This window comes from Aquarana catesbeiana, linkage group LG10, assembly GCF_042186555.1.
Source record: "Aquarana catesbeiana isolate 2022-GZ linkage group LG10, ASM4218655v1, whole genome shotgun sequence".
Classification (NCBI taxonomy): Eukaryota; Metazoa; Chordata; class Amphibia; order Anura; family Ranidae; genus Aquarana; species Aquarana catesbeiana.
Window position 1 is genome coordinate 197177054 of NC_133333.1, and position 144179 is coordinate 197321232.

The following is a 144179-nucleotide window of genomic DNA, read 5'->3' on the forward strand; positions in this document are numbered from 1 at the left end:
CTCAAGGCCCACTTTATGCAGACCCCATCCTTGCGATGCCACAGAACACACAAAATGAGGAGGATTCTGGCAATTTTGGAGACATTGAAGCAGAGGAAGACATAGGTCAAACCTTAAAGTGGAGGTCTGCACACCACTCCAAAAATAAAAGCCAGCAGATGCACATACTGCAGCTGCTGACTTTTAATAATTGGACACTTACCTGTCCTGGAGTCCAGTGATGTTGGCACCGTAGCTGATGTTTCCATCAGCTGTCAGGGGCTGCCGCCTCCATTGCGTGTAAGGGAACCCGGCAGTGTAGCCTTATGGCTTTGCGCCAGAAACCCTACTTCACATGTGCGAAGCTCTGCTCCTCTCTCCTACTGACCCGGTGGCCAGGAAAGGAGGAGGAAGGAGGAGGGAGCCCGAGCAGTGACACAAATATCTGTGGCTAAGGCTCCTGGAAGTGAGAAAAAGTGTGAAAGACAAATATCCTGCCCCCCCCCCCAAAAGTTGCCAAATGTGACACCAGAGGGGGGAAGGAGTGCAGAAGTTCCACTTTTGGATGGAACTCCACTTTAAGAGATGGTTTTTCATCCCCAGAACCCTTGGAAATAGTACGTGGCTGGGAAATGGCAGTTCCAAATACGCTAATCCTCATTGACCCCGAGGAATCTGCTTATAATGCCTCTGCAAACTTGCGGTGCATGGGCTCCCTCATTCTTCAAAGCTTGCAAAAAGACCTGAGAATTTGTGGCATCAAAAAGAAAGATCACTATTGACTGGCAACCCTCCTTGACCACCGTTACAAGGGAAAAGTCTCAGAACACATCCTGTCCTCACAACGAGAACAGAGGATTAAATATTAGGAGAACATCTTAAAAAGGAGTTTATGTAATGCCTTTCCAGATATTGCTAGGTTAGAGTTTCATGGAAAGGCTAGTTTTGAGGCTTTAGTTGGTCAAGAGAAGAGCAGTGGAGGAGGGGGCCGCCTCTGTGATGCATTTACAATTATCTAGGGGCAAAAACAGACATGGAGAGCTTTCCAGTTGACGATCCACTGGGTTACTGGGTCATGAGAATAGACCACTGGCCAGAACTTGCCCAGTATGCAATTGAGCTGCTGGGCTGCCTTGCATTCAGTGTGCTTTACGAACTGACATTCCTTGATGCCGGAGGTTTTGTGACAGATAAAAGCGCGTCTGTCTACAGAGTCTGTTGACTGGCTGACATTTATCAAAATGAGTCATTCCTGGATTACTAGCAGCTACCAAGCCCCTGATGCTGATGTTGCCGATTAAGTGTTTTTGGGATGTGGAATCTGTGCAAGGCCATCTACGCTGCCTAGCTTTGTGGGTGTTGATTTTATTGTGAAGACATTTTTTCGTATAGGTTTCATGGGCACAATTAACGCCCAAGGACCAATTTTTCCACACCTGTTTGACAGTTGCATATCATTTCAACTTTTGACAGCAAGGCTAATTCTTGCTTTCATCAAGAGTACCTCTATAGGGTTACCGTGTGTGGGCAGTGGGGTTTTTTTTTTCAAGAAACTTGCAGCCGGGAAAATATATTGAAATGTAATTTTATTTATTTTTTTCTTTATATATGTCAGTTTTGCTGCAGCAGGTTCTATACATGGTACAGATGCGCCACTTTACAGGCAGACTAAGGGGACCCACTGGCACTATATTTAATGGAATTTTTCATTTTATTGTTTCACTTTAACCACTTTAGCCTGGAAGGTTTTACCCCCTTCCTGACAAGGTTATTTTTTGCGATAAATAAAATTTATATTTTTTTTCCCCACAAATAGAGCTTTCTTTTGGTGGTATTTGATCACCTCTGTGGTTTTAATTATTTTGCGCTATAAACAAAAAAATAGGTGAAAATTTTGAAAAAAACAATATTTTTTACTTTCTGCTATAAAAGATATCCAATAAAATGTTTTTAAAATGTTAAAAATCAAATTTCTTCATCATTTTAGGTTAATATGTATTCTGCTATCCCAATAAGCGTATATTGATTGGTTTGCACAAAAGCGTCCACAAAATAGCGGATATATTTATGGCATTTTTTTAATTTCATTCTTTACTTGTAATGGCGGTGATCAGCGATTTTTAGCGGGATTGCGGCGAACAAATCGGACACCTAATTGACACTTTTGACACTTTTTTTGGAACCAGTAACATTATTACAGTGTGATCACTGTAGTAACGTATAATGTATCACTTGTGCTAAATATGAACTGATACTGTATAAATGGCACTGGCAGGGAAGGGGTAATATCAGGTGCGATCAAAGGGTTAAGTGTGTTCACTGTTTGTGCTTTCTTACTGTGTGGGAGATGGGCTCACTGCATGGACACAGTGATCCGTGTTCCTGATTAGCAGGAACACAAGATCACAGTGTCCATGCCTGACAGCACAGCGTTCTGCCTTGTTAACATCGGCAGACCGCCATTCAATCTCCGTTGAGATAGCAGGTGGCTGGTGGATATCGTGTCCGCCGGGCTCGCTGATTGGCTTCCCCTGTAGCCGATCAGCGTGTGATCGTGGCTCCGGCGGCACACGCGTATGTGATTTTCTGCAATAGAGCCGACCTGCCACAGTATATATGCAGTAGGCGGTCAGCAACTGGTTAAACATCATTAAAATCACTGCTCTTTTAAAAACAATATTTAAAATAAAAGTTTGTATTGATACATGTCCCCCAGGGCAGTACCCAGGCCCCATACCCTTTTTATGGCCAATAACTTGCATATAAATGGGGGCTTTTGATTTTTCAAGTTCGGGTCCTATAGACTTTCATAGGGTTCGCGGTTCGGCTGTGAACCTTTTTCATGTTTGGGAGTTCTGCTGCAAATCGAACTGGGGGGTGTTTGGCCCATCACTAATGAGAAATAATGTGCAGCTGTTGTCGGAAAGGCATGTATACAGACAAGAAGTAGATAAAAGAAGCCTTAATACCACGTAAACATGAGCTAAATTTCCGTCTGAAAAATCTTGGATGGTTTTTCCGATGGAATTCCGCTCAAGCTTGGCTTGCATACACACGGTCACACAAAAGTTCGCTGAACTTTCGACTGTCAAGAATGTAGGTGACATACAACACTATGACAAGCCGACAAAATGATGTTCAATGCTTCCGAACATGCATCGAATCGAATTGTTTCCCAGCATGCGTAGGAATTTTACATGTCGGAATTGGTACAGACGAACGGAATTTCAGATCGGAACTTTTTCCGACCGAAAAATTGAGAACATGCTCTCAATCTTTCTTTTGCTGGCTGGAATTCCGCCAGCAAAAGTCCGATGGGGCATACACATGATCGCATTTTCGGACCAAAAGCTTTCATCGGACTTTTGCTGGCCGAATTTCTGCTCATGTGTGTGGGGCATTACATTCCATAACAAAGTTTTCTTTTACCTTTTAGTTGCAAAGGTATTTGTTTTTTCTTGCACAACAGCGCTTAGAAAAAACTCAAAGAAATATTCCCATAGAAGCCAGCTGTGGGAATATAATTACATATATACAAATATAAAATAATAAAATCAGATATTCATGCTGGAAACTTAATCTTGAAGGTTGGTTCAAAACAGGTGAAACGTCAACAGAGAGGATTTTAGGAAGTTTGTTAATTTCTAATTTCATTTTAAATTATTTTAGTTTCACTCTCATTTCATGGTAAGACTGCTTCAATACTTAGTAATTCTATCCTGATCTTCCTAATGCTGCTAGACACTCGAATAACGAAATAATCCATAGTTCCAAATGCTTTAATGAATTATAAAATCAGACAAAATTGCTTTTTTTGATGTCCAAGGAGCCATTTAAGAATGTATGGTAGAAAAAGCCAATTACAAGATTTATAATTGTGAGATGCAAACCAGTTATAAGACTTTAGAAAGCTGGCTTTCAATAACGTAGTATCTTATTAGGCAAAGTATATATTCTGTATTGTAACACACTTATCAAAACAAATGAAACATTTACTGAGTAACTGACTTTCTACATTCAATTAATGCAAATGGTAAAACTCTTTGGACTTGTGAGAACTAAACGAGTATACTCAGTAGCTGTAAGAAAATAATAATTTGGTGTCAGGTTTTAAATGCCTACAGTCCTTTACCTGCAAAGCCCCTATGAACTTAAAGTCTCATTTGTTGTTGGCATCAACAAAAAAACTTAAAGCATTGTGCTTCTGTACACATTTTAAATTGCTCTACCAGCGATGAGTATTAAAATGTTTGATTTAAAATATAAAATGTACAATCCATATAAAAAGAACACTTGGTTCCAAAATATATACAGTACATAAAAATACTAATTGTAAGATGTTCATTACACCACAAACTGAACCTAAATTAATGTGAAAAACCTTGAATTGAAATGCAAGTGTGCATTAGCATGAGACACTGAGACAAGGGTACTTTAAAGTGCAATTGAAAAGGAAAATAACTTGCTTTACCTGAATCCAAACAGAATCCCGCTGCTATCAGTCTCACTAGAACTTGCTGGTAGACATCACTGTCCTTCACTTTTCTGTTTATCTCTATATTCTTAATATAATTTAAAGTGGTTGTAACCCTAGAAAAAAAAAATAGATCCTGTTCCCTTATAGCTGATTAACCAGTTGCCGACCGCCCCATGTACATTTATTGCGGGAAAGCGACCTCTGCATAGAATCATGTACCTGTACGTGATAGTGTTAGTGGCAGTTAGCATCAGTCCCAGATAGTGTCAGGGTACCCGTCATATATTACCGAATAAAGTTTTAACCCCCTGATCGCCCCCCCAGTTAACCCTTTCACTCCCTGTCACAGTGTCATTAGGACAGTGTACAGATCTTTTTTCTGATCACTGTATTAGTGTCAAGGGTGATGCCAGATTGCGTTAGCGTCAGTTAGCATCAATCCTAGACAGTGTCAGATTGCCCACCACATATTCATTATCACATTTAACCCTTTGATTGCCAGTAACACTAACACAGACACACTATACACCTCCATTACTAGTATAGTCTGAACGGATCAATATCTTTGATCAGATCAGAACTATACTAGTGTCCCCAGAAGTATAGTGTTCCCAAAAGTGCAGCATTAGCAGGATCAGACCCAACACCTAGGACTTGGTGTCACTCTTATTCAGAAAGGGGTACCACTTGTACGTGGACAATTATTTTACAAGCGTGCCACTTTTTAGACACCTTTTTGAATTTGGAATTGGCGCATGTGGCACTGTGCGACCTAATCACCGGGGCTTCCCCCAACAGCTTGTAAATTCCCAAATTAGACAGGGGAGAGAGCCTGCTTGAAAAATAGAGAATGGCTTGCATTGAAGTGGAAGGACAAACGGGATGCTTTCATCCTGTCTTCCTTGCACGCAGATACAACAGTCCAAATTGCAATGGCGACTGATGATGTTGAGAAGCCCCTCTCTGCCCACGACTACAACCTTAACATGAGAGGGGTGGACTTCAAAGACCAGATGATGCGGCTGTACTTAATTCCCCGTAAGGCCAGATGCTGGTACAAAAAAGTGTCTGTATATTTATTCCAATTGGCTGTTTTCAATGCTTATGTACTATACAAAAGGTCAGGAAGAAGTGGATCCTTCCTAAAATTTCAGGAAGAGATCATCACAGCCCTTTTGTTTCCAGAAGGTGCTGTAACCCAATTTCCCAATCTAGATGCAGTGAGCTGGCTGCATGAAAGGCATTTTCCGGATGTCCTTCCTGGTACCCCTGCCCAAAGAGCACCCTAAAAAAAATGTTGTGTCTGTAGTAAGCGTGGCATGACACCCACTATTTTTGTCTCTCCTGTCCTGGCCAACCTGGACTCTGCATCCAGGACTGTTTCTGTCGCTACCACACACTAGTGGAGTATTAGTATAGGGTACAGCGCGGCACAGTCTAGGGCATACATTCACACAGGGTCTCCCAGTTAAGAAACTGGCTATCGCATTTTGAGAGACCCTAGCCTGGAACGTTTAAAGTTTTTTACAGCTACAAAAAAAGTAAAAAAAAGTAAAAAAATAAATACAAAATAAATAAATAAAAAGCCAAAAATAGTTGTCATTTTATTGAGTTAATGTTCTTACTGTTTTACTGTACTTTATACTATACTACTATACTGTAATGTTTTATGCTTTGTAGGTACGCCATTCATCACAACACTGATCTATTTATTCTGACAGCAACAGGGTTTGCTTTCAGAATGCATAAATCAGTGACTACAACACTGTAGGAGGTGATTTCACCACCACAGTTAAAATAAAGAATGTTGGCTTCCGGTTTCGGCGCCGTGCGAGTATGGAGTGACCTGCCTCAGCTCCCGCTCACCCCGACTCATCAGCACACATAACCCACGCCACAACAACAGCCTCAGCGAGTGGCAGATACCGCCGCGAAATGGAGGGGTGGATGGATCATTTTGTGGAGCGATCCGCTCCCCGCCTCACACAGGCTCCCTGCAGTCCGCCTGAGCCAGGAGCAGCCACAGTGGCTAAGATGACGGCCGCTATCCCTGCCGAGGGTACCGCCGCTCCACATCCCCCCTCTCAGGCTCTGCATCTCCCTGAGGAAACTGAGGCAACACATGACAAGATAGCCCTGGCGGTGGCCCAACTCCTCACCCCCATGATTGCAGAGGCAGTGGACAGGGCTGTTCAGCATGGCATGGAGCAACTGAGACTGGATATACACAGCCAGACACATAGGCTGCAGGAGGCAGAGTAACGTATAGCCTCAGTGAAGGAACGATTGCATCAGGTGACAACCTCTATATCCACGCAGCCACCACATACCTGAGGCTTTGGGTCTCCGCTACCCTTGCGTGGTGGAATGGGGTCACCGCATAGGCCCTCAGCAAGATCAGCAACCCAAGCCGCGACCGGTGATTGTGCGTTACTTAAACTATGCAGAAAAACACACCCTTCTACAGCACTACCGTAAAGTGAAGGGCCTTTCTATAGACGGCCACAAGTTATTACTATTCGCTGATTACTCGGTGGAGGTCTCCAAACAGCGGAAATCCTTTGCTTCTGTATGCTTGCAGCTATACCAGAACAATCTGAAATTCTCCCTGGCATACCCTGCGGTTCTGCGCCTGCAATCCCCTCAAGGCGACCAGATGTCCTTCACGTCCCCAGCAATATGTTGAATCTTTGCTGGTGGGGGACATGGCCTCCACCAGTATTATGGATGAAACTCCCCCTGCTCCTTCCTCTCCAGCTCTGAGCTCATCCAAGCACCAAAGCAGCCCGGTGAAATACCCATCCAAGCGTGGCCGCTATGCCCCTCTTCCTCAGGTATACGCTGACCTCTGACTTGCCCCAATATGTACCGCATGGGACATGCTTGTGCCCGCTACCTTCATGGTGGTAATATACCTGTTTGTTTGATACTCTCTCCTCCTGTAGGTTTACAGGTTGGAGAGTTATGTTTGAAATTCTGTACCATGTTTGTATTAATACCCAGGAAACGTCAGCTTCCCTGCCAAGATACAGATCGGGTGAGATTCTTGGGGCGAGGGCTAAAATTTGTCATTATATCGTGTTCTCCCTCTATTTTACTTCACCTGATTCGAGAGCAAGGACTATCAACAAAACCCATCTGATGGGGGGATGGAAGCTAGATTCTCCTGTGTACGATTTTTGATTTCTTTTTCTCGCACAGAAAAAAATGTCAATAGTTACATTCGGTTGTTGTTTTACTGTTTACCCCTGGTTAAACCTACATTGACCCATCTCTCCTTTCGTTCAACACAGTACAATCCCCAGTTTCAGCCATCCCCAAATTAGGTAAGCCAGGGTGACCTATCTACTCCATACCTTTAACCTATCCCTATTGGACAAGGGATAACTACAACTTGAGGGTAGGTTCACGTGCTCTCCCCTTTTTTTTTTCTCCCCACTTGTTGGGTGGTGGTACCCCCGGAAGAGCTCTTATACTGACTCAGTCTCCATCATGCGGATAGTGTCATGGAATGTCAAGGGGCTCCAGATGAAAATTCTCCGTCATTTAAAACGTATGCAAACAGATATCGCTCTCCTTCAGGAGACTCATTTAGGTGAGCAAGATTTCCAACGTCTCAAGAAACTATGGGTGGGGGAGGTCATTGGTTCCCCAGCATTAGGGCGCAAAGCAGGAGTGATCATCCTTTTACATAAAAAACTGCCATACACTATCCGATCGGTTGACAGAGACCAAGAAGGCCGCAAGCTAACGATTCATTTGACAATTGCCTCAAAGGATCTAGCCATATCCAACATCTACGCGGTCAACTCCCCAGGTACTGCATTTTTCCAAGACCTTTCCTCATGGGTACTTTCGCTCCTCAGAATCACTCCACTTGATGGGAGGGGATTTCAACAGTGTTATGAACAAATGTGAGGATAAATCATTTCCACGTTCAGTACTAGGCGCCCCCCCATCATCTATTCAACAGCCCACTACACTACTGGCCACCACCATGTCCCTCTTACATATGTCGGATATTTGGCATCTTGCCCACCCTACTGATAGGGAGTTCATATTCTATTCTCCACCCCATGACACTTTCTCACACATAGATTTTTTCTTTTGCTCCTCTGCCCTAATCCCAAAGGTTCAGGACTCCGAGATTTCGGAGATAGCAATCTCTGATCACAGACCTGTAGTGGTAGTTCTGGATGACTTTAAACCCCACGATAAGCCCTCCCCGTGGCGGTTCCCATCATATTTATCAGACAATGAGGATTTCCGGCACACAATATACAAAGCATGGAATGATTATATGCTCACTAACACTGAGCATCTATCTAATCCCAATCTATTCTGGGAGGCAGGCAAGGCCGTTTTGCGAGGTGTAAACATCTCCTACACTACCCAATTTAAGAAGCATTCTCTAGAGCAATACTGCCAGGCAAGTGCTGCTTTCAGGAAAGCCCATGCGGATCTGACCCTACATCACTCTCCAGAAAATAGACAGGCATAGCTAGCTGCTAAATAAGGTTTCGATCTCTGGGCAGATCAAAAGGAACGGATTAAAACCTCTTACCATTCCCTCCACCTACATAAGTATGGTAACAAGGCAGGCAAACTCCTTGCCAATCTCTGTCGAGAGACTCATACACCCAGTCACACTGCAGCGCTGAGGGACAGCAAAGGGACTTTACGTCCTCCCAATCAGAAATAACTGCCCTACTGACTGAATTTATCAACAATTATACGCTGAGGACCCAATTGACCTGGACAAAGCACAATCTCTCCTCGCTTCCGTTAAATTGCCTACATTATCAGACACCCAACTAGACTCCATAAATGCTCCTATCTCCTTGACTGAAATTCTCTCCACCATACAACATCTATCAAACAAAGCACCTGGCCCGGATGGGTATTCAGCGGAGTTTTACAAGCTGATCAGGGAATATATACCACACACGCTAAAACAAGTCTTTACTTGTATTTGGGAGGGTGGGCCGTACCTCCCTACAGGTTCAATGGCATTCATTAAGCTACTGGCAAAAAAGGGAAAAGACCCAACCCTTCCGGGGTCATATCGCCCCATCTCCTTAATTAATGTTGACTCTAAAATTTTATCTAAAATTATTGCATCCCGACTAGCCTCTATTCTTACTACACTCATCCATCCGGCGCAGGCGGGTTCATCATGGGTAGGACAGCAGTGCTTAACATTTGCAAAGTTATACTTGCCCTGGAACATGCTAAACGCCACCCTGACAAAGACATGGCCATTCTGTCTCTTGACGCTGAAAAAGCCTTTGATAACATCAGTTTTCCATGGTTGTTTCTGGTACTGAGGAAGTTTGGGATCCTGGGCCCAGTAGCAAATTTCATACAAACAATGTATTCCGCTCCCACGGCTTGTCTAGGGACGTCCGGCAACATATCAGCCCCAATCCATTTGACAAAGGGAACTCGCTAGGGGTGCCCTCTTTCCCCCTTACTGTTCAATCTAGCCATAGAACCACTGTCCCAATTACGAAATGACCACCCACTTCTTTCAGGTATCCAAATTGGCGACATCAAGATGAAAACGGTGCTCTTTGTGGACGACATCTTAATTTTCTCCTCGGCTATGCACACTGACCTCCCTATCATTCAAGATGTTTTCTCTAACTTTCGACATTGCTCAGGACTACGCATTAACTTCAGTAAGAGCGAGGTACTCCCACTACACCCGACCCATTCCCAACATCGGGCTCAATCCTCCCCTTTACAAGTAGTGAAGCATTCCATAACGTACCTGGGTATTAGAATAGGCCGGGATCCCTCTTCTCTATACCACCTTAACTATCCACCCATTTTTGACAGGATTAAGCGGCAGCTGGAAGCTTGGACGACTCTCCCAATATCGTTTTTCGTAAGGTGCCATTTATACAAAATGGTCTCATTTGCAAGACTGCTATATCCCCTACAAACACTTCCCCTACTACTTAAGCACAAAGACATCCAAAATCTCAACAAGGCTTTGACAACCTTTCTGTGGAGATTCAAGAGATCACGCATTGCTAGACACAAATTGCATCTTCCGAAACACGAGGGGGGAGTGGGACTACCTGACCTTCGCCTATACAACCTTTCATGCCTTCTTAGGCAGAGCATGGACTGTTTATTACATAGATCCAACTACTCCAACTTTGCCTTAGAGGCAGCCTTGGTCTCTCCCCTCTATCTATCAGCAGTGCTCCACTCTCCCCTCAAGGTCTTGCCATCTCATTTGAGAAGCAACTCCTTGATAAGAGACACTGTGGTGACATGGAGAGAGGTATGTAAGCTTATGAAGGTACCTTATACAAATCACCTCCCAATACAAGGTAATCCATTGTTCCCTGCAGGAATGACACATGAAGCATTCCTAACATGGTCTACCCTGGGCCTAACCCATGCAGCCTCATTGCTCTACCCAGGCACCTACAACATCCAAACCTTCCAGGAGGTTTCAAAACAATATAGTCTACCCTCATACCATTCCTTCTACTACTTCCAACTGGTGAACTTTGTCAAATCCCAACTGGGCCGGAAAAAAGTACTAATCTATTTCACCCAGTGGTCGATAAAGCGGTACAACAAAAACATTATTCTATCTCAATACTGTACTCGCAAATCCTGCAATACACTACATCCTCCACAGGGCAATCCTTTGGGAAAGCTTGGTCCAAAGATCTTCCGGACTTGGAGGACACTGTACACATCCTGGAAGGATACAAAACAGTGCGCAAAATCATAATCAATGAGCAATGGAGGGAGACTCAATTTAAAATTATGCATAGAGCATTTATACCAGTCCTGATGGATTGTACTAACCCACTCCTTGTGGTCTGTCCTTGGTGCAACGCTAGCAGACCGACACTTTTACACCGCTTTTGGTCATGCACCTCAATTCAGGTTTTCTGGGACCAAATAATTCAATACATTCACGGCATCGCATCTACAAAATTACCTAAAGATCCGCTGATTTGTCTGTTCAGCTACTCCCCTCCTATGGTTTCCAACACCCTGAATGACGGGAAGCCAATACCCTTGACCCCATGGATACATCTACGCCTCTTAACAGCCAGGAGGGTCCTCCTGCGGGCCTGGACCTCTACACACAGTCCATCGCTATCCACGGTAAAGAAAGATCTAAAAACACTCCTGTACCTGGAAAAACTTGATGCTATGCTACAAAACCTTTGAACTACCAAGCGTTTCTTCACCCGTTGGAGGGTTTTCATAGAATACTCTTTCACATTGCATCTTTCAAATACATCAACTCATGGCCACATTCCAATACACCACCTGGTATGCCAAGGCAAATCTTACTAACTCTTTGGGCAAACTAAAGTTACCTGACTCTAACCCCAACATAGGCAGTGAACCCCCTCACCCTAGCGGAGACATGCCTACATCTACCATCTAAGGGGCTACCCATACCCCCTTAAGTTTGTACTTTATTCTAATTGGTCTGCATATATGTCAGCCTGTTACGTCACTTTTATTTCTGAACATTTATGTATTGTTTAAATCTGAATAAAAATTTTGAAAAAAAAATAAAATAAAGAGTGTATATGCCGAAGCATGGGGGCTGGGGTGGTCAGAGGGCGGATTGCCCCTATGCTTCAGCATTTTTTTTCACTTTTCTTGGCAGAGATTTCTTCATCCACATTGATTGATGTAAATGGAGGAATCTGTTTTTCTTTTTTTTCGTTCGGCCCATAGGCTGCATGATAAAAAAAGAACATTGCAATATATCTTTTTGTCTCACCCAATGAATCTGTGATGTTATCTGGATCAATTTCCCCCCGATGGCTTTATGTGCTGCCCAATGAGACTCTAGAGCAATCTCATTCACATCATTCAGTAGGAAATATTCCCCAATAGCACTCTCAATCACCTGTGACCTGACAGGATCGATATGAAGAGATTCATTTAGTCTCCATGGTCCCTGAATCTAGAGGTCTCTGAAGGATCAAGAAGACAAATGATTGATCAGAACACAAAAAATCCCTATTAAAAGATTTAGAGCTCATTGGGATCTGAGCTGAGGGAACGAAAATGTGATCAATACTGGCATAGGATTTGCGGGGACAAGAATAGTGAGTATAATCCCGAGTGGAGGGGTTTATTTCCCCCCCAGATGTCAATGAGCCCTTGTTGATAGATCATTCTGGCTATGTGGAAACTCTGTTTAGAGGGATGTGTTAATTGACCTCCCAAAGGACAAGTTTTATCTAGGCTCGAATTTAAAGCTATTCGAAACTCCACCATAGACAGTTGTCCCCTCCACCAGTGGCTCAAGCGTCTGAAGCATATCTTGAAAGAAATGCGCCTGTCCTCGATTGGGTGCATAATAGGAAACAAAGGAGTACAATTGGTCATCTAACGTACTCTTAACAAGTAAAAATCTGCCTTCAGGATATTTAAAGGGAAGGCACAAATTTGTGTTTATGGGAAAAAAAGCCCGCTACCCATCTAGTTTTTTTCCTCTGCGTTAGTAGGAAAAAAGGTGGGATATTTGTAGTGGGCAAAGGAAGGATTGTATGACTTTGGGAAGTGAGTCTCCTGAAGTAAGATTACATCTATCTTCTGACTGCTGTAGTATTGAAAACATTTTCTCCGCTTTCAGGGGGAGTTCAAATGGTCAAAATTGGCCATGGAGCAAGGGAGTAAGATATGCTTGCTTGACAATGTCACTCACCAATGGCCTTCGGGCCATGCAGAGACGGTACCCCCCCATTATAGGAAATAAGGAGGTTCTAGCGCTAGTGTAGGCAACATCCAGAAGGCAACTGGAAGAAAAAGAATATTAGAATAGGAAAACCGAATAAGAAGTAAGGCAGAGAGAAGAAGTAGAAGAATTTAATTCCAGGAGTAAATAGGTTGTAGTCTCCCATTGCCCCCACACCCTAGGCGGTTATCCCCCACTCCAAGAGAGGAAGACATCCTGGCCGGGAAAATAGGAAATGCCATGTCTCCGGGTCAGGAAGAGGTGCATGAAAACCGCCCCGGCTGCAGTCCCCCCAACAATAAACATCCAAAGATCTAATATACTCAATTGAGAGCACCCAAACCAACTAAAACTTAAGCCCAAGCAACAACCATCCAAGGTGGGAGGAGGAGGGGGGAAGAGGGAGGGATGTAAAGGGAAGAGGTAGTACCGAAGACCAGTAGAGAGGGAATGTGGTAAGGAAGGGGGGAAGGGTCAGGAGCAGGGGAGGGGGGAGTAGATGGATGAAGATGCAGTAACAGCCATGTGAATGATATCATTAACCAAAGTAGTAGCTTAACATCAGCACTAACAGTCAGTCTTATAGCATTAGTGAGCCATGACTATCTGCTCGACCAACCTCCCCAAACCGCAATGGTTAAACTGGGTAGACAAGTACACAGAAAAGGAAAGAGTAGGAAGATATCACCGCTCCAGGAGGATCGACCAAAAGTAAATCTCTTCACCAGTTAAGAAGCCACAGGTGCAGGCAATGCATATAGCAAATAGATAAAAAATGGTTCTGGACAGCCGCACTCCAAATATGCCTTTTATTCAAAAACTACAAACAAAAATACATGCCACAGCAGAACACAAGAGCTAACGTGTTTCACTCTATATGTAGTGCTTAATCATAATCACAACGCTATCTAGAATGTGCCGAGATCCCTAGATGTGCATAATATGCAAGCTCACAGTGTGATCACAGAGTAAGATACAAGGCTTATGACTTCCAGTGAGGTGACCAGGGCCACACTCTGTGAGCAACGGTAACACCTATACAACCCAGGGCAATAGAATTTTGGAGTACATCCACAAATCAACATGCTAATTGTTTGTAACGATATATTAACTAATAACCATAAAAAAAGAGCAAAATCAACCAGAGCATTCTAAAAAGGAAATGGTTAGAAAAATCCTCAGTCTATAGAGGAACAGGTAATCTGGAGACATTGAGGAAGGAACGTTCAGCATCAGGGTGGACAAGATTCTTTGGATTTCTTAAACTTGGGCTTCTGCTAGACAGGCATCAGCGTGCTGGCTGGTGATTGGCATTTTGCAGCTGCCAAAGTAAATCCCGCAGAGGGAGAGGTAGGGGCTGGTGATATGAGGCCCAATTTCACAAGGAGCCGTTCCCCCTCTGGGAAGCTGGAAAAGGTGAAGAACTTATTCTTGAATTTAAATTTCAGGTTGAAAGGAAAAAAACACCAATACTTGATGTTCTTTTGGGTGAGAGCCATCAAGACTGGTTTTAAAGTTCTCAGCTTCTGGATAGTGGATAGAGAAAGATTGGATCATCAGCTGGAGAGAAGCTTGCAAACGTTTCATGATTTCTTCTTTGACCATGTAAAAGTGGGGTTTAACCACCACATCTCTGGGAAGGCCATCCTGGCAGGGTGGACTAAGGGCTCTGTGTGCTCGATCAAGTTCCAATCTATGCAGTGGGATATCAGCAAAAAGCTCCTGAATAAATGCTTGTACTGTTTATGGAACATTCTTTATTACTTTCCGGATTCTCACCTAATTCTAAAGTTATGCCTTCTGGATCTATTTTCCAGATCGTCAATTTTAGCTAGGGCCATCTCTAGCTGATTATGAAGTTCCTGAATGCGATCAGTCTTCTGGTTCGCTCTTGCGACCACGGTGTCTAGTTTAAGTTTAAGTTCAATGGCCTACATACGGGAGCCCAAATTTTGAATGTCTGCTTTTATAGCAAAAGGGATTCTGGCAGCAGTATTGGAAAGGCCACAGTCCAGCATTTCTGAAAACTTAGCAAACATGTCTGTAGTATCCAGAAGTTGTGAGTTGTGGTATCCTGCATTAGGAGCCATGTACTGTGTTTGTGGAGGCCCTGCCTCCATGGGAGAAAATAACATTGCATCCAATTATCTATGAGCGACTCTGTTGATGCAGGGGAATGCGGCCCCACATGGGGTGTACTCACTGGTGTCCCCGTGCCCGGGCTGAGGAAATGAAGGGCCAAAGTGGGGCCAGGGGAACCGCCCTCCGGCCTCATCTGGGCCTGCTGTGAGGGGATGGCTGTCATCTTGGGATCCCTGAGCGGGTCTGCACTTGCCAATAGTTGGGCTCCTAGGTCCCTATTGGCAGAGCCTGAAGACATGAGATAATAATAATAACTACACCAAAATATATGTGTATAATAACAATACATACATATAATCACATATGTGTTAAAGGAAATCAATTTGACCAGAAAAGGAAAGCTCACCCACTCCCAAGATAGAATCAGCGACTGGGGAACCACCAGGGGTAAATGTCTTCCCAGTGGGTATGGGAGCAATATAATACAAGTGATCAAGTATAGATATGTACCTATTAAAAATATAACAATAATATAGTAAAGAAATTCAAAAGCATCGCTGGAATATGTGAATATATTCAGATTATGATACGCACCATATCAAAACTGGATTCTAAAATGTTCCTAAAATTTCTTAATGGGGCGCTGAACAGTGGTGACATCAGACCGTAAAGTTAATCAACTGTAACCATTCCAAAGTTTTAAAACCTCTGGTGTGGGGGAATCTAAATCAAGCATGATAGAAATATTTGTATAAGGCCACAAACAGATATCTTACATAAGGGTATATGTAGCAACTTGCAAGGAAACCATGCATGCCTCACCTCTATTGCAATCAAGATGTAGTAAGCTGATGAATAACAAGAGGTCAGTGGTGCAGGGGATACACCCACAAGCCATACAACTGCATAAAGTCCAAGAATACCCACTCATTTGAAGGACTCCTAAGTCAGATGGAAAAACACATACAAGCACATAAGGGCTATATGTCATCTAATGTATTTGTCGGCTGATAGATACCCACAAATAACACAGCGACTCACCTTAAAATTAGTGGTCTGAGAATGTGTCCAGCGCTCCCTATGGCATCATTGTCTGTAGGATGGAGAACTCCCCTTATATATGCACCAATCTCGTAAAATAATGGGTGTGGTCAAATTATTAACAGCAGGAGAGGCTCAAGGGGCAGGGTCACCTATGGCAGGGAAGAGGACAGGGGTCACCACTGGGGAGATAGAGGACAGGGGTCACCGCTGGAAGGAGAGAGGACAGGAGCCACCACTGGAAGGATAGAAGACAGGGGTCCCCGCTGGAAGGAGAGAGGAAAGGGGTCACTTCTGGCAGGATAGAGGACAGAGGTCACAGTTGGCAGGAAAGAGGACAGGGGTCACTGCTAGAAGGATAGAAGACAGGGGTCACCGCTAGTAGGGCAGAGCACAGGGGTCAACACTGGCAGGAGAGAGGGTAGGGGTCACCGCTGGCAGGAAAGAGGACAGTGGTCACCACTGGAAGGAGAGGGGACGGGGTCACCACTGGAAGGATAGAAGACATGGGTCACCACTGACAGGGCAGAGCATAGTAGTCAGTGCTGGCAAGAGAGATGGCAAGGGTCACCACTGGCAGGAAAGAGGTCACTGTTGGGAGGAGATTGGAAACAGGTCACCACTGGCAGTAGAGAGGGCAGGGGTCACTGCTGAAAGGAAAACGGGGTCCTCGCTGGAAGGAAAGAGGACAGGGGTCACCGCTGGAAGGAGAGAGGACAGGAGTAACTGCTGGCAGGATAGAGGACAGGGGTGATTGCTGGCAGGGCACTCAGATAGCTCCCATCCTTGCACTGTACACAGCCTGAGCACAGGCAGCAGGATATCCTCCTCGGCTCTTCTCCACGCAGCACAGAGCTGAAATCCGATTCTCTCTCACACAGCTAAGATCTGCATTTAGTAGCTGGTGATTATGTTGCACTTCCAGTGGCGTTGCTATGGGGGTGCGGGGGGTGCGGCCCGCACCGGGTGACACCCGCCAGAGGGGTGACACCAGGGCCGCCGCTAAATGCTATAGCTTGCAGCTGAGTGGCAGGAGCAGGGGATTCAGCCGTGTGGGGGTGGCTGCTATAACACTCCCCAACTGTCACTCAGGGATCTCCTCCAATATCTCCCGTGGCAGCCGGGTTAGGTGGGCGGAGCTGGGGGTGTGGCCGCCTCCTCCACTCCTCTCACAGACCCCTTCACGCTGATCCCACAGCTGAAGGAGATAGAGCCGAGGACAAAGCCCCGCCCACTCGCCCGGGTCTTCATCTGCAAGCATGAGGTATGGTATAAGCTACTGCACAGCACACTGTCACACAACACTACCTGCCTTGTACCACCCCCAGCCTGCCCTGTGCCATCCCCAACCTGCTCTGTGCCACCCCAAACTGCCCTGTGCCACCCCAACCTGCCCTGTACCAACCCCAACCTGCCCTGTACCACCCCAAACTGCCCTGTGCCACCCCCAACCTTCCCTGTACCACCCCAAACTGCCCTGTACCACCCCAAACTGCCCCGTGCCATCCCCAACCTGCCCTGTGCCACCCCAACCTGCCCTGTACCAACCCCAACCTGCCCTGTACCACCCCAAACTTCCCTGTACCACCCCCCAACCTGCCCTGTACCAACCCCAACCTGCCCTGTACCAGTCCAAACTGCCCTGTGCCACCCCAACCTGCCCTGTGCCACCCCAAACTGCTCTGTAACAACCCCAACCTGCCCTGTACCACCCCAAACTGCCCCGTGCCATCCCCAACCTGCCCTGTGCCACCCCAAACTGCCCTGTGCCACCCCAACCTGCCCTGTACCAACCTGCCCTGTACCACCCCAAACTTCCCTGTACCACCCCCCAACCTGCCCTGTACCAACCCCAACCTGCCCCGTACCACCCCAAACTGCCCTGTGCCACCCCAACCTTCCCTGTGCCACCCCAAACTGCCCTGTAACAACCCCAACCTGCCCTGTACCACCCCAAACTGCCCCGTGCCATCCCCAACCTGCCCTGTGCCACCCCAAACTGCCCTGTGCCACCCCAACCTGCCCTGTACCAACCCCAACCTGCCCTGTACCACCCCAAACTGCCCTGTACCACCCCCAACCTGCCCTGTACCAACCCCAACCTGCCCTGTACCACCCCAAACTGCCCTGTACCACCCCCAACCTGCCCTGTGCCACCCTAACCTGCCCTGTGACACCCCAAACTGCCCTGTAACAACCCCAACCTGCCCTGTACCACCCCTAACCTGCCCGAGACCACCCCCAAACTGCCCTGGACCACCCCCAACCTGCCCTGGACCACCCCAAGTTGCCCTGAAGCATCCCAAACCTGCCCTGTACCACCCCAACTTGCCCTGTACCACCCCCAACTGCCCTGTACCACCCGCAACCTGCCCTGTACCACCTGCAACCTGCCCTGTACCACCCCAACCTGCCCTGTGCCACCCCAAACTGCCAATATACCAATCCAACCTACCCCATACCACCCCAACCTGCCACTATACCACTCTATAATACCCTAACCTGTCCTGTGTCACCTCAACCTGCCCTGTGCCACCCCCACCTCCTCTGTACCACCCCCAACCTGCCCTGTACCACCCCCAACCTGCCTTGTACCACCCTCAACCTGCCTTGTACCACCCCCAACCTACCCTGTACCACCCCCAACCTGCCCTGTACCACCCCAAACTGCCCTGTACCACCTCAACCTGCCTTGTACCACCCCCAGCCAGCCCTGTACCACCCCCAAACTGCCCTGTGCCACCCCAAACTGCCAATATACCAATCCAACTTACCCCATACCACCCCAACCTGCCACTATACCACTCTATAATACCCTAACCTGCCCTGTGTCACCCCAAGCGTCTCTGTACCACCCCCGAACTGCTTTGTACCACCCCAATCTGCCAATATACCAATCCAACCTACCCCATACCACCCCAACCTGCCACTATACCACTTTATAATACCCTATGAACAATTAGGAGAAGAAAAGTGGGACTTTAAATGAAGCATGTCATTGAGGATAAGGAAATTGCATGTGAATTAATAAGATTGATTTGGATTTAATTTGATGTCATTAACCCCTAGGGGTAGTCCACGATTATTAAACATAAACTGATAAAATCATAAATATATAGATGTATATATAATATATATTATATATATATATATAAAATATGATATATACAGATATAATCATAAAGATTAATGTATGTATTGATAATCAAAGAATCTTTTGTGCAAACAATTCAATGGACATACATTGATGCAGTTCATAACAGAAATACATTTCCAATCAAAATTAACATAACAAAACCAATGTTTTTTCGAGTCTGTACTTATACCATGTGATTTATGTTAATTTTGATTGATACATCATATTGCGACAGGTCGCTTCTTCTAAATTTCTATAATACCCTAACCTGCCCTGTGCCACCCGAACCTGCCCTATACCACCTCAACCTGCCACTATACTATTCTATACTACCCTAACCTGTCACTATACCACCCTATACTATCATTTACCGGGGCTGGTTTTGGGTGCGCCCCGTGATCGTGCGCTGCCTGCAGGGTGCTGGGCAGCCTAGGCAGGAGGGGGGGGTGACACCATGTTTTATCGCACCAGATGACACCAACCCTAGTGACGCCACTGTGCACTTCTAACCAGTAGAATTCTCTGGTCAGAGCTGCAGTGTGGCTGTAATCATCAGCTACACACAGTGTAGTGAACATAGCTGTGTGAGAGAGAATCAGATTTCAGCTCTGCGCTGTTTGGGGAGAAGCCAAAGAGGGGATCTTGCTGTCTGTGCTCAGGCTGTGTATGTACAGTGCATGGATGGGAGATAGCTGGGAACATCAACAGGTGTGGAGGGAGGTGGTGAGTGGGAAGCCCCCTGTCCATGCCATGAGATTACTGTACTTGTCAGGAGCCGCTGGGAGCCAGGAAGCAGGAGCCAAATTCTGCAGCACTGCAGACATGAGAGAGGCCAGAGCTTCAAAGCCCATCATTGATAGCTGGGGTGTCAGTGGTCCTAGCAACCAATGACTGGAGCGGGGAGATGATTGGGGAGAAGCTAGAGACAGGACCAATAATAATCCTCACTAGGTGTGGGGTGTGAGAGCACACATTGCACCCATTGAGTATACACTACGAAGTAGAGCCCAGTGCCGAAGCTTGTTCCACTTGTTCTAGCACTGGTTCCAGGACTCCAGTCCTGACCTGTAGGACACTGGGATTTATTTGAAATCCTGGGATAGTCCCTCAAAATCTGGGACGGTTGGGAGGTATGCATTTCAGGTAGGAGGACTTTCGGATCTTTGGATGCACTGTGGTCATCAACTAGATTAAAGTCTCACGCATTCCTGTCCTTGAAGCAGTTGGCCAGTTTGAGAAAGGAATATACTGGAGTAACTTCAGGCATCCCTGCCCTTTTTGTTCTAATAAAGGAAGTTATTTAGGACCTGAACACTCATATCTCCATTTCAACTGCATGGTGCAGTTTAGTAATTAAAAAAAGGGCAGGGATGGCTTAAGTTATTCCAATATATTCTTAAGAAGCTATACGTTTATGTTCACTGTGCTGTAACTTCTTTGTTTTATACTCTATATTGATTATTTTGGGTTTATTTAGGGGGGAACACACCTTGTTATGTGCATAGATAATTATTTTTACCTGCTGATGCTGTATACCCTTCTAAACATTGTATCATTTTCCATTGTGGATGTGCATTGCTTGACTAGAGCATATTCCATTTCCAGGTGTGTCTATTTGCCCAATATTGGCACTATACAGTATGGCCACACTCTTAAGAGTATACAACCATAGCAAATAAAAGGTTGGCAAATCTACAATATAGAGTAGGGACTGGCCGGACCAGGATCACTTTGACACAGTTATAAAGCTTGGACATATTTTGCAATATATGCAAACCAAGATTCCCCATTTTATAAGCATAGCTTGCTAAACTTGCTGCACACCTGCATACTTACACAGCCTGCAGATAGTGTTGGGCGAATAGTTCGAGCCGAGCAAAAGTTCGGACTGAACATTGGCTGTTCGCCCATACAGTGAACACGCAAATTGTCAGGGCGTTTGACCGTTTGTTGGGCCCGCTGAACACCCCACAATGCACTGCGTGCCACACAATGCATTCTTTGCCCTGATTGACTGATACAAAGAAGTCTTTGCCCAATCAGGGCACAGAGCACTGTCAGAGCCATGATTGAAGAAAGTAATTATGACTGTGCCAAATCATGGCTCATTGCTCATAGACCTACCCCACACTATAAAAGGTTCCTTCCCAGAGAAACCATTTGCAGTGTGATGTTGGATTGGAGATAGGTAGAATAGGGCTCTGTTCATTGCTACAAGTGAGTTAGTGTGCTATTGTGATTCTATTGTGAGTGTAGAGTGTAGTGTGAATATAGTGATAGTGAAGAGTCAGTATAGTGCGACCTTCCTTTTTTACTTTAGTGTCAGTGGAGTGAGTCAGGGCAGTTTTACTACAGTATATTGTGGTGCATCAGTGCACTTTTACTGTAGTATATTGTAGTGCGTCAGTGTAAGTTTACTGTAGTATATTGTAGTACGTCAGTGCACTTTTACTCAATTATATTGTAGTGCATCAGTGCACTTTTATTGGTGTATATTGTAGTGCATCAGTGAACTTTTACTGCAGTATATTGAAATGTGTCAGCACAATTTTACTGCATTATATTCTAGTGTGTCAGTGGAGTTTGTCTGTGCAGTGCAGTATTTTACACAGCATTGCATAACATTTAGTGCTGCACATCCCCCCTTTTTTTTTGGTTGCTGCGTGTTATCTGTCAGACATCAAGTTAAAGTGCGCCAAATACCACTTTCCACTGAATAAAGTGCATCCAATTACACATTTCCCCGTCTCTATTACATTTCGATAATAAGCCCCCCCCATAAGGTCTGGGAGGCCAACAAGGAGAGGCAGAAGTTCCCCTGCCACTGTGAGGGGGCCAGCAGGGTCTGTGTCCACAGGAAAAGGTAGATGTGGTCCGTCCTCAGGCAGGGCACCATTTTCCTTTCTTTAGTGATATTGCCTGTGCTATCCAGCCACAGCATGCAAAGGAGGTGGTGGCCTGGCTGGGCCTTTTTTAGCACATGTGCAGCCGATTGCACTGTTGCAATTTGCAAATTTTGCCTCAATCAGATTGAGCATGTGCAAAAAAAAAACAGCCATTTGGGTACAACATGCTTGACAAGGCATTTAACCTCCCACCACTCAGTCCATTGGCAAGAATACCTGAAAACCACACAATTATTGCAATTCTTTTCCTCTTCACTCCTCATCTTTCAGGTATACCCCTGCTATATCTCATAACCTCTAAGTAGCCTCCACTGACAGGGATTATGGTATAGCGAAGGGTGTCACAGGTCCTAGCAGCACATCTGCCAGCAGCACACCACCAGCTGTAAAGTATAGCAGGCAAATTTCTCTGCCCTAGCTGCTGCAGAAAAAAAACCAGTCACTGCCACCCACATGCTCTGCCTCTAAATTCCAGCTTGTCAAAACTGCTGGCTTTATAACTCCTGCCTTTCCATCTGGTGGATTCTGCCCCCTTCTATGAATTTGCAGAATGTGCTGTAACACAATGGCAGGTTCCCAGTCGCTTTTTCTTGACACATAAGGCCATTCCAGCTCTGTACCATCATGTGGAAGGCAATGTTGTGGCATAGTTGGGCAAGGCAGTCAGCCGCAAGGTCCACCTTACTGCTGACTCGTGGCCCAGCAAGCATTGTCGGGGATGCTATATTTTGTTCACAGCACTCTGGGTGCCTGCAACTAGGAAGGATGCAGGACAGAGCTCAGTGATGGAGTTTGTTTTGGAGCCACATCTCCATACAGCTGGTGGTGATGATGCAAGATTTGTCAGCTCTACCCCCTCCTCCTCCTCCTCCTCCACACCCTCCTCTGCTGAATTGTCCTATGAACCTCCAGTATCCCTAAGAATTCAAGGGGCTATTCAATAAATCAGGCTAAAAGATGACATGCAGTGCTTCAGCTGGTCTGTCTAGGGGACAGGAGCCACACCAGAGCAGAGATTGTTTCAGCTCTGCAGGGTCAGGCCCAGAGGTGGTTCACGCCACACCAGCTTGAGCCAGGAATGGAGGTGTGCGATAATGGCACTAACCTCCTGTCAACCCTTCAACAGGGAAAGTTGACACATGTGCTATGCCTGCCACATGTCCTCAATTTGGTGGTGCAGCATTTCTTAAACAGGTACCCAGGGTTGCAAGATCTTCTGAAGCAGGCCAGAAGAGCCTGTAGCCATTTTAGGCGGTCTTACACAGCCAGTGTTTGGTTGGCTGAAATTCAGTGGGAATGCCACCTGCCTGTAAACCGCCTGATTTGTGACATGCCCACCAGGTGGAACTCAACTTTGGCAATGCTGCAGCTGCTGCACATGCAGAACAGGGCCATCAACAAGTACCTGTGGGAGTATGGCACAACAACAGGCTCAGGGCAGCTTGGCTTATTTCCCCACACCAATGACTGCTGATAAAGGATGCAAGCACTGTACTGTCACCATTTAAGGAGGCACAAGGATGGTGAGCCATGACAATGCATGCTTCAGTGAAACATTCTCCTCTTGTGTTCCTGCTGGAGCAGAATCTGCGTGGCATTATGGACAAGGCACTCGAGGCAGAGCAGTGGAATTAAGACATTCTTGCGATCCCACAGAACACACAAGAGAAGTGGGAGGAGGAGGATTATGGCAATTTTGGAAGTATTGAAGCAAAGGAAGACATATGTCAAACCTTAAGAGATGGTTTTCCATCCCCAGAACCCTTGGGAGTAGTACATGACTGGGAGAAGGCAGTTATAGATACTGTAATCCTCAGTGATCATGAGGACTCTGCTTCTCATGCCTTTGCAAACTTGTGGTGCATGGCCTCCCCTGTTCTTCCAAGCTTTCAAAAGGACCTGAGAATTTGTGACCACTGTTACAAGAGGAAACTCTTGGAACTCATCCCATCCCCATGGAGGGAGCAGAGGATGAAATATCTTGAGGACACCTTAACGAGGAGTTTATGTAATGCCTTTACAGACTCTGATAGATTACATTTTCATGAAAAAGCTAGCTTTAAGGCTTCTGTTGGTCAAGAGAGGAGCAGTGGAGAAGGGGGCCGTCCCAGTTATACATTTCAAAATATTTTTTAGTCCTCGGCAGCCAGGGCTGTCAGCTTCCACATCCCATCATCAGTGTTGGCATCATATGGTGGGAGAATATTTATGTTCGGAAACAGACATGGAGAGCTTTCCAGTCAAAGATCCACTGGGTTACTGGGTCCTGAGAATAGACCACTGGCCAGTATGCAATTGAGCTGCTGGGCTGCCCTGAATCCAGCATGCTTTCCAAAATTGCATTCAGTGCTGCTGGAGGTTTTGTGACAGATAAAAGAGCGTGTCTGTCCACAGACTCCATTGACCGGCTGACATTTATCAAAATGAATCATTCCTGGATTAGCAGCAGCTATCAAGCCCCTGATGCCGATGTCGCCAATTAGGTGTTTTTTTGGATCTGGAATCTCTGCAAGACTGTATAGGCCGCCTAGCTTTGTGGGTGTTGATTTTATTGTGAAAATTTTTTTTGGTATAGGTTTCATGGGCACAATTAACACCCAAGGACCAACTGTTTGATAGGCGCATATCATTTCAATTCTTTACAGAAAGGCCAATTCTTGCTTTCATCAAGAGTACCTCTATAGAGTTAAGGTGTGAAGGCACCATCAACGCCCAAAGCCCAATTTTTCCACACCTGTTACTTTTATCCAAAGTCTGCGAAACAGACACCAAAATGTATCTAGAAAATCTCTAATCTTGTTCTGAGTGCACTAAATTGTGACCTCATCAATTAGACTGGCTCCAAAAGCCGTTGTTTACAAAATAAAGAAAGCTTGCAGGGAAAAATGTTTTTTTTTTCCTTACAAATGTCATTTTTGCTGCAGCAGGTTCTATACACGGCTCAGGTGCGCCACTTTACAGGCAGACTAAGGGACTCAGGCACTATATTTAAAGGAATTTTTCATTTTTATTGTTTCACTTTAAACATCAGCAAATCATTGCTCATTTAAAAATGACCTTCTTAAAAACTTTTTTTGCAATGATACATGTCCTCCAGGGCAATACCCGGACCCCATATATGTATGCCCAAACACTTTCATATAAGCCTTCAAAATGGACACTTTTGATTTTTCCAGTTTGGGTCCCATAGACTTTAATAGGGGTTCATTGTTCGGCTCTGAACTTTTGCCATGTTCAAAAGTTCTGGTGCGAACCTAACAGGGGGTCATTCAGCTCATCTCTACCTGCAAGTCTCCAGGAAGACCTGGACGCAGGATTAAAGGCTTTGTCCCACCCAAAAGTACCACACTTTGCATTAGTGTAAGCCCTGTGTCATTCCTATATCTATCACAGTGGCAGGGTTTACAGTGTTAATATGTAGTATATATATATATATATATATATATATATATATATATATATATATATATATATATATATACAAGCTGTAAACTCACTACTGTACATTGTATAATTTCTTCAGTGTTGTCACATGAAAACACATAATAAAATATTTACAAAAATGTGAGGGGTGTAACTCACTTTTGTGAGATACTGTATATATATATATATATGCAGTACTCAGCATAAATGATTACACCCCAACAGATTTTTCATAAAACCTTTACCTTCCTTTCAGAATCAACATTTTCTGTGGGACACTATTCTTCACAATACTCCCACAAATGCGGGCCATTGATTACAACCAAGAAATGTTAATTTGCACACATAAAAAGTATTTTTCTAGCAAATTCATTCAAGACCATGTTGCAAAAATGAATTTTCCCCAATGAAAGTCTTATGCCGCGTACACACGATCGAACTTCTCGTCGGAAAAAGATATGACGGCTTTTCCGACGGGATTCTGCTCAAGTTTGCCTTGCATACACACGGTCACGCAAAAGTTCGCTGAACTTACAACTATCAAGAATGCGGTGATGTACAACACTATGACGAGCCGAGAAAATGAAGTTCAATGCTTCCGAGAATGCATCGAATTGTTTCCGAGCATGCATAGGAATTTTGCCCGTCGGAATTGCCACAGACGATCGCATTTTCGGATAGGAACTTTTCCTGACCGAAAAATTGAGAACATGCTCTCAATCTTTTGCTGGCTGGAATTTGGCCGGCAAAAGTCTGATGGAGCATACAAACAGTCACATTTTCCAACGAAAAACTCTCATCATTTTTTTGCGATCCAAAATTGCAATCGTGTGTACGCGGCATTAAGGAGCAAAGCTAAATTTTTGACAACAAAATCCTAATTAACAAGTATTCAGCTACAGGTGAGTCTAATTATTCATTAAACAGGTGTCCAGCAGACAGTTGATTATAAAAGGGCATTACTTAAAGTGGTTGTAAAGTCAGAAGATTTTTTATCTTAATGTATTATATGCATTAAGATAAAAAACCTTCTGTGTGCAGCAGCTGCCCCAGCACTCCCTAATACCTACCTGAGCTCCATATCTCCAGTGATGTCCACAAGTGCCTCAGCTGTCTGGGACTCTCCTCCTAATTGGCTGAGATACAGCAGTGGCGTCATTGGCTCCCACTGCTGTCAATCAAAGTCAGTCATGCCCAAACTGGAGCTCGTGTTTGAATGGACACAGTGACCTGTGACTCGGCTCAGGGGCTTCCATAGCAAGCTGCTTGCTGTGGGGGCATTCAACAGGAGGGAGGGGCCAGGAGAGCCGCAGAGGGACCCAAGAAGAGGAGGATCCGAGATGCTCTGTGCAAAACCACTGCAAGTATAACATGTTTGTTATTTTTAGAGAAAAAAAACACAAGACGTTTGAATCACTTTAACAAAGAAAACCCCTTCCCATTTCATGCTGGCACCATATGGAAGAGAAATGTCACAAGACCTGAGGAAGAAAATAATTTCTTTACACGACAAAAGTGAAGGCTACAAGAAGACTTATCAGTCAGAATAATGTACCAAAAGTGATAAAAAAATTTAACAAAGATGGAACTGCAACCATCTCACAGAGATGTCCAGGCCATTCATGGAGGTCAACACCTCGACAGGAGCGTCTTCTGATGAGAAGGGTTGAAGAAAATTGCCATGCAAGTTCACTGCCGTTAGCTAAAGAAGTAGAAAGCCAAACTGGGGTGATTTTTTTTCCATGACACAATATGGCATACACTGCAGAGGAATGTCATGCATGGGTGTCATTCACTAAGAAAGCCTCTCCGAAAGACCATGCACAAAAAGCCCACCTAGAATTTGCCAGGGAATCTGGAGTGATGAGACCAAGATAAAAGTTTTTGGAACTGATAGCTTCAAAACTGTATGGTGTCGCAAAGGTGATGAGTACAAAGAAAAATGCATGGTTCCGTCAGTGAAACATGGCGGTGGCAGTGTCCTTATGTGGGGCTGCATGAGTGCTGCTGGTGTTGGGGAGCCACATTTCATTAATGGTGTCATGAATTCACAGATGTACTGCTTTATATTAAATGAAAAGATGCTACCATCACTCCATGCCCTTGGTCGTCGTGCACTTTTCCAACATGACAATGATCCAAAACACATATCTAAGGCCACTGTTGCATTTCTGAAGAAGAACAGGGTGAAAGTGATTCAGTGGCCATGAATCTATGTCTCCTGATCTGTCTCCTGATCTGAACCCAATCAAACACCTATGGGAAATTCTGAAGAGACAAGCTGATCATCACTCTCCATCCAGCATCCAGGCTCTAATGCCGCGTACACACGTTCGGACTTTTCGTCTACAAAAGTCCGACGGAAGCCGACGGACTAAAGCTGGCTGACAATCCGATCATGTATGGGCTTCCCCAGGCTTTCAGCGGACTTTCAGCAGACTTTTCCAGCCTCAAATCTGACGGACTGTAGATTTGAAAAATGCTTCTAGCTGTAGTAGTTTTTGTTGTGGGGTGTATTAATTTTTGCATTAACTAATTTGAGTAAAATTGAAGATTTTTGTAATGTAAGTTATATTATTACCTTACTTTCATTTAATGAGCTAAACAAATGTTCTATACAACTCTGTTTTGTCAAAATTTTGGAAATTGTTCTTGTGTTCATTGAGATATTGATTAAAATCTTACTTTTCAAAAGAAGGAGGGTACTCATTTATGCTATGCACTGAAAAGTGACACTTTCATGAATTTTAAAAAATTCAAACAGTAAAGTTACCCCAATTTTTTTGTATAATGTGAAAGATGATGTTATGCCGAGTAAATAGATACCAAACATGTCACCCTTTATAATTGCACGCACTCGTGGAATGGCGACGAACTACGGTACCTTTGAATTTCCATAGGCGATGATTTAAAAATTTTTTACGGTTACCAGGTTTGAGCTACAGAGGAGGTCTAGGGCTAGAATTATTGCTCTCACTCTGACGATCGCGGCGATACCTCACATGTGTGGTTTGAACACCGTTTACATATGCGGGCGCGACTTCCGTATGCGTTTTCTTCGCTGCGCGAGCTCGCGGGGACATGGGGCACTTTAAAATTTTTTTTTTTTTTTATTTAATTTATTTATTTTTGTACTTTATAAATTGTGTTTAAAATTTTTTTTTTTTTTTTTTTTTTACTTTTATTGCTGTCACAAGCAATGTAAACATCCCTTGTGACAGTAATATGTGGTGACAGGTACTCTTTATGGAGGGATGGGGGGTCTAAAAGACCCCCCATCCCTCCTTTACACTACAAAGTATTCAGATCGCCGAAAACGGCGATTCTGAATACTGTGTACTTTTTTAAATTCGGCGCCATTGGCAGCCGAGTAAACGGGAAGTGACGTCATGACGTCGCTTCCGCATTTACAACAAGAAGGCTGGAACGAAACCGCTCACAGCTTCGTTCCAGCCCGCCCCCAGCCACCGAAGGCAGCCGAACAGACAGCGGCGGGAGGCGGCGGGAGGGGGGGGATGTCCCCTCCCGCTCCTCCGGTATAACAGCCAAGCGGCTTTTAGCCGCATCGGTTGTTATACTCGGGTAGCCGATCGCCCGCTGAAAACAACGGTACCGGGATGATGCCTGCAGCTGCGGGCATCATCCCGGTATAACCCCGGAAAGCCGAGTACGCATATGTGCGTTCGGTCAGCGGGAAGGGGTTAAATAGTATTTTTATTAGTATGTATATTAATATTATCTTTTCCATTTCAGGTTTCTCAGAAACTTTAAAGGAATTGTAAAGGCAGAAGGTTTTTGCATCTTAATGCATTCTCTGCATTAAAGTGGTTGTAAACCCTTTACAACCACTTTAACCTACAGGTAAGCCTAGATTAAGACTTACCTGTAGGTGCTTGAAATATCTCCCAGACCTGCACGGTCTAGGAGATATTTGCAAATCGCCGCAGGGCGATTTCTTCTGCGCATGCGCCGGACTAAGAAAGGGCACTGAGTTCTCGGCCCCAGAAGGAAGAGAGGTGAAGAATGGACGCTCGCTTCTAGCAAGGAAAATGGGGACATTGCGGGCTTTTCCTGCCGGTAAGTGTCACATAATGGGCTACTATGCAATGCATAGTAGCCCATTATGCTTTACCTTTGCAGGGAAACAAAGAGGAACTAACACCCATCAGTTTACTTCCTCTTTAACCGCTTCAGATCCGGGCCATTGCCAAATGACGGCAACAGCGCGGATCTAAATTGCCGGGACGACGTCTATTGACGTCGTCCCGTGCACGAGCGGCCTGCGCGCCCCCTGCAGGGCGCGCGTGGCGCGCTCGGTGATCAGCGAGTCTATGAGACTCGCCTGATCACAGATCAGAGTAAGGGGTTGGTCCCCTTACCACATGATCAGCTGTCAGCCAATGACAGCTGATCATGTGATGTAAACAGAGCCGGTAATCGGCTATTTTTCCTCCTCGCGCTGATAGCGTGAGGAGGAAAAAAAAAACCCGATCACCGGCGGCCGTGATCGGGACATCAGTCCCGATCACGGCGCTCTTACAACACAAAGCAATAGGCAGCAGTGCCGCCTACAAGTGCCCACCAGAGTCACCCATCAGTGCCCACAGTGCCATCAATCAGCGCCACCCATCAGTGCCCACAGTGCCACCCATCAGTGCCCACAGTGCCACCCATCAGTGCCACCCATCAGTGCCACCCATCAGCACCCACATCAGTGCCACCCATCAGCACCCACATCAGTGAAACCTATCAGTGCCCATCAGTGTCACCTACCAGTGCCCATAAGTGCCAATCAGTGCCACCCATCAGTGCCCCCATCAGTGCCACCTATCAGTGCCCCCATCAGTGCCACCCATCAGTGCCCCCCATCAGTGGTACCTATCAGTGCCCATCCGTGCCACCTATCCATGCCACCCATCCGTGCCACCCATCCGTGCCACCCATCCGTGCCGCCCATCCGTGGCCATCAGTGCCGCTTTATCTGTGCCCATCAGTACCGCCTTATCTGTCCCCATCAGTACCGCCTTATCTGTCCCCATCAGTGCCGCCTTAACTGTGCCTATCAGTGCCGCCTTAACTGTGCCTATCAGTGCCGCCTTATCTGTGCCTATCCGTGCCCATCAGTGCAGGCTATCAGTGCCCACCAGTGCCACCTCATCAGCGCATATCAATGAAGGAGAAAAATTACCTGTTTGCAAAATTTTATAACAAACTATTAAACATGATTTTTTTTTTTTTCAAAAATTTCCATCTTTTTTTGTTTGTTTAGCAAAAAAAAAAAAATCCCAGCTGTGATTAAATACCACCAAAAGAAAGCTCTATTTGTGGGGAAAAAAATGATAAAAATTTCATTTGGGTAAAGTGTTGTATGACCGCGCAATTGTCATTCAAAGTGCAACAGCGCTGAAAGCTCAAAATTGGTCTGGGCAGGAGGGGGGTTTAAGTGCCCAGTAAGCAAGTGGTTAAGATAAAATGCTGTCTGTGTGCAGCAGCCACCCCAGCACCCCCTAATACTTACCTAAGACTCATCTCTGTCCAGCGATGTCCACGAGTCCCTTGGCCATCTGAGACTCTCCCTCCTGATTGGCTGAGACACAGCAGCAGAGCAATTGGCTCCCAATGCTGTTACTCAAAGTCAGTTAGCCAATCAGAAGAGGATGGGGCGGGGCCGGGCCACAGCTCTGTGTCTGAATGGACACAGGGAGCTGTGACTCGGCTCAGGAGCCCCTGAAGCAAGCTGCTTGTTGTGAGCGCACTCAACAGGAGGGAGGGGCCAGGAGCGCCGGCGAGGGTCCTGAGAAGAGGAGGATCCAGGCTGTTCTGTGCAAAACCACTGCAACAGAGCAGGTAAGTAGAACATGTTTATTATTTATATTGAAAAAAAACACAAGACTTTGCAATCACTTTAAGATTCATTAAAGATGTGTTTATTGCTTTGGAGGAGCATCACACAGTACAGGAGAATGTCATAATAAAACAAAACATGTCCCTGTATAGCCTGGAGAGTCATGAAAAAAGCTCCTGGTTAGACAGATGTTTTGTCTCTGGTGGCTCATTATTGATCTAAACAGTATTCTTTGCTTCCATAGGGTTTGTGTCCTTTATAACAACACAATCAGTACTGCAAGAGGTTAGAATCGTATAAGCTATTGACCAGTGAATAGAAATATACACACTGGTTGTATATCTATGAAACTGTATGAATCTGTGATTTATGTTCCCCTCCGTTATCTGTAAAACTGGATGTTGAGGAAGCTACTGCAATTAAGGCCAAGTAGAATTCAGAGGGATACACCGGAAAACCAGGAACAAGGAGCTGGATAATTTCAATTTAATGGACCATTCAGTTTAATTCTATAAAATGTTTGCTTTTAGGAACTCTGATAAAGTAAATTATGATTTATTTTTAGTGAGCAGTCCTTTTAATTTATTATTGTAATGTTTGTTTGAAAGTAATGCTTTATGACATTTTCAAACACCACATGCTTTATTTTTAATATAATTCATATTTGGGTTTATGGATTCTATGTCTATGGTCCTTCTGTGCGTCAGACAGCACAATCATCATCCTAGCTTTTTATGTTGTTTTCTATTGCCACAAGGACACAAAGAAAACAGTTGTCACATTCACACTGCAATGCACCTCTGAGTTGCACTGCAATATAGACATGCAGGATTTTATTGCAATTTTATTGCAGCTCACCATACAGGATCACATGTCAGCGTGTGATGCACTGAATTGTGTACCACACTGTCTCCCTACTGCAGTCGAAACAGACAGCTGCCTGAGAGGAAACCACTGTGGTTCATCTCTCTGGCAGCTGTGTGTTGAGTGAATACAGCCTAGGGGAAGAAGTAATACAGCATCACTGGGTTGCACTACTCAACAGGAAGCACTGCTAAACATCAAGCAAAAAGCATATATAGGTATATTAAAAAAATAATAATTAAAAAAAAAAAAAAATATATATATATATATATATATATATATATATATATATATATATACACAGGGCTGGACTGGGACAAAAATTTGGCCCTGGACTTCATCCAGACCAGCCCACTTTAAATTTCCAAACACGCACAAAAACAGTATATATACTGTGGAGGACACAGAGGGACAGCGGCATGGGTAGTGGAGCACACAGGGGGACACCGTGGAGAGTGGAAGACACAGGGGGACACTGTGCGAGGGGTGGAGGACACAGGGGGACTCTGTGGGGGGTGGAGGACACAGTTGGACACCCTGGGGGATGGAGGACACAGGGGGACATAGTGGGGGGTGAAAGGCTCAGTGGGAGTGGACGACACAGGGGGACACAGTGGGGAGTGGAGGACACAGGGGACACAGTGGGGGGTGGAGGACACAGTGGGGGTGGAGGACACAGGGGGACACAGTGGGGGTGGGAGGACACATTGGGGATGAAGGACACAGTGGGACATCGTGGGGCATGGAGGACACAGTGGGATACCAAGGGGGGTGGAGGACACAGTGGGACACAATGGGGGGTGGGGGGTGGAAGACACAGTGGGGGTGGAAGACAGAGGAGGGCAGTGTGGGGGGTGGAGGACAGAGGGGGACAGCATGGAGGTGAACAGGAGAGTATCATGGGGCCTCCTGTGATCCTGTTGGGGCCCGGGCCCCCTACATCTGTACTGGCTGCCTCTGCTCTCCCTCCCCAGTGAGGGCAATAGTACACAGCCTCACCCATTGCCTGCAATAAGACCTCTCATGGCATGCTGCTCTCTGTTGGCCCCTCCTGCAGAGCCTGTCATAGGCCCCACAGTGCCTAGGTCAGTCCACCCCTGCAGTACAGCAGTGCTCAAAGTAATGGCTGCACGGGCCACGCAGCCATTACTTTGACAGGCTGTGACTCAAACTGGCCCACTGAGCCATCGGCCCACCGGGAAACTCTCGGCAGTCCCGATGGCCAGTACATGCCTGTGTGTGTGTATATATATATATATATATATATATATATATATATATATATATATATATATATATATACACCTGATGGGCTACTTCTGGGTGCATATACCATGACTGCCCCCAACAATCCACAATATAGTAAATGATTCAGGGCTGCCGCACTTCCAGAAGTTTCATCTTCTTTATTTATAAATGATTCCATCTTCAATAAACAACAGTGTTCCTTCAGCAAGCTTTCAGACTAAATGTTTCTTCAGGCTAGGAACACTGTATTTTCTTTAGAGTCGCCTTTCCATTTTAGGTCATTGTTTTAGGTCATCACAATATATAGGAACCACATGCAATATAATCAATGCTAGTCAAATGCCCACACATGATATGTATCATAGGAATCTTACCTGTCTTTTAAATAATCCTCACACGTCCAATAAATTTCAAAGCATAATCCCCAGTATGTATGAACCTTTTTAGTTTACAAATATCTACATAACTGTAGGACAAACATATGTTAAAAAAACTCTCAGAAAAATACATAAAAGTAGAAATCTAAATTCAAACACTTGGGCTGCAATGTATTCAAGCAGCTGCTTTTGCATGGCATTATCTAGAATGTGCACTTTCTGTTCACATTTAACGGAGAAGTACAGCCAAAGCTCAATTGGCTGTACTTCTCCTGTGGATCACAGGAGTGCAGTTCGTTCTGCACTCCTGTGACCCATTTTCAGCAGACAGCAGGCTGAAGCCCACTGTCAGCTGACATCACAGAGTCAGTCCAGGCTCAGGCAAGATCGCGATAATGAAGTCGGGATCCAGCCATATGCCTGGACCAGTACCTGGCTCAGCCTTTCAGCGAGCTCCACTCAGAGCTTCAGTGAGCAAGGAGTGGGCAGAACAGAGAGCTGGTAACTGGCAGTCACCAGCTCTCTGCTCAGGGAGCCCTGAGAACCGAGCGATCAGCAGTGTTTGATCGCTTGGTTCTCAGTCTAATGCTGGCCATACACCAGATGAAAAATCAGCCAAGTGCGCTTTCGAAAAAGGAACATACGTTCGTGAGAGCAAACGATCACGCCATCAGGTAATGACCGATTGTCGAACAATAAATAGTTTATGAACATCAATTTATCGTTTTGTCATGCGGTTTTTGCATATAAAAAGGAAGTGACAAAATGTATTTGCCCTCTGCACCCTGGCTGGCTTCCTGTGGTTTACATATATGCCCAGAGGAGCAATGTGCATTCGTCAGAACGAACCTTGTGCGTAGTGAGCATCTCTACTGCATCACCTACATCAGGACCACCTTCAATATAAATGTGGATGAGAGGACCATTACCATAGTAATGCTTGGAGTGATGGCTATAAAGCAAGCAGAGGCACCCAGAAGAAAAAGGTGAAGGTTATGGAGTAAAGAGTGGCTGAAGAACCATGGTAACTTCTCTTATATGAGATGGTTCAAGAGCTCAAAAAAACAATCCTGATGATTATTGGAACTATCTGAGGATGCCTGATGAGTCTTTTCAGCTGCTCCTGAGTAGGGATGAGCTTTCTGTTCAGGTTGAACATGAGTTTGACTCGAACATTGGCTGTTCGCCCATTCGTCGAAACCCGATTATTATGGGCCGTTCGCGCCAAATTCGAGCGGCGCATAACGGCCCATAATGCACTGCAGGAGCGCAGTATATTGCTGTATGATGATTGGCCAGAGCATGCACCATGACCTGCATGCTTTGGCCAATCACAGTGCCCTCAGCTAAGAGAGCCATAATTGGCCAAAGGCAGGGTGCCTTTTGCCAATCATGGCACAGGGGGACTAAGTCCACGCCCCACACTATACAATGACGCCTGCACTTTGGCCTCGTGTAGTGTGTCGTTAGCGTGGACGGAGAGAGAGTGTCATTTAGATTGAGCAGGCAGGCAGGCAGGCAGATTATTCAGTTAGCTGCAGTGTATTTAATATATATATATATATATATATATACAGTCAGTCTCGTGTATATTAAACTTCTGTTGGTGTACACAGTACCGTGCACCCATAGTGCAGTTGCTACTACTTTCCTGGTGGTGTACACAATACATACAGTGCACATAGAGTTGTTTTTAAACTTCTGTTGGTGTACACAGTACCGTGCACCCCTAGTGCAGTTGCTACTATTTTCCTGGTGGTGTACACGATACATACAGTGCACCCATAGTTGTTATTACACTTCTGTTGGTGTACACAGTACCGTGCACCCCTAGTGCAGTTGCTACTACTTTGCTCGTGTTGTACACAATACATACAGTGTACCCATAGTTGTTATTATACTTCTGTTGGTGTACACACTACCATGCACCTAGTACAGTTTCTACTATTTTCCTGGTGGTGTACACAATACATACAGTGTACCCATTGTTGTTATTATACTTCTGTTGGTGTACACAGTACCGTGCACCCCTAGCGCAGTTGTTACTACTTTTCTGGTGGTGTACACAATACATGCAGTGCACCCATAGCTGTTATTACACTTCTGTTGGTGTACACAGTACCGTGCACCCCTAGTGCAGTTGCTACTACTTTCCTGGTGGCGTACACAGTACACAATACGGTGTAGTGTTTTTTTGCTAAACAAAATTTACAGCATGTCCGGAAGGCCACCCAGGAGATGCAGACGCTCACAGGCCACTAAAAGAGGGCAAGCAGGCTCGGTGTCTACAGTCGACAGTGCTGGTCGTGGAAATGGTACATCCTCAGCACATGGCCGCTGGGCACGCTTGTCCTTTTTTCCTGCAGCTGGCCATGTTATTGAGCCAAAACATGCAGAAGAGTTGGTGGAATGGATAACAAAGCTGTCCTCATCCTCTGTCACCCAGGCTCAGAGTAGTTTGCCTGCCAATGCAGCTGCCAAAGCGGCCTATTCCACTGGCTCCATGTCATCAGTCACTCCTTCCCTAGCCCCACCATCATTCACAGAGAAGTCCCCTGAACTATTCGACCACAGTGTTGGGTACATGCTGCAGGAGGATGCGCAGTGATTTGAAGGCTCCAATAATGGTACCCAGGTTGAGGAAGGGTGTAACGTCAGCCTAGAGAGAGGGGGTGCCTAAGAAGGTCAAGAAACTGGCAGGCATGTTCCCCCAGCTGCAGCATACTGCCAAGTTTGCTCCAGTGACGAGGAGGGAGGGGATGATGAGGTCACTGACTCAACTTGGGTACCTGATAGAAGAGAGGAGGAGGAGGAGGCACATCTCCAATGAGGTAGGATGCCCTCCAGGAGGCAGCTTAAGGGCAGCCACCCTACTGCATCACACCACAGAGCTAAGCAGGTGCAGGGCGTTGCTGACTTCCCGCATATTTTGAAAAGTTCTTTGGTGTGGGCCTTTTTTGACACATGTGCAGCAGATCGCACCGTTCCTGTTTGCAACATATGCCTGAAGCGTATCAAGCGTGGGCAAAAACAGCAGCCACTTGGGCACCATATGCTTGACCAGACATATAACGACCTCCCATGCAGTCCATTGGCAACAGCACTTAAAAGACCCACATCAAAGAACAAGGCGGACCTCTCCTTGCTCCTCATCAGTTGGGATCTCCAACCCCACTATAACTTCAGTCCTCTCAGAAACCTGCACTGGGAGGAATGAAGGTATAGAACTAGATGTCCCAAGTACTTGCGGCCAATCTGCTAGCGGTACACCAACATCCAATTTTAGAAGGCAAATTTCCCTACCCCAGTTGCTAAACCGTTGAAAGAAATTCAGTGCCAGCCATCCACATGCTCAGCGTCTGAATGCTAGCTTGGCCAAATTTCTAGCACTGCAACTGCTGCCTTTTCAGTTGGTAAACTCTGCCCCCTTTTGTGAATTTGTAGAATGTGCGGTACCTCAGTGGCAGGTTCCCAAACGCCATTTCTTTTGATGGAAGGCAATTCCGGCTCTCTACCAGCATGTGGAAGGCAATGTCTTGGCCTCTTTGGACAGGGCGGTCAGCAGTAAGGTGCATATTACTGCTGACTCATGATCCAGCAGGCATAGACAGGGATGTTACCTTTAACGGCGCACTGGGTAACTCTGCTGGCAGCTGGGAAGGATGCAGGACAGGGCTCAGTATTGTTGGAGCTTGTTCCGCCACCATGCCTCCAAAATGCTGGTGGTGAGTCTGCCACAGCTCTCTCCTCCATCCCCTCCTCTTCTTCTTCCTCTATGGCCTCTTCCTCTGCAGATTTCTCCTCTGAACCAGCGGTGGTCCGTAGGCGTTCAAGGGGCTACACAAGCAATAAGGCAAGAAGATGCCATGCGGTGCTTGAGTTGGTCTGCTTAGGGGAAAGGAGCAACACTGGGGCAGAGATTCTGTTAGCTCTGCTGGGGCAGGCTCAGAGGTGGTTGACGCCACACCAGCTTCAGCCAGGAATGGTTGTATGTGACAATGGCACCAACCTCCTCTCCGCCCTCCATGGGTCAAGGGACACTTGACCCATGTTCCCTGTTTGGCTCATGTCCTGAATTTGGTGGTGCAGCAGTTCTTGAGCAGGTACCTGGGCTTACAGGATCTCCTGAGGCAGGCCAGGAAAGTTTGTGGTCATTTCCGCCGGTCATATAATGCCAATGCTCGGCTGGTTGACATTCAAAGAGAATGCAACCTGCCCAAGAACCGCCTCATTTGTGACATGCCCACCAGGTGGAACTCAACATTGGCAATGCTGCAGCGGCTGGCTGCACATGCAGCAGAGGGCCATCAATGAGTACCTGTGTGAGTATGACACCAGGACAGGGTCAGGGGAGCTTGGCTTTTTTTCGCTACGCCAGTGGCTACTGATCAAGGATGCATGCACTGTCCTGTCACCATTGAGGAGGCCACGAGGATGGTGAGCAGTGACAGTGCATGCATCAGTGATACTGTCCCTCTTGTCTTCCTGTTGGAGCACACGCTTCGTGAAATAATGGACAGGACACTTGAGGCGGAACAGCGGGAGGAAGAGGAGGACTTTCTTTCCTCTCAAGGCCCCCTTTATCCAGATACTAGTATTCCTGCAGGCCCGCTGATCACACAGGAAGAAGAAGAGGAGGAGGATTGTGTCAGCATGGAGGTGGAGGATAACATTCAGCAGAGGTCTTCAAGGGATCGTTTGCAGTTCCCAGAAACCCATGGAGTTGTACGTGGCTGGGAGGAGGTGGTTGAGGATCATGTGATCCTTAGTGACCCAGAGGACTCAGAATCGAATGGCTCTGCAAACCTATTCTGCATGGCCTCCCTGATCCTTCAAAGCCTGCGAAAGTACCCTAGGATTTGTGGTAATAAGGAGAGGGATCATTACTGGCTGGCAATCCTTCTTGATCCACAATACAAGGGTAAGGTTGCAGAACTTATCCAGCCTTCGCAGAGGAAGTAGAGGATCTAACATCTTCTGGAGGCCTTGCAGAAAGGTTTGTGCAATGCTTTTCCAGAGCCTGGGAGGTTACAATTTCCTGGTGCTGGACAACGTGCTGAGGCTTCATTCAGTCACAGAAAGAGCGGTGGACAAGGTGGCCGGCTGACCAATGCCTTCAGGCAATTCTTCAGTCCTCAGCGCCCAGGTCTGATCGGTTCCAGCAACCATCACCAGCATCTGAATTACATGGTGCAGGAATATCTAGGGGCAAGATCTTAGAGACCTTTCCACCAGAATATCCACTGGGTTACTGGGTCTTGAGGATGGACCACTGGCCAGAGCTTGCTCAATATGCAATTGAGCTACTGGCCTATCCTGCATCCAGCATCTTTCTGAACGCACATTCAGTTCTGCTGGAGCCTTTGTAACTGATTACAGAGTGCGCCTGTCCACAAACTCTGTTGAACGGCTCACATTCATAAAAATTAATCAGTCTTGGATCACCAGCTACCAAGCACCTGATGCTGATGTAACTGAATGATTTTTCTATGGATGTGAGATCCCTTGAAGACTGCATATGCTGAGTGACTATCCTATTATGCCGAGTGACTATCCTATTCCTCCTCAATTTTCATGATGATATCTTCTAAGAATATTTTCAGTTCAGGGCACCACCACCACTACCTAAGGCTCAATTTTTCTGCCCCTGTTTAACAGGGATGTGTAAATACAATTTTTGATCAAATATTTAACAGCAAGGCTCATTCCTGTGCTCAACAAGAGTATCTGTGAGGGGTTACAGTGTTGTGGCACCACCACCACTGCCTAAGGGCCAATTTTTCTGCCTCTGTTTAACAGGGGTGCGTAATTACAATTTTTGATCTAATATTTCACATAAGGGCCTGTTCCTGCGCTCAACAAAAGTATCTGTGAGGCTCTACAGTGTTGTGCCACCACCAGCACCACTGCCTAAGGCCCAATTTTTCTGCCCCCGTTTAACAGGGGTATGTAATTACAATTCTTGATATAATATTTCACAGCAGGGCCTATTCCAGCGCCTACCAAGAGTAACTGTGAGTACTTACAGTGTTCTGGTACCACCAACACCTAAGGCCCTATTTTCTGCAGAGTGTATAGGGCAGGCCATATAGTATATATAGGCGGTCCCCTATTTTCAAACCACATGACTTACAAATGACTCCTACTTACAAACAGAGGGAGACAACAGGAAGTGAGAGGAAATCTACCCCTAGGAAGGGAAAATTCTCTCCTGTAAGAGTTAATATGGGAAAAAGATGTCTCCCCACTGATGCTTTATCACCAATCCTTGTTTCCCTAATATCCCAAAATTTACAAAATCCAATTGTTATTGGGACAGAAAGTGAGGTGAAATCTTCTGAACAGGGGCACAGACAGCAAAACAAATGTTACAGGGGTGATGATAACCCTTCTCTATGTTATCCAAAAAGCTTAAAAATAGTTTTTTTGGCTGGAGCTACACTTACAAATTGTACCTGTTCCAAATTACAAACAGATTCAACTTAAGAACAAATCTACAGTCCTTATTTTATTTGTAACCCGGGGACCACGTGTATACTGCTGCTGTTCAGAGTATATAGGGCCTGGGGTCCCCACGCCTTTTTTTTTTTGGGTGCGGGGTTCACTTTAATATCCATACCAGACCCAAAGGGCCTGGAAATGGGCTGGAGGGGGCAACATTACATTACAGCCGCAAGCAGTTTTAATTGACTTTTTTTCCTTCAGAAATGTCATTTTGTTCAGGGACTGTTCTAAACACTGGAAAAATGTGCCATTTTACAGGCATACTATAGACACCTCCCAGGCAAGATATTTAAAGGAATATTACACTTTAATTGTTTCACTTTAAGCATTATTAAAATCACTGCTCCTGAAAAAACATGCTTTTAAAAAAAAATGTTTGCATTGATACATGTCCCCTGGGGCAGGACGCAGGTCCTCAAATACTTTTTATGACAATAGCTTGCATATTAGCCTTTAAAATGAGCACTTTTGATTTTTCACGTTCGAGTCCCATAGACTTTAACGGGGTCGCGTGTTCGCACAAATTGTTGGAATGTTTGCATGTTCTGCTGCGAATCGAACCAGGGGTATTTGGCTCATCCCGAGCAGGGATGAGCTTTATGTTTGGGTAGAACATAAGTTTGACTCGAACATTGGCTGTTCGTCCGTTCGACGAATAGCGAACAATTTGGGATGTTCGCGGCAAATTCGAAAAGCCGCGGAATACCCTTTAAAAGTCTATAGGAGCAATCAAAAGTGCTCATTTTAAAGGTTAATATGTATGGTATTGTAATAAAAAGTGTTTGGAGACCTGGGTCTTGCCCCAGGGGACATGTATCAATGCAAAACATTTTTTTTAAAAATGTCCGTTTTTTCAGGAGCAGTGATTTTAATAATGCTTAAAGTGAAACAATAAAAGTGAAATATTCCTTTAAATTTTGTACCTGGGGGGTGTCTATAGTATGCCTGTAAAGTGGCGCATGTTTCTGTGTTTAGAACAATCTGAGAGCAAAATGACATTTCTAAAGGAAAAAAGTAATTTAAAAGTACTCGTGGCTATAATGAATTGTCAGTCCCGGCAATACAGATAAATGAAGTCATTGAAAAAAATGGCATGGAATTCCCCCACAGTCCATTACCAGACCCTTCAGGTCTGGTAATGACCCACCACCCCACCTGAACTGTACCAGGCCACATGCCCTCAACATGGGTAAGGTGCTTTGGGGTAGCGGCCCCCCAAAGCACCTTGTCCCCATGTTGATGGGGACAAGGGCCTCATCCCCAGAACCCTTGCCTGGTGGTTGTGGGGGTCTGCGGGCAGGGGCCTTATCAGAATCTGGAAGCCCCCTCTAACAAGGGGACCCCCAGATCCTGGCCCCCCGTGTGAAATGGTAATGGGGTACAAATGTACCCATACCATTTCACAAAAAATGTGTGACAATGGTAAAAAAACAAGACACAGCTTGGGACAAGTCCTTTATTAAACAATAAAAAAGTGTCCCACAAAGTCCATTCATCTTCTTCTCTCGCTCTGACAGACCGAAAAAAAAAAAAAATCCGCACGCCTCCACCGATCTGCCTCCATGGGAGGCACCCACCGTAATGACCGGCCTCTCAGGTGACAGCTCTTTCATAAGTGAGGGCGGGGTCACACAATGACATTGCCGGTTGACCCCGCCCCCTCTGACGCACTGGGACATCCCTATGGATTTCCTGTAGTGTCAGAGGGGGCGGGCCACCTGGCTATGTAACCGAGTGACCCCGCCCTCCTCTGATGCTACGTGGAAGCTATAGGGATGTCCCCGTGCTTCAGAGGGGGCGGTCTGGGTGGCCCCGCCCCCCTCTGACACTACGGGAAAGCCATAGGGATGTCCCCGTGCATCAGAGGGGGGCTGGGTCACCCGGCAATGTCATTGTGTGGCCCCACCCTCAGTTATAAAAGAGCTGTTACCTGAGAGGCCAGTCATTATGGCGGGTGCCTCCCATGGAGGAAGATCCGTGGCGGCGTGCGGCTTTTTTTTTCTTTCGGTCTGTCGGAGCGAGAGAAGATTATTATTTTTTAATAAAGGACTTGTCCCAAGCCGTGTCTTGTGTTTTTTTACCATTTTCACACATTTTTTGTGAAATGGCAGGGGTACATTTGTACCCCGTTACCATTTCACACAGGGGGTCCGGGATCTGGGGGTCCCCTTGTTAAATGGGGCTTCCAAATTCCAATAAGTCCCCCGCCCACAGACCCCCACAACCACCAGGCAAGGGTTGTGGGGATGAGGCCCTTGTCCCCATCAACATGGGGACAAGGTGCTTTGGGGGGGCGCTAGCCCAAAGCACCCTCCCCATGTTGAGGGCATGTGGCCTAGTACAGTTCAGGAGGGGGTGCTCTCTTGTCCCGTGCAGGTACCCTGATGCCAGGGCATTCCTTCACGACTGGACCCTCTCTCACTCTGTTGCTAGAGGCCTCTCTGCACTGTACCTGTCCCTCGGGTCTACCCAGCACATAGGTTACCCCACTCGGGTCCCCAAATGCACCAGGGATCGCAGAGATGACCCCTGGGTCAGGACAAAGCTCAAATGGAACACTGTCCTTTGCCATGGGACCTCTACTACCGGGGCTCTAATAGCAGATGTGGCTCTCAAGTTCAAAATGGAGATCTGGATCTCCTGGCCTTGGCACAACAGGATCCTCTGGCTGCAAAAAGAACTCAGGTTGAGCAAATGTAGGTATCTTAACCCACCCAGACAACCCCTTTAGGCCACATAACACTGGAATTTTAGAAGCCTCAGACACATTAGTAGGTGGGAGTTTAACCCAATCAGAGTCCAGCTTAACAGCAAGTAGGGATTTGGCATAGTCCAGAGGGGTGGTAGCCCCAGAATTAGCATAGACCAGAGGGGCAGCAGCCCCAGAATCAGCATCATCCAGAGGGGCAGAAACCCTGGAATAAGCATTGTCAAGCTAGGCAGGGGCAGTCCGGGAACCAGCATAGTGCAGCGGGGCAGCGGCAGCCCGGGAACCCACCGTAGCAAGCTTGGCAACAGACAGCTGCATAGAAGAGGAATAGACCCCATCAGCAGGCAGCATCAGCATGGAGGGGGCATGGACCCCATCAGCAGGCGACATCAGCAAGGAGGAGGCTTGGATCCCATCAGCAGGCAACATCAGCATGGAGGAGGCATGGACCCCATCAGCAAGTGGCAACATGGAGGAGGCATGGACATCATCAGCAGGCAGCATCAGCATGGAGGAGGCATGGACATCGTCAGCAGGCAGCATCAGCATGGAGGAGGCATGGACCCCAACAGCAGGCGACATCAGCATGTAGGAGGCATGGACCCCATCAGCAGGCGGCATCAGCATGGAGGAGGTATGGACATCATCAGCAGGAGGCATCAGCATGTAGGAGGAATGGTCATCATCAGCAGGTGGCATCAGCATGGAGGAGGCATGGATCCCATCAGCAGATGACATCAGCATGGAGGAGGCATGGACATCAACAGCAGGCAGCATCAGCATGGAGGAGGCATGGACATTATCAGCAGGTGGCAACATGGAGGACTGGATCACACCGGCAGCAGTCATCAGCATGGAAGAGGACTGGATCATATTAGCAGCAGTCGTCTGCATGGAGGAGGACTGGATCGCATCAGCAGCAGTCATCTGCATGGAGGAGGACTGGATCACATCAGCCGCAGTCGTCAGCATGGAGGAGGACTGGATCGCATCAGCAGCAGTCATCAGCATGGAGGAGGACTGGATCGCATTAGCAGCAGTCGTCAGCATGGAGGAGGACTGGGTCGCATCAGCCATCAGCATGGAGGAGGAATGGATCGCATCAGCCGCAGTCATCAGCATGGAGGAGGACTGGATCGCATCAGGCACTGGATCAGTGGGAACAGGATCAGCAGGCAACATGGATAGTGGCAGAGTTAAAAGAGCAGGAGACGAGTTTTATTTCTTTTTCTTTGGCTTAGATATTGGAGTCCTGCACATAGTTGCCTTGTGCTGACCAGACTGTACTGCTGATGGGAAGGTAGTAATAGTACGGGGAAGAATAGAGGGAAGAGTATTAGAAATATAGGAAGAGGCCTGAGATGTTGCTATGGGTAATGGCACTGCGGGAGGAGCTTTCGATGGATTGCATACAGGGGAAGTGTGCTTACTGGTGGCAGGGTAACTAACGTGACTCATCTTGCACTGGGGATATGATCTCTGACCAAGCTTGTAGCAGAGGTTGAACTAAAGTCAGTTTGTCTCTCCCTTGCTCACATTGCTCAGTTAAACAGTACACAGAAGCAATATATTCCAACACCACCTGTTGTGAATAGGCTAAATACTGCTGGAGAAACGAACCTGCACAATGTTTTAGCAACATCCCAAAAATCCAGCCTGGTACAAAGTAAATAGGGGAGTGAAAATATCATGGCCCTGAGAGGTAACCTGAAATAGTAGCTCAGAACAGACCTGAATGAAAGGTTGTACTTCACTAATGCCGCGTACACTAAGGATGAGCTCCGGCGTGTTCGCATGCTGGACGTGCCGAGCCCACCAGGAAGTTGGCACAGCGCAGCACTAATCACAATCAGTGAGACATTTCCCAATGTGCGGCTGCAGAGATCGGGAAATGTCTCCCTACCTGTGACTAGCGCAGCGCCGTGCCGACTTCCTGGCGGGCTCGGCACGTTCAGCATGCGAACACGCCGGAGCTCATCCTTAGCGTACACACAACCGGTTTTGCTGTCGGAATAAACGCCGAAGGTTTCGCCGACGGAACTCCGATGGAATTCCATTCAAGCGGTTTTGCCTATGTGTATTGTCGGACCGGCAATGCAATAGCCACGAGTAGTTTTAAATGACTTTTTTTCTTTGAAATGTCATTTTGCTGTCAGACTGTTCTAAACATGGAAACATGCGCCCCTTTACAGGCATACTATAGACACCCCCCAGCTACAAAATTTAAAGGGATATTACACTTTTATTGTTTGACTTTAAGCATTATTAAAATCACTGCTCCTGAAAAAAACGTCCTTTTTTAAAACTTTTTTTTGCATTGATCCATGTCCCCTGGGGCAGGACCCAGTTCCCCAAAAACTTTTTATGGCAATAACTTGCATATAAGCCTTTAAAATTAGCACTTTTGATTTCTCCCATAGACTTTTAAAGGCTGTCCCGCGGCATTCGAATTTGCCGCGAACACCCCAAATTGTTCGCTGTTCGGCAAACTTGCGAACAGCCGATGTTCGAGTCGAACATGAGTGCGACTCGAACTCGAAGCTCATCCCTACCTAGGGGCAAGATCTGACTTGGACACCTTTCCCACCAAAAATCCTCTGGGTTACTGGGTCTTGAGGATGGATCACTGGCCAGAGCTTGCACAGTATGCAACTGAGCTACTGGCCTGTCCTGCATCCAGCGTTCTTTCGGAACGCACATTCAGTGCTGCTGGAGGCTTTGTAACCGATCATAGGGTGCGCCTGTCCACTGACTCGGTCGATCGACTGACCTTCCTAAAAATAAATCAGTCTTGGATCACCACCAGCTACCAAGCACCTGATGCTGATGTAACCGAATAATTTTTTTTGAAATGCCAGATCCCTTCAAGACTGCCTATGCTGATGCTGAGTGACTATCCTATTATGCTGAATGACTATCCTCTTCCTCCTCAATGATCATGCTGATAGCTTGTAAGAATATTTTTGGTTTTGGGCACCGCCAGCAATGGCTAAGGCCCAATTTTTCAGCCCCTGTTTAACAGGGGCATGTAATTACAATTTTTGATGCAATAGCTTGCCACAGGGCTTGTTCCTTCTCTCCAACTAGAGTATCTGTGAGGGGTTGCAGTGTTATGGCACCAGCACCAGTGCCTAAGGCCCAATTTTTCTGTCCCTGTTTAACAGGGGTGTGTAATTACAATTTTTGATGCAATACTTTTCAGCAGGGCTCGTTCCTGCGCTCCAACTAGAGTATCTGTGAGGGGTCGCAGTGTTGTGGCACGAGCACCAGTGCCTAAGGCCCAATTTTTCAGCCCCTGTTTAACAGGGACATGTAATTAGAATTCTTGATCTAATATTTCACAGCAGGGCCCGTTTCTGCGCCCACCAAGAGTAACTGTGCGCGTACACACGGTCGGACTTTTCGGCTGCAAAAGTCCGACAGCCCGTCCGTCAGATTTTCGACGGACTTTTGGTGGACTTTTGGTGGACTTTCTAACGAACAGACTTAACTACACACGATCACACAAAAGTCCGACAGCCTAGTACACGGTGACGTACACCAAGTCCGACAAGACTATAAAACGGATGTTCAATAGCCCGTACGACACCCTTTGGATCCTTCTGCTAATCTCGTGTTTATCTTGTGTTAGTAGAAGTTTGGTGAGAGACGATTCGCGCTTGTGAGACTCGTATTTTTCAGTTTTAACTGTTGTTCAGTCTGTGCTTGTGAGGTTTGTATCTGCTTTTCAGTGCGTGTGGTCAGTTCGCATTGAGTAACCAGTGTTTTATTGTCCGCTCGTTGCTGATTTTCAGGTCGCTCTTCACAGGCCTTGCTGTTCTTCAGTGCATTCTGTTAAGTGCGTTCTGACCAACCTGACCATTTTGAAGCCATTTTACGTGTATGTACTCATCGTAGAGCTTGTGCATTGCATGTGCTTGGTGCTGTAGTTAATTCTTCAGCCCAAGACCAGTCCATGAACAGGGCGAGGAGGAGTTCATGGACGAAGAATTGGTTGCTCCAGCGTGACCAATTCTGTCACATGCCATTGCTCCGTGAGATCCGTGAGAATAATCCTGAGGATTTCAAGAACTTTCTCCGGATGTCGGACCCCGTTTTTGACCGTTTGGTGGCTTTGCTCACCCCATATATCAGCAGGCAGGATACCTGCATGAGGCAAGCCATCACTCTGGAGCAGAGGCTAGTCGCCATGTTGCGTTACTTGGCGACGGGGAGAAGCCTGCAGGACCTTAAGTTCTTGACAGGTATCTCCCCCCAGGCTCTGGGGATCATTATCCCGGAGACCTGTTCTGCCATAATTCAGGTCCTGCAGAAGGACTATATTAAGGTAAGAATTGTTATCCTTTATTAGCATCACATGTTATTTTATTTTATGTTTGATAATGTAATGTATTTCTTTACTCAAACACTACTTACCATCATTGCAATATTGTGTGAATGTCCCCTTTTTGTCCTCATGCATGCTGTAATCTTTTAATGCTCTTTTTTGTCCTGCATGCATATTTGCCTTCACTAATCTCCTCAGCATGCAATGCTGGGCCCATATCCCTAGTCTACTAACTTTTAATGTATTTTGTCAGCTGCATTGTAGTTATTTTCCCCTAAAATGCATCCAAATAGTGTGTGTGTCATTAACTCGATTTACAATCTCCCCTCCTACAATTCATCCAAATAGTCTGTGTGTCATTAACTCGATTTACAATCCCCTCCCCCCCTTACAATTCATCCAAATAGTCTGTGTGTCATAAACTCGATTTACAATCCCCTCCCCCCTACAATTCATCCAAATAGTCTGCGTGTCATTAACTCGATTTACAATCCCCCCCCCTACAATTCATCCAACTAGTCTGTGTGTCATTAACTTGATTTACAATCCCCTCCCCCCCTACAATTCATCCAAACCGTCTGTGTGTCATTAACTCGATTTACAATCCCCTCCCCCCCTACAATTCATCCAAATAGTCTGTGTGTCATTAACTCGATTTACAATCTCCCCCTACAATTCATCCAAATAGTCTGTGTGTCATGAACTCAATTTACAACCCCCCCCCTACAATTCATCCAAATAGTCTGTGTGTCATTAACTCGATTTACAATCCCCTCCCTCCCCTACAATTCATCCAAATAGTCTGTGTGTCATTAACTCAATTTACAATCCCCCCTACAATTCATCCAAATAGTCTGTGTGTCACGAAGATCCTGCCAGTAACCGGCGTCCCAGGCGCACGGGAACCCGGCCACGGGTCCCATTGCGCATGCGCGCGCGTTCACGGGTCCGGTCACGCGGGCGCGCACTCCCGCTGGTGTCAGGTGGGCTATTTAAACCTGCCTGTCACACTCCATCCCTGCTGTCTGCTCTACAGCGTTCTGTGAGTGTTACCTGATCTGATCTGTGTTTCCTGTTATCTGACCCGGCTTCCTGTTTGACGATCCTGCTATCTGCCTGCACCAGACCCTCTTGGCTTGCCTGACCATCCCTCTGCATTACCCCTGGTACCTCTGCTGTCCGAACGTTACTGACCACTGGCTTGTTGACCCTCTGCTGTGTTCATCAGCTTCCAGTCTGCTATTACCTGCTGTTGTTCCTGGTTCCAGTCCAGCTTCCAGTCTGCTATTACCTGCTGTTGTTCCTGGTTCCAGTCCAGCGTTCCAGGCTACCTTCTGCTGTGTTCCAGCCCAGCGTTCCAGGCTATCTTCTGCTGTGTTCCAGCCCAGCGTTCCAGGCTATCTTCTGCTGTGTTCCAGTCCAGCGTTCCAGGCTACCTTCTGCTGTGTTCCAGTCCAGCGTTCCAGGCTACCTTCTGCTGTGTTCCAGCCCAGCGTTCCAGGCTACCTTCTGCTGTGTTCCAGCCCAGCGTTCCAGGCTACCTTCTGCTGTGTTCCAGCCCAGCGTTCCAGGCTATCTTCTGCTGTGTACCAGTCCAGCGTTCCAGTCTATTACCTGCTGTTGTTCCTGGTTCCAGTCCAGCGTTCCAGGCTACCTTCTGCTGTGTTCCAGTCCAGCGTTCCAGGCTACCTTCTGCTGTGTTCCAGTCCAGCGTTCCAGTCTGTTACCTGCTGTTGTTCCAGTCCAGTGTTCCATGCTATCTTCTGCTGTTGTTCCAGTCCAGCTTCCAGTCTGCTATTACCTGCTGTTGTTCCTGGTTCCAGTCCTGCATTCCAGTCTTTGTCCTCAGTCTACTCCTCAGACTACTGACTCCAGAGGGTGCCACCACTACTGGACTTCCAGCAACTGTTGATCCTGCCAGGCACCCATACCACTCTTCACTCCTGGCCCTCTGTCTCCATTCCAGGGGAACGGGAGTGGGAGCTGTAAGGGAGGTCTTTTCCTGCACTTCAGGCTCACAACCTACCAGGTACGTGACACTGTGTGTCATTAACTCGATTTACAATCCCCCCTACAATTCATCCAAATAGTCTGTGTGTCATGAACTCGATTTACAATCCCCCCCCAATAATTTTTTAGAATGTTCTGTGGGGTTGACTTACAAAAAGCAAATATATGTTTGCACTCTGCAAGTGCATTTGCTCCAGGGCTTTAGTAAATGAGCAGAAGCTCTGCTGATTTCCATCATCCAATCATGTGCAAGCAACAAAGTTTTTTGATTAATTGCCCTTGCATGTGATTGGGTACTCCTTGCAACATGAAGCCTTACCTCATTTACTAAGCTCTGGAGCAACTGTACTTGCAGAGTGCAACAACTGCACTTTTCAAAGTGCACAGTCTTGTAGCCTTTTTAGTAAATCCAACCCTGCGTGTCCTTAAAATTTATTTTGAATTTCACCCCCCCCTTAAAATGTAACAATGTGCCATCCGAGGGGGTGAGCAATCTGATAAGTGGGCCTTTATATATTATTTATTAAATAATATTTCAATTAAAGTTATACTGATGCTGGGCAATAATGTTTTAAAAGTGTAATGTTCTTGGAATGTTATTTTAAAAATTACTGATTTTTTGTTTCTTGTTTGATTCCCCAATTTCCTTCAACGCCACAGGAATGGCAGACTGTGGCATCCCATTTTGCCACCCGTTGGGACTTTCCCAACTGTGGAGGGGCTATAGATGGGAAACACGTCCACATCGTGCCACCACCCCATTCGGGGTCATACTATTTTAATTAATGTAAAGCTAGAAAGTGCAGCGCCGAACTTATGACAAAAACATATGTGAATGATAATAGATCAATTATTCAATCAATTAATTAAATTAATAAACCACAGTAAATGATTTCCAATCAATGATAAGAAATTAACAGTAATTAAGTGCTCAAAAAATACTAAGTGTTAAGAAAAGCAATAAATCAATAAAGTCCAAAAATGTGATGTGTAAAAATTCAATACAGGATCCGGGATCAGTTTTCTACCGTACAGTGCTGCCAACCACCTAATGGTAAAAATGGAGGCTTACCAAAAAGCCTGTGACCGCCCTTTCTCAGGGGGGTCAAAACAGGCTTAGTAGAAGTGGATCATCACGAGAATACTCCAGGACACACTGCTGGGAAAAGACATCAGCCTCCTGCTATATATATATTTTTTTTTTTTTTTTTTTTACAAACAGGCCTCCAATATTTTTTTATATTGTTTATTTTTAAAACAAATAGAAAAATATATATTGAGGCCTATTTGTTTTAAAAAAAAAACAAACAGGCGTCATTTATCTGTTTAAAATTTTGGGAAAAAGGCATAGAATTTTAATACTATAAAAAAAAAAAGGCCCAGAATGGGGTCAGCAAACAAGGAAATGAAGAACATGATGTATGTTTTTTTTGGTGAAAAGGGGAATTTATATTCTCCCCAAAACATCGATCATGTTCTTCATTTCTTGCTGCATACTATCCAGCTGATTACACATTACATCAATATCCCCATTCCAGGCCATTAGCTGTCCAATTAGGCGTTGTGCACTGTCTGTGCTAAAAGGTTCAACAAGCCCTAAAAGCTAGTGTGTCACACACTCACGTGGTGGGGTGCCCATGTCGCCTACTTCCTCCATCTCTACTTCATACACATCCTCGGGGGTAGCGCTGGTGCTTGTTTCTTGACCTTCCACAACCAGATCATCTAAAATAGATATTACAAAATTTATGTCAAAATATGCAGCCATACATAGATTACCATAAGATGGTGTGTCAGACACTCACGTGGTGGGGTGCCCATGTCGCCCATCTCTCCTTCCTCAACATCCTCTGTGGGGCTTGGGCTGATTTCCCAATTCCCAATTCGGGTGTTTTGGTCGGGGTTCACTGGGTTCAGCTTGTCTGAGTCTTTTCTCCCCTATGTGAATGAAACAAAAGCTATACTTAGCACACAGATATTTGAGTCCAGGAATAGTAGTCTGAAACATTGTAGTGAAGTGGTGTACAAATTGTCTGTTTGTGCAGAGTTCCTATTTGAAGACATAATAAAAATTCACTTTGAAATATCTATATATATATATATATATATATATATATAGATCTCTCTCTATATCTATATCTATATCTATATCTATATCTATATCTATATCTGTATATATATCTATATCTATATCTGTATATATATCTATATCTATATCTGTATATATATCTATATGTAACAATGTTTACTAAGATCGTTTAAAATGATCTAAACTCGTACGTTAAAGAAAAGCACATGGAGCAGTATGCAAGGTAATAAACAGAAGATAGACACACGACAAGTACTTACTTTTTTTTAAGCACTTTACAGATCCGTCTGTACTGATCCGGCTCCCGGAGTTTGAGGTCGGACCATCTTTTCCTAATCTGATCTTTCAAGCGCCGTACCCCAAAAGTAAGATGCAATGTCATCACCACCTTCGCCATTATTTTGGCCTTTCGTAAATTAGGCCGGGCGTACGGTCCATACCTCCCATCATAGTCATTTTTTTGCAAAATTGCCACCATCTCCACCATCTCTTGAAAGGCCATATTGGAGGTCTTAAATCTCTGCTTCCTGGATTGGGACATTCCAGGCTCCGGGCTTTTGTCGCTACCTGAGGTCGTACACACCCGATGTGTCTCCACCATTGTTCCTCCCACTACGCACCGTAGAGACAAGGGGGCAAGAATGTCAGGGGCGGGCGACGCAGGCAGAGTTTCACGCATGCGCAGTGTATAAAAAGAGTTATCACGCATGTGTCGTACATACGTTCTGTGCATAGAAACAAGGGGGCGGAGAATATGTGTTAAAAAAGAACGTCAGGGGCGGGCAAAGCAGGCGGAGTTTCACGCATGCGCAGTGTATAAAATTTTTTTAATGGAAAATTTGTAGTAAGCAGGCCTATACGGCTTACAGATTGATGAGGCCTATGTTGGGATAAGATGATGAGGGTTTAGCTAAAACATAAAAGTGTTTTTGTCTTGTGTCTTATCTTTTATGATCTTGTTATGCTCCCTCTATGTATAAGAGGGAGCATAACAAGATCCGGAATTCCATGAGATCAGGAGCATCAGCAGATGATGTATATGTACCCAGGCTGTGGCACTACGATAAACTACATTTTCTTGATGACCAGACTGAAGCCAGGGCAACCCTTTCAACCCTTCCCTCCACCCTTCCATGCACTCTTCCATGCACCCTTCCACTCCAGCAGAGGCTGATGAGGACCAAGCTGGGTCTTCCATCCTCTGGAGTCAGGTAAATTAATTTAAAACACATTTAGTGTCCTAATATTAATGATGTTAACTAGATGTTATAATTGATTAAGAATGGTATCCTAAAAATTATGTATACATATCAATTGACAGTAGTGACCAAAAATGTTTGTCACCTGCTTTAAAAAATGATGGTGTCAGATTTCTATACTCGTATTAATATATGTATTAACATTGAATTTGCAAGTCATGAGAAGAAAATTGTGTGTCAGTGATGAACCAAAAACTAAAACTATGTCCCTTTTTTATACACAGGATGAGGTCAGCCAGGAGGAAGGTGTGGAAAGTGGCAGGGAGGAGGAGGCCGGGCCCAGGGACAGCCAGGAGGAGGCCGGACCCTGTGTCATCCAGGAGGAGGCCGGACCCTGTGTCATCCAGGAGGAGGCCGGACCCTGTGTCATCCAGGAGGAGGCCGGACCCTGTGTCATCCAGGAGGAGGCCGGACCCTGTGTCATCCAGGAGGAGGCCGGACCCTGTGTCATCCAGGAGGAGGCCGGACCCTGTGTCATCCAGGAGGAGGCCGGACCCTGTGTCATCCAGGAGGAGTCTGGGCCCAGTGTCAGCCAGGAGGTGGCCGGGCCCAGTGTCAGCCAGGAGATGGCCGGGCCCAGTAGAAGCCTGACACAATCACAAGTGGCTCCCCTCCGCCTTCCTACAAAAAGGGCCAGGAAGGGGACAGTGACACAGGAGGCATCACTGCGCCTCATGAGAGATGCAACAAATTTTCTGAAGAGCCCCCGAAGCTGAAGAGGCCTATGGCTGTTATTTAGCCAGCAGGTTGCTTCAAATGGAGTGGGGCCAACGCCTCCTGTGTGAAAAACTTTTTGCTGATGCTATCCACAAGGGGCTGAAGGGCGAGTTAACTGCCAATACCCAAATAAATGAGGCAGCCCCTCCTCCTCCTCCTTCTCCTCCTGCCACAAGTCAACCACCAGAGCCACAGCCAGGGCTGGACTGGGACAAAAATTTGGCCCTGGACTTCACCCAGACTGGCCCACTTTGACAGGTCTCTCCCATGCCGGCTTTCCACCCAAGCCCCCCCCCCCCCACTAGCTATTAGCCATTCTACATTATTTCTCTTATAGGCAGTACCAGTGGGGAAGCTAGACATTATTTCACCTGGGGCAAAGAATCAGTTTGGCGCCCCCCCAATGGAACAAGATTAGGCAGGAAAGTGAGGCCGCCCTCCTTCCAGATCGTATGATGAGCTTCTAAGTATTGACTCCTGAGCATCATGTCTGTATTCAGGCGCGCTGCATAACTAGCCAGGGAGAGGAGGTGAGCACTGCGGGGGGGGGGACAAAGGACTGGAGGGAGGCAGCGGTCCACTGTCACTGAAATCGGCCCACTGAGCCATCGGCCCACCGGGAAACTCCCTGTAGTCCCAATGGCCAGTACATGCCTGGCCACAGCCTACAAGGAAGGCTGCAGGGAAGGCTGCAGGGAAGGGTGCAGGGCAGCGTGGAGGGAAGGCTGCAGGGAAGAGAAGAAAGTGATGACCTGGGTTCAGTCTGGTGTGACAGAAGACGCAGGCTGGTGTAGTACCACAGCCTGGGGACATCTATGTCATCTGCTGCTGCTCTTGATCTCTGGGATTCCTGGACCAGATTGTGCTCCCTCTTATACGGACTCCTCAAGATCCCAATTTTCTTTTCCACAGACTTTTGATGTGTGCCCTGTGGCCAAAAGTATTCACAAATTCCAGTATTTAGCCAGCGCTGACTTCATCTTTATTTTGTTTGCCAGAAATAAATGGATATTTTAGTTTATGAAAAGTCTTTATGTGTTTTAATTAACATCATTTATTTAGAGACAATGTCAAATTAACAAAGGACAACAACCTCCCTGAGGTTGCAAAAACAATAACAAAAAATATAACGTTCTTGTGGTAACTTTACCAAAAAATAAATAAATAAATAAATAAAATAATAATATAACCAAAAAAGGTTCTTTGTGGGAACTTTATAAACAAACAAAAATTAAAAAACCTACAAAAGTAATGGTTCTTTGTGGTAACTTTACAAAAAAAAACACAAAAAAAATGATTTATTTGTGGAACTAAAAAAACCCCAAAAAAACAAAAAAAAATGGTTCTTTGCAGTAACTTTACAAACAAAAAAAAATATATGGAGATAAAGATAAAATAATTTTGACAATAATCATAAAAAAAGATCTTGATGAAATAAAAAATAAAAGATGACTCCAAAAAACAATTGTGTAAACATTAGTATGGAGATATGGCTTTTAAAACAAATACAATATCATTCATGAGATCAACAGAAATAATCCAGAAATCAGTTTGGGAGAACTCTGTGTGAATAGGAACAGCAAAACAACTTCGTTCTTATAGCATTATTAAAGAAGACAATTAATGCGCTGCATTCAACGATCACAGAATTTGCTGCGTGAGGAATGTGCTACCTACAATACGAACACTAGTTTTACCAGACCCAGCGCTTCCGTTTAGTATTTGCTTCTGAGCATGCGTCGTTTTTTTGTCCGCCAAACTAGCATACAGACGAGTGGATTTCTGGGTTCGGCAAAGTTACGACGTAAAGATTTGAAGCAAGTTCCAAATCTAAAGTCCGTCAGATTTGCGACTGGAAAAGTCCGCTAAAGGTCCGGTGGAGCCCACACACGATCGGATTGTCCGCTGGATTTGGTCCGTCGGCGTCCGTTGGACCAGTCCGGTCGAAAAGTCCAACCGTGTGTACGCGGCATTACAGTGTTGTGGCACCAGCACCACCACCACCAAAGGCCCAGTTTTTCTTCCCCTGTTCAACAGGTGCATGTAATTACAATTCTTGATCTAAAATTTCACAGCAGGGCCCGTTTCTGCGCCCACCAAGGGTAACTGTGAGAACTTACAGTGTTGTGGCACCAGCACCACCAACACCAAAGGCACAATTTTTCTGACCCTGTTCAACAGGGGCATGTAATTGCAATTCTGGATCTAATATTTCACAGCAGAGCCCGTTCCTGTGCCCACCAAGAGTAACTATGAGGGCTTACAGTGTTGTGGCAACACCAACACCTAAGGCCGCAATTTCTGCAGAGTATATAGGGCAGGCCCCTATTTCAAACATCCAACTTACAAACGATTCCTACTTGCAAACGGAAGGAGACAACAGGAAGTGAGATGAAATCTATCTATAATCTAATAGGAAGGGAAATTCTCTCCTGTAGGAGTTAATATGGGAAAAACATGTCTCCTCTCCACTGATGCTTTATCACCAATCATTGTTTCACTAAAAACCCCAAATTGTCAAAAAACCTTTGTCATTGGGACAGAAAGTGAGGTGAAATCTTCTGAAAAGGTGCACAGACAGCAAAACAAATGTCACAAGGGTGATAACCCTTCCCTATGTTTTCCAAAAAGCTTAAAAATAGATTTTTTGGCTGGAGCTACACTTTAAAAAGGTACCAGTTCAAAATTACAAATAGATTCTACTTAACAACAAACCTACAGTCCCTGTCTTCTTTGCACCACCTGTATACTGCTGTTCAGAGTATATAGGGCCTAGGGGCCCCACGCCTTTCCTTTTTTTAATTTGGATGCGGGGTTTCCCTTAATATCCATACAAGACCCAAAGGGCCTGGTAATGGACTGGGGGGGTTACCCATGCCGTTTGTCTCACTGATGTTCATCTATATTGCTAGGACCCGACATTGCATTAAAGCCGCAAGCAGTTTTAAATGACTTTTATTACTTTAAAAATGTTATCTTGTGCAGGGACTGTTCTAAGCACGGGAAACATGAGTCACTTTACAGGCATACTATAGACAACCCCCAGGTACGATATTTAAAGGAATATTTCACTTTTTTTTTCACTTTAAGCATTATTAAAATCACTGCTCCCGGTCGTTTTTAAACATTTTTTTTGCATTGATCCATGTCCCCTGGGGCAGGACCCAGGTCCTCAAACACTTTTTATGGCAAAGAACTTGCATATAAACCTTCAGTGAGAACTTTGGATTTTGCAGGTTCGAGCCCCATTGACTTCCACTATTCCAGCATATGTGATCTGGTGATCTGGTCCCCAAACCCTTTTAAGAACAATACCATGCAAATTAGCCTTTAAATTTAGCACTTTTGATTTTGAACGTTCAACTCCCATAGACTTCAATGGGGTTCTAAAGTTCGCGCAAATTTTCGGTCCGTTTGCAGGTTCTGCTGCGAACCAAACCGGGGGGTGTTCGGCTCATCCCTAAAATATAGGGACACTGGAGCTGCAGCAAACAGCCCAGAGCAGGATAGTGCCACCAGCAGGTGAGCTTAATCCTAACACCATGTGTTGAAACCATTTGCCCTTAAAAACCTTACACCTGATCAAAAAATCTTTAATTACAGGTTATCTTGCACTAGACGAGTTGTAGAAAATGCATTTGATATTATGGCCATCTGCTTTCATATCTTCCATACAGCAATAAATGTAGCCCCCCAAAAATGTACACTATAGTTCATTGTTGCTGTGTGTTGCATAATTTCTTAAGGCGTACTACCTCCACCTACATGCCACAATCCATGGTGGACCGGGAAGATACTCTACCTTGGGATGTCATGTCTGGTGAGAGGCGTAATGATACTGAAGGGCTTTTAAACCTAGGCCGTGCCCCACCACATCTCTCTAGTCAACTAGCCCGTCAGAATCACCTGCATTATATGCAATATTTTCTGGGTCGTGGAGCAGTAGATTGGCAAAATAACCTCTATATGGTATATGTAAATTTGATTGTCTGCATTTAGAGATTATTTCAGTACTAACCACAGGTGTCATGTTATTTTTTCCTTAAGAAATCAAATGTACAAAGGTACTGTTAACTTTTGGCTTTAAAATTTGATGTGTGGTGTAATTTTATATGTATTATCTTTAACCGCTTCATATCCGCGCTATTGCCAAATGACAGCAACAGAGCGGATCTACATTGCTGGGACTACGTCTATTGACGCCTGCAGGGCGCATGTGGCGCGCTCAGTGATCAGCGAGTCTATGAGACTTGCCTGATCACAGATCAGAGTAAGAGGTCGGTCCCGACCCCTTACCACATGATCAGCTGTCAGCCAATGACAGCTGATCATGTGATGTAAACAGAGCCGGTAATCAGCTATTTTTTCTCCTCTCGCTGACAGCCCATCAGTGCCACCCATCAGTGCCCCCCATCAGTGCTGCCCATCAGTGCCCCCCATCAGTGGTACCTATCCGTGCCCATCAGTGCCACCTATCCGTGCCACCCATCAGCGGCCATCAGTGCTGCCTTATCTGTGCCCATCAGTACCGCCTTATCTGTCCCCATCAGTGCTGCCTTAACTGTGCCTATCAGTGCCGCCTTAACTGTGCCTATCAGTGCCGCCTTAACTGTGCTTATCCGTGCCCATCAGTGCAGCCTATCAGTGCCCACCAGTGCCGCCTTATCAGCGCATATCAATGAAGGAGAAAAATTACCTCTTTGCAAAATTTTATAACAAACTATGAAACATGATTTTTTTAATTTTCCATCTTTTTTTGATTGTTTAGCAAAAAATAAAAATCCCAGCTGTGATCAAATACCACCAAAAGAAAGCTCTATTTGTGGGAAAATATTGAACCCTACGGACTAGGGATGAGCCGAACACCCCCCTGTTCGGTTCGCACCAGAACATGCGAACAGGAAAAAAGTTCGTTCGAACATGCGAACACCGTTAAAGTCTATGGGACACGAACATGAATAATCAAAAGTGCTAATTTTCAAGGCTTATATGCAAGTTATTGTCATAAAAAGTGTTTGGGGACCTGGGTCCTGCCCCAGGGGACATGGATCAATGCAAAAAAAAGTTTTAAAAACGGCCGTTTTTTCAGGAGCAGTGATTTTAATAATGCTTAAAGTCAAACAATAAAAGTGTAATATCCCTTTAAATTTCGTACCTGGGGGGTGTCTATAGTGTGCCTGTAAAGGGGCGCATGTTTCCTGTGTTTAGAACAGTCTGACAGCAAAATGACATTTTGAAGGAAAAAACTCATTTAAAACTACCCGCGGCTATTGCATTGTTGACAATACACATAGAAGTTCATTGATAAAAACGGCATGGGAATTCCCCAAAGGGGAACCCCGAACCAAAATTTAAAAAAAAAAATGACGTGGGGTCCCCCTAAATTCCATACCAGGCCCTTCAGGTCTGGTATGGATTTTAAGGGGAACCCCGCGCCAAAAAAAAAAAAAAAAACGGCGTGGGGTCCCCCCAAAAATCCATACCAGACCCTTATCCGAGCACGCAACCTGGCAGGCCGCAGGAAAAGAGGGGGGGACGAGAGTGCGGCCCCCCCTCCCTCCTGAACCGTACCAGGCCACATGCCCTCAACATTGGGAGGGTGCTTTGGGGTAGCCCCCCAAAACACCTTGTCCCCATGTTGATGAGGACAAGGGCCTCATCCCCACAACCCTGGCCGGTGGTTGTGGGGGTCTGCGGGCGGGGGGCTTATCGGAATCTGGAAGCCCCCTTTAACAAGGTGACCCCCAGATCCCGGCCCCCCCCCCTGTGTGAAATGGTAAGGGGGTACATAAGTACCCCTACCATTTCACGAAAAAAGTGTCAAAAATGTTAAAAATGACAAGAGACAGTTTTTGACAATTCCTTTATTTAAATGCTTCTTCTTTCTTCTATCTTGCTTCATCTTCTGGTTCTTCTGGCTCTTCTGGTTCTTCTGGTTCTTCCTCCGGCGTTCTCGTCCAGCATCTCCTCCGCGGCGTCTTCTGTCTTCTTCTCCTCGGGCCGCTCCGCACCCATGGCATGGGGGGGAGGCTCCCGCTCTTCTCTTCTCTTCTTCTTTTCTTCTCTTCTTCTTTTCTTCTTTTCTTCTCTTCTTCTCTTCTTCTTCATTTTCTTCTCCGGGCCGCTCCGCAATCCATGCTGGCATGGAGGGAGGCTCCCGCTGTGTGACGGCGCTCCTCGTCTAAAAGTTCTTAAATAACGGGGGGGCGGGGCCACCCGGTGACCCCGCCCCCCTCTGACGCACGGTGACTTGACGGGACTTCCCTGTGACGTCACGGGGAATGCCACAGGGAAGTCCCGTCAAGTCACCGTGCGTCAGAGGGGGGCGGGGTCACCGGGTGGCCCCCCCCCCCCGTTATTTAAGAACTGTCAGACGAGGAGCGCCGTCACACAGCGGGAGCCTCCCTCCATGCCAGCATGGATTGCGGAGCGGCCCGGAGAAGAAAATGAAGAAGAAGAGAAGAAGAGAAGAAGAGAAGAAGAGAAGAAGAGAAGAAGAGAAGAAGAGAAGAAGAGGAGAAGAGGAGAAGAGAAGAAGAGAAGAAGAGAAGAAGAGGAGGAGAAGAGAAGAAGAGGAGAAGAGAAGAAGAGAAGAGCGGGAGCCTCCCCCCCATGCCATGGGTGCGGAGCGGCCCGAGGAGAAGAAGACAGAAGACGCCGCGGAGGAGATGCTGGACGAGAACGCCGGAGGAAGAACCAGAAGAACCAGAAGAGCCAGAAGAACCAGAAGATGAAGCAAGATAGAAGAAAGAAGAAGCATTTAAATAAAGGAATTGTCAAAAACTGTCTCTTGTCATTTTTAACATTTTTGACACTTTTTTCGTGAAATGGTAGGGGTACTTATGTACCCCCTTACCATTTCACACAGGGGGGGGGCCGGGATCTGGGGGTCACCTTGTTAAAGGGGGCTTCCAGATTCCGATAAGCCCCCCGCCCGCAGACCCCCACAACCACCGGCCAGGGTTGTGGGGATGAGGCCCTTGTCCTCATCAACATGGGGACAAGGTGTTTTGGGGGGCTACCCCAAAGCACCCTCCCAATGTTGAGGGCATGTGGCCTGGTACGGTTCAGGAGGGAGGGGGGGCCGCACTCTTGTCCCCCCCTCTTTTCCTGCGGCCTGCCAGGTTACGTGCTCGGATAAGGGTCTGGTATGGATTTTTGGGGGGACCCCACGCCGTTTTTTTTTTTTGTTTTTGGCGCGGGGTTCCCCTTAAAATCCATACCAGACCTGAAGGGCCTGGTATGGAATTTAGGGGGAACCCCACGTCATTTTTTTTTTTAAAATTTTGGCCGGGGTTCCCCTTAATATCCATACCAGACCTGAAGGGCCTGGTATGGAATTTAGGGGGACCCCCACGTCATTTTTTTTTTTTTTAATTTTGGTTCGGGGTTCCCCTTTGGGGAATTCCCATGCCGTTTTTATCAATGAACTTCTATGTGTATTGTCGGCAATGCAATAGCCGCGGGTAGTTTTAAATGAGTTTTTTCCTTCAAAATGTCATTTTGCTGTCAGACTGTTCTAAACACAGGAAACATGCGCCCCTTTACAGGCACACTATAGACACCCCCCAGGTACGAAATTTAAAGGGATATTACACTTTTATTGATTGACTTTAAGTATTATTAAAATCACTGCTCCTGAAAAAACGGCCGTTTTTAAAACTTTTTTTTGCATTGATCCATGTCCCCTGGGGCAGGACCCAGGTCCCCAAACACTTTTTATGACAATAACTTGCATATTAGCCTTTAAAATTAGCACTTTTGATTTCTCCCATAGACTTTTAAAGGGTGTTCCGCGGCATTCGAATTTGCCGCGAACACCCCAAATTGTTCGCTGTTCGGTGAACTTGCGAACAGCCAATGTTCGAGTCGAACATGAGTTCGACTCGAACTCGAAGCTCATCCCTACTACGGACTAAGACTGGATTGCCATTAAAGTTCATGTGCATGTAAAGGCAGGTGTGCCAATACTTTTGGTAATATAGTGTATATATAAATATATATATATACTCCTGCTCTCTAGCTCCCTTATTACCTTCTCCCATGCTCGCCTTCAGGATTTCTCCAGAGCCTCTCCCATCCTCTGGAACTCCCTGCCCCAGTATGTCCAATCAGCCCCTACCCTGTCCACCTTTAGGAGATCCCTGAAAACTCATTTATTCAGGGAAGCCTATCCCACACCCACATAACAACTGTCCCCGAGCCACCCCCATCAAATCATTCTCTGCAGCTATTACCTTTTGTACCACCACCCCCTCCCTTTTGGATGTAAGCTCTACGAGCAGGGCCCTCCTGTACCTTTTGTATTGAAATGTACTGTAATTGTGTTGTCCCCCCTATACATTGTAAAGCGCTGCGTAAACTGTTGGTGATATATAAATTGCCTACAATATAGATATATAAACACACAGTGTACAGTATCTCACAAAAATGAGTACACCACTCACATTTTTGTAAATATTTTATTGTATCTTTTCATGTGACAGCACTGAAAAAATTACACTTTACTACAACGTAAAGTAGTGAGTGCACAGCTTGTATAACAGTGTAAAGTTGCTGCCCCCTACCGCTAGCAGCAAAAGTGAGTACACCCAATTAGCCATTTTCCCTCCCAGGTGTCACGTGACTCGTTATTGTTACAAGGTCTCAGGTGTGAATGGGGAGCAGATATGTTAATTTTGCTTTTAAATTTTGCTCTCACTCTCTCATACTGGTCACTGGAAGTTCAACATGGCACCTCATGGCAAAGAACTCTCTGAGGATCTAACAAAAAGAATTGCTGCTCTACATAAAGATGGCCTAGGCTATAAGAAGATTACCAACACCCTGAAACTGAGCTGCAGCATGGTGGCCAAGACTATACAGCAGGTTAACAGGACAAGTTCCACTCAGAACAGGCCTCGCCATGGTCGAACAAAAAAGTTGACTGCACATGCTACATGTTACACAGGTTGCTACTGGAGTCCTCTTCCACTTTTCCATGATGACATCATGGAGCTGGTGCATGTTTGCACTCCTCCACCTTCTGTTTAAGGATGTCCTACAAATGCTCAATGGGGTTTAGGTCTGGAGAGATGCTTGGCCAGTCCATCACCTTTACCCTCAGCTTCTTTATCAATGCAGTGGTTGTCTTGGTGGTGTGTTTGGGGTTGTCATCATGTTGGAATACTGCCCTGCAGCCCAGTCTCTGAAGGGAGGGGATCATGCTCTGCTTCAGTATGTCACAGTGCATGTTGGCATTCATGGGTCCCTCAATGAACTGTAGCTCCCCAGTGCCAGCAGCACTCATGCAGCCCCAGACTATGACACTCCCACCACCATGCTTGACTGTAGGCAAGACACACTTGTCTTTGTACTCCTCACCTGGTTGCCACCACACACGCTTGACACCACTTGAACCAAATAAGTTTATCTTGGTCTCATCGGACCACAGGACATGGTTCCAGTAATCCATGTCCTTTTATCTGCTTGTCTTCAGCAAAATGTTTGCAGGCTTTCTTGTGCATCATCTTTAGAAGAGGCTTCCTTCTGGGACAACAGCCATGCAGTCCAATTTGATGCAGTGTGCGATGTATGGTCTGAGCACTGACAGGCTGACCCCCCCACCCCTTCAACCTTTGCAGCAATTCTGGCAGCACTCATAAGTCTTTTTCCCAAAGACAACCTCTGGATATGACGCTGAGCACATGCACTCAACTTCTTTGGTCGACCATGGCGAGGCCTGTTCTGAGTGGAACCTGTCCTGTTAAACCGCTGTATGGTCTTGGCCACCTTGCTGCAGCTCAGTTTCAGGGTCTTGGCAATCTTCTTATAGCCTAGGCCATCTTTATGTAGAGCAACAATTCTTTTGTTCAGATCCTCAGAGAGTTCTTTGCCGTGAGGTGCCATGTTGAACTTCCAGTGACCAGTATGAGAGAGTGAGAGCAATAACACCAAATTTAACACACCTGCTCCCCATTCACACCTGAGATCTTGTAACATTAATTAGCCACATGACTCCAGGGAGGAAAAATGGCTAATTGGGCCCAATTTGGACATTTTCATTTAGGTGTGTACTCACTTTTGTTGCCAGAGGTTTAGACATTAATGGCTGTGTGTGGAGTTATTTTGAGGGGAAAGCAAATTTACACTGTTATACAAGCTGTACACTCACTACTTTACATTGTAGCAAAGTGTCATTTCTTCAGTGTTGTCACATTAAAAGATATAATAAAATATTTACAAAAATGTGAGGGGTGTACTCATTTTTGTGAGATACTATATAATATATATATATATATATATATATATATATATATACTTATTTACAGAAATAATAGATGTGACTGATTTTAAGTTTCAATAAATCCTTTTTTCATCTTTGCATTCTATAACATTGAAAAACCTTTCTGTCACTTTAGCCCTTCCTATATTTCTCAAGCTGCCCACAGTGATCAGTACACTCTGGGAAATCCCTGTTATACAGTTATGACTGCAGGAGAGCACATTGACCAAGTTGTCACATTAAATCATATACAATGCAGCTCATAGCAACATTAGAAAAAATGCAACATTCTTAGAGAAATCTGAATGTTTTAAAGATTATGATGTGTAACATTTTGCCTTGCAGAATAGGATGGGAAACATATTTACAAATGAATACATATAAAAAATAGAATGCATGTACATTGCATTCCTAACTACAAATCCCTACCACTACAAACAATTATGCACATACATAGGTCCAGAGCATCTCCCTCTCAAGGGAAACCCTCTGTCCACAGGATCCGCAGCTCCAGCCGGAGATAGACAGCCGTCCCATCCTGAAGGGTCCTGTAAAACAAATTCAACAACATTCTATCCTACCAACTATCTGTACACTTCACAAGATTTCTGTCAGACGGAGGTTATAAGCCTGCTGATGGAAATAACACCACAACCAAACACATACATAGTTGCCAACAGTCCCGATTTTCCCGGGACAATCCCGATTTTGGGACCCTCGTTCCGATCGGAGGCTGTCCCAAATCGGGATTTTGCCCAAGGAAATCGGGAATGTTTGCATTTTAATTTTTTGGGCAGCCGGCTTCAGCAAAATGGCCGCCGGCGCCACCGCTACATTGTTCCCCCTTGTGTTCAGTGGAAGGAGGAAGGGGGCTCGATCCGTGCAGCCAATGAATCGGCTTCTCTCTTCACACTGAAGCCGGGGTTAGCTGCACGGATCGGCCCCTCTCCACTGAGAGGGGAGGGGCTCATGCTATGTATGTATGACGTTCCTTCTGTTGTAATGGACGTGCTGGGGAGTGTTATAGGAGGGGAGGGTCTGCACTGAGGGGGGTCTGCACTGAGGGGCAGTCTGTACTTAGTGGGGGGGTCTGTACTGAAGGGGGACCATAGTTGGTGGAGGGGGGTGACACCAATTTTTTTTCCGCACCAGGTGACACCAGCTGTAGTGACCTCATTGGCTCTTGTCTCTGCAGTAATTTAACTTTAATGTACAGGAGGGGGGTTAACTATATACAGGAGGAGGGGGGAAACTATATACAGGAGGAGGGGGGTTAGCTATATAAAGGAGGGGGAGGGTTAACTATATACAGGAGGGGGAGGGTTAACTATATACAGGAGAGGGGTTAACTATATACAGGAGGGGGAGGGTTAACTATATACAGGAGAGGGGTTAACTATATACAGGAGGGGGGTAACTATATACAGGAGGGGGGAGGGTTAACTATGTACAGGAGAGGGGAGGGTTAACTATATACAGGAGGGGGGTTAACTATTTACAGAAGGGGGGTTAACTATGTACAGGAGGGGTTACTATGTACAGGGGGATACTATGTACAAGGGGGATACTATGTACAGGGGGGGTAACTATGTACAGGGGGGGTAACTATGCACAGGGGGGGTAACTATGTACAGGGGGGTGTACAGGGGGAGGTGGTAACTATGTACAGGGGGTGTAACTATGGCTCTGCCTGGGATACTGATTTAAGGACTGAGGCTGGGAACACTGGTGTAAAGACTTACTGTGCTGGGGGCACCTGATGCAAGGAGGGACTCTGCTGGGGCATCTGAAGCAAGGGGGTACTCTGCTGGGGGCACCTGATGCAAGAACGGACTCTGCCAGGGGCACCTAATGCAAGGAGGGACTCTGCCGGGGGCACCTGATACCAGGACAGACTCTGCTGGGGACACCTGATACAAGGACAAACTCTGCTGGGGACACCTGATGCAAGGACGGACTCTGCTGGGGACACCTGATGCAAGGACGGACTCTACTGGGGGCACCTAATGCAAGGACGGACTCTGCTGGGGATACCTGATGCAAGGACGGACTCTGCTGGGGATACCTGATGCAAGGACAGACTCTGCTGGGGACACCTGATGCAAGGACAGACTCTGCTGGGGACAACTGATGCAAGGACAGACTGTGCTGGGGACATCTGATGCAAGGACAGACTCTGCTGGGGGCACCTGATGCAAGGAAGGACTCTGCTGGTGTCAGGCGACGTGGCTAGTGACACGTTCAGGGATCCCACTGATTCGGCATTATGGTGAGTTAAATGATTTAATTTTATATTACAATGTAATAATAGAAATAATGAGCATTCATTCATTATTTTTGGAGTTGCTGGTGGGAGGGGCCCCTCCCCAAGCAAACAGGCTCCTTAAAGAGTTGGTTTAGGAAATGGACCTCACCCTCATTGTCCTTGCAACAGGAAAGGTCCATCCATCGGGCACACAGGGTGGCAGACCGGTCTGTTCCTGCAAAGTCAAGGAAGAAGGACACATTCTGCTACTCTCTAACAGTCAATGTGGCAGTTTCTATAGTAGGCTATACTCTCCAACAGTCCCCTTACGCATAGCAGTGCCGATCAGGCAATCTCCTCCTGCTACCCCCTTCCTCTTTGATGGAGACGGAGTGACTCTTTGCAGGCCGCTCTGCCTTCACTACCATCACTCTGTTTTTGTATATAGCTCTCCCCAGCCTCCATTCCTTCCGAATGTCCACAATGCGGGCCCAAGTCTCCTCACACTCGGGCACTCGCAGAGGCCTGGGGATGTGCAGAAACTCCCAGATCAAATCATCTTCCCACTCTTTCCTAGAGCTCTCCACAACATCCATGATTTCAGGAGGGACATAGCGATAGTCCAGACCCCACTCCAGAGCAACCTTCCTTTGAACTTCCTGCTGGAACCTGGAAAACCTGGGCAACTCTCTGGGTTTTCCTTTCCCAGGCAGGCACAGGCATCAGGGGACCTCTTCACCCACTGCCTATAGGTGGGCGCTCTGGTCTGGGTTGTGAAGGGTCTTCAGACAAAAAGTTGTCTGCTGCTGGGGTTCCTGCTATGTCTTCAGGCCTCCCTGCAGACTCTGGCTTTTCTCCTCACTTTGACGGAACTTCCAGGACCTGGGAACTTCCTCTCTCCCATTCCTCCTCCGAGCAGCTATCAGGAGATGATCATTCTGCTAGCCCCTCTAGGGACCCAAACTCCGCTAACAGTCTGGGAGATTCCTCTTTCCTTATGTTGCTGATGTTTGCAGGGGAGTCACCAGGCTTAGACTCTACTCCACCTTTCATGGAAGACTTCCTGAGTGCAGGTCCATGCTGTAATACTGTGGCCCCTGCTGGCTGGATGCAAGCCGGTTGAGCGGTTTGCCGCAATGACCACATCAAATCCAGGCACTGACCACTGCAGTCGGGATCCGGCACTCTGGGCACAGAAAACACAGTCGCTCCATCCCATCTATCATCCCAAGGGCGAATCTCCCATGATGCTCCAACTGGACACCAGTGTCAACGAGTGTCCATTCCTGCATGTCAGGCAACCAGGTCAGCACTGGGTACCAGTGCGAAATCTCTGCTATCTTGCTCTTCTGCCTCATGGTGTCTGCTAGCAGGGACCGCTGGATCTCTTCTAGGGTGTGGCACCGCCCCCTCACTTTCAGACAGATTGGCATCTGCAAAACTGATAGGCAGGCTCCTCCTTGATGCGGCTTTAACCCCTTATTAGATGAACTGAAGTTGACAGGCATGCTGTGACTAGTAAATTAAAAATAAAAATCTGAAAAATAATACCTAAGGGGAGAAGGGGAAAAGAGTTAATTTAATTGTTATGTTGTTTTTCTCAATTAAGTTTCTGAAGAGTGTTTCCAACATTGCTCGGGATCTCTGTTTTACACTGTAGTATCTGCAACCACTGCTGTGATAGAAACAGATGTTAAAATGACAGCCGGGGTTAGCCAAGTATGGTGCATGAGCAGCAGGGGAGAACAGGGATAAGGCATGAGACATACTCCCTGTGTACTTCAATTAATTTTTTTGGGTAGTATTACACACATTCAAAGTCTACAGCTAATTACAATGGAACTTTGCTCAAAACTTTGCCAAGATACAGTGAGGTTGATTTACTAAAACTGGAAGCTGATTGGTTTCTATACAGAGCTGCACATATTTTGCATTCTCCAGTTTGAGTAAATCAACCCCATTTTCTTGTGCACCTCGTGCACATAAGGCTTGAAAAACGCTGCTTATACAGGTGTTCAGCGTTTTTTTTTTTTGTTCTTATTGTTTTTGTTTTATCTATTAGCCTGTAAAAGCACATCTATGTTAGCCATGAACACGTGGCATTTACATGAGTATTTGAAGAAGAACGTTTACAGGCAGAACAAAACTACCAAAGATGCGTTCTGAGTGGAGCTTTTGAGCAGAAAAAAACATGTCTAAAGCTGCATAAATACATGTATAAATGTATTCCAAAGGTCAGAATAGATTAATATTCTGGCCAGTGGCATAGCATGGGGGGTGGGGAGGGGGCCGTGGCCCTGGGTGCGACATTTAGGGGGGCAAAGTTTTGCACCAGTGTGTGTCACTACTGGCTGCCTCCTAATTTTAATTTTCTGTGTCCCCCGCGCTCCGGCAGCCATGTTCAGTGTTCGGCGCCCTGTGATTGGGCATATGGGGGTCATGTGCGGCGTGGGGCTGGTTTCTACTGAAGTCCAGCCTCTTCACATGACCTCCCATATGTCCAATCACAGTGCACCGGACACTGAACATGGCCGCCAGAGCGTAGTAAGTAAGTGCAGCATATGTAGTGTCAGTATAGGAATACTGTAGGCAGGACAGTATAGTGGTCAGTGTAGTGTAGTGGTCAGTGTAGTGGTCAGTGTAGTGTAGTGGACAGTATAGTGGACACAGTAGTATAGTGGTCAGTGTAGTGGACAGTATAGTGCTCAGTGTAGTGTAGTGGCCAGTGTAGTATAGTGGCCAGTGTAGTATAGTGGTTAGTGTAATGTAGTGGACAGTATAGTGGTCAGTGTAGTGGTTAGTGTAGTGTAGTGTACAGTGTAGTGGTCAGTGTAGTGTATAGTATAGTGGTCAGTGTAGTGTAGTGGTGAGTGTAGTGGTCAGTGTAGTGGCTAGTGTAGTGTAGTGTACAGTATAGTGGTCAGTATAGTGGACACTGTTTTATAGTGGACAGTATAGTAGTCAGTGTAGTGTAGTGGTCAGTGTACAGTGTAGTGTAGTGGACAGTATAGTGGTCAATGTATTGTAGTGTTCAGTATAGTGGTCAGTGTAGTGGACAGTATAGTATAGTGGTCATTGTAGTGTACAGTATAGTGGTCAGTGTAGTGTACAGTATAGTGGTCAGTGTATTATAGTGGTCAGTGTAGTTCTCAGTATATTTGACAGTATAGCATAGTGGACAGTATAGTGGTTAGTGTAGTGGACAGTATAGTGGTCAGTGTAGTTCTCAGTGTAGTGTAGTGGACAGTATAGTGGTCAGTGTAGTGTAGTGGACAGTATAGTGGTCAGTGTAGTGTAGAGGACAGTATAGTGGTCAGTGTAGTGTGTAATGGTCAGTAAAGGAATCAGGTTGGTCAGTGTTGAAATCAGGTTGGTCAGTACTATTGTATTTGAAGGGACTTGGGGAGTGCTAAAAGTCAGCAGGTTAAGGGGCGCAAATTACTTGCCTTGCCCCGGGTGCTGACAATCCACGCTACGCCACTGATTCTGGCCAGTAGAATGCATTTACGCCCAAGCTCCATACACTCATAAACGTGCATAAATATTGTAACATTGGAGGTGCTTTTTTCTGCCAAATTCTGGCAGAATAAAAATGCTGCTTATTTTCAAGTCCATGTGCATCTGACCTAAAGTGTATGTATAGGCAAAACTGTTTGTTTTTTTTTTTTTTTTTTTTTTAAGTTTTGAATATAGTAGGGGAGGGTTGAAGGAACCAATATGCTCTCTACATGGGAACAATTGCTCCAGTAAACATATGGACTGGTGTAACCATTAAAGTGTTACTAAACCTACAACAGTAAAATCAGTCTGTGTATGCAGTAAAGCATGCCTGTTATACTTACTATGGAACCCAAGGGATTAATCCTGCACATTGTTAAAAAAAGTTTGTTTGATCCTGTCTTCTATGATCCTCCTCTTCTTCCACAGTCCCCAAACCATCTCCTGATAGAACAAAGCCTAGGGGGCACTCTGCACATGCTCAGTTTGGTGTGAATTGCTAGAGAGTTTTATTATCTTGGGAGGGTGCATGTAATCAGCACAGGGCCAATCAGTACTTTCCCAAGAGAGGGTAAGGGGTTCTGCAGCGGCAGCCTCATAGGATAATCAGAGAAAAATAAAAATGTATCCTACAAGTTTTAACCAGCACTCGGCTGGACACTGATAGAAGTCACAAGACTGCTACTGTATATACTGCTGATGAGGAAAGGTATTAGCAGTTTAAATTTACTAAAATAATTGCATTCCATGTTCTGTGTACTGTGGGAGACCAGCTATAGTGAATGCAGGGTCCTGGGTTTAGTAACACTTTAAAAGCAAGGCCAATTGTGACCACATTAGGCAGAAATCAAATCTACGGCATAAGTTGGCCAAAGCAGTACCAAGAATGGAAGATTATTAGTGTACTGTAAAAAATTAGGGATACACACAAACCGAGCAGAAACCTTTCCCTAAGGCTGAATTTTTGCAGATGTTTTACCATGCTAAAAATGCAACAAAAATGCAATCCCTTTCAATCCTTTGAGACTCTTCACGCCACTGTGCCGTGGGTGCTGTGTATTTTGGAAAGTCCTGCATGCTGCATCTTTGATACTGTTTTCAGAACCGCACCGAAAATGCAGGTTCCAATTGAAATGAATAGAAAATTCGTCAAATGCACCTCTGTTGCATTTTGGTGTGTTTTTTGAGTCACATGTCCAATTTTTACAGGCGCGTGCTGGGTAATAAGCATCCACAAAATACATCAGAAATGCACTGGAAATGCATATGCTTTTTTTACGTGTTTTTTCATTGAAGCAGTCTGAAAGCAGCCTAAATCTACCTCTTAGGCTACTTTCACACTGGGGCATTGAGGGCGTCGGCGGCAAAGCCGCTATTTTAAGCGGCGCTTTACCGCTGTTTTTGCGGCCCTTTTTCGGACACTAGCGGTGTGCATTTAACCCCCCGCTAATGGCCGAAAAAGGGTTAAATGTACCACAGCGGCGCTTTGCCGGTACTTCGGCGGTGCTGCCCATTGATTTCAATGGGCAGGGGCGTTGTAGGAGTGGTGTATACACTGCTCCTACAGTGCCTCAAAGATGCGGCTTGCAGGACTTTTTTTAGCATCCTGCCAGTGCACCGCTCCAGTGTGAAAGCACTCGGGCTTTCACACTGGAATGAGAGGAGAGGCTCTTTACAGGTGCTATTTTTAGCGCTATAGCACCTGTAAAGCGCCTCAGTGTGAAAGCAGCCTTACTGTATATCCCTGTTTTGACTTTCTGCTTTCTCTGACCACATACTTTTGGACCATAACACTTTCCCTGTCTTACTCAGGTCAGCCTGTACTCACATGTAGCTACCTACATGAAGTAGTAATAAGGGTGATGATTACAGTGCCTATACAGTATCTCACAAGAGTGAGTACACCCCCACATTTTTGTAAATATTTTATTATATCTTTTCATGTTACAACACTGAAGAAATTACACTTTGCTACAATGTAAAGTAGTGAATATACAGCTTGTATAACAGTGTAAATTTGCTGTCCTCTCAAAATAAATCAACACACAGCCATTAATGTCTAAACCACTGGCGACAAAAGTGAGTAAATCCCTAACTGAAAATGTCCAAATTGGGCCCAATTAGCCATTTTTCCTCCCTGGTGTCATGTGACTCATTAGTGTTACAAGATCTCAGGTGTGAATGCGGAGAAGATGTGTTAAATTTGGTGTTATTACTCTCACGCTTTCATACTGGTCACTGGAAGTTCAACAAGGCACCTCATACCAAAGAACTCTCTGAGGATCTGAAAAAAAAATTGTTGCTCTATACAGGTTCCACTCAGAACAGGCCTCACCATGGTTGACCAAAGAAGCTGAGTGCACATGCTCAGCATCATAGCCAGAGGTTGTCTTTGGGAAATAGACAAATGAATGTTGCCAGCATTACTGCAGAGGTTGAAGGGGTGGAGGGGTCTGTCAGTGCTCAGACCATATGCCGCACACTGCATCAAATTGGTCTGCATTGCTGTCATCCCAGAAGGAAGCCTCTTCTAAAGATGATGCACAAGAAAGCCTGCAAACATTTTGCTGAAGACAAGCAGATTAAGGACATGGATTACTGGAACCATGTCCTGTGGTCTCATGAGATCAAGATAAACTTATTTGGTTTAGATGGTGATAAGCATGTGTAGGAGCAACCAGGTGAGGAGTACAAAGACAAGTGCCTACAGTCAAGCATGGTGGTGGGAGTGTCATGGCTGCATAAGTGCTGCCGACACTGGGGAGTTACAGTTCTTTGAGGGAACCATGAATGCCAACATGTACTGTGACATACTGAAGCAGAGCATGATCCTCTCCTTTCGGAGATTGGGCCACAGGGCAGTATTTCAACATAACGACCCCAAACACACCTCCAAGATGACCACTGCCTTGCTAAAGAAGCTGAGGGTAAAGGTGATGGACTGGCCAAGCATGTCTCCTATGGAGCATCTGTGGGGCATCCTCAAATGGAAGGTGAAAGAGCGCAAGCTCTCTAACATCCACCAGCTCAATGATGTCGTCTTGGAGCAGTGGAAGAGGACTCCAGTGGAAACCTGTAAAGCTCTGGTTAACTCCATGCTCAAGAGGGTTAACGCAGTGCTGAAAAATAATGGTGGCCACACAAAATATTGACATTTTGGGCCCAATTTAGACAAGTGTACTCACTTTTTGTTACCAGCAGTTTAGACATTTATGGCTGTGTGTTGAGTTCTTTTGAGGGGACAGCAAATTTACCATTATACAAGCTGTACACTCACTACTTTACATTGAGCAAAGTGTCATTTGTTCAGCGTTGTCACATGAAAATATATAATAAAATATTTACAAAAATGTGACTCACTTTTGTGAGATACTGTATATATACAGTATATATATATATATATATACTGTATATTAACAAAAAATGGGGAATAATAAGCTAAGAATGAATGGCCGAACACTCTCCCTGTCCCAGGGCAGCATTCTACTTGTGCGTACTTTGAAGCCACAACAGCAACTGTGTCCCAGCACCGAGAGCAAACTAGACATGGAAGCAGACACAGCGGGGCATGAGGGAGCCTACTAAATATCACAACAATGCAAACGTGCATGAAAAATGCTTTGTATAATTTTGGTGCAAACTGTAAAACCTCCATAAAGTTCCAGCTGTGGCTAATTGGTCGAATCTCTGGCAGATCTTGCTTTGGGCAAATAAAATTGCTCATCTCTATTCATGACCAAGACAATTTTTGTTTAGGAGATGAGATGGTTTCCATGAGAACAGCTTTTCAGTTTTTACAGTCTTTTCAGGTAAACCTAGCACTGTATTTCCAGGGAAGACGGGATTTACATTTATTGTTATCTTGGAATACATATAATTTTAACTATATATATTCAAAGGGGTTGTGACACTAATATAAGCATATCACATTTAGTTAAGCTTCTTTTGTATCTGTGTGCTGTTGTTTGCAATGATTTCTTTTAAATCCAGTAGAGTCTTTTAATTGTTTTCCGACCTCTGAAAGTCACATTTCTGAATACTGTAGATCTACTGCATAAATAAGCCTAATGTTATTTTTGGGTGTCTTAATGATCCCTTGCATACATGATCTGTACAAGTTCTGTATCTGGTTGCTTGGATCAGATTATGAGATTAACTTTTTTGATGATGGTGATGGTCATACTGCATTACCTGGTCAATGTGTTAACACAAGAGCCTGTGCAACACTTACATGTCCTGGATTAAAAGGATCATCTCTGAAATACATTTTATTTATGCTGCAACAGCCATTGACCCATAATTCCTTTGCATATAATGTATAATATGCAGATTAACTATATTAGGGACAGCTAAGAAATACTTTCTAAAAAGTTTATAGTTTTTACAGCACAGATTTTTTAAATATTAAAATTGTTACAATAATAAAAAAATAATAGTATAAAGCATGTAGGTCTCTGCTTAGAATTAACAGAAGCAAAAAGGTCACTTTTTCATTTAGGGCTAAACATTTTCATAATTTGTCTATGGAAATAAAAGCACAAAATCTTGCCTGCACATTTTGGCAATATTCTAAGCCAGGCTTTGACTGGAAAGAAGGAAAACACACATTTTGTGTAAAAAGGTGATCCTAGTGTATGGGTAGTGATTTGGGAACAAAATGTATGTGCTGTTTTATGTGCCTACAGGTTCCTTTGTATGAAATAAGGCCCTGTATTGAACACAGTGTGCACATCATGCTTGCGTTGATGTTTTGCTGTCCCCCCTCTACATTGTAAAGAGCTGCATAACCGGTGGCGCTATATAAATCATATATAATAATAATAATAATAATAATGTTTTGCTGGCAGAACCGGAATCAGGTTTGATGGTTTGGAGACTACAAGATTCAGGACAAGCACAATGGAAAGGTGAATTACTGAACACTGTGAATGTGAACTATGCTGCCAAATGCTCACATATGAGTGTATGTTTATTAAATGGTGAAGAGCTAGTGGTAAACGGTGATAACATATTTTAACATTTATTATGGTGATAAGTTCTTAGTGAGATGTTTAATAAATGGTAATAAGTCATGTAGGAACTAAAAACAGAGACTTTCTTGATAATTACACTGTTTGATAAATGGTGAAAGGCACAAAAGTTTCTTACCACTATGAGAAATTCAGAGAAAAGCCCTCTGGATTTATCACTAAGTCAGACTTGGTGATGAAGGTCTTTTTTTGGGGAACAGTGACAAAAGAGGTAGGAAGTTACCATTTTACACATTATCAAGCATAACTACAGGAATGTTTTTGCTGTAAAGCATTTAAAAGGATACCTTTATAGCAAGTTGCTCCTTGCTTTCTCCTCCCTAAACCTTCGGAGTGGGGGGAGAACTGTTTTTTGGAGCACAGGTGTATCATAATAAGACACACAACACATTCACTATGGTCAGCGGCAATACTTTGTCACTTGCAAATGCTGCACCCCATTCACAAGGCCTATTCACACCAGCAGGGTTGCATTATGGTGCACTGGTGTGCATTGTACACACGCCCTGCAATGCATAGTTACAACACATTCACAGTGTTTTTTTAAAAATGTTAAAACTAACATTTCATTGAACTCTATGCACAACAGGGTTAGCAATGTGTTGAAGTGCATTGTACAGGCAGTCCCCAAATTACAAACACAATAGGGACTGTAGGTTTGTTCTTAAGGGGAATTTGTGTGTAAATCGGAACAGTGCATTTTTAAGCGTAACTTCAGCCTGTGCAGGGATGTGGGCTGTTCTGGGTGCTTCTGGGCATGCAGTTATGTTATCTGGGGCTCTTCTGGCCATGTAGTACATGTAGTACTGCAGTGCGGAATGCTGCAAGATAGATGCTTGAAGGTATCCTGGACCAGCGTGGAGCACAAATGGCCAGCATTGAGGTCCGTTCATAAGTAGGAGTCGGGCGTAACTCAGAGACCACCTGTAATGCTTTTTGTAGGCTGCATAAAATGCCTGTACACTGAGCCTGAGTTGAGAAACTCAGATTGATGCTGCTCAAAAGCTCAATGTACCTGGTATGAATGAGCCCTAAGTTTTGGACCCTTTTTTTACATGGATGCTTCTGTCGTATGTTTTTCATCCATCAAGAGAAAGATTATAATAGGACAACCATGATTCCATTTGAAGAAACTCATGTTGATGGATTTACATAGATATGTTGGATCTGGACATGGGTCTGTTTTCCATTTATCTCTTGATGGATAAAAAAAATGGAATGGAAATGAATGTACACCCATGTGCATTTGTTTCCATTGAGATTCATTATTCTCTTGTCCCCTTGAGAGGGGACAGAAAAAACAGACATTGACATGAACACAGAGGCATCTGTGTGGAAAGGGCCTTAGAGCATATAACTGGAACTGTACAAAGCAAATGCTAGCCAGTTCCTGATAAACCAGCTGAATTTCATACAGAGGGTGCCCCTGTCATTACCTTACTGCCAAACATTCTTTAAAACAATAGAGAATTGATAGATTTCTTTGTTTCAGCTGAGAAAAGTCTTAGGCAGGCCATACATGGTGCAAATTTCTTTCCTGCAACCACAGACGCCTCTGTGTTCAAGCAGCCACTTGTGATAATTGCAAAGGAATCCAGCAAGCATTGATCATCAACTTGGTACATCAACTTGGTACATTCATCCTGCCCATTAATGGTTTGAATCTGCCGAGATTTGAACCCTGTATGGCCGGCCTTACAGTGTATGTTCCTAACAATTCTACTTTAGGCCATATTGATATGGTCCTTATAGGCTTATACATCTGACTTAGCCTATCTAAGCAGTAGAAGCATTGACACTGAACCCTTGTTGAAAAAGATAGAGATAGAACATGATGCTGCATGTGCTCCATATTTATTCCATATCCTGAGTGAACAAAATTATAGATACTGTGTTCACGTGTGGAAATGGATGTTGACAGATGTACACATGTCAACATCTGTTTACAGTATCTCTGATTGTAATGTTAAAGGAAGCAGAGGTTAACTCAGAAGTCTTCTTACTCAGAGCTCCTTTAGTTGATGGACAGTGTGAGCTTAAAAACGAAAAATAATTGGTACTCAGTAGTCACCTGAGAGAAGAAGCAGGGGTCCCACACCCTAAAAATTGTTAGTAGGACATTTGGAGTATATCAGTGTGTAGCAGCTGCCCTGCTCCCAGGCTTCTCCTCAGTAAAGCCCCTTCAAGAAAACAGACACTTGTACAGTACTCTTAGTTCCATATTCATACACCATTGTGTCCATTTAATAAACCGTAATAATGCCTGCATTTTTGTGGTTTATCTTTACTCCACACATCACAGAGATATTTCACTACTGCTGTATACAAGTTTCATTCTGTTTCAGTGGATTAATTATTGTATTGATTAGGAAATATTACTGCAGCGTGCAGAGAAAGGCCTGTAGAAGAGAGAGGGGAAGGCTTAAAGGGAAACGCATAAGCATCTGTGGGAGCCAGAATCATTCTGATGAGGGAATTTTTCAAGTTTAGTGTGTACAGTATATATTTGTTGCAGATCAGATATTTGAGCTGCCCTTTCTGTGCTGTGTTGTTGTGCGGTAACTGGTAGTGTTCAGCAAAAACAACACACATTCATCCCCTATCTCCATAGTTTCAACAAAAGCTAGGCATTTCATTTACCTTCTAAAAAATACTACATTAAGAGGAAGGTCTAAATTGAGTAGCCAATGTGCTGCTTGTGGTGGTCGTAAAGGGTGAGCAGGTAATGCAGATCATAGTAGTGGTATGGTTACATAAACTGAAGGTAGGGCACATGTGCCTTTTTGTTTTCTAAGCCATGGCACATACAGCAGTCAATTTACTGGCTGCAAAACATTCACACCCACACATACAATTGTCTGTCTGCTGACCCTGCCATAGCCCCTCAAACTGAGGAGTCTGTGGAATTATTTGACCATACCATAGCAGACTTGCAGCAGGAGGAACATTTGAGTGAGCCATACCCTCCTTCTACACAGAAGAAGATAGTAGCATGACCATAGAGGTGGAGGGTGGCTCAGTTACACTAGAAGCAGGAGACAGCAAGCAGGTGCTAAAAACAGAAGGCAAGTGAAGCAGCACCTCAAAGTCAAATAATCTTCAGTGAGGAAGAGTCATTGAAGGATAAGGTGGCAGTATACACATGAGTGCCACAAAGAGGATAGGAGGAATGCCCAGAAGAAGAGGCTGAAATGTAGCAAGGAAGACAGCTGTTGAGGGTCAGGGGCACTTTTAAAAGAACAGCAGACAGCAGACAGCAGACATCCAAATCCTTTTGGCAGTGCTGTTCCAAAGGGAAAGTCTTCTGCAGACCCTCAAGGTTTGAGGGAGCTGGAGGACAGAAAGTGGAGCAGGAAGCTAGATAGATTTTCTGGGGGATTTTTTAACCTTCCCAAACCTCAGGCTTACCATAGATTATTATTTTTTTTTTGATCAGTCAGTAGACCATACAAAGTGGATGGAGGAATCCAGCCCTCTGTGCCATTGTATTCAGGACTGTCCAAATACACCAAACAGCCCCATTGGCAGCAGGAATATCCATTGATTAATTTAATTTTGTCTGGTCCCTGCTGAATTTCAGTCAATATATGGACAGCTTTATGCATGGGTGGGCCGAGTGGCTGAAGAACAACATTGTCATCAGTTACATATGTGTAACTTTTAGACCCCTTTCACACTGGGACGGTTTTCATGTGCTTTAGCGCTAGAAATAGCCTCTGCTAAGTGCCTGCAAACCACCATTCATTCCAGTGTGCCTTTTCACACTGGGGCGGTGCGCTTGTGGGACAGGAAAAAAGGTCCTGAAAGCAGCATCTTTGGGGCAGGTTGGAAGCGCTCCCAAAATGGCCATGCCCATGCCCATTGGAGCGAATGGGCAGCACTTCCAAAGCGCCTTAAAAGCGATTTGAAAGCGCCACAAAATTGGAGGTTTTAACCCATTTTTTGGGGTTAAAAGCACCCCGCTAGCAGCCAAAATGCATTATTGCTAATGCCGCGGTGGCCCCAGTGTGAAAGGGGTCTAACTTCTAAATGTGCACTTCCAGTGTACACCTGTCCATGAAAAATGTTGCTGTTCTGTAACACGCTGTACAGCTTTAATGAATCCCCAAAACCTGTACTTTAACGGATTTGCGTATTGCTATCACCCATTATCAGGTATCATCTGTAGCATCTATTATTTTTTTTTTTTTTACTTTGTCTATAGTTCATGTCTCCCATGACATTGCCTACAAAAGGAATGGACTAGGAAGGCTTAAGGCTTTAAGCTTGACAGCATGGGCAAAAAAAAAAGAAAAAAATATTTTAAAAGGGTAAGGTCCCTTTAAGAAATTTAAACGGGATTTTGGGCAGGAAAACATGGTCGCATGACATTTGGGAATTTCCCAGAATGTCATGTGACCCCTGGGAATGTTCTGGAGAAGGGGCTTATTATATAAGGCCCCATCACAGGAATCTTCCCGCCAGTGTCAGTCAGTCAGTGTCAGCACAACAAGCTCCCCACCCTCCCTCCCTAGTCGCTAGGCACTTTATATGGTCTGTCACCCTTCAGAATTGAAGGGGGGACTTTGGTTATAAATATTCTGTATGCTCGAGTCCTGTAAGACTGCTCACCTTACACATTTTCATGGCAATTAAGAAATGTCCTACAAATCAAACCCAGGCAGATTCTCTTACAGTATCTGTAGTTTATTTAATGACTCAACCTTGTATAAGTACAGGAAATAATAATAATAATAATAATATATACACAGCACCCCATATTGACAGAAAAACACAAAATTGTTGACATTTTTGCAGATTTGTTAAAAAAGAAAAACTGAAATATCACATGGTCCTAAGTATTCAGACCCTTTGCTGTGACACTCATATATTTAACTCAGGTGCTGTCCATTTCTTCTGATCATCCTTGAGGTGGTTCTACACCTTCATTTGAGTCCAGCTGTGTTTGATTATACTGATTGGACTTGATTAGGAAAGCCACACACCTGTCTATATAAGACCTTACAGCTCACAGTGCATGTCAGAGCAAATGAGAATCATGAGGTCAAAGGAACTGCCTGAAGAGCTCAGAGACAGAATTGTGGTAAGGCATAGATCTGGCCAAGGTTACAAAAAAATTTCTGCTGCACTTAAGGTTCCTAAGAGCACAGTGGCCTCCATAATCCTTAAATGGAAGACCTTTGGGAAGACCAGAATCCTTCCTATAGCTGGCCGTCCGGCCAAACACAGCTATTGGGGGAGAAGAGCCTTGGTGAGAGAGGTAAAGAAGAACCCAAAGATCACTGTGGCTGAGCTCCAGAGATGCAGTCGGGAGATGGGAGAAAGTTGTAGAAAGTCAACCATCACTGCAGCCCTCCACCCGGGGCTTTAGGCAGAGTGGCCCGACGGAAGCCTCTCCTCAGTGCAAGACACATGAAAGCCTGCATGGAGTTTGCTAAAAAACACCTGAAGGATTCCAAGATGGTGAGAAATAAGATTCTTTGGTCTGATGAGACCAAGATAGAACTTTTTGGCCTTAATTCTAAGCGGTATATGTGGAGAAAACCAGGCACTGCTCATCACCTGTCCAATACAGTCCCAACAGTGAAGCATGGTGGTGGCAGCATCATGTTGTGGGGGTGTTTTTTAGCTGCAGGGAAAGGACGATTGGTTGCAATCGAAGGAAAGATGAATGCAGCCAAGTACAGGGATATCCTGGACGAAAACCTTCTCCAGAGTGCTCAGGACCTCAGACTGGGCCGAAGGTTTACCTTCCAACAAGACAATGACCCTAAGCACACAGCTAAAATAACGAAGGAGTGGCTTCACAACAACTCTGTGACTGTTCTTGAATGGCCCAGCCAGAGCCCTGACTTAAACCTAATTGAGCATCTCTGGAGAGACCTAAAAATGGTTGTCCACCAACGTTTACCATCCAACCTGACAGAACTGGAGAGGATCTGCAAGGAGGAATGGCAGAGGATCCCCAAATCCAGGTGTGAAAAGCTTGTTGCATCTTTCCAAAAAAGACAAAAGGGTGCTTCTACTAAATACTGAGCAAAGGGTCTGAATACTTAGGACCATGTGATATTTCAGTTTTTCTTTTTTAATAAATCTGCAAAAATGTCAACAATTCTGTGTTTTTCTGTCAACATGGGGTGCTGTGTGTACATTAATGAGGAAAAAATGAACTTAAATGATTTTAGCAAATGGCTGCAATATAACAAAGAGTGAAAAATGTAAGGGGGTCTGAATACTTTCCGTCCCCATTGTATTATATATATAGATATCTATATATAGATATATCTATATATAGATATATCTATATATATAATACAATGGGGACGGAAAGTATTCAGACCCCCTTACATTTTTCACTCTTTGTTATATTGCAGCCATTTGCTAAAATCATTTAAGTTCATTTTTTCCTAATTTTTTATAATATATATATATAGCATCCTGTGATTTTGCATTTTATACATTATGGCAATAATAAATGCATAGCACAGACTTTTTATACTTCTATATGTATATTTTCATTTTCATATGCTCAGTTCTAACAAGCAATATGATTCCCATCCTCTACCAAATATGAATTTTAGTTCTGTAAACCACTTCTCAGTTTGTTTTAATTCTCTTTCTATCCACTTTAGTTGTAAGAAAGCTTGTATGACTGACAGCTCAAGCAATCAATCTAATTAGCAAAGGGTCATTAATTGCAGAAACAGCCTAATCAAAGTGACATGACCAATCCAAAGCTACCATCTCCAAAGGGGAGAGAGCGAGCCACATTTTAGGCATTTGATGGATGACAAACTATCTTCTTCCTGCGCAATCTAGTGTTTAGCTAACCTGTCATTTCTTGTTAATCAGTGTGGCCTACATTGACTGGAATGGTGGCTGTGTATTATTTGCCATAATCATGAATTGCTTAGTGCAGGGCATAACTCTAATGTGAGAAGCAGATAAGTTTATTAGAAATAGATTATGTCTGCATAATCTCTTTCATTATATCATACCTAAATATATGCTTCATAAGGCTGTATGATGTTTAACCCTTTTGCTGCTAAGAATATAAGATGTACATTAGGGATGAGCCGAACACCCCCCGGTTCGGTTCGCACCAGAACCTATGAACGGACCGAAAATTTGCACGAACGTTAGAACCCAATTGACGTCTATGGGACTCGAACGTTCGAAATCAAAAGTGCTCATTTTAAAGGCTAATTTGCATGGTATTGTCCTAAAAAGGGTTTGGGGACCCGGGTCCTGCCCCAGAGGACATGTATCAATGCAAAAAAAACTTTTAAAAATGGCCGTTTTTTCGGGAGCAGTGATTTTAATGATGCTTAACCACTTGAGGTCCGGGCCATAGCCGAATGACGGCTACAGTGCGGACCTCAATTTCCGGGAGGCCGTCATGGGACGTCCTCCCCTGTGCACACGCACCGCGTGCACCCTGCAGGGCGCACGGTGTGTGCGCTGTGATCACCGAGTCACGGAGACTCAGATGATCACAGATCCGAGTAAGGGGCCGGTCCTGGCCCCTTACCATGTGATCAGCTGTCAGCTAATGACATGATATAAACAAAACCTCGGTGATCCGTTTGACAGCGTGAGGAGGAAAAACAAGCCGATCAACGGCTTATGTCAAAGGGACATTGGTCCCGAAGAGAAAGGAGGCACATATGCCTCATCTGTGCCAACAGGTGCCATCTATTATTGCCACCTGCCAGTGCCCATAGTGCCCACAAGTGCCACCTGTCAATGCCCACAAGTGCCACCTATCAATGCCCACAAGTGCCACCTATCAATGCCCTCCAGTGGTGCCAATCAGTGCCACCTAGGAGTGCTGCCATCAATCAGTGCCCATCACCGCCACCCATCAGTGCCCATCACCACCACACATCAGTGCCCATCACCGCCACACATAAGTGCCGCCTCATCAACGAAGGAGAAAAATTACCTGTTTGCAAAATTTTATAACAAAATATAAAAAAATATATATATATATTTTTTTAATTCTGTATTTTTAATTTTTTTTAACAAAAACTAAAAATCGCAGAGGTGATCAAATACCATCAAAAGAAAGATCTACTTGTAGGAAAAAAATGATAAAAATTTCATTTGGGTACAGTGTTGTATGACCGCGCAATTGTCATCCAAAGTGCGACAGCGCTGAAAGCTGAAAATTGGTCTGGACAGGAGGGGGGTTTAAGTGCCCAGTAAGAAAGTGGTTAAAGTAAAAAAAAAAGTGAAATATTCCTTTAAATATCTTACCTGGGGGGTGTCTATAGTATGCCTGTAAAGTGTCTCAAAGGAAAAAAGTAATTTAACACTGCTTGTGGCTTTAATGTAATGTCGGGTCCTGGCAATATGGATTAAAATCAGTGAGACAAACAGCATGGGTACCCCCCAGTCCATTACCAGGCCCTTTGGGTCTTGTATGGATATTAAGGGGAACCCCGCACCTAAATTAAAAAAAGGAAAGGCCTGGGGCCACCAGGCCCTTTATACTCTGAACAGCAGTATACAGGCGGTGCAAACAAGACAGGGACTGTAGGTTTGTTGTTAAGTAGAATCTGTTTGTAATTTTGAACTGGTACATTTTTAACGTGTTTAGCTCCAGCCAAAAAATCTATTTTAAGCTTTATGGAAAACATAGGGAAGGGTTATCACCCCTGTGACATTTGTTTTGCTGTCGGTGCTCCTCTTCAGAAGATTTCACCTCACTTTTTGTCCCAATGACAAATGTTTTTTGAAAATTTGTTTTTTTTTGTAAAACAAGGATTGGCGATAAAGCATCAGTGGAAAGGAGAAACGTTTTTCCCATATTAACTCTTACAGGAGAGAATTTCCCTTCCTAGGGGTAGATTTCATCTCACTTCCTTCCGTTTGCAAGTAGGAGTCGTTTGTAAGTTGGATGTTTGAAAGTAGGGGCCTGCCCTATATACTCAGCAGAAATTTGGGCCTTAGGTGTTGTTGTGGCCACAACACTGTAAGCCCTCAAGGGCCCTACTGTGAAATATTAGATCAAGAATTATAATTACATGAACCTGTTGAACAGGAGCAGAAAAATTGGGCCTTTGGTGGTGATGGTGCTAGTGCCACAACACTGTAAGTCTTCACTCGCTCTTGGTGGGCGCAGAAACGGGCTCTGCTGTGAAATATTAGACCAAGAATTGTAATTACATGCCCCTGTTGAACAGGGGCTGAAAAATTGGGCCTTAGGCACTGGTGCTGGTGCCACAACACTGCAACCCCTCACAGATACTCTAGTTGGAACACAGGAATGAGCCCTGCTGCAAAGTATTGCATCAAAAATTGTAATTACACGCCCCTGTTAAACAGAGGCTGAAAAATTGGGCTTTAGGCACTGGTGGTGGCGCCCAGAACCAAAAATGTTCTTACAAGCTATCAGCGTGATCATTGAGGAGGAAGAGCATAATTACTCAGGATAGTCACTCAGCATCAGCATAGGCAGTCTTTGAAGGGATCTGAGATTTCAAAAAAAATTATTCGGTTACATCAGCATCAGGTGCTTCGTAGCTGGTGGTGATCCAAGACTGATTCATTTTTATGAAGGTCAGTCGATCGACCGAGTCGGTGGATAGATGCACCCTGTGATTGGTTACAAAGCCACCAGCAGCACTGAATGTGCATTCCGTAAGAACGCTGGATGCAGGACAGGCCAATAGCTCAGTTGCATACTGTGCAAGCTCTGGCCAGTGATCCATCCTCAAGACCCAGTAACCCAGAGGATTTTCGGTGGGAAAGGTGTCCAAGTCAGATCTTGCCCCTAGGTATTCCTGCACCGTGTAAAACAGATGCTGGCGATGGTTGTTGGAATCGATCATACCTTGGGGCTGCGGACCAAAAAATTGTCTGAACGCATCGGTCAGACGGCTACCTTCTCCACCGCTCCTTCTTTGACTGACCGAAGCCTCAGCAACACGTTGTCCAGAAACAGGAGTTTGTAACCTCCCAGTCTCTGGGAACGCATTGCACAGACCTTTCTGCAAGGCCTCCTGAAGATGTTTCTTGGGACTGATCCCTTAAAGACTGCTGCTGATGCTGAGTGCCAGGCTCCACCTCCATACTAACACAATCCTCCTCCTCCTCGTCCTCTTCCTGTGTGATCGGCGGGCACGCAGGAACACTGTCTAGATAAAGGGGGCCTTGAGAGCTAAGGAAGTCCTCCTCTTCTTGCCTCTGTTCTGCCTCAAGTGCCCTGTCCATTATTCCACGCAGCGTGTGCTCCAACAGGTGGACAAGGGGGACAGTGTCACTGATGCATGCGCTGTCACTGCTCACCATCCTCGTGGCCTCCTCAAATGGTGACAGGACAGTGCATACATCTCTGATCATGGCCCACTGGCTGGGGAAAAAAAAACAAGCTCCCCTGACCCTGTCCTGGTGCCATAGTCACACAGGCACTCATTGATGGCCCTCTGCTGCATGTGCAGCTGCTGCAGCATGGCCAACATTGAGTTCCACCTGGTAGGCATGTCACAGAGTAGGCGGTTCTTGGGCAGGTTAAACTCCTTTTGGAGGTCTGCCAGCCGAGCACTGGCATTATATGACCGGTGGAAATGCACACAAACTTTCCTGGCCTGCCTCAGGACATCCTGTAAGCCCAGGTACCTGCCCAAGAACCGCTGCACCACCAAGTTAAGGACGTGAGCCAAACAGGGCACATGGGCCATTTGTCCCTGTCGGAGGGCAGAGAGGAGGTTGGTGCGATTGTCCCAAACCACCTTTCCTGCCTTAAGTTGGTGTGGCGTCAACCACCTCTGAACCTGCCTCTGCAGAGCTGACAGAACCTCTGCCCCAGTGTGGCTCCTGTCCCCCAAGCACACCAGCTCAAGCACCGCATGGCATCCTTTGGCCTGCATACTTGCATAGCCCCTTGAATGGCTACGGAGCACTGCTGGTTCCGAGGACAAAGCACAGGAAGAGGCCATGGAGGAAGAAAAAGAGGAGGGGGTGGAGGAGAGAGGTGTGTCACAATCATTAGTAGTGGCATTTTGGAGGCGTGGAACAACCTCCAACACTACTGCACCTTGTCCTGCATACTTCCCAGCTGCCAGCAGAGTCACCCAATGCGCGGTGAAACTTAGGTAATGTCCCTGTCCATGCCTGCTGGACCATGAGTCAGCGGTAATATGCACCTTACCGCTGACCGCCCTGTCCAGCGAGGCCAAGACATTGCCTTCCATATGCCGGTAGAGAGCCGGAATCGCCTTCCATGAGAAAAAGTGGCGTTTGGGTACCTGCCACTGAGGAACCGCACATTCCACAAACTCACGGAAGGGGGCAGAGTCTACCAACTGAAAAGGCAGAAGTTGAAGTGCTAGCAATTTTGCCAAGCTAGCATTCAACCACTGGGCATGTGGATGGCTGGGAGTGAACTTCTTCCGGTGGTGCAGCAGCTGGGGCAGGGAAATTTGCCTGGTACAATCTGACGTCGGTGTACCGAAAGCAGATTGCCCACAAGTACTTGGCTGTGACACATCTAATTCTACACCTTCATTCCTCTCAGTGCAGGTCTCAGAGAGGACTGAAGGTATAGTGGGGTTGGAGATCTCAGCTGATGAGGAGCAAGGAGAGGTCCTCTTTGTTCTTTGGTGTGGGTCTTTTAGATACACTTGCCAACGAACTGCATGGCAGTTCAACATATGTCTGGTCAAGCATGTGGTGCCCAAGCGGGAAATGTTTTGGTCACGCGAGATACGCTTGAGACATATGTTACAAATAGCAGCGGTGCGATCTGATGCACTCGTATCAAAAAAGGCCCACACCAAAGAACTTTTGGAATAATGCGCAGAGACAGCAGTGCCCTGCACATGCGGAACTTTGGTGTGTGATGCAGACAGTGTGCTGCCCTTAGGCTGGACCCTGGAGGGCATCCTGCCTCGTTGGTGATGTGCCTCCTCCTCCTCTCTCCTATCAGGCACACATGTTGAGTCAGTGACCTCATCATCCCCTCCCTCCTCATCACTGGAGCAAACCTGGCAGTATGCTGCAGCAGGGGGAGCATGACTGCCAGATTGCTGTCCTTCTTGGGCACCCCCTCTGTCCGTGCTCATGTTACTGTCCTTCATCTAGCTCAGTATCATCATCAGAGCCTTCTAAACACTGGGCATCCTCCTGGAGCATGTAAACAAACACTGTGGTCAAACAGTTCGAGGGAATCCTCAAAAGAACATGGTGGGGCTAGGGAAGGAGTCACTGATGCCATTGAGCTGAGGGAAGAGGCCAGGTTGGCAGCTGCTTTGCCAAACAAAGTACCCTGAGTATGGGTGAGAGAGGATGAGGAGGATGAGGACAGCTTGGTCATCCACTCGACCAAGTCTTCCGTATGTCAACATGGCCAGCTGCCGAAAAAAAGGCCAAGTGTGTCCCATGGCCACGTGCTGATGAGGATGCACCGTCTCCATGACCAGCACTGTTGCCTCTAGACACAGAGCCTGCTTGAGCTCTTTTATTGGCTTGTGACTGTCTGCCTCTCATTGTTGGCCTTCCAGACATACTAATGGCCCGTAGCTGCACTAAGCTGGGATATATATTTATATATATACTGATACTGCAGCTAGCAAAATCAACTGCCTGCCTGTAGTATGAGAACACCGCCAACCTTCTACAGGTATCTTTAGCTGAACACTGTTCAGAGCTCGCAAAAAACTAACTTGTAGCTTATTTAGCTGCCTGCTGTCGTGATAGGATCAGGAAAACACCACCAACCTTTGACAGGTAGCTTTAGGTGAACACTGTGCAGAACTCGCACTACACTAACTTGTAGTTTTAGCTGAACACTGTTCAGAGGACGCACTACACTAACTTGTAGCTTTAGCCGAACACTGTGCAGAGGTTGCACTACACTAACTTGTAGTTTTATCTGAACACTGTGAGCAGGACGCACTACACTAACTTGTAGCTTTAGCTGAACACTGAGGAGGACGCTCTACACTAACTTGTAGCTTTAGCTGAACACTATGAGGAGGACGCACTATCCTAACTTGTAGCTTTAGCTGAACACTGTGTGCAGAGGTTGCACTAAACTAAGTTGTAGCTTTAGCTGAACACTATTCAGAGGACGCACTAAACTAACTTGTAGCTTTAGCTGAACACTGTGCAGAGGTCTCACTACACTAACTTGTAGTTTTTGCCGAACACTGTTCAGAGGACGCACTACACTAACTTGTAGCTTTAGCTGAACACTGTGCAGAGGTCGCACTACCCTAACTTGTAGCTTTAGCTGAACACTGTGCAGAGGTCGCACTACACTAACTTGTAGTTTTAGCTGAACACTGTTCAGAGGACGTACTAAACTAACTTGTAGCTTTAGCTGAACACTGTGCAGAGGTCGCACTACACTAACTTGTAGTTTTAGCTGAACACTGTTCAGAGGACGCACTACACTCACTTGTAGTTTTAGCTGAACACTGTGAGGAGGACACACTACACTAACTTGTAGCTTTAGCTGAACACTGTGCAGTGGTCACACTAAACTAACTTGTATCTTTAGCTGAACACTGTGAGAAGGACACACTGCCCTAACTTGTAGCTTTAGCTGAACACTGTGAGGAGGACGCACTACACCAACTTGTAGCTTTAGCTGAACACTGTGAGGAGGACGCACTACACTAGCTTGTAGCTTTAGCTGAACACTGTTCAGAGGACGCACTACACTAACTTGTAGCTTTAGTTGAACACTGTGCAGAGGTCGCACTACACTAACTTGTAGTTTTAGCTGAACACTGAGGAGGATGCACTACACCAACTCGTAGCTTTAGCTGAACACTGTGAGGAGGACGCACTACACCAACTTCTAGCTTTAGCTGAACACTGTGCAGAGGTCACACTAAACTAACTTGTAGCTTTAGCTGAACACTGTGAGGAGGACACACTACACTAACTTGTAGCTTTAGCTGAACACTGTGCAGGGGTCGCACTACATTAACTTGTAGTTTTAGCTGAACACTGTGAGGAGGACGCACTACACTAACTTGTAGCTTTAGCTGAACACTGTGCAGAGGTCGCACTACACTAACTTGTAGTTTTAGCTAACACTGTGAGGAGGACGCACTACACTAACTTGTAGCTTTAGCTGAACACTGTGCGGAGGTCGCACTACACTAACTTGTAGCTTTAGCTGAACACTGTGCAGAGGTCACACTAAACTAACTTGTAGCTTTAGCTGAACACTATGAGAAGGACGCACTACCTTAACTTGTAGCTTTAGCTGAACACTGTGAGGAGGACGCACTAAACTAACTTGTAGTTTTAGCTGAACACTGTTCAGAGGACGCACTACACTAACTTGTAGTTTTAGCTGAACACTGTGAGGAGGATGCACTACATTAACTTGTAGCTTTAGTTGAACACTGTGCAGAGGTCGCACTACACTAATGTGTACTTTTAGCTGAACACTGTGAGGAGGACGCACTACACTAACTTGTAGCTTTAGTTGAACACTGTGCAGAGGTCGCACTACACTAACTTGTAGTTTTAGTTGAACACTGTGAGGAGGACGCGCTACACTAACTTGTAGCTTTAGCTGAACACTGTGCAGAGGTCGCACTACACTAACTTGTAGTTTTAGCTGAACAATGTGAGGAGGACGCACTACCCTAACTTGTAGCTTTAGCTGAACAATGTGAGGAGGACGCACTACCCTAACTTGTAGCTTTAGCTGAACACTGTGCAGAGGTCACACTAAACTAACTTGTAGCTTTAGCTGAACACTGTGATAAGGACACACTGCCCTAACTTTTAGCTTTAGCTGAACACTGTGCAGAGGTCACTCTAAACTAACTTGTAGCTTTAGCTGAACACTGTGAGGAGGACACAGTACAATAACTTGTAGCTTTAGCTCAACACTGTGCAGAGTTTGCACTACACTAACTTGTAGTTTTAGCTGAACACTGTGCAGAGGTCGCACTACACTAACTTGTAGTTTTAGCCGAACACTGTTCAGAGGACGCACTACACTCACTTGTAGTTTTAGCTGAACACTGTGAGGAGGACACACTACACTAACTTGTAGCTTTAGCTGAACACTGTGCAGTGGTCACACTAAACTAACTTGTAGCTTTAGCTGAACACTGTGAGAAGGACACACTGCCCTAACTTGTAGCTTTAGCTGAACACTGTGAGGAGGACGCACTACACCAACTTGTAGCTTTAGCTGAACACTGTGAGGAGGACGCACTACCCTAACTTGTAGCTTTAGCTGAACACTGTGCAGAGGTCACACTAAACTAACTTGTAGCTTTAGCTGAACACTGTGAGAAGGACACACTGCCCTAACTTGTAGCTTTAGCTGAACACTGTGCAGAGGTCACACTAAACTAACTTGTAGCTTTAGCTGAACACTGTGAGGAGGACGCTCTACACTAACTTGTAGATTTAGCTGAACACTGTTCAGAGGATGCACTACATTAACTTGTAGCTTTAGCTGAACACTGTGCAGAGGTCGCACTACACTAACTTGTAGTTTTAGCTGAACACTGTTCAGAGGATGCACTACACTCACTTGTAGTTTTAGCTGAACACTGTGAGGAGGACACACTACACTAACTTGTAGCTTTAGCTGAACACTGTGCAGAGGTCGCACTACACTAACGTGTACTTTTAGCTGAACACTGTGAGGAGGACGCACTACACTAACTTGTAGCTTTAGCTGAGCACTGTGCAGAGGTCGCACTACACTAACTTGTAGTTTTAGCTGAACACTGTGAGGAGGACGCACTACATTAACTTGTAGCTTTAGCTGAACACTGTGCAGAGGTCGCACTACACTAATGTGTACTTTTAGCTGAACACTGTGAGGAGGATGCACTACACTAACTTGTAGCTTTAGTTGAACACTGTGCAGAGGTCGCACTACACTAACTTGTAGTTTTAGCTGAACACTGTGAGGAGGACGCACTACACTAACTTGTAGCTTTAGCTGAACACTGTGCAGAGGTCGCACTACACTAACTTGTAGCTTTAGCTGAACACTGTGCAGAGGTCGCACTACACTAATGTGTACTTTTAGCTGAACACTGTGAGGAGGACGCACTACACTAACTTGTAGCTTTAGTTGAACACTGTGCAGAGGTCGCACTACACTAACTTGTAGTTTTAGCTGAACACTGTGAGGAGGATGCACTACACTAACTTGTAGCTTTAGCTGAACACTGTGCAGAGGTCGCACTACACTAACTTGTAGTTTTAGCTGAACACTGAGGAGGACACACTACACCAACTTGTAGCTTTAGCTTAACACTGTGAGGAGGACGCACTACCCTAACTTGTAGCTTTAGCTGAACACTGTGCAGAGGTCACACTAAACTAACTTGTAGCTTTAGCTGAACACTGTGAGGAGGACGCATTACCCTAACTTGTAGCTTTAGCTGAACACTGTGCAGAGGTCACACTAAACTAACTTGTAGCTTTAGCTGAACACTGTGATAAGGACACACTGCCCTAACTTTTAGCTTTAGCTGAACACTGTGCAGAGGTCACACTAAACTAACTTGTAGCTTTAGCTGAACACTGTGAGGAGGACGCACTACACTAACTTGTAGATTTAGCTGAACACTGTTCAGAGGATGCACTACATTAACTTGTAGCTTTAGCTGAACACTGTGCAGAGGTCGCACTACACTCACTTGTAGTTTTAGCTGAGCACTGTGAGGAGGACACACTACACTAACTTGTAGCTTTAGCTGAACACTGTGCAGAGGTCGCACTACACTAACGTGTACTTTTAGCTGAACACTGTGAGGAGGACGCACTACACTAGCTTGTAGCTTTAGCTGAACACTGTGCAGAGGTCGCACTACACTAACTTGTAGTTTTAGCTGAACACTGTGAGGAGGACGCACTACTCTAACTTGTTGCTTTAGCTGAACACTGTGCAGAGGTCGCACTACACTAACTTGTAGTTTTAGCTGAACACTGTGAGGAGGACGCACTACACCAACTTGTAGCTTTAGCTGAACACTGTGAGGAGGACGCACTACCCTAACTTGTAGCTTTAGCTGAACACTGTGCAGAGGTCACACTAAACTAACTTGTAGCTTTAACTGAACACTGTGAGGAGGACGCACTACACTAACTCTAAATAGTCTAGCTGCCTGACTGTGGTACTAATAGGATCAAAAGAACACCAGCAATTTTCTTCAGGTAGCTGTAAATACTGTAACAAGACAAGCCAGCCTGTCAGTAGGAAGATAACAGGAATGGATCTAGCTAAACTGAATACAGTGTATATATATGCAACACCTGGGATGCATATATATACACAATACACTGTAAGTGCAGCTAACTCACTGACTGTCCTGCCTAATCTAGCTAACTCAAATGAAATGACACTGTCTCTCTCTCTCTCTAAGCACGCTGGAACACACTACACAGGGCCACCGTGCAGGCGGCCCTATATAGTGTGGGGGTGTGTTCTAAACCCCCTGAGCCATAATTGGCCAAAGCCACCTTGGGTTTGGCCAATTACAGCTCTCTCTACTGACGGCGCTGTGATTGGCCAAGCTTGCGGGTCATAGTGCATGCTTGGCTAATCATCAGCCAGCAATGCACTGCGATGCCGCAGTGAATTATGGGCCGTGACACGCCACACAACTTTGGCGCGAATGGCCCATATCGTTCGCAATTCGGCGAACGATCCAACAGCCGATGTTCTAGTCGAACATAGGTTCGACTCGAACGCGAAGCTCATCCCTAATGTACATCAAAACTGGACTGCTTCCAGCTGGCCAACTCAGTATGCCATATGTCCTTTGCATTCCCTTCTACTATAAGCTCATGGTCACTTCAGCATCCATTAAGCTATAAAGGAAGTACCCCCTAGACTCTCCTGAATAAATGAATAGCTGGGATCAGTGGCTGACAAGATACTGATCACAGCAGTCATTAAAAATGTGACCATTCCCACTGCCACCATCCACAGTGTGCCCTGCTTATCAGTGTCCCCCCCACCTGCAGCTTTCCCCCACCTCTCTGTGCCCTCTGTACCCCCCAGACTCTCCCTGAGCTCTCTGTGTTCTCTGATCCCTGATCTACTCACCCGTAGTGGGCTTTCTCATCTTACCTGTTAGCGGGTGCTTGCTCGGAGGAGCAATCTATTCAGGATTGAGAGATGGGAGGTCAGTAAACATATCCTTAATGTTTAATGACCCCTTGAATGAACACAGAACTGATCATTAGTGATTCTGTGCCCTCAATCTTTTTCTCTAACTCAAAAACGAAACATTGGAGGTCTCTTTGGTCTCCTGATATTTCCCAAAATTCCCCTGACAGGGCTATTAAAGAAAGACACATACAATGCTGGTAAAAAGTATTTGCACCCTTTCAGATTTTTTTTTTTGCATATTTGTCACACTTAAATGACTCAGATCATCAAACAAATTTTATTATTATACAAAGATAACCTGAGTAAATACAAATTGCAGTTTTTAAATGATGGTTTTATTTATTAAGGCAAAAAAGCTGTCCAAACCTGACTGGCTTTATGTGAAGAAGTAATTGCCCCCAAAACCTAATAACTGGTTGTGCCACCCTTGACGGCAACAACTGCAATCAAGTGTTTGCGATAACTGGCAATGAGTCTTTCACATTGTTGTGAAGCAATTTTGGCCCACTCTTCTTTGCAGAATTGTTTTAATTCAGCCACATTGGAAGGTTTTCCAGCATGAACGGCCTGTGTAAGGTCATGATACAGCATCTCAATTGCATTTAAGTCCGGGCTTTGAATAGGCCACGCCAAAACCTACATTTTTCTTTTTTTTAACCAATTGGAGGTGGACTTGCTGTTGTGTATCGGATCATTGTCCTGCTGCATAACCCAAGTGCACTTGAGGTCACAAATTAATGGCCGGACATTCTCCTTTAGGATTTTCTGGTAGAGCTCAGAATTCATGGTTCCATCAAGTATGGCAAGTCGTCCAGGTCCTGAAGCTGCAAAGCAGCCCCAGACCATCACGCTACCACCACCATGCCTGACTGTTGGTATGATGTTCTCGTTATGACATGCTGTATTAGTTTTATGCCAGATGTAACGGGATGCACACCTTTCAAAAAGTAAAATTTTTGTTTCATCAGTCCACAGAATATTTGCCTAAAAGTCTTGGGGATAATCAAGATGTTTTTTGGTAAATGGGAGATGAGCCTTTGTGTTCTTTTTGGTCAGCAGTGGCTTTGGCCTTGGAAGCCTCCCATGGATGACTTCTTTGCCCAGTCTCTTTCTTATTGTTGAATCATGAACACTGATCTTACCTGAGGCAAGTGAGGCCTGCAGTTCTTTAGATGTTGTTCTGGGTTCTTTTATGACCTGTTGGATAATAAAAGGAAGGGTGTGGAAACTAAACAATAAAGAACACCAGGTACTCATCTACTCACCCTAGTGTTGGGTGGGGCTCAGTGGATGGCAGTACAAAGAAGAAAAATACTATACCAAAGAGAGAGGCATAGAAAGACATGCCACATATAGAGCCACAGAGATATAGTGTCTGAAAAAATGTACAAATCAATTACAAAAAAATAAAAATGTATCCCATGTATAAATAAACAATGATCAATTACACTAAAGTATGAAATCAATGAAACTTCCACCGTTCACCATCTAATGACAACATTGTCGGTAGACAGGTAAATAAAAACCAACTGACAAACAAATAAGGGAACATCTTCACTGCATGTGCATAAATATGTGGGCCATAAGAATACTGTTTATGTATGAGCAATGTGGCAACACCAACCGTAGGGCCAAAAAGTCCTAATAGGGAAAATTATGTAAAAAAGCAGGAACCTGCACAAATCAGAGTCACAGAAGATCATATGATTGAAAAATTGGCAAGGTATGCTGTAGCACAAGAAAAGGCCTTATTACCAAGAAGGAACTAAACTATCTGAATGTCTCTGACTTTAACATCCCAGTCCTATGCATCTTCCCTAACCTTCACAAAGACTTTGCTAACCACTTTGCTAACCTACAGGTAGGCCCATAGTTTCTGCCATTAATGGACCCCTAGAAAAAGTTGGTCAATACATTGATGGTCTCTAAAAGACAATGGTTCCTGCATTGGAATCATTTGTAAGAGATACCAAGGATGTCCTCAATAAGCTTGATAGCATAGAGGTAGACGAGAAATGGCTTCTTGTAAATATTGATGTAGAAACATTATATACATCGATACCTCATCTATGGGGTTATAAAGCAGTTGAATTCTTTTTAGACAAATTCTATTTAGAGATGTCGCATCAAAACGAATTCATTTTGGATCTGTTAAGTTTTGTCTTACATAATAATTTCTTTGAATTCAATGATGCCTATTACCAACAGGTGTCGGGCACCTCTATGGGTGCGTCTTGGGGGCCCTCATATGCGTGCTTGCACCTCGGGATCTGAGAAGAGCTGGAGGTCTATAAATCTGATTCCTTTAATAGACTGGTGGGGTCTTGGATTACATATATTGATGATATCCTGGTGGTCTGGAGGGGATCCAAGGCAGAATTACATATGTTTATTAAAAAACTCAATGATAACAATCGCAATATAAGGCTGACATTTATTTTGAACCCTGTCTTGATTCCCTTTCTTGACCTCATGATCACCAAAAAAGATGGTAGGTTATTGACCTCCACCTTTAGAAAACCCACAGCAGCTAACACCCTTCTTCAAGCGGATAGTTTTCACCCCAAATCACTGGTGAAAGTTATCCCAATAGGCCAATTCCTTCATATTAGAAGGAATTGCACATTGCAAGTGAAATTCAATTAAAAAAGGAGGCCCATGAAATGTACTCTAGATTCAGAGAAAGAGGCTATAGCCACAAGGTGCTAAGGGCAGCCAAGAAAAGGGTAATGAGTAAGGACAGACTTTCACTTCTGGGGAAACAAAGTCAGACCTCTCCCCCTCCTTTCTTTCTGAAACAGACTTGACAACAAGAGCCTGTAAGATTTATTGCACAATATGGCTCACAATGGCCACAAGTGAGGGAGATTCTAAACAAATATTTATCCACCCTCTCCCGATGCCTAACTTTGTTGGGTATAGTCAGAGACTATCCACACATGGTAGCATGTAGAGCCCCGAATCTCTTAGATATGCTCACTCAGTCGGAGTTCATACAAACAACAAGTGACTCTTGGCTGACAGATTTTCCAAGAACCATTGGAATGTTTTCGTGTGGGCATTGCCAGATTTGTAAGTTTGTCAAGCATACTGATACTTTCTCTGACGCAAACAACAGTAAAGTCTACAAGATCAGAAGCCTAATTAACTGTGCACCCACAAAAGTGATCTACAGCCTGCAATGTTCTTGCAATAAGATCTATATAGGTAAGACTTAACGTCAACTTCATGTACGCATTGGCGAACACCTAGGAGATATTAAACACAAAGAACCTAAAAGTCCCTTGGCTCAGCATTTTCTCCTCCCCACCAGTCCAAACCGGAGGGACTGGTGGTTAAGGGGATTTATGCCCTTAAGCTTAGCAAAAGACAGGGTGACTTTGATAAAGTGTTCCTTCAAAAGGAAAAGTTCTGGATTTATAAATTAAATACTTTGATGCCACATGGACTCAACAAAGAGATTAATTTACAGGTCTTTTTAGACTAGTTGTTGCTTTATATGTGGCATTGATTTTTGCTCTGTATTCATTTTTCCAGACTTTGTATCCTCTTCTGTTTCCATACTTTCATGGTGGTTAACAAATGGAATATTCATTCATAAACTGCCATAAATTGCTATGAATGTGTTTACACTATACACAATCTAAGTACTTGTCACTTTAATTGTGTTGTTCAATTGTATCTTGTATTCTGTGTTATAGATAATATTATCTCAATGGAAAATATAGAAAGTATCATTATCTTCTCTTTCCCGTTTACATGCACACGGCGCTGGCTTGTTTAAAGATTTGACACAGCTGCAGACGCTGACATGCTAGTACACAGCCTCCAGCACATAGCCTATGCCTGAAAGTGACAGATGTTTTTTTCCTCCAATCCCAGCCCTTCTTAGACTATAACATGTTCGACCAATCACAGGTCACGTTAGGCCTGAGGAAGGAGCGTAGCTCCGCAAACGCGTCGCCTATTCGCTACCCCTGCATGGACCCGGAAGTGCTTTCGCTCCCCCAGATCACATACAGTGCGTTCCAGCGGCCGGATCTGCCGTCCATACAGCAGCGCAGCCTGTCTCCAAAGCGGAACGACATCTGAGGATGTGACCGGATCATACCCCTGGGACACCTGGCACTACCTGTTTAACACTTACATGCCCGATTACATGTACCTTTGTGAGTACCTGTTTTTAAGATTTATTAAAATTCTTTTTTAATACTGCACTTAGAGTGGCGCCCTTGTTGTTCTTCTCCTACCGAGCGTACAGTATATAGTACCCATTTTTACCCTTCACAAAAAAATAATAATAATGATAATAATTAAATTCCAAATATGGCCTGTTTTCTCATCATTCACCAAACTGCAAATAGGCCAAATCCAAATTCAACCCTACCAAGAAGGCATATTGCTACAGGGCAGTAAAGCAGACTTAAATCTAATCCATTTTATTGTGGTTACTACCCAATCTAGCAGGCAGATAGAAACAGATGTAGGCTCCTTTTCATAGCTTATATTTGTTAGTAAAAATACAAGAACAAACGGCGCACTGAATTTGGATCTTCTAAGGTTTACCTAAAATGTCACTGGGCATTCTGGTTCCAGTGCATCAGCACTCCACAAAGTGGGAATTCACAAGAAAAAGGAAACGGACACAGAATTGAGAATCCACACACATACAATCCAATGAGAGCGCCAAACAAATGTCTAAGGAAAGTATTGATGAAACTGATTCATAGTAGAATAGAGCAAACGTGTTTTGGGGGCCAAACAGAGCCAGTGTCACATTTATCAATAAATTGGACTCTTGGATGTTTTTGGCACTCTCATTAAATTGTATGTGTGTAAATTGTTAGCAAGTCCATATGAATTTGCTAATGCATCTAACTCCACCCTCTCCAAGACTGATAATGCTGTTGTCCAATGGTGGCACAAATATTTCTCCCTAGAGTGTAGGCACTCTTATATAGGAAGTGTGTTTGCTCGCCAGATCACCAGGTGTAATTTACCCCTTTGCGACCCCGCTATAGCCTAATGACAGCTACAGCATGGCTTCATTTTGCCATATGACATCCTCCTGTGCTCGCGCTGCCTGCTCTCCCCCTGCGGCACGCATCAGCAGTGATCTGTGACTGCTGCTTCCTTCAGACGCAGCCCCTCATGCTGACAGTGCATGAGGAAAGGAGAGCTGAAAACTGGCAAATCCACACAGGGGTCATTTGCATTGACAATCAGGGCACTGATCATCAGTGTCCTGGTTATCAGTGATGCCCCAACAATGCCCACCAGTGCCGCCAATCTGTGCCCACCAGTGCTGCAAATCTGTGTCCACCAGTGCTGTCAATCTGTGTCCACCAGTGCTGCCTATCAGGCATGCCTATCAGTGATGCCTATCAGTGCCCATCAGTAGCACCTATCAGTGGCACCTATCTGTGCCCATCAGTGCTGCATATTAGTGCCACTTCATCAGTGCCCATCAGTACAGCCTATCAGTGCAGATTATCAGTGCAGCTTCATCAGTGCACATCAGTGAAGTAGAAAATTACTTATTTACAACATTTTTCTAACAGAAACTAAGAGAAAAACTTTTTTTTCTGTCTTTTTTTATTTGTTTAGCAAAAAAAAAAAACAGTGGTGATTAAATACCACCAAAAGAAAGCTCTATCTGTCTAAAAATAACAATAAAAATGTTGTTTGGGTACAGTGTTGCATGATTGTCATTCAAAGTGCAACAGCAATGAAAGGTGAAAATTGGCCTGGACAGGAAGGGGGTGAAAGTGCCCAGTAGGCAAGTGGTTAATAAAGGGAAAACTTTTTAAAAAAATAAGCTGCAATATATTTCATTTTCACTTTTGGGTTTAATATCACTTTATTATTGTAAAGTAAATGCAGCAATGTAAATCAGTCAGAGGACAAATAGTCAAAGCTTTTCCAAAGAAATATAAACTACTTTATACAACATGCTGACTCAGTGTTGCATGGCAGATGCAGGTGTGTTTAAAGACTAAACCTTTTCTTTTACATTTGGTGTAAATTCTTGCAAGTAATATAAATAGTGAGGGAGAGCAGCAAAATGGGATTATTGCGGTGCCAAGAACACGTTTGGAACAACTTCCTTATAAAAATATTTTTTTATTATTATACAGTTATTTAAAAAGACATATACATGAGATCATACAAAATTATCAAAGCCAATTAATTTGAACAAACAATGATAAATATATGTTTCAACCGTATTGATCGATACCGATACTAGTTTCGCCAAAGCATTGGCTTCATCAGGGGCATGAGCAAATCATACAAAAGGAATAAAAGCACTGAAAAAAGGAAAGAAGAAAAAAATATATTAGTTATCAAACCAATTTTCCCATATTTATACCAGTGAAAGATCATGTTACAGAGAATTCCAATATTGTCCAGCTAAAACACCCCCACTCTCACATAACCCCCATCCTCCAAAACAGGAGAGGGGGGACATGATACCCCAAATCTCCACATCCCAGACATATCGTGCTGTCGTGAATAATCAGTCAGAATAAGTTGTGCCTTTTTAAGGACAGGTTTCCCACACAATAATTATCATTGAGTAATTTTTAACGAAGATATTTTTAAGATACAAAATCAATCTATATGACACAGTCTATGCTTGTGAAACTTATTCACGGAGACGTGTGATCATACGAAATAGAAATTTATTGGTAAACAAACACAAATAATCACATGAAATTAAGATACCGATTGCGTTACATGAACGTCTTGAAAATCAATAAAAACACTTGCAAAAATGGGCGAACCGTCCCTTTGACATAATACCACCATGATAACTTCTCGGTAGAATCAATAACCTTGTGAACTTGACAATTAAACAGAACATCTGTATTTCACACGTACAACCGTTACTTTGCTGCAGGTAAGTAAGTGGTTAAAATTGTGAAATAAATTAGACGTTTGTTTTGTCAATTAATGTGGCAACTATGCAAAAAGAAAAATATGATGAAAAATATGAATCTTTAGAGAAAAATCTACAAGGCGGTTATTGATTCGGGAGAATGATTATCAACTGTATAATATTCAATACATCAATATTTGAGAGAACATATCAATATTTGAGAGAACATACAAGATAAAATAACATGACATAATTACCCATTCCAGGATGGCTACAGTTCCTATTGGCTGGTTACCAGAGTTAAGATGGCTGCCGTAGTTTCAAAATGGATACTCTTAAAGAGGATTTACTTCTTGTGACCTCCAAGTTCTAAGTATTAGGTGTTGAGGAATCTTCATGAATGTAAAGATATGTATTCATGCATGGTGCATGAGTGTCAGTCTGGGAGTGTATGTATCTCCCAGTGTCCCCCCTCAGGGTGGATCCCTGAGCTCTCCCCCCAAGCTCTCCTCTCTCTCTCCTCTTTTTTCTCTCTTCCATCTTACTTGCCTCTAAATACCATTTCAGATAATAAGACCATAAAAATTATAATGGCTCTACCCAAAAGGACGTGGCTCACTTTCAATTGGGTTAGGAGACTTAATTATTAACCTTCTCTGGAAATTTAGTGAGTTCAAATAATACCACCTTCAACCACCAGGTGTCTCACATGTGTTTTGAGTCCATCCGTTTAAGTTAATACGTTCTATTTTCATAATGTGTATAATGGTAAGAATAGTATATACCTTTAAATATTCTGGTAATCGGTCTAATATAAAATACACTCAGTATAATCTTGATTAATCACTATTACATAAACTGGTTACATATATATGTGTCTCTATAAATGTATGTCTATAAAAACTGGTCTATCTATGAAATACACACGTTGTTATATATATTCATCAATACTACATAGAAATGATTATCTATATGGATACCTGTATAACTTCTGGTATCTTCACTGATTATTTGTTTTTCTAAGCGTAGGTTACAGTCTTATATAGTTATAATCATAATTATATGTTTTTCCTAATACTAATTAGTTTCTTAAAACACTTCTACTTATAAAATCACGCTTTCATATATATTTTCTTCATACCAAAGTTGTTGGGTCCGCAGATGCCAAAATTATAATATGTCTCTGTGACCTACAATGTCATAGATAGTTTGAAATGACTTATAATAACCTTATAGATACTTTTAAAATATTTTTGACTGGCACAACATTCAACTCTTTCTAACATGTTGAGATGGACCTTGAACATTCCCACTGGGTGTTTAGAAATGACTTGTTTGTCTAAACCATCCTAAAAGTTCATACAATGAGTTTTGTTAGCCAAAGTGTTAGCTATTTAAACAGTCCTTCACTTGAACACAATAGGTTTAGACCAGGTGAGGTTATCTCTATGCGAGAATAGTCTGTATAACCTTGTATCCTGTGGCAGCTTTCGTTTATTCACAATACCATGTAAATATCTCCTTGTTTTGTGACGAGATCAGTTTTTTGTTCCAACAGTTTTCCTTACAATACATGCTTGTAAAAGTCTTCAATATTTGAAGTAGTAGTAAAACTTGGAAAAACATGAGAGCATCTAATTTGTCCTAAAGGTCTCCAAAAGGGCAAGAGTTCAATTATAGTAACATCACAGTTCATCTACTTTTTGAGGCCTAAGCATCTCTCATGTTTCTGCCAGTAAATATAAAATATATTTCTTCATGAATTCACAACAGTGCGATGCTGCTGGAACATCAAGCGGGTGCCACCAAGGCGAGAGGGGAGGTCGATCACACCCAACCCTGTGATTGGCTACAGAGGACTCCAAAGAGTGCCTATAGAAACTAAAGTAGACATATAAATTACTTAAGTAAATTGAGATATTTTATATTGTTGTTCATCCAAGTGGGCTACAAAGCCTCAATTACATACCATGGTTAAACAGTAAAGAGGCACAATGAGGAGGGCTGGATCAATTAAGGTCAAAGTCTGATGGCATTTAAACCGAAGACGTAGTAATAAGGCCAAAAAAGCTGAAACAACAATGAATAGACACTGGGAGCATTCATTAAATGCTAAGAAATATTATACCTGTAAGCATTTATATTATGTGGCATTGGGTTGTAAAATTATTGCCGAAATATGGTAGACCATGGAAAGTGCATACGTCTGGATTCGCAATAAAGCACAAACAATTGGGGGTCCGTCATCAAAAGGACAGCGTCCTAAATCCCCCAATGAAGTAAAACCCTCCCAGTGGTTCTAATCAGCAAGATATACTAAATATAAATTGGATATATATAATCAGCATGAGGACATCCAGCGGAAAATAACCAGAGACAACAGCACGGTAAACATAGTGTTAGATGGAAGTTTTTACATTTGTAGACCACAATCGAACAACAGCTCAAGTCCAGCAGCAAGTTAGTGTTACAGGTATGTTGGCAGCCTTAAGAGTACTCCACCTAATTAGCCAATTTAAGATTGGGGAATCAGGAGCGGATGAGAAACGGCACAGGCGCATGCGCAGTGACCAGAGCGAAGCGCCTACAATCCCCAGAATGCCCGGTGTCGTCCAAGTCAATGATGGTATGCGTGACGATGGTAATGGGACGTAATACGGGTGGGGGGCCTATCAATGAATAGGGGGAGGACAACGAGTAGATACACTCCGCCTACTCATGAGGGATGAAAAAAAAAGCCTGTTGTGGTACGCAGCGGTGAAACTGAGAAGGCCTAGGCCGGGGGGGCGGGCTGACAAGAAAAAAGTCAGCCCTTGGGCGTCCATGGTCCATGCAGCCAAAGGCTGTGGAAGAACCGAAATCCCCACAGACCCGGGAGCGAGCCACCAATGGTTAGCAAAGCTGGCTGGGAAGGAAGACCGGGGCATTGGAGGAGAGCAAGAGAGTAGTGAAGGACAAGAAATAGCAGCCCTGTATAAAACTTGACCGCTAGATGGCAATCATCTGAACAAGATGTTCGCGGAGAAAATGGGAGAGAAGGAAGGGAATTAAGAAAAAGAGAAGGAAACAAGAGAAAATTTGATACAATATCAGATACATTTTGATATTAAACAACACATTATTGATACATTGATCTTGAATAGTCTAGTGTTATATAAACAACAAAAAACATGTACCACTGAGCTAGAAAATACAATCAAAACGTACCTAAATCACACATTGACAAAAAATTACCTTTAACACATATGGTATGGGGCATCACAAAAACGTCTTTTCAAAGGAATTATTAATTCACAAATTACAGAATTAAACTGGCAGTGGGTATTGAGTGGGGAAAAGGATGAGGATAAGATGGAAACAAGATTGGGAACCTAATGAACAAGAATGTAGGTAACCTTTGGGGAGACAAGGAAAATAGATGGTAAAGATCTAAATTATACCTGGTTTACAGAAAGGGTTTAAAGCTGATGTATTCATTTAATCCAGGGAATTTTACCGCATCCAAAAGATGGATCCATCGAGTCTCCATTTGGAGCAAGATGGTATCAATATCTCCACCTCGAATATGTGGAGGTACATGTTCAAGAGCTGCAAAACAGACAACATCAGGGTCATAGTGATGTTCCCGGGCAACATGTCTGTTGAGAGCAGTTGTGGTTAAACGTTTATATAGGTGTACAATATGATCCCTAAGGCGTTTAAGGAACGGACGCTTGGTTTTCCCCACATAAAAGCAGCCACAAGCACAAGAAGCCAAGTATACTATCCCAATTGTTTTGCAAGTCACTCTATGTTTGATCAAGTGGGTCCTACCGCTAGGAAGGGCAACTTCTTCAGAGTTGGACATAAAGGGACAGATGTCACACGCCCCACATGGGAAGGTGCCAACACTGGATAAGTCCAGTGGGTCACGGACCATGTGGTGGCTGTGAACTAATCGATCCCTCATGGACAGAGCTCGTCTAAAAGTAATTTCTGGATATGGTTTCAGAAATTTTTTGATAGTATTGTCAGCCGTCAGAAGAGGCCAGTATTTTTGTAAAATCCCTCTCATTTGGCTATGCTGTTTTGAAAATTGAGTTATGATTCTAAGGTGTTGGGTTTAACTGGCTTACTTGAATGGATAAGGTCATGTCTGTTTCGTTTGGTGACTCTATTAAAGGCTCTCTTCAGCAGGGAACGACTGTATCCATGCCGGAGGAGCCTTTCATATAGATCCTGAGCTGCCAAATGGAAATCTGAGTCCATTGTACAGTTTCTTCTAAGTCTTAGAAATTGACTATAGGGAATACTGTCAATTAGTGGCTGGAGGTGTGCGCTAGTGGCATGTAAAATAGTGTTGCCGGCAGAGGACTTGCGATACAAAGATGAGTGCAGAACACCGTCCACACCCACATGTATCTGCAAGTCCAAAAAACGTATTTTTGATTGGCTACATTCCATTGTGAAAGATTGTAAGAGTTTGTGGCAAGTGAATCCATCAGCTGAGAGAGTTCCTCTCGACTACCCGACCATAAAATAAAAACATCATGTTTTGAAGTAGTTTGGATAACGATTCTTGAGAAAAAAGGTCTCTCTCCCACCCCCTCAGGTACAGGTTGGCATATGAGGGGGCACACTTGGTCCCCAGAGCCACCCCCTGCACCTGGAGGAAGTGGGAGGAGCCAAACAAAAACACATTTCTAGTTAAGATAAACTCAAGCAGCCGAAGGACAAACCTGCTGTAGCTATCAAATGAAGACCCCCGCTCTTGAAGGTGAGTGTGAATGACCTCGATACCCTTGGTGTGTGGAATGAAATTGTAAAGACTTTCAACGTCTAGGGCAACCAACCAAGTATTGGGAGGCACTTGTATCCCGTCAATCTTACGGAGTAAGTCAATAGTGTCCTGTACATAGGAGAAAAGGGCCGTTACATGAGGGGTTAAATATTTATCCACAAGGGCACTGGCATCTTCTGTTAAGCTTTGGCAACCGGAGACAATAGATCATCCAGGTGGCTTCTGTAAGGATTTATGTACCTTTGGTAAGGAATAAAAAGTGGGAATTTTAGGATCTTTAACATTTAATAGCTCCAAGTACTGAAATCGATGGTACCCGACTGATAAGTCTCAAAGATCAAATGATAGTATTCATTATGAAAATTTTGGATCAAGGTTTTGGAGATAGGGCGGTACCAACGTTCGTTGTCAAGGACATCCAAACACATACGTTCCTATGCGAGGATGTCCATGACAACGACGTTGCCACCCTTATCAGCCGGTTTGATGACTAAACTGGGATGATTTTGTAGTTCTTTAAGGGCTCTTTCGATGTCAGAGAGATAGATTATGTGTATGGATCTTATGTAGATCCATATTTTCTACCTCCAAGGTTGTTTGCTGGACAAATGCCCATAGGTTAGGGTTCGTTTGAAGCGATGGAAAGGAGCGAGATTTGAGTTTGAAAGATGTCGGTGGAGGGAAAGAGACACCCGAGACAAAGAAGCCACACGGCAATGTCAGTGGCTCGTCCTCGTCAACGTGTCCCTCCTCCCACAGAGACATAAGATCCTCCAAGGCCTGAGATCTCAGACCCAAATCTCGCTCCTTTCCATCGCTTCAAATGAACCCTAACCTATGGGCATTTGTCCAGCAAACAACCTTGGAGGTAGAAAATATGGATCTGCATAAGATCCATACACATAATCTATCTCTCCGACATCGAAAAGCCCTTAAAGAACTACAAAATCATCCCAGTTTAGTCATCAAACCGGCTGATAAGGGTGGCAACGTCGTTGTCATGGACATCCTCGCATACGAACGTATGTGTTTGGATGTCCTTGACAACGAACGTTGGTACCGCCCTATCTCCAAAACCTTGATCCAAAATTTTCATAATGAATACTATCGTTTGATCTTTGAGACTTTTCAGTCGGGTACCATCGATTTCAGTACTTGGAGCTACTTAAATGTTAAAGATCCTAAAATTCCCACTTTTTATTCCTTACCAAAGGTACATAAATCCTTACAGAAGCCACCTGGACGACCTATTGTCTCCGGTTGCCAAAGCTTAACAGAAAATGCCAGTGCCCTTGTGGATAAATATTTAACCCCTCATGTAACGGCCCTTTTCTCCTATGTACAGGACACTATTGACTTATTCTGTAAGATTGACGGGATACAAGTGCCTCCCAATACTTGGTTGGTTGCCCTAGACATTGAAAGTCTTTACAATTCCATTCCACACACCAAGGGTATCAAGGTAATTCACACTCACCTTCAAGAGCGGGGGTCTTTATTTGATAGCTACAGCAGGTTTGTCCTTCGGCTGCTTGAGTTTATCTTAACTAGAAATGTGTTTTTGTTTGGCTCCTCCCATTTCCTCCAGGTGCAGGGGGTGGCTATGGGGACCAAGTGTGCCCCCTCATATGCCAACCTGTACCTGGGGGGGTGGGAGAGAGACCTTTTTTCTCAAGAATCGTTATCCAAACTACTTCAAAACATCATAGCCTGGTACAGGTATATTGATGATGTTTTTATTTTATGGTCGGGTAGTCGAGAGGAACTCTCTCAGCTGATGGACTCACTTGCCATAAACTCTTACAATCTTAGTTTCACAATGGAATGTAGCCAATCAAAAATACGTTTTTTGGACTTGCAGATACATGTGGGTGTGGACGGTGTTCTGCACTCATCTTTGTATCGCAAGCCCTCTGCCGGCAACACTATTTTACATGCCACTAGCGCACACTTCCAGCCGCTACTTGACAGTATTCCCTATAGTCAATTTCTAAGACTTAGAAGAAACTGTACAATGGACTCAGATTTCCATTTGGCAGCTCAGGATCTATATGAAAGGCTCCTCCGGTGTGGATACAGTCATTCCCTGCTGAAGAGAGCCTTTAATAGAGTCACCAAACGAAACAGACATGACCTTATCCATTCAAGTAAGCCAGTTAAACCCAACACCTCGGTTAGAATCATAACTCAATTTTCAAAACAGCATAGCCAAATGAGAGGGATTTTACAAAAATACTGGCCTCTTCTGACGGCTGACAATACTATCAAAAAATTTCTGAAACCATATGCAGAAATCACTTTTAGATGAGCTCCGTCCATGAGGGATCAATTAGTTCACAGCCACCACATGGTCCGTGACCCATTGGACTTATCCAGCATTGGCACCTTCCCATGTGGGGCATGTGACATCTGTCCCTTCATGTCCAACTCTAAAGAAGTTGCCCTTCCTAACGGTAGGACCCACTTGATCAAACACAGAGTGACTTGCAAAACAATTGGGATAGTATACTTGGCTTCTTGTGCTTGTGGCTGCTTTTATGTGGGGAAAACCAAGCGTCCGTTCCTTAAACGCATTAGGGATCATATTGTACCCCTATATAAACGTTTAACCACAACTGCTCTCAACAGACATGTTGCCCGGGAACATCACTATGACCCTGATGTTGTCCGTTTTGCAGCTCTTGAACATGTACCTCCACATATTCGAGGTGGAGATATTGATACCATCTTGCTCCAAATGGAGACTCGATGGATCCATTCCCTGGGTTAAATGAATACATCAGCTTTAAACTCTTTCTGTAAACCAGGTATAATTTAGATCTTTACCATCTATTTTCCTTGTCTCCCCAAAGGTTACCTACATTCTTGTTCATTAGGTTCCCAATCTTGTTTCCATCTTATCCTCATCCTTTTCCCCACTCAATACCCACTGCCAGTTTAATTCTGTAATTTGTGAATTAATAATTCCTTTGAAAAGACGTTTTTGTGATGCTCCATACCATATGTGTTAAATGGTAATTTTTTGTCAATGTGTGATTTAGGTACGTTTTGATTGTATTTCCTAGCTCAGTGGTACATGTTTTTTGTTGTTTATATAACACTAGACTATTCAAGATCAATGTATCAATAATGTGTTGTTTAATATCAAAATGTATCTGATATTGTATCAAATTTTCTCTTGTTTCCTTCTCTTTTTCTTAATTCCCTTCCTTCTCTCCCATTTTCTCCGTGAACATCTTGTTCAGATGATTGCCATCTAGCGGTCAGGTTTTATACAGGGCTGCTATTTCTTGTACTTCACTACTTTCTTGCTCTCCTCCAATGCCCCGGTCTTCCTTGCCAGCTTTGCTAACAATGGTGCATTGGTGGCTCGCTCCCGGGTCTGTGGGGATTTCGGTTCTTCCACAGCCTTTGGCTGCATGGACCATGGACGCCCAAGGGTTGACTTTTTTCTTGTCAGCCCGCCCCCCCGGCCTAGGCCTTCTCAGTTTCACCGCTGCGTACCACAACAGCCTTTTTTTTCATCCCTCATGAGTAGGCGGAGTGTATCTACTCATTGTCCTCCCCTATTCATTGATAGGCCCCCCACCCGTATTACGTCCCATTACCATCGTCACGCATACCATCATTGACTTGGACGACACCGGGCATTCTGGGGATTGTGGGCGCTTCGGTCACTGCGCATGCACCTGTGCTGTTTCTCGTCCACTCCTGATTGCCCAATCCTAAATTGGCTAATTAGGTGGAGTACTCTTAAGGCTGCCAACATACCTGTAACACTCACTTGCTGCTGGACTTGAGCTGTTGTTCGATTGTGGTCTACAAAGGTAAAAACCTCCATCTAACACTATGTTTACCGTGCTGTTGTCTCTGGTTATTTTCCGCTGGATGACCTCATGCTGATTATATATATCCACTTTATATTTAGAATATCTTGCTGCTTAGAACTACTGGGAGGGTTTTCCTTCATTGGGGGATTTAGGACGCTGTCCTTTTGATGACGGACCCCCAATTGTTTGCGCTTTATTGCGAATCCAGACGTATGCACTTTCCATGGTAAGCATTTTTACTACCATATTCCCGCAATCATTTTACAACCCAATGCCACATAATATAAATGCTTACAGGTATAATATTTCTTAGCGTTTAATGAATGCTCCCAGTGTCTATTCATTGTTGTTTCAGCTTTTTGGCCTTATTACAACGTCTTCGGTTTAAATGCCATCAGACTTTGACCTTAATTGATCCAGCGCTCCTCATTGCGCCTCTTTACTGTTTAACCATGGTATGTAATTGAGGCTTTGTAGCCCACTTGGATGAACAACAATATAAAATATCTCAATTTACTTACACTTGATGTTCCAGCAGCATAGCATGGTATGTCTGGGATGTGGAGATTTGGGGTATCATGTCCCCCCTCTCCTGTTTTGGAGGATGGGGGGGTGTGAGAGTGGGGGTGTTTTAACTGGACAATATTGGAATTCTCTGTAACATGATCCTTTGCTGGTATAAATATGGGAGAATTGGTTTGATAACTAATATATATATATTTTTTTCTTCTTTCCTTTTTTCAGTGCTTTTATTCCTTTTGTATGATTTGCTCATTCCCCTGATGAAGCCAATGCTTTGGTGAAACTAGTAGGGACAACAACTGTATCGATTACTATTCAACATCTTCGGTATCGATCAATATGGTTGAAACATATATTTATCATTGTTTGTTCAAATTAATTGGCTTTGATAATTTTGTATGATCTCATGTATATGTCTTTTTAAATAATTGTATAATAATAAAGAAATATTTTTATAAGGAAGTTGTTCCAAACGTGTTCTTGGCACCACAATAATCCCATTTTGCTGCTCTCTCTCAACTATTTAGTTTAGGGATGAGGTGCCGTATCTATTAGGATATCCCATCCAAACAATTCTCAATATAAATAGTGAATTGCATTATATAACATGTACCAAATAGTTTCTAGAATTACTTTTTTGGTATTTGTTTGTGGAAAAAAAATAGGAAGGTTGGGTTTGCTGTTTTATGTCCCCCAATTAGGGAGACTCATCAAATTTATTACGCATGCCTAATTTTAAATACTGTGAGACAATTACTGGCTCTCTATGCTTTCATGTTCAATGAAGGAAGATCATTTCTGGTGTAAGAATCCAGCAGACTCCAGCACAATGATGTACTGTTTATGGTTTAATAAAAAAATAAAAAATCATAACATTCTGCCTAGGATTCATTGTTGTTTGCATAAGAAGTAAGACATCCAGACGATTTGCTAAAAAAAAATATGAAGATAATAATGATGTTGAAAAAAAATCAAGATTACGAGGTAGTAAATATTTTTGAGATATGGCTTCTCTGGAATTATTTGGGGAAAACTTAATAAAATAAAAAAAGTTTTTTTTGTTGAACTTTTCAAAGACCGCAAACATGGGTACTAAAGTTGGTTCTTTATGTAGTACATATCACTACTTGTACAGCATTGGTGCCAACTCAGACAAATGAAAGCTTAAGTTTTGGTTAAAAAATAATGCAATACTGAAATTCCTTAGTAGTTGCTATGGGACATAATGCATCTCTAGCAATGGTCTCAAGCAAAAGCCTGTGTGCCAGGGTTGCCAATCCCCCACAACTTTTTTTACAGACAAAAAATGGAAAATTTACAGAGAGTGCATGTTTACTGACAACCTAAAATGACAAAGAAATCTGAGAATTGATATTTTAAGAATATAAACAGTATGGTTAACAATAACCATAACAAGTAATCTGCTTGCCTTTACACTAAAGTCTAAATACCACGTAACATATGTGAGCAATACTTGTGACTAGAGATGAGCCAAACACCCCCCTGTTCGGTTCGCACCAGAACATGCGAACAGGAAAAAAGTTCATTCGAACACGCGAACACCGTTAAAGTCTATGGGACATGAACATGAATAGTCAAAAGTGCTAATTTTAAAGGCTTATATGCAAGTTATTGTCATAAAACGTGTTTGGGGACCTGGGTCCTGCCCCAGGGGACATGGATCAATGCAAAAAAAGTTTTAAAAACGGCCGTTTTTTCAGGAGCAGTGATTTTAATAATGCTTAAAGTCAAACAATAAAAGTGTAATATCCCTTTAAATTTCATAGCTGGGGGGTGTCTATAGTATGCCTGTAAAGGGGCGCATGTTTCCCGTGTTTAGAACAGTCTGACAGCAAAATGACATTTCAAAGAAAAAAAGTCATTTAAAACTACTCGCGGCTATTGCATTGCCGGTCTGACAATACACATAAAAGTTCATTGATAAAAACGGCATGGGAATTCCCCACATGGGAACCCTGAACCAAAACTAAAAAAAAAAAATGACGTGGGGGTCCCCCTAAATTCCATACCAGACCCTACAGGTCTGGTATGGATTTTAAGGGGAACCCCGCGCCAAAATTAAAAAAAAAAATGGTGTGGGGTCCCCCCAAAAATCCATACCAGACCCTTATCCGAGCACGCAATCTGGCAGGCCGCAGGAAAAGAGGGGGGTTGAGAGAGCGCCCTCCCTGAACCGTACCAGGCCACATGCCCTCAACATTGGGAGGGTGCTTTGGGGTAGCCCCCCAAAACACCTTGTCCCCATGTTGATGAGGACAAGGGCCTCATCCCCACAACCCTGGCCGATGGTTGTGGGGGTCTGCGGGCGGGGGGCTTATCGGAATCTGGAAGCCCCCTTTAACAAGGGGACCCCCAGATCCCGGCCCTCCCCCCTGTGTGAAATGGTAACAGTGTACCCCTACCATTTCACAAAAAAACTGTCAAAAATGACAAGAGACAGTTTTTGACAATTCCTTTATTTAAATGCTTCTTCTTTCTTCTATCGTCCTTCATCTTCTTCTTCTTCTTCTGGTTCTTCTGGCTCTTCTGGTTCTTCCTTCGGTGTTCTTGTAAAGCATCTCCTCCATGGCGTCTTCTATCTTCTTCTCCTCGGCTGCTCTGCACCCATGGCATGGGGGGAGGCTCCCGCTCTTCTCTTCATCTTCTTCTCTTCTTCATCTTCTTCTCTTCTTCTCTTCTTCATCTTCTTCTCCGGGCCACTCCGCATCCATGCTGGCATGGAGGGAGGCTCCCGCTGTGTGACGCATCTCCTCTTCTGACGGTTCTTAAATAACGGGGGGGCAGGACCACCCGGTGACCCCACCCCCCTCTGATGCACGGGACATGACGGGACTTCCCTGTGGCATTCCCTGTGACGTCACAGGGAAGTCTCGAACTGTCAGAAGAGGAGACGCGTCACACAGCGGGAGCCTCCCACCATGCCAGCATGGATGCGGAGCGGGCCGGAGAAGAAGATGAAGAAGAGGAGAAGCGAAGAAGAGAAGAAGATGAAGAAGAGAAGAAGATGAAGAGAAGAGCGGGAGCCTCCCCCCATGCCATGGATGCGGAGCGGCCCAAGGAGAAGAAGATAGAAGACGCCGCAGAGGAGATGCTGGACGAGAACACCGGAGGAAGAACCAGAAAAGCCAGAAAAAACAGAAGAAGAAGAAGATGAAGGAAGATAGAAAAAAGAAGAAAGAAGAAGCATTTAAATAAAGGAATTGTCAACAACTGTCTCTTGTCATTTTTAACATTTTTGACAGTTTTTTAGTGAAATGGTAGGAAAAGTACCCCCTTACCATTTCACAAGGGGGGCAGGATCTGGGGGTCCCCTTGTTAAAGGGGGCTTCCAGATTCCGATAAGCCCCCCACCCGCAGACCCCCACAACCACCGGCCAGGGTTGTGGGGATGAGGCCCTTGTCCTCATCAACATGGGGACAAGGTGTTTTGGGGGCCACCCCAAAGCACCCTCCCAATGTTGAGGGCATGTGGCCTGGTACGGTTCAGGAGGGGGGGGCCGCTCTCTTGTCCCCCCTCTTTTCCTGTGGCCTGCCAGGTTGCGTGCTCGGATAAGGGTCTGGTATGGATTTTTGGGGGGACCCCACGCCGTTTTTTTTTTTTTATTTTGGCGCGGGTTTCCCCTTAAAATCCATACCAGACCTGAAGGGCCTGGTATGGAATTTATGGGGACCCCCACGTCATTTTTTTTAAAAATTTTGGTTCGGGGTTCCCCTGTGGGGAATTCCCATGCCGTTTTTATCAATGAACTTTTATGTGTATTGTCGGACCGGCAATGCAATAGCCACGAGTAGTTTTAAATGACTTTTTTTCCTTTGAAATGTCATTTTGCTGTCAGACTGTTCTAAACATGGGAAACATGCACCCCTTTACAGGCATACTATAGACACCCCCCAGCTATGAAATTTAAAGGGATATTACACTTTTATTGTTTGACTTTAAGCATTATTCAAATCACTGCTCCTGAAAAAACGGCCGTTTTTAAAACTTTTATTGCATTGATCCATGTCCCCTGGGGCAGGACCCAGGTCCCCAAACACTTTTTATGACAATAGCTTGCATATAAGCCTTTAAAATTAGCACTTTTGATTTCTCCCATAGACTTTTAAAGGGTGTTCCGCGGCATTCGAATTTGCAGCGAACACACCAAATTGTTCGCTGTTCGGCAAACTTGCGAACAGCCGATGTTCGAGTCGAACATGAGTTCGACCCAAACTCGAAGCTCATCCCTACTTGTGACAGATACAGTGTCAGACCCTGGCCCACTTTACCAACTTGTGACAAATGGCTGGTCAAACTCACATAGCATTGTCATCGATACGTGGCAATGACATTCTCAGCCTCACGCTATAAAGGAATTGTCCAGCTTGAAGGACCAATACATAAGTGCCAGCAGACTGAGAGTGATCATTGCTGGGTTTTGTTAATTAGGCAGTTAACTCTTTACGTTGCCACCAGAAATTTATTGTAAATATCAACGTATCAGAATAACAATTATGCCTTTAGATAAATGTCTGTAATACACTCTGTCACCACAGACAGGAATATCTGGAGATTTACCATAAAGTAACACTCTTCAAAGAGACAGGGATTCTTTAAAGTGGTTCCAAAGTCTTAAAGTTTTGAAAAACTTCTGTGCTGCAGCTCCACCCCAGATTCCCCCTTTTTCTTACCTGAGCCCAAATGATCCAGCCATGTGTGGCTCCAGCCACTGTCCCTCTTCTGATTGGACAGCTTGATAGCCACTGCTGTCAATAAAATCCTGTGACATGGGATGGGGCTGAGTTCTGCTGTCTGTGTCAATAGGTGCAGCAGCGGGACTCGGGAGTGAGCCGGCATGGGTGCCCCCAGGAAAAGCGTCTTTCTGTGGGGGCACCCGATGAAAAAGGGTATTCCCAAGGATACAAAAAGACAATAAAGTAACAGAAAAACAAAAAGGGTTTAAAAGTGAAAATACATAACAAAGCTCTGGTTCTGTGCATTCAGCAAAGGCCAGATAATGAGCATAGGGTGGATCAATTGCTCTAATAGATCTTGGCTGATGTTCCTTCTTTGGTGGTAAAAGAGAGCTCTAGACTACTGGTACAGTCTCCATACTCTGATCCCTGAGGAGGATGTTGACCAATCAATGAGAAGGTCTGAGGAGTGGCCGATGTCGCAGTCTTTATAGCCATTCAGCTGTCCCTGTCAGATGCAGTTTTCTAAATGTATTAAAATTACAGTATACCACATATCATGATCCAGTAAGCCACATATTATTGTGCAGTATGCGATTTCCATTCCAGAGATGATAAAAATGATATGCATCAGATAGGCAGGTCACCTAGGAGGTGTAAGACATCTATTCTGTCTCAAGTATATGATGGCCTAGTCATGTGTGATCTTTATCCATCTTTATCTTCCACATTCAAATATATAATCGATAATAATGTAACTTTGTCATGTCTTGTCATGATTTTTTGAATTATGTGTAGATTTTGAAACTGAATTTGCTTGTCCAGTAGGACAGCTATCAGGCCTAAATGGCTTTTACGATATCAATTACCCTTTTTGTAAGGCATTTTATGGCATGCTGTGTACTCTTAATGGGTTTAACCCTACATCCATAGCGTAACAGAACTGAAATGTTTTACAGTTTTACTGTGGGCTAATCCCTTTAGAGGGAAATACTGATAACCTCTGTAGGTGTTTTATATTAACAGACATGGAGATAAGCACACCCTGACATACTTCAGTGTTCCATTCCAGACCCCCTGTTAAGGCATTCAGTTTGATATTTACAGATTTAGCTAAAAGCAGGTTAACTATATGTAGGGCCCTGCTGGAATAGTTGTGCATACCTGAGTCATTCTAGGAGGGGAGTCACTGCTATGGGATTAAAGTGATTGTAAAGTCTCATTGTAATGTTATACTTACCACAAAACAAATGTTATATTTACTTGCTCTGTGAAGTGGTTTTGCACAGAGCAGCCCAGATCTTCCTCTTCTTGGGTCCCTCGCAGGCTCTCTTGGCCCCTTCTCCTGTTGAGTGCCCCCACAGCAATCAGCTTGCTATGGGAGCACCTGAGTCGAGCCGCAGTTCCGTGTGTCCATTCAGACATGGAGCCATGGTTCGGCCCTGCCCCCTCTCTCTCCTGATTGGCTAACTGACTTTGACAGCAACGGGAGCCAATGGTGCCGCTGCTGTGTCTCAGCCAATCAGTTTGGAGAGTCCCGGATGGCCGAGGCACTCGCCCACATCACTGGAGGAAGATGGGGGTCAGGTAAGTATTAAGCCTCGTACACACAATCGGATTTTCGGCAGGGAATTGTGTGATGACAGACTGTTTGTCTAAAATCGGACCATTAGTACACTCCTTCGGACAATTGTTGTCCAGTTTTCCACCAATAAATGTTGGGTGGCAGGCTAGTGAATTTTTGGCGAACAACATTCTGTTGTCAGATTTTCGTATCATGTGTACACAAGTCCGTCGCACAAAAGTCCAAAGTACAAATATGCATGCTCAGAATCAAAGCTCACCAAATACAACATTAGCAGAAGGTGCCCAAAGGGTGGTGCTCAAGAGCTGAAATATCATGTAGTACATCATTACGTTTGTGTTTGTTGGCTGACAATTGTGTGCCATTAGTATGCAAGACAATTTCCTGGCACACGCTCTTCAGACAAAAGTCCGACGCTCTGTTGGCCAACAATCCGATCATGTGTACGAGGCTTTAGGGGGGCTGCTGCACACAGAAGGTTTTTTATCTCAATGCAAATGCATTAAGATAAATTAACCTTCTGCCTTTACAACTCCTTTAAGCTGCTCGTGTCTCCTATTTTAAAAAATGTCATGACTGACCTATGAATTCTGAACAATATGGCGCTCTGTGTCCTCTCACCCAGTTCACATTATCACCACATTACTAAAATCATAAAAGACCTTGGGTACTCAGGGATGGAGCTGAAAAACAAGTCCTGCAAATTAAGGTCATGTTCAGATTGTGCCTAAAGCCCCGTACACGCGATCAGACTTTCCGACAACAAAACCATGGAATTTTGTCCGAAGGGTGTTGGCTCAAACTTGTCTTGCATACACACGGTCACACAAATGTTGGCCAACAATTACGAATGTAGTGACTTACTAGACATACTACGTGTTTTTTTAGTTCTTTAGTGCCACCCTTTGGGCTCTTCTTGCTAATTTCATGTTAGTAGAAGTTTGGTGAGCGTTAATTTGCGCTTTTCTTTTTGCGTTTTTCATTTAGCGCTTTTCAGTTGGCGCTTTTCATTTTGTGCTTTTCAGTTAGTTTCTGAACGGCCGTTTGTCAACCAGACATGTTGCTGAATCCGAGGAGATAACGTGTTATTTATTATTGGCCTTGGAGTTATTGCTTTGACATTTTTTTAAATAATGATTTGATTTGGTATATTTTCTATATTTTTGGATGCATAGAATGCACTTTTTGGATAAGTTCTATTTCCAGATGGCATGTCTAATTTATTTATTTAATTTAATGCACAATAAAAAAAAAATGTGGAGAATAATACTTGGCTATGTGTTTTTATTTCAAATGACAGTTTGGGAGTAGGTAGTTACATTTTTTAAAAAAGTACAAAGATAAATTAACAAGGGACACCAACATAGTTGTATCTTTGATCTTATAAACTAGGGGATAATGGTGTTGTGGTACAAATAAAAAAAAAAAAAAAAAACATAATAATATTATTCTTAAAATCACTAGAAAAAAAAGCCTTTGAAAATATGTTGGCAATAGCTCCATCAGTATCACCAGCAAAGCAGCTTCCATATTAGCCCATTAAAGAAGAAGAGAATGTGCGCTGCATTTGGAGATTTCATAATTTGCCACATTATGAATGTTAATTCTCCATTACGAACGCTAGTTTGTAAGACCGACCGCTTCTGCTTCCGAGCATGCGTGTTTGTACTTTGGACTTCTGTCCGACGGACTTGTGTACACACGATCGGAAAATCCGACAACACACATTTGTTGGCGGACAATTTGAAGACATGCTAGACAACATTTGTTGGTGAAAAGTCTGACAACAAATGTCCGATGGAGCATACACACGGTCAGATTTTCCGCCAACAGCCTGACATCCAAATTTCCAGTCGGATAATCCGATCGTGTGTATGGGGCTTAATAGTGGGAATGGCTTAAAGAGGGATGATTAAACAAAACATGAGTCCAGTCACTGTATACAGTGCATGCCTGTGCCACAGTCCTTGTACCCACAAAATACTTCTAATTATTGTGCCACAAGTGAGTCTCTCAGACTCACAAAAAGCCAGAAAACAAATGATCATTTTTAAAAAATGTGATATTTTCTTTTCTGAACTTCATGAAAGCAGTCTGATTTTGAGACCATGAACACATTATTCAGGACTATGGAATCAATTCATAAACATTTATCCAATGAGGGCTTTGTGTTTTCTATGAAATATCACATGTGATATTTAAAATGTCATATATAATTCATATAACGCATTTGTGGTGAATACTGCAAATGTGGTAATTACTTGTGGTAAAAATAGTACATTGAAGTCAATTCACAAAAATGCATTAGTTAATTATCTTGTGGACTCCCACATACTCTCAACAAGAGGGGGGCACTTTGCCAGGGGAGGACCCCCATGTAGATGAGGGCCTCTTCCCCACAACCCTGGCCCAGTGTTTATGAATGGCAGGGGGAGGGACTTAACAGAATTTGGAATACCTTTACCAAAAAGGGTGCCCCAGATTCCTTCCCCCCCTATGTGAGTGAGCTCCCCTACTCATTAAGAAAAAAAATGTAAACATTCAAAAAAGCACACAAACACAGTTTTTGACAAGTCCTTTATTAAAAAAAAAAATTGTAAAGAGTGTTGGGGTCAGATGTAAGTAACATAAAACACAACATCCAAGGTAGACCAGTGTAACTATGTAAAAGATATCCATACTTGGAATGGATATTGCAATGGAGGGAGCGCGCAAGTGGGAGGGCGTAGATCATGGGTGCTCAACTTGTGGCCCTCCAGCTTTTGCAGAACTACAAGTCCCATCATGCCTTTGCCTTTGGGAGTCATGCTATTACTTTCAATGCCTCATAGGACTCACATTTCTGTAACAGCCAGATCAATGTTTCTTCCGCCCAACCATTTATACATAGTGGCTGGGCAGGAAGCAATTAAAAAGTATTGGTTGAGTTGAGCCTTAATATCATATCAACAATGATCACAAAACTATTTATAAAAATATGTAGATCTTGTAGATATGCCTTCTTTATGGTGGCGCATAGCTGACCAAGTGACTACCTGCCTGTCTGCAGCTTTCTCGATACACCCAGGGGCGGACTGACAACTCATGGGGCCCCCGGGCAATAGAAGACTATGGGGCCCCTGGGCAATAGGAGAAGATTATGGGGCCCCCGGGCAAAAGGAGATTATGGGGCCCCCAGGCAATAGATTATGGGGCCACACAGTATACACACACACACACAATATACACACACAGTATACACACACACAGAATACACATACACACACTGAAAAGGTACTGGAGAGGCGGGGCAGCTATAATCTTGGGATTTTTAAATAAACACAAATTTTTACATACTGACCCTGGTTTTATTGAGGCTGGCAACCCTGATGGGGCCCCTTGGTGGCATGGGGCCCTCGGGCAGTGCCCGAGTGCCCGAATGGTCAGTCCGCCCCTGGATACACCCAAGGGTGAATATTTGTTACTTTTGTGCTCCCTTTTTACTTGTAAAATGCTTAAATCTAGCAGTCTAGTAGTATTGCAAAAAAAAAAAACAGATGTGGAACTTTAGCTCACCAAGATTCCTAATTTACTTTGAAGACCACAAAGTATCTTAATTCTTTTTAGTCTAGTTTCTGTTGTGTGTGACAGCAGTATCTACTGCTGTCATTTTTCCACTTTCCTTCAAAAATGAAGCTCTCTGATGTTGCCTTTGATATAAAATAATATTACAGGGAAATATGAGGAAAACAAATGAAGAATTGTAATAATGTCACATAGCATTTCTCTTCTCTGAGGCCAGAATGATTCTAAGCATATTTGTATTGTACAGCTTGCTGCTTCCTCTGATTAATAGCAAGAGTGAGGTGACTTGTGCAGAGAGAAGCTGCTCTTGCTTAGAATCTGTCAAATTGTAACTTCATAACAAGTCTGAGTCTGCACTATAGAAAACCTTTCAATGTTTCAGTTCACATTCCCTGCTGAGTTAAAGGACTCATGCATCTTTACCACATTTAGGTGTCCTATTACAAAAGTGTGATATACACTCTGTGATTTTACTGCTGAGATTCTGCAAATTCCAAAAAAGCCACATGTTTAACCACTTGCCTACCGGTCACTTTTACCTCCTTCCTGCCCAGGCCAATTTTCAGCTTTCAATGCTGTTGCACTTTGAATTACATTTTTTATGTTATTTTTATACTTTGGAATGCCCTACCCCAATCTGTCCGCTTATCTCCTACTTTATTAGCTTTTAGACGATCCCTGAAAACCCTTCTGTTCAGAGAAGCCTATCCTACCCACACCTAACAACTGTATTTTCATTTTTTTTCCATCAGCTCATCCCCCACAGTTATTACCTTTTGTTTCCACTTGACCCTCCCTTCTAGATTGTAAGCTCTAACGAGCAGGGCCCTCTGATCCCTCCTGTATGGATTTGTATTGTAAGTGTACTGTCTGCCCTCATGTTGTAAAGCTCTGCGCAAACTGTTGGCGCTATATAAATCCTGTATAATAATATAATAATAATATACTTTTTTTCACACAAATAGAGCTTTCTTTTGGTGGTTATTAATCACCACTGGGTCTTTTAGTTTTTGCTAAATAAACAAATAAATACAGAAAATTTTGGCAGAGGCGACCAAGATGGCTGACTAGGCTAGGAGCTCCGCAGCGCTCCGGTCATATAACCCCCACCACAGCCGTTAGAGCCCACACAGTGGCCCCCGCGAGTGGGCACACTCCTGGGAATCACCCGATGTCCGCGGGCACAGCAAGGAGGGATCTCTCCAAGCAGCTAAACATGGCAGTGAGGCTCAGCCTTAGAGCCAGAGGACCCGATAGCCAACCAGGACAACGGAAGTCCCCAACCTGCTCCAAAGAAAAGGGCACAGTGAGTACCCCTCAGCAACTGGCTCTTTCTCCAGCATCCACAGAATCTCTGATAGGGAGATCAGTGGGAGGCCCAAGTCTCACTACTACGGGGAATCATTTAGCCACACCGGGAACCTGGGAGCAGGATTAGCATGATTACCCCCACACCCCGAATGACTTTTCATCAATGATGTCTTCTCCAATATGCTCTCCAGGGGTCTAGCCCAAAAGGCTGCACAGATCACCGCCACAATACATGCGGACCTTCAACAGATATCAGCATGGATTGAGGTCATAGAAAAAAGAGCAGACCAGAATAAACCAGAACGCTGCTAGAATCTCTGACCTTCAGGATCAACTTGAAACGGCCCTACCAAAAATTGATGACCTGGAAAAAACATCCAGACATTATAATTTCATAATTCGTGGTCTTCCCAAATCGGTGAAAGAGGTCCAGCCAGCAGTCCACAAGTTCATTAACCACTTCCCGCCCGCCCTATAGTGGATTGGCGTCCGGGAAGTGTTTCTGTTATCCTGACTGGACGTCATATGATGTCCAGCAGGATAACATGCCGCAGCGTGCCCCCAGGGGCACGCATCGCGGCGATCGGTGGAGCGGTGTGTCAGTCTGACACACCGCTACACTGATCTTGGTAAAAAGCCTCCGGTGGAGGCTCTTTACCACGTGATCAGCCGTGTCCAATCACGGCTGATCACGCTGTCAATAGGAAGAGCCGTTGATCGGCTCTTCCTCACTCGCGTCTGACAGACGCGAGTAGAGGAGAGCCGATCGGCGGCTCTCCTGGCAGGGGGGTCTGCGCTGATTGTTTATCAGCGCAGCCCCCCCTCAGATCACCCCACTGGACTACCAGGGATGCCACTAGGACCACCAGGGAAGGGCCAATGTGGATGGCCAGGTATGTACCCCATGGCCATCCACATGTGTCCAATCTGTGCCAATCAGTGCCCACAAATGGGCACTGATTGGCACTATTATGTCAATGATCTGCCCAGCAATGCCCAGATCTGCCCAGCAATGCTTTATCAGTGCCACCTGTCATTGCCCATCTGTGCCACCTGTCATTGCCCATCGGTGCCACCTGTCAGTGCCCATCTGTGCCCATCAGTGCCCACCTATCAGTGCCCATCAGTGCCACACATCAGTGCCACACATAAGTACCCATCAGTGCAACCCATATATACCAATCAATGCCACCTACGAGTGCCCATCAGTGCCGCCTATGTGGGCCCATCGGTGCCACCTATGAGTGCCCATCAGTGCCGCATACCAGTGCCACCTATCAGTGCCCATCAGTGCCGCCTATCAGTGCCCATTAGTGCCACCTCATCAGTGCCACCTCATTGGTGCCGCCCTATCAGTGCCCATCAGTGCCGCCGTATCAGTGCCCATCAGTGCAGCCATATCAGTGCCCATTATTGAAGGAGAAAGCGTACTTATTTACAAAAAAATTTAACAGAAACAAAGAAAACCTTGTTTTTTTTTGACATTTTCGGTCTTTTTTTATTTGTTCCGCAGAGGTGATCAAATACCACCAAAAGAAAGCTCTATTTGTGGGAACAAAATGATAAAAAATTTGTTTGGGTACAGTGTAGCATGATCGCGCAATTGTCATTCAAATTGCAACAGCGCTGAAAGGTGAAAATTGGGCTGGGCGGGAAGGTCTAAGTGCCTGGTATTGAAGTGGTTAAGGCCTTGATCCTTGACATCCCAGACCATCGATTGGAGCTTGACAGGGCGCATAGAGCCTTACAACCCCCACGCTCTGATGGCCTCCCTCAAAATATTATAGTAAAGCCACATTTCTACGCCATGAAAGAGGAGGTGATGAAATTGTCTCGCAATTCCGAGGGTCTTGTGATCATGGGGCACCCCGTTCAGATCTTTACAGACCTTTCCCCATTCACAGTTCAAAAACGCTGATCTCTCAAGCCTTTGCTACAAGTCCTGGCCCAGAAGGCTATTACTTACAGATGGTCTTTCCCACTGTGTTTGAACTTCTCATATCGGAATAAAGCCCACTCATTCTCATCTTTACCGGAAGGCGAACATCTGCTCCTGAAGTTAGGTCTGATCTCCCAGGAGTTCCCACTACCACCTCCCGACAGAGGAGCCTCATCTTCGAAACGTTCTTCTCCACCGAGTCCACTAATTCCAGTTTGGCAGAAGCAGCAACCAAAGCAGTCGGGGGACCCTCAACCCCCATGATACTGACGATGGAACATCAAGCCCTGTTTCTACATTCAAATCCACTTGTAACTGGCCCTATAGAGGGGCTTATCCTCATGACTTACCACTTTTCCTAGCACCCTGGTTGACATGACGAGGGTTCCAGACCACTTAAGGGACCCCTTTAAGGGTGCAGGAACCTATGAGGATCTGTCATTTGTCATGATTGACAGTTTAAAGGTTTTCTATTTTTGACTTTGATGTTGATCTGCATTTTTTGTGTTTAGCTAAACAATCTATATATTTTTCCATTGTTCTTTTCCCCTTCATCTTACCATAGTAGGATTTAGTATTATTCACTAGAGTCTCAGAAGGGGCTTTTACATACATGTCTGTCTCTCTACAATAGGAGGCACACAGGTTGTTTATGTTTCATTCATGCCAATGTGAGTGTTGTCCTCATGCGGCTTACCTTACATCCTACTTGGTCGACGACTGGTGACTAGGGATGAGCCGAACACCCCCCAGTTCGGTTCGCACCAGAACCTGTGAACGGACCGAAAGTTCGCACGAACGTTAGAACCCCATTGACGTCTATGGGACTCGAACGTTCGAAATCAAAAGTGCTCATTTTAAAGGCTAATTTGCATGGTATTGTCCTAAAAAGGGTTTGGGGACCCGGGTCCTACCCCAGGGGACATGTATCAATGCAAAAAAAAACTTTTAAAAACGTCCGTTTTTTCGGGAGCAGTGATTTTAATGATGCTTAACCACTTACCAACCGGCCCATAGCCGAATGACGGCTGCAGGGCGGTTGGATAACTCTGGGAGGACGTCATATGACGTCCTCCCGGAATTCCCCTCTCGCGCGCCCCCTGGGGCGCGCACCCGAACACATCTGTGACCGCCGGGTCCAGAGGACCTGGCGCATCACGGATCCCGGTAAATGGCCGCTGATCGCGGCCGTTTACCATGTGATCGCGCCGTCAAATGACGGCGCGATCACATGTAAACAGACAGGCGTCATCTGATGACGCCGGTTCCTCTCCTCCCCTCCTGTGTACCAATCTGTACACCGTGAGCGGGGAGGGGGATGGATGGATGTCTGCAGCGCTGTGGGCTGGATGTGTAGTGCCCACAGCGCTGCACAGAGACATCCATCCATCCATCCATCCATGCTCAGCCATCCCTAACGCTCTGCAATGCTGTGTAATACTCTGCAATACCCCCACAATACTCTGCAATGCTGTGCAATACTCTGCAATACCCCCACAATACTCTGCAATGCCCCCACAATACTCTGCAATGCCCCCACAATACTCTGCAATACCCCCACAATACTCTGCAATGCTATGCAATACTCTGCAATACCCCCACAATACTCTGCAATGCTGTGCAATACTCTGCAATACCCCCACAATACTCTGCAATGCTGTGCAATACTCTGCAATGCCCCCACAATACTCTGCAATGCTGTGCAATACTCTGCAATGCCCCCACAATACTCTCCAATGCTGTGCAATACTCTGCAATGCCCCCACAATACTCTCCAATGCTGTGCAATACTCTGCAATGCCCCCGCCATACTCTGCCATGCCCCCGCCATACTCTGCCATGCCCCCGCCATACTCTGCCATGCCCCCGCCATACTCCGCAATACCCCGCCATACCCCGCCATACCCCGCCATACTCCGCCATACCCCACCATACTCCGCCATACCCCGCCATACTCCGCCATACCCTACAATACCCCGCCATACTCCGCCATACCCCGCCATACCCTGCCATACCCCGCCATACTCCGCAATACCCCACCATACTCCGCAATACCCCGCCATACCCTGCCATGCTGAGCCATGCTCAGCTGTACTCGGCCTCTGTATGTGGCCAGGCTGTGGAAGTCTCACACATGTGGTATCGCCGTACTCAGGAGGAGTAGGAGAACCTATTTTGGGGTGTCATTTTTGGTATGTACATGTTATGTGGTAGAAATATTGTATAAATGGACAACTTTGTGTTAAAAAAAAAAAAATCGTTTTAACCACTTCCCGCCCGCCGGCCGTCATACAATGTCCTTGACTTTGTGCGGGGATATCTGAATGATGGGTGCAGCTACAGGCATCATTCAGATATCAGCTTTTTCAGCCGGCGATTCCCTACACCATAGGAATGATCATAGCGGCTGTTCCACTGCTTGATCGTTCTTACGGGAGGCGAGAGGGGATGTCCCCCCCTCCCATGCTTCTACCGACTCACCGCTACGATCGAAGCCAGGATCGTTTTTTTTTTTTTTTTTATTTCAGGCTTCCCAGCCTAGAGTTGAGATGTGGGGTCTTATTGACCCCATATCTCACTGTAAAGAGGACCTGTCATGCCATATTCCTATTACAAGGATGTTTATATTCCTTGTAATAGGAATAAAAGTGGTCAAAATTTTTTTTTTTTGGAAAAAAGCATCAAACTAAAATAAATAAAGTAAAATGAACAATAAAAAAAAAAAAAAATTTTTTAAAGCGCCCCTGTCCCTGTGTGCTCGCATGCAGAAGCGAACGCATACATAAGTCCCGCCCACATATGAAAACGGTGTTCAAACCACACATGTGAGGTATCACTGCGATCGGTAGAGCGAGAGCAATAATTTTGGCCCTAGACCTCCTCTGTAACTCAAAACATGTAACCAGTAAAAAATTTTAAAGCGTCGCCTATGGAGATTTTTGAGTAGCAAAGTTTGGCGCCATTCCACAAGCGCGTGCAATTTTGAAAGGTGACATGTTGGGTATCTATTTACTCGGCGTAACTTCATCTTTCACATTATGCAAAAACATTAGGCTAACTTTACTGTTTTGGTTTTTGTAAAGCACAAAACAGTTTTTTTCCAAAAAAAACGCGTTTAAAAAATTGCTGCGCAAATACCGTGCGAGATAAAAAGTTGCAACGACCGCCATTGTATTCTCTAGGGTCTTTGCTAAAAAAACATATATAATGTTTTGGGGTTCTATGTAATTTTCTAGCTAATAAATGATGATTTTTACATGTAGGAGAGAAATGTCAGAATTGGCCTGGGTGCTCCAGAACGCCTGAAGGTGCTCCCCTGCATGTTGGGCCTCTGTATGTGGCCACGCTGTGTAAAAGTCTCACACATGTGGTATCGCCATACTCGGGAGTAATAGCAGAATGTGTTTTGGGGTGTAATTTGTGGTATGCATATGCGGTGTGTGAGAAATAACCTGCTAATATGACAATTTTGTGGGAAATAAAAGTAAAAAAAAAACCTTGATTTTGCAAAGAATTGTGGGAAAAAATGACAACTTCAAAAAACTCACCATGCATCTTTCTAAATACCTTGGAATGTCTTCTTTCCAAAAAGGGGTCATTTGGGGGGTATTTGTACTTTTCTGGAATGTTAGGGTCTCAAGAAATTAGATAGGCCGTCAGTACTTCAGGTGTGATCAATTTTCAGATATTCGCACCATAGCTTGTGGACTCTATAACTTTCACAAAGACCAAATAATATCCACCGATTTGGGTTAATTTTACCAAAGATATGTAGCGGTATAAATTTTGGCCAAAATATATGAAGAAAAATTACTAATTTGCAAAATATTATAACAGAAATAAAGAAAATGTATTTTTTTACAGATTTTTCGGTCTTTTTTCTTTTACGGCGCAAAAAATAAAGAACCCAGCGGTGATTAAATACCACCAAAAGAAAGCTCCATTTGTGTGAAAAAAAGGACAAAAATTTCATATGGGTACAGTGTTGCATGACTGAGTAATTGTCATTCAAAATGTGAGAGCACCAAAAGCTGAAAATTGGTCTGGTTAGGAAGGGGGTTTAAGTGCCCAGTGGTCAAGTGGTTAAAGTAAAAAAAAAAAAAAAAGTGAAATATTCCTTTAAATATCGTACCTGAGGGGTGTCTATAGTATGCCTGTAAAGTGACGCGTGTTTCCCGTGTTTAGAACAGTCCCTGCACCAAATGTCATTTTTAAAGGAAAAAATCTCATTTAAAACTGCTTGCGGGTTTAATGTAATGTCGGGTCCTGGCAATATGGATGAAAATCAGTGAGACAAACGGCATGGGTACCCCCCAGTCCATTACCAGGCCCTTTGGGTCTTGTATGGATATTAAGGGGAACCCCGCACCCAAATTAAAATAAGGAAAGGTGTGGGGCCACCAGGCCCTATATACTCTGAACAGCAGTATACAGGCTGTAGGTTTGTTGTTAAGTAGAATCTCTTTGTAATTTTGAACGGGTACATTTTTAACGTGTTTAGCTCCAGCCAGAAAATCTTTTTTAAGCTTTTTGGAAAACATAGGGAAGGGTTATCACCCCTGTGACATTTGTTTTGCTGTCTTTCCTCCTCTTCAGAAGATTTCACCTCACTTTTTGTCCCAATGGATTGGAAAGCATCAGTGGAAAGGAGAAATGTTTTTCCCATATTAACTCTTACAGGAGAGAATTTCCCTTCCTAGGGGTAGATTTATTCTCACTTCCTGTTGTCTCCTTCCGTTTGCAAGTAGGAGTTGTTTGTAAGTTATTTGTTTGAAAGTAGGGTCCTGCCCTATATACTCAGCAGAAATTTGGGCCTTAGGTGTTGCTGTGGCCACAACACTGTAAGCCCTCACAGGGCTATGCTGTGAAATATTAGATCAAGAATTGTAATTACATGCCCCTGTTGAACAGGAGCTGAAAAATTAGGCCTTAGGCACTGGTGCTGGTGCCACAACAATGCAACCCCTCACAGACACTCTAGTTGGAATGCAGGAACGAGCCCTGCTGCAAAGTATTGCATCAAAAATTGTAATTACACGCCCCTGTTAAACAAGGGCTGAAAAATTGGGCCTTAGGCACTGGTGCTGGTGCCACAATACTGCAACCCCTCACAGACACTCTAGTTGGAATGCAGGAACGAGCCCTGCTGCAAAGCATTACATCAAAAATCGTAATTACATGCCCCTGTTAAACAGGGGCTGAAAAATTGTGCCTTAGGCACTGGTGGTGGCACCCAGAACCAAAAATGTTCTTACAAGCTATCAGCGTGATGATTGAGGAGGAAGAGGATAATTACTCAGGGATAGTCACTCAGCATCAGCATAGGCAGTCTTTGAAGGGATCTGAGATTTCAAAAAAAATTATTCGGTTACATCAGCATCAGGTGCTTGGTAGCTGGTGGTGATCCAAGACTCATTCATTTTTATGAAGGTCAGTCGATCGACCGAGTCAGTGGACAGACGCACCCTGTGATCGGTTACCACGCCTCCAGCAGCACTGAATGTGCGTTCCGAAAGAACGCTGGATGCAGGACAGGCCAGTAGCTCAATTGCATACTGTGCAAGCTCTGGCCAGTGATCCATCCTCAAGACCCAGTAACCCAGAGGATTTTCGGTGGGAAAGGTGTCCAAGTCTGATCTTGCCCCTAGGTATTCCTGCACCATGTAAAACAGACGCTGGCGATGGTTGCTGGAACCGATCATACCTTGGGGCTGCGGACCAAAAAATTGTCTGAACGCATCGGTCAGACGGCCACCTTCTCCACCGCTCCTTCTTTGACTGACCGAAGCCTCAGCAACACGTTGTCCAGAAACAGGAGTTTGTAACCTCCCAGTCTCTGGGAACGCGTTGCACAGACCTTTCTGCAAGGCCTCCCGAAGATGTTTCATCCTCTGCTCCCTCTGCGATGGCAAGATAAGGTCCGCAACCTTACCCTTGTAACGTGGATCAAGGAGGGTTGCCAGCCAGTATTGGTCCTTCTCCTTGATACCACGAATACGAGGATCCTTACGCAGGCTTTGCAGGATCAGGGAGGCCATGCAGCGTAGGTTTGCTGAGGCATTCGGTCCGGAGTCCTCTGGGTCACTAAGGACGACATGGTCCGCAGCCACCTCCTCCCAGCCACGTACAAGTCCATGTGTTTCTTGGGACTGATCCCTTAAAGACTGCTGCTGATGCTGAGTGCCAGGCTCCACCTCCATACTGACACAATCTTCCTCCTCGTCCTCCTCCTCTTCCTCCTCGTCCTCTTCCTGTGTGATCGGCGGGCACGCAGGAACACTGTCTGGATAAAGGGGGCCTTGAGAGCTAAGGAAGTCCTCCTCTTCTTGCCTCTGTTCTGCCTCAAGTGCCCTGTCCATTATTCCACGCAGCGTGTGCTCCAACAGGTGGACAAGGGGGACAGTGTCACTGATGCATGCACTGTCACTGCTCACCATCCTCGTGGCCTCCTCAAATGGTGACAGGACAGTGCATGCATCCCTGATCATGGCCCACTGGCGTGGGGAAAAAAAAACAAGCTCCCCTGACCCTGTCCTGGTGCCATAGTCGCACAGGTACTCATTGATGGCCCTCTGCTGCATGTGCAGCCGCTGCAGCATGGCCAACGTTGAGTTCCACCTGGTGGGCATGTCACAGATTAGGCGGTTCTTGGGCAGGTTAAACTCCTTTTGAAGGTCCGTCAGCTGAGCACTGGCATTATATGACCGGCGGAAATGCACACAGACTTTCCTGGCCTGCCTCAGGACATCCTGTAAGCCCGGGTACCTGCCCAAGAACCGCTGCACCACCAATTAAGGACGTGAGCCAAACAGGGTACATGGGTCATTTGTCCCTGTCGGAGGGCAGAGAGGAGGTTGGTGCCATTGTCGCAAACCACCATTCCTGCCTTAAGTTGGCGTGGCTTCAACCACCTCTGAACCTGCCCCTGAAGAGCTGACAGAACCTCTGCCCCAGTGTGGCTCCTGTCCCCCAAGCACACCAGCTCAAGCACCGCATGGCATCTTTTGGCCTGCATACTTGCGTAGCCCCTTGAACGACTACGGAGCACCGCTGGTTCCGAGGAAGAGGCCATGGAGGAAGAAGAAGAGGAGGGGGTGGAGGAGAGAGGTGTGTCACAATCATTAGCATTTTGGAGGCGTGGTGGTGGAACAACCTCCAACACTACTGCACCTTGTCCTGCATCCTTCCCAGCTGCCAGCAGAGTCACCCAATGCGCCGTGAAACTTAGGTAACGTCCCTGTCCATGCCTGCTGGACCATGAGTCAGCGGTAATATGCACCTTACCGCTGACCGCCCTGTCCAGCGAGGCATGGACATTGCCTTCCACATGCTGGTAGAGAGCCGGAATCGCCTTCCGTGAGAAAAAGTGGCGTTTGGGTACCTGCCACTGAGGAACCGCACATTCCACAAACTCACGGAAGGGGGCAGAGTCTACCAACTGAAAAGGCAGCAGTTGAAGTGCTAGCAATTTTGCCAAGCTAGCATTCAACCGTTGGGCATGTGGATGGCTGGGAGCAAACTTCTTTCGGCGGTGCAGCAGCTGGGGCAGGGAAATTTGCCTGGTACAATCTGATGTCGGTGTACCAAAATCAGATTGCCCACAAGTACGTGGCTGTGACACACCTAATTCTACACCTTCATTCCTCTCAGTGCAGGTCTCAGAGAGGACTGAAGGTCTAGTGGGGTTGGAAATCTCAGCTGATGAGGAGCAAGCAGAGGTCCTCTTTGTTCTTTGGTGTGGGTCTTTTAGATACGCTTGTCAACGAACTGCATGGCAGGTCAACATATGTCTGGTCAAGCATGTGGTACCCAAGCGGGAGATGTTTTGGCCACGCGAGATACGCTTGAGACATATGTTGCAAATAGCAGCGGTGCGATCTGATGCACTCGTCTCAAAAAAGGCCCACACCAAAGAACTTTTTGAATAACGCGCAGAGACTGCAGCGCCCTGCACATGTGGAGCTTTGGGGTGTGATGCAGTCAATGTGCTGCCCTTAGGCTGGCCCCTGGAGGGCATCCTGCCTCGTTGGTGATGTGCCGCCTCCTCCTCCTCCTCCTCTCTCCTATCAGGCACCCACGTTGAGTCAGTGACCTCATCATCCCCTCCCTCCTCATCACTGGAGCAAACCTGGCAGTATGCTGCAGCAGGGGGAGCATGACTGCCAGATTGCTGTCCTTCTTGGGCACCCCCTCTGTCCGTGCTCGTGTTACTGCCTTCATCGAGCTCAGTATCATCATCAGAGCCTTCCAAACGCTGGGCATCCTCCTGGAGCATGTACCCAACACTGTGGTCAAACAGTTCGAGGGACTCCTCAGGAGGACATGGTGGGGCTAGGGAAGGAGTCACTGATGACATTGAGCCGAGGGAAGAGGCCGCTGCTTTGCCAGACAAAGTACCCTGGGCATGGGTGAGAGAGGATGAGGAGGATGAGGACGGCTTGGTCATCCACTCGACCAAGTCTTCCGCATGTTGCGGCTCAACATGGCCAGTTGCCGAAAAAAAGGCCAAGCGTGTCCCATGGCCACGTGCTGATGAGGATGCACCGTCTCCACGACCAGCACTAGACACAGAGCCTGCTTGCCCTCTCTTATTGGCTTGTGACTGTCTGCCTCTCCTTCTTGGCCTTCCAGACATACTAATGGCCTGTAGCTGCACTAAGCTGGGATATATATATATATATATATATATATATATATATATATATATATATATATATATATACTGATACTGCAGCTAGCAAAATCAACTGCCTGCCTGTAGTATGAGAACACCACCAACCTTCTACAGGTAGCTTTAGCTGAACACTGTGAGGTGGACGCACCCCACTAACTTGTAGGTTTAGCAGAACACTGTGAGCAGGACGCACTGCACTAACTGTAAATAGTCTAGCTGCCTGACTGTGGTACTAATAGGATCAAAAGAACACCAGCAATTTTCTTCAGGTAGCTGTATTTACTGTAACAAGACAAGCCTGCCTGTCAGTAAGAAGATAACAGAAACGGATCTAGCTGAACACTGTGAGCAGGACGCACCCCACTAGCTTGTAGGTTTAGCTGAACACTGTGAGGTGGACGCACCCCACTAACTTGTAGGTTTAGCTGAACACTGTGAGCAGGACGCACCCCACTAACTTGTAGGTTTAGCAGAACACTGTGAGCAGGATGCACTGCACTAACTGTAAATAGTCTAGCTGTCTGACTGTGGTACTAATAGGATCAAAAGAACATCAGTAATTTTCTTTAAAATACTGTAACAAGACAAGCCTGCCTGTCAGTAAGAAGATAACAGGAACGGATCTAGCTGAACACTGTGAGCAGGACGCACCCCACTAGCTTGTAGGTTTAGCTGAACACTGTGAGGTGGACGCACCCCACTAACTTGTAGGTTTAGCTGAACACTGTGAGCAGGACGCACCCCACTAACTTGTAGGTTTAGCAGAACACTGTGAGCAGGACGCACTGCACTAACTGTAAATAGTCTAGCTGCCTGACTGTGGTACTAATAGGATCAAAAGAACACCAGCAATTTTCTTTAACCACTTGACGACCGCCTCACGCCGATGTACGTCGGCAAGGCGGCACGGACAGGCAAAATCACGTACAGGGTACGTGATTTGCCTTCCGCGGGTGGGGGGTCCGATCGGACCCCCCCGCCGCCCGAGGCGGTCCCGTTCTGTCCCCCGGCGATCAGAGACGAGGGGGAGGCCATCCGTTCGTGGCCCCCCCCTCGCGATCGCCGCCAGCCAATGGGAACACTCCTTTGCTGCTGTATGCTAAACAGCAGCAAAGGAAGTGATGTAATCTCCCCTCGGGTCGGTAGTTTCCGTTCCGGCCCGAGGAAAGACGACATGTGAGTGAGTGCACCAACACACACACACACAGTAGAACATGCCAGGCACACATTACACCCCGATCCCCCCCCCGATCGCCCCCCGATCCCCCCCCAATCACCCCCCCCCCTGTCACAAACTGACACCAGCAGTTTTTTTTTTTTTTTTCTGATTACTGCTGTGTCAGTTTGTGACAGTTACTGTGTTAGCACAGTTACTGTTACCCCCTTTAGGTCTAGGGTACCCCCCTAACCCCCCCTAATAAAGTTTTAACCCCTTGATCACCCCCTGTCACCAGTGTCGCTAAGCGATCATTTTTCTGATCGCTGTATTAGTGTCGCTGGTGACGCTAGTTAGTGAGGTAAATATTTAGGTTCGCTGTCAGCGTTTTATAGCGTCAGGGACCCCCATATACTACCTAATAAATGTTTTAACCCCTTGATTGCCCCCTAGTTAACCCTTTCACCACTGATCACTGTATAACCGTTACGGTTGACGCTGGTTAGTTTGTTTTTTTTTTATAGTGTCAGGGCACCCGCCGTTTATTACCGAATAAAGGTTTAGCCCCCCAATCGCCCGGCGGTGATATGCGTCGCCCCAGGCAGCGTCAGATTAGCGCCAGTACCGCTAACACCCACGCACACAGCATGCGCCTCCCTTAGTGGTATAGTATCTGATCGGATCAATATCTGATCCGATCAGATCTATACTAGCGTCCCCAGCAGTTTAGGGTTCCCAAAAACGCAGTGTTAGCGGGATCAGCCCAGATACCTGCTAGCACCTGCGTTTTGCCCCTCCGCCCAGCCCACCCAAGTGCAGTATCGATCGATCACTGTCACTTACAAGGCACTAAACGCATAACTGCAGCGTTCGCAGAGTCAGGCCTGATCCCTGCGATTGCTAACAGTTTTTTTGGTAGCATTTTGGTGAACTGGCAAGCACCAGCCCCAGGCAGCGTCAGGTTAGCGCCAGTACCGCTAACACCCACGCACGCACCGTACAGCTCCCTTAGTGGTATAGTATCTGAACGGATCAATATCTGATCCGATCAGATCTATACTAGCGTCACCAGCAGTTTAGGGTTCCCAAAAACGCAGTGTTAGCGGGATCAGCCCAGATACCTGCTAGCACCTGCGTTTTGCCCCTCCGCCCGGCCCAGCCCAGCGCACCCAAGTGCAGTATCGATCGATCACTGTCACTTACAGAACACTAAACGCATAACTGCAGCGTTCGCAGAGTCAGGCCTGATCCCTGCGATCGCTAACAGTTTTTTTTGTAGCGTTTTGGTGAACTGGCAAGCACCAGCCCCAGGCAGCGTCAGGTTAGCGCCAGTACCGCTAACACCCACGCACGCACCGTACACCTCCCTTAGTGGTATAGTATCTGAACGGATCAATATCTGATCCGATCAGATCTATACTAGCGTCACCAGCAGTTTAGGGTTCCCAAAAACGCAGTGTTAGCGGGATCAGCCCAGATACCTGCTAGCACCTGCGTTTTGCCCCTCCGCCCGGCCCAGCCCACCCAAGTGCAGTATCGATTGATCACTGTCACTTACAAAACACTAAACGCATAACTGCAGCGTTCGCAGAGTCAGGCCTGATCCCTGCGATCGCTAACAGTTTTTTGGTAGCGTTTTGGGGAACTGGCAAGCGCCAGCGGCCTAGTACACCCCGGTCGTAGTCAAACCAGCACTGCAGTAACACGTGGTGACGTGGCGAGTCCCATAAGTGCAGTTCAAGCTGGTGAGGTGGCAAGCACAAGTAGTGTCCCACTGCCACCAAAAAGACAAACACAGGCCCGTCGTGCCCATAATGCCCTTCCTGCTGCATTCGCCAATCCTAATTGGGAACCCACCGCTTCTGCAGCGCCCATACTTCCCCCATTCACATCCCCAACCAAATGCAGTCGGCTGCATGAGAGGCATTTTCTTTATGTCCTCCCGAGTACCCCTACCCAGCGAACCCCCCAAAAAAGATGTTGTGTCTGCAGCAAGCGCGGATATAGGCGTGACACCCGCTATTATTGTCCCTCCTGTCCTGACAATCCTGGTCTTTGCATTGGTGAATGTTTTGAACGCTACCATTCACTAGTTGAGTATTAGCGTAGAGTACAGCATTGCACAGACTAGGCACACTTTCACAGGGTCTCCCAAGATGCCATCGCATTTTGAGAGACCCGAACCTGGAACCGGTTACCGTTATAAAAGTTAGTTACAAAAAAGTGTAAAAAAAAAAAAAAAATATGAAATAAAAAAAAAATAGTTGTCGTTTTATTGTTCTCTCTCTCTCTATTCTCTCTCTCTATTGTTCTGCTCTTTTTTACTGTATTCTATTCTGCAATGTTTTATTGTTATTGTTATTATGTTTTATCATGTTTGTTTTTCAGGTGTGTAATTATTTATACTTTACTGTTTACTGTGCTTTATTGTTAACCATTGTTAACCATTTTTTTGTCTTCAGGTACGCCATTCACGACTTTGAGTGGTTATACCAGAATGATGCTTGCAGGTTTAGGTATCATCTTGGTATCATTCTTTTCAGCCAGCGGTCGGCTTTCATGTAAAAGCAATCCTAGCGGCTAATTAGCCTCTAGACTGCCTTTACAAGCCGTGGGAGGGAATGCCCCCCCCACCCCCACCGTCTTCCGTGTTTTTCTCTGGCTCTCCTGTCTCAACAGGGAACCTGAGAATGCAGCCGGTGATTCAGCCAGCTGACCATAGAGCTGATCAGAGACCAGAGTGGCTCCAAACATCTCTATGGCCTAAGAAACCGGAAGCTACGAGTATTTCATGACTTAGATTTCGCCGGATGTAAATAGCGCCATTGGGAAATTGGGGAAGCATTTTATCACACCGATCTTGGTGTGGTCAGATGCTTTGAGGGCAGAGGAGAGATCTAGGGTCTAATAGACCACAATTTTTTCAAAAAAGAGTACCTGTCACTACCTATTGCTATCATAGGGGATATTTACATTCCCCGAGATAACAATAAAAATGATTAAAAAAAAAAATATGAAAGGAACAGTTTAAAAGTAAGATTAAAAAAGCAAAAAAATAATAAAGAAAAAAAAAAAAAAAAAAAAAAGCACCCCTGTCGCCCCCTGCTCTCGCGCTAAGGCGAACGCAAGCGGCGGTCTGGCGTCATATGTAAACAGCAATTGCACCATGCATGTGAGGTATCACCGCGAAGGCCAGATCGAGTGCAGTAATTTTTCCAGTAGACCTCCTCTGTAAATCTAAAGTGGTAACCTGTAAAGGCTTTTGAAGGCTTTTAAACATGTATTTATTTTGTTGCCACTGCACGTTTGTGCGCAATTTTAAAGCATGTCATGTTTGGTATCCATGTACTCGGCCTAAGATCATCTTTTTTATTTCATCAAACATTTGGGCAATATAGTGTGTTTTAGTGCATTAAAATTTAAAAAAGTGTGTTTTTCCCCAAAAAATGCGCTTGAAAAATCGCTGCGCAATTACTGTGTGAAAAAAAAAAATGAAACACCCACCATTTTAATCTGTAGGGCATTTGCTTTAAAAAAATATATAATGTTTGGGGGTTCAAAGTAATTTTTTTGCAAAAAAAAAAAACTTTTTCATGTAAACAATAAGTGTCAGAAAGGGCTTTGTCTTCAAGTGGTTAGAAGAGTGGGTGATGTGTGACATAAGCTTCTAAATGTTGTGCATAAAATGCCAGGACAGTTCAAAACCCCCCCAAATGACCCCATTTTGGAAAGTAGACACCCCAAGCTATTTGCTGAGAGGCATGTCGAGTCCATGGAATATTTTATATTGCGACACAAGTTGCGGGAAAGAGACAAATTTTTTTTTTTTTTTTTTTTTTTTGCACAAAGTTGTCACTAAATGATATATTGCTCAAACATGCCATGGGAATATGTGAAATTACACCCCAAAATACATTCTGCTGCTTCTCCTGAATACGGGGATACCACATGTGTGAGACTTTTTGGGAGCCTAGCCGCGTACGGGACCCCGAAAACCAAGCACCGCCTTCAGGCTTTCTAAGGGCGTGAATTTTTGATTTCACTCTTCACTGCCTATCACAGTTTCGGAGGCCATGGAATGCCCAGGTGGCACAAAACCCCCCCAAATGACCCCATTTTGGAAAGTAGACACCCCAAGCTATTTGCTGAGAGGTATAGTGAGTATTTTGCAGACCTCACTTTTTGTCACAAAGTTTTGAAAATTGAAAAAAGAAAAAAAAAATGTTTTTTCTTGTCTTTCTTCATTTTCAAAAACAAATGAGAGCTGCAAAATACTCACCATGCCTCTCAGCAAATAGCTTGGGGTGTCTACTTTCCAAAATGGGGTCATTTTGGGGGGTTTTGTGCCACCTGGGCATTCCATGGCCTCCGAAACTGTGATAGGCAGTGAAGAGTGAAAGCAAAAATTTACACCCTTAGAAATCCTGAAGGCGGTGATTGGTTTTCGGGGCCCCGTACGCGGCTAGGCTCCCAAAAAGTCCCACACATGTGGTATCCCCATACTCAGGAGAAGCAGCTGAATGTATTTTGGGGTGCAATTCCACATAGGCCCATGGCCTGTGTGAGCAATATATCATTTAGTGACAACTTTTTGTAAATATTTTTTTTTTTTTTTTGTCATTTTTCAATCACTTGGGACAAAAAAAATAAATATTCAATGGGTTCAACATGCCTCTCAGCAATTTCCTTGGGGTGTCTACTTTCCAAAATGGGGTCATTTGTGGGGGTTTTGTACTGCCCTGCCATTTTAGCACCTCAAGAAATTACATAGGCAGTCATAAACTAAAAGCTGTGTAAATTCCAGAAAATGTACCCTAGTTTGTAGACGCTATAACTTTTGCGCAAACCAATAAATATACGCTTATTGACATTTTTTTTACCAAAGACATGTGGCCGAATACATTTTGGCCTAAATGTATGACTAAAATTTAGTTTATTGGATTTTTTTTATAACAAAAAGTAGAAAATATCATTTTTTTTCAAAATTTTCGGTCTTTTTCCGTTTATAGCGCAAAAAATAAAAACCGCAGAGGTGATTAAATACCATCAAAAGAAAGCTCTATTTGTGGGAAGAAAAGGACGCAAATTTCGTTTGGGTACAGCATTGCATGACCGCGCAATTAGCAGTTAAAGCGACGCAGTGCCAAATTGGAAAAAGACCTCTGGTCCTTAGGCAGCATAATGGTCCGGGGCTCAAGTGGTTAAAATACTGTAACAAGACAAGCCTGCCTGTCAGTAGGAATATAACAGGAACAGATCTAGCTGAACACTGTGAGCAGGACGCACTGCAATAAATGTAAATAGTCTAGAAGATAACAGGAACGGATCTAGCTAAACTGAATACAGTGTATATATATATATATGCAACACCTGGGATGCATATATATACACAATACACTTTAAGTGCAGCTAACTGACTGACTGTCCTGCCTAATCTAGCTAACTCAAATGAAATGACACTGTCTCTCTCTCTCTCTAAGCACACTGGAACACACTGCACAGGGCCTTATATAGTGTGGGGCGTGTACTAAATCCCCTGAGCCATAATTGGCCAAAGCCTCCTTGGCTTTGGCCAAATATGGCTCTCTGTTAAGGCGGTGCTGTGATTGGCCAAGCATGCGGGTCATAGTGCATGCTTGGCCAATCATTAGCAAGCAATGCACTGCGATGCCGCAGTGAATTATGGGCTGTGACGCGCCACACGAATTTGGCGCGAACGGCCCATATCGTTCGCAATTCGGCGAACGATCGAACAGCCGATGTTCGAGTCGAACATGGGTTCGACTCGAACACGAAGCTCATCCCTACTGGTGACCCCATATGTTTTTTTTGCTATCATGTGGGGTGGTTCATCGTTAGTGGGGAGGGGTGTGAGGATCTTCGCAGTGGCCAAACTGTGGGTTTAGTAGCTTACTTGTGACTCTGACTATTAGCAATTATACTTAATTTGTAAAAGGTGGGGTGACCAGAGTGATTGCAATGTACCTCCCTCTGACACCGAGAGGTTCATATTTTTCCTCTCAAGATCAGATTTCTCCTTAACCAAGGGGAAAACTTCTTGTGTTACGGGTACAGGGTGGGTAGTATCTGGTCCCTCTTAGGCCCCTATGGGTTTTGGGGGTTTTTTGAATATTTTGCTCACTAATGTCTACCCTTCATATCTCTCTTCATATTTCTCTTTCTCTCCACCTCTATCTGCTGGTCCTTTCTTTGGACACTCAACTTTCTTAATTTACCAGGACTTCTGGGATCTCCACCATCTTCCATCCACTGGAACGGGACATCAGAACCTTTGTAGAGACATCACACTACCAGAGAACATACCCGCTTGTGGAGAGATTTTTGCCACTTTTGGAGCTTGCCTCTCCTCTGATCCATGACTGGTACCGATCCTCATAATCTAAAATTACAGATAGTATCACATAATATACAAGGATTTAACTCACCTGTTAAACTTAGAAAATTACTCCAAGTGTACCACACCTTAAAAGCTGAGTTGGTTCTCTTACAAGAGACTCATTTCCCAGCCTCATACACTCCCTCATTCCTCCAAGGGAGTTTCCCACAATTCTATTTGGCAAACGCCAAAAATAAATCGAAAGGAGTAGCCATTTGCTTCTCCAAACATATTAACTTTTCTCCCACTAAGGTTTTTTTAGAGACCCAGAAGGATGCTTCGTTCTGGTAGTTGGCACGATTGATGGAGGCTTATACACTTTTGTATCATACTACACTCCTAATAAGGGCCAAAGAACATTTTTTGACAGAATGATACACACCTTTAAACTGTTTTTTACTGAAACAGTAATTCTGGCAGGGGACTCGAATATTCCTTTCGACCTCTCTTTAGATCAATCAAATTTAACCACTCCAAAACCTAGGTGTCCCCCAAAACAAAGCCTTAAAATAGCACAATTGTTGCACGCAAATGGTTTGGCAGATATATTGAGGGAAATAAACCCCAGATGTCAAAGATTACACGCACTACTCAGCTCCTCATAGCACTCATGCCAGGATAGACCAAATCTTTTTACAATTTTCCACAATTCCATTGGACCTCTCAGCCAAAATCAGAGATACCACCCTTTCGGACCACTCAATCGTTACGTTATCCCTCAGACGTCCCTTGGGAGTTAGGGGCGGCGTAAATGGTGCCTAAATGAAGCACCTCGGGGAGAAAAGGGCCAGACCAAATTAGAAGAGCTGTTGACTTGATCTCGCTTTTACACTCCAGTTGGGAAGGGGGCGCTCCTCAAGAGGGTTACTTGTTATCTATTGACCTACAGAAGGCCTGTGATTCCGTATCATGGCCTTATATATTTGAGATTCTTGAAAGATGGGGCTTCGGTACTAAATTTTTGGGAATTATTCATGAGTTATACTCTAATCCTAGTGCGCAAATTCACCAACTAGGTCACTACTCAGATGCTTTTAACATTCGGAAAGGAACTTAACAGGGTTTTCCTCTATCCCCCCAAATATTTGCAATCACAACTGAGACCCTGGCTATCACCATCAGATCGCATCCTGATATCAGAGGGGTATTGTGTGGTCCAGATGAACACAAATCTGCGCTGTTTGCAGACGTTATGCTTTTGTTCATCACATCACTCCTAATATTAACCCCAAATATAATTAAGCTACTTCACAATTTTCGGGGCTATCTCAAGTCTTAAAGTTAACGTAGCCAAATCAATGGCATTGAACGTATCGGTCCCCCACAGACTCGTAGACCATCTTAGACAATATTTCCCTTTTCCTTGGACGAATGACTCCATGCCTTATCTGAGAATCAAACTAACGGCCAATATAGGCGAAATGCATACAGCCAATTATCCCCCCATGTTCCGAAAAGCAGAAGAAGACTTAAAAGCCTGGTCTAGGTGTGGTCTGTCCTGACTGGGCAGGATTAATGCCGTCAAGATGACTCTGCTTCCAAGGCTATTATATCTATTTCGTTCCCTCCCTATACCGATCAAGAAAATATCACTCTATAAACTACAGTCCAAAATCATAAGTTTTGTATGGGGGATGAAAGGACATCATTGCTCCAAGGAGATCCTGTTCCGTTGGAAAAGTAAGGGTGGTCTGGGTCTTCCCAATCTATGGTGGTACTATCAAGCAGCACAGTTAGCCCAATTTTCTATGTTTCTTTCTAGAGGACCCAAACCTGACTGGATCTCTCTGGAAAGAAAAGCAATTCCACACCACACAATAATTTCCTACTTTGGAGACCTCCTAAGCAAAGACCCCCTATTATTATTATTATTATTATTATTATTATTATTATTATTATTATTATACAGGTTTTATATAGCTCCAACAGTTTGTGCAGCACTTTACAACATGAGGGCAGATATTACAGTAACATTACAATTTGGTACAAGAGGAATCAGAGGGCCCTGCTCGTTAGAGCTTACAATCTAAAAAGGAAGGGTCAATTGATAGAAAAGGTAATAGTTGTGGGGGGATGAGCTGATGGAGGAAGTAAAACAGTGTTAGAAGCAGGATAGGCTTCTTTGAAGAGAAGGGTTTTCAGGGATCGCCTAAAGATGGATAGATTAGGGGACAGTCGGACAGATTGGGGTAGGGAGTTTCAAAGGATGGGAGAAGCTCTGGAGAAATCCTGGAGGCGAGCATGGAAGGAGGTGACAAGGGAGCTAGAGAGTAGGAGGTCTTGGGATGACCGAAGAGAGCAGCTTGGTTGGTATTTTGGGACTAGGTTAGTGATGTAGTTGGGGGCAGAGTTATGGATGGCTTTGTAAATTATTGTTAGTACTTTAAATTTCATTTGGGTGAGTGGAAGCCAGTGGAGGGATTTGCAGAGAGGGGTGGAAGACACTGAATGGTTGGTAAGGTGGATGAGTCTTTCAGCAGCTTTCATTATGGACTGAAGGGGGGATAGTCTATGTAAAGGTAATCCAATGAGGAGGGAGTTGCAGTAATCGAGGCGAGAGATGACCAGGGAGTGAATTATAAGCTTGGTGGTGTCATTAGTTATAAAGGGGCATAATCTGGAAATGTTGCGGAGGCTAAGGTGGCATGATTTGGACAGGGATTGTATGTGGGCCTGAAAGGACAGTTCAGAGTCTAAGGTTACCCCTAGCACCCTAGCATGCGGGGACGGACTGATAGATGTGCCATTGATCTTGACAGAGAAGTCAGGGGAAGGGGCACGTGGGGGAGGAAATATTAAAAGCTCAGTTTTAGATAGATTCAGTTTGAGGAAGTGGTTTGACATCCAGGCTGATATGTCTGTTAGTAGATCAGTGATGCGTGAGGAGATTGATGGGGTGAGCTGAGGGGCAGAGAGATAGATTTGGGTGTAATCAGCATATAAATGGTAGTGAAAGCCATGGGAGGCTATCAGCTAACCAAGGGAGGATGTGTAGATCGAGAATAGTAGAGGTCCAAAGACAGAACCTTGGGGGACCCCAACAGTAAGAGGAGTTGGGGAAGAGGAAGTGGATTTGTAAGTGACACTGAAGGTGCGATGAGATAGGTAGAGGTTGACGATATATCGGCCGATATTTGGTGTTTTTTACTTAATCGGCATAGGCCGATTGTGCTGATAAAAAGGCCGATATAACTTCAGCACGACTTGCTTCTGTAATAGAAGTCAATACAAGTTGCCTGTATTCTTCTGTGAAGCGACTTCTCCCTCCTCTGGGAAGCCTGTCAAATCTGAACCTGAATTGATACAATGTTTACACTTATGAATGAACTGAGCTCCGTGTGTAGAAGTTCTCAGTTTAACCATTTAAAGACTAAATCTTTTCTGACATTTGTTGCTTACAAGTAAAAATCCAGTATTTTCTGCTAGAAAATCACTTAGAACACCCAAACATTATATATATTTTTTTTAGCAGAGACCCTAGGGAATAAAATAGCGGTTGTTGCAATATTTTATGTCACACGGTATTTGCACAACCGTCTTTCAAACGCAATTAAAAAAAAAAAAATACACTAATAAATAAAAAAAAAAGCTAAGCAGTAAAGTTAGCCGATTCTTTTTCGTCCAAAAGTTTTGATTACCTGTTTTTGTGTATTTATTTTCAAGATATAGTTTTTTTTTAATTTTTTTTTAATCTAAATTCTACATACAAGTGAACTGCTTGAAGGTTTGTTTTGTTTAATAAATGTTTAAATGTAAAAAATTTTCTGTATCACTTAAAGTTGCTTTCACACTGTAGCGGGCATGCGTTGACGGTAAAACGCTGCTAGTTTTAGCGTCGCTTTACCGTCATTTTAGCGGTGCTATTCGGCTGCTAGCGGGGCGCTTATAACCCAGCTAGCAGCCGAGGAATGGGTTAAATGCGCCCCTGAAGCGCCGCTGCCGAAACGCTTTGCGGGCGCTTTGGCAGCGGTGCGCATTCATTTCAATGGGCAGGAGTGGTGGAGGAGCGGTATACACTGCTCCAAAGATGCTGCTTGCAGGACTTTTTTTTTAACATCCTGCCAGCGCATCGCCTCAGTGTGAAAGCACTGGGCTTGCACACTGAGACTGCAAGGGAGTCGTTTTACAGGCACTTTACAAGCGCTATTTTTAGCCCAAAAGCGCCTGAAAAATGCCCCAGTGTGAAAGGGGTCTAACTGTTAAATTTTATGAGATGAAGGAAAAAAAAAAAAAATCGGCCTAATATATCGGCCCATAAAAATCGGCATCACATATCGGCCATCGGCCACTGCGATTTCTAAATATCGGCATCGGCCAGAGAAAAACCCATATCAGTCGACCTCTAGAGATAGGTAAGATTCAAACCAACGGAGATTGCAGCCATGAAGACCAAGAAAATTTTTTTTTTTTTTTTGAGGAGGGGGTGGTCAACTGTATCAAAGGCAGCAGAAAAGTCCAAGAGTAAGAGTATGGAATAATGACCGTTGGTTTTGGCTGTTAGTAAGTTGTTTGTGAGTTTTAGGAGAGCAGTTTCTGTGGAGTGCTGTTGGTGAAATCCAGACTGAAGAAGGTTATTCTCAATGAGGTGGTCGCTCAGTCGATTGTAGACTAAATGTTCAAAGAGTTTGGAGGCAAAAGGGAGTAAAAAGATGGGTCTTAGGTTGTTAAGATTGGTGGGGTCTAGTGAAGCCTTTTTTGGTATGGGAGTGACTAGCGCATGTTTTAGAGGGTTGAGGAAGATGCCAGTAGAGAGGGAGAGGTTGAAGATATGAGTTAAGGAGTGTAGGATTGAGTCAGGTGGTGACCGTAGTATTTGAGAAGGAACAGGGTCCAGGGGGCGGGAGGTTAGGTGGGTTAAAAGAGGGAAGTATTGATTGTACAGGAGGACAAGGAGTCTAAAGTGAGGGAGATATCTGTAGAGCGGAGATCTCGAGACGAATAGTCTCAATCTTATTTTTGAAGTGATTAGCAATCTCCAAGGGAGTGAGTAAGTTAGTGGGTGGGGGTAATGGAGGACAAAGTAGAATGGTAAAGGTAGAAAAGAGTTGACGGGGACTGCGTGAGAGGGTGTTAATGAGAGTGATAAAGTAGGTCTGTTTGGCAGTGTGGAGGCAGGAATGGTACTTTTGGAGGGCAGATTTATATTGGCTGAAATCTTGCTGTAACTTAGTTTTATGCCACAGACGCTCAAGAGCGCGGCTACGTTTTTTGAGGCTTCTGGTATTGTCTGTCTGCCAGGGTTGTAGCGGTCGGGGCCTGATTCTGTGCGTAGTGAGGGGGGCGAAGGTATCCAGGGTGGATGACAGTGAACAATGGTAGACAGAAGTGGCCAAGTTGGGGCAGGACAAGGATGAGATTTTGTCGTAGAGACAATCTGTAGCAGAAAAAAGAAGAGAAGGGTTAAGATGGTGAAGGTTTCTACAGGTAATAACTTGGTAAGGAGGAGGCAGACAAGGAGAGAGTGAAACTAATAAGGTGGTGATCAGAGAGAGGAAAAGGAATTTTGGAGAGGTTGTGCAGAGTGCATAGGTAGGAGAATATGAGGTCAAGGCAGTTACCAACAGAGTGAGTAGAAGGGCTTGTCCATTGTTTTAGGTCAAAAGAGGAGGTTAGGCTCAGCAGCTTAGAAGCAGCGGGAGTGTTAAGATTAACAGGGATGCTGAAGTCACCAAGAATGATTGTTGGAATTTCAGAAGAGAGAAAGTAGGGTAGCCAGGCAGAGAAGTTGTCAAGGAAGTTTGATACCGGTCCAGGGGGGCGATAGATCACAGCAATTCTCAATGAAACTGGAGAAAATAGACGAATACAGCGAGCTTCAAATGAAGAGAGGGACAGAGAGGGGGGTGAATGAAGAACCTGAAAAGTGCTTTGAGGGGATAGGAGGATTCCAACACCATCTCCTTTTGTACACTAGGCCTGGGAGAGTGAGTCCACAGGAGGCCACCATAGGAGCGAAAAGC